Source organism: Myotis myotis, unplaced genomic scaffold, assembly GCF_014108235.1.
Source record: "Myotis myotis isolate mMyoMyo1 unplaced genomic scaffold, mMyoMyo1.p scaffold_m19_p_6, whole genome shotgun sequence".
Classification (NCBI taxonomy): Eukaryota; Metazoa; Chordata; class Mammalia; order Chiroptera; family Vespertilionidae; genus Myotis; species Myotis myotis.
In genome coordinates, this window is record NW_023416368.1 from 100,930,882 (window position 1) to 101,072,657 (window position 141,776).

Consider the following 141,776-nt stretch of genomic DNA (forward strand, 5'->3'; position numbering starts at 1 on the left):
GGCATGCAGAGTGGTTAGAGGTGATCAGACAGGCAGGCAGGTGAGCAGTTATGAGCCAGCAGTCCCAGATTGCAAGAGGGATGCCCAACTACCGGTTTAGGCCCAATCCCTGTGGACCTAAACCGGAAGTTGGACATCCCCCGAGGGGCCCCAGATTGGAGAGTATGCAGGCCAGGCTGAGGAACAGCCCCCCTTGTGCACAAATTTTGTGCACCGGGCCACTAGTGCTTTAATAATAATGATGATGATGATAAAAATTATAGACACACCACCGTGGATCCCAAGGGAATGAACTGTGAGTGAACAAAGCATTTAGTCAATGATTAGGCAAAAAAAAACAAAAAACAAAAAAACCCTGAGAAATGCAGTGTCCGAGCACAAAGCACTGGACAAGCATCTCAATATATATATATATACACACACACACACATACTAGATGCTCAGTGCATGAATTCGTGCATGGGTGGGGTCCAGCCAGACTCCGCAATCAGAGCCAATCAGACCAGGCCAGCTAGGGGGAGTGGATGCGGGAGGTTGGCTGGCTAGCCCTGCCCCCAGTTTGGATTAGGGGGGCTGATCAGGGGAGAGGCTGGCTGGGGGGAGGGGCTGTGGGCGGGTCAAACTCCCAGTTGAACTCCTGGTCAAGGGGATAATTTGCATATAGCCGTTTATTATATAGCATTGATTGATTGATTGATTTCAGAGAGTAAATGATAGGGAGAGAGAGAGAGAAACATTAATGATGAGAAACAATCATTGATTGGCTGCCTCCTGCATGACCCCCACTGGGGATCGAGCCCACAGCCTGGGCATGTGCCCTGACTGGGAATCAAACCCAAGACCCTTCAGTTCACAGGCCAACGCTCTATCCACTGAGCCAAACCAGCTAGGGCTGGACAAGCATTTCCATAAACAGGGGCAAGCAGAGTCACCCCAAAGCCCTAACACAGAAAATGGCCACACATCCGGCCACATCAGCTTCAGGACTCCCTCTGGGCAAATCACTGTCGCCATGTCTACGCGTGTAAACTGGAGCCAGCCTGTCCTTCATGGAGACCGGAGTGCTGGCCGCCACCTCGGGCACCTCACTTGGAAAGCTTGACCAAGGGAATGTGAGTGTGAAGGTACAAGCAGCCGCTGTAGCAGAAGTCCCTCCCTGCCACATGTTCAAATACATCATCCAATTCCTAAAACCGCTGTCTATGCTGAACAGCTTGTCGGGCAGCAGGAAGGAATGGATAGTATGTTTATTAAAGTCTTCAAATATACTAAGGAGGCTGGAGGTACAGACAACAACAAGGTGATAGCTAGCCACCAGGAAAGACTGGTAAAACAAAAAAGACAAAAACGTCTAGAATCATGAGGGACTGCCCGAAACTGCCATTTAGTGCTTACATGAAGTATAGGCAGAAAGATGGGCACCAAAAACCATTTTCCCCTTGAAGTTAACTTGCATCAAATCTTGATTAAGAGCCTTGTATTTGGAAGCCATGTGGTGCCTCAAAAATTGGAAGCAGGAGAGAATCTTGGAGGAATCTTAAGAAGAATAAATAATTTAAGGTATGTTAATGTTCCTATGAAACATTAAAGATGTTTAGATAAAACAACAAAGAATAATTCTGTCCTCTGAGAGGCTTACCTTCCATTTATTTCAGAGTAAATATAAAACAAAGCACTTGCTTACTGATTTTAGATGGGATGGGACTCTATAATCCTTTTCTAACAGGATGGGCATGAACCCTGTGTAACCAAAATGAGATGCCGTTTTATACTCACCGGGAGGCCAGCAACAAAGAGGGACAGCAGCGAGTGCTGACGAGGATGGAGAGGAATTAGAACTCTCATATGTAGATTGTGGGAATGGAAAATTGTGTAAAATTGTGCAGCCACTTTAGAAGGCAGTTTGGCTGTTCCTTAAAAGGTTAAACAGAGTGAGGACTCAGTGATGGTGCCCCTAGTGTCCTTAAGAGAATTGAAAACACATATTCACACAAAAATGTGTACATGTATTTCATAGAAGCATCCTATATAACAAAAGCCTAATATGCTAAGTGTCCAGTCGTCTGGTGACCGGTCAACTGTTGAACCAATTAAAGTGTAATATGCTAATGATATGCTAAGGCCACTCAACCAGTTGCTATGACATGCTCTGACCACTAGGAGGCAGACCCTCCAACTGGTAGGTTAGCTTGCTGCTGGGGTCCGGCTGATTGGGACTGAGTGAGATGGGCTAGAGTCTAGCCGCTAGACACACCCTGGAGCCCTCCCTTGGTCCCTCACCAGCTGCCTGGCTCCGATCAGCCCTGATCAGGACTGAGTGACACAGGGCTAGACACACCCTGGAGCCCTCCTGCGATCCCTCTCTGGCCCTGATTGTGCACCAGTGGTGTCCCTCGGCCTGGCCTGTGCCCTCTTGCAATCCAGGACCCCTCAGGGATGTTGGAGAGCTGGTTTTGGCCCAATCCTGCAGGCCACCCCCCTTGGGAGGGCACCAAATACAGGGCTCACAGCTGGCGAGTCCTGCTGTGGCAGCGCAAGCCTCTCCCAATCAGGACTGATTGGGCACGAGCCTGCAGCAGGCGCAGTGGGGCCGGGATGAGTGGGAGTGACAGGTAGGAGCTGCAGGCGGCGTTGTACTGCAGGTTTCAGCCTGATTGCCACAGGCCACACTGAGGGACCCCACCCATGCACAAATTCATGCCCCAGGCCTCTAGTTATCTATATATATAAAAGCCTAAGCTACCAAATGACCGAACAACTGGTCAACCAGTCGACCGGTTGCTATAGTGTACACTGACCATCCGGGGGCAGATGCTCAATGCAGGAGCTGCCCACGGGTGGTCAGTGCGCTCCCACAGCCAACCTCCAATGGCCGGTCAACCTCCCGTGGCCCCTCCTCCCAGCCAGCCAACCTCCCACAGCCCCGATGGGCCCCAATCACCAGCCAGGCCAAGGGATCTGACCTGTGCATGAATTTGTACACCGGGCCTCTAGTCTATAATAATAAAAGTTAATTTGACCAGACATCCTAGATGAGTCTTGAAACAGTGTGCTGAATGAAGGAAGCCAGTCACCAAGGCCACGCACTGTACATCCCACTTACATTACGTGGCCAGAGCAGGAGGACCATAGAGGCGGGAGGCTGGCCTAGAGAGGGTTGGGGAGGGGACGACAGCTAACAGGCCAGAGTGTCTTTTGGGGGAACAAAATACTCTAGAATTAGAAATGTTCTGAAACAGCAGTTGCCAACCTTTCGGACCTCATGGATCACCAGTGGTCCACGGACCACCAGTTGGCGACTGCTATTCTAAAATCACAGTGGTGAGGTTATATAACTTTGCAAATATACTAAAAAGCACCAAATTTTCCACTTTAAAAGGGTTAATTTTATGATACGTGTATCATATTTTAATTTTTTATAAACCTGTATACGTGAGTAACTGATAGAAAGAAAATCGCTATTGTGGTTTATAAAATTTTGGGGGTTTATAATCTAATATTTATTGAACAGATAGTGTATATAGCTGTTCCCTCTTCTTTATAAAAGATGAAATAAGAACAAAAAAGACTGAAATTAATGAGATTAACTACAGGGTCTCTGCTCGCATGGGTTCCCCGTACAGTGCAGACACACAGACAGACACACAGACAAGTAATGACACTATTGAAATTTATGGGGGAAATAAAGAGATCTGTCCCAGGTATAATGACACAGAGGAGAGAGGCCTAATCCTGGTGCATTGGGGCCTGAACTATACACTCAGTACTCACCATTCAACAGTAGTATAACTTGGTCCGCGTCTCGATGGAAGACGCCTGGACAGACAGGGATGAAAGCCGTGCAGACACCAAGAAGCCTGGGAGGGCACGCCAGCCTCGCAGACCCTCCCGGCATCCTGTTGGGCCAGAACGTCGGGGTGTTTTCAGAAGAAGAGCTGACGAGGTTTACATGGGTGTGTCCTTACAAGGAGCAAAGCTGTGAGCTTTCTCCATAGGCTATGGAGAACCTTCAAAGGTGCTATTCAAGGAAGTGAAATACTCAGATTTCAATGCAAGCCCATCGACCTGGCGACGGCGTGAGCAGGGACTGGAGGACAAGGACTGTGGAGGCTGAGAGACCCTTAGAGACTAACGGGTCCGGCAAGGAAGGAGGAAGCCCTGGTGGGGGGACCAGAGGCCAGGAGACCAGCACGGAGATGCTCAGGAAGGGCCCGAGGGGGAGGGCGTGAGGCGGGCTCACCTGAGACTTGCGGGAAGAGTGGAAGGCATGGGTCTCGGCATTGCTAACGGACTGTGCTTGAATCTAATGTGGAATTTGAAGTGTGTTCCAGGCTTAGGAATCTGGTCAGTAGAAACTTGAGCCAGCAGCTTGGGGGAGCAGTCTGGGCTGAGATATACATGTGAGGGGTCACGAGAACACACCTGAAGTGACAGGAATGGATTCGATTGGTCAAGAGGGACCGAGAGGAAGGAAAGAAGGGCAGAGACCAGAAAGCATTGGGTCCTGGACTATGGGTTAGAGGGAGCAGGGCCGGGCTCCTGCTGCTCAGTGGTTGGCCGGATGATGAGCAAGTGGCCTTCGTGTTTGGTCCCAAGGAGACAGGAGGACGAGGGGTAACGAGGGCATCAGGTGAGGGGGACGCCACGGGGCCTGCTCTCCTCGTCTGTGCATCGCAGTGAGAAGCGAGTCAGTCTGGCTCTGTGTGGCGGGCGTGTGATCTTGGAAGCTGTCAGCTCAGAGACGAGCTTGCTGAGGAAATGAGTGTGAGTAGGAAAGGGGCCGGAGACCTGTCTGGCCAGGAAGAGGAGGCAGAGCCCACAGCTGCCCCGTGGTGGCTGGAGGCGGGTCAGGGGACGCCCTGGAGACCAGGTGGTGGCGATGGAGGAGGGTGGCCGCCTGCCCCAGCGCTGCTCAGAAGTTACTGGACGGGGGCCGAGCGTTTCATCCTGGACACAGCGTGGAGGATCAACGGGGCCCTGAGCAAGCCCTGGCCTTGGGGGTGGACATGGGAGACAGTCTAGCTGCCGTGGTTCCAGGGGGAGTGGCGTGGAGGAGTAAAGGAAGTGAGTTCAAGTGCAAGATGCAGACAGAGCAGGAGGCAGGGATGGGAACAAAAGGGGCAGGAAGTGGGCAGCGAGAGTGGGATGCAGAGTGGGTCACGAGAGGGCCTCTTCTTAAAGAGACAGAGCCATTCTGCTTGCGTTCATGCTGGTGGAATAGCTGGGTGCAAAAGAAAAGAACAATGTGGAGGAGAGAGGGCGGCCGAGGGGAGAGGGAGCGGCTGAGCTGGCCGCGCAGGGGCCGGGTGCCCAGGGAGGCTGGCCGGTGATCCTGTGAGAAGCACAGATGCGGATCTAGATGAAGGGATGCTGCTGGATGGGCTGGAACCTAATTGTGCAGAGAAGAAAACAGGGGGAATAAATAGCTCCCAAGGACCAGGAAGCCAGGATAGTTCATTTCGTTTCTGTCTAAAAATTAATGGGACGTATGCTAAGTGTTGGCCTGAATGAGATATAGTTTCATTGCTTAAAAACGATGCTATTGTTTTTGTAAAGTGATGTGTCTCTTAGTGAGTGTAAGAGTAAAATGCTGTACAAGTTTGAATACAGGAAGTAGTTGGTGTTCACATAGCAAATACTATGAGAGCAATGACGTCGGAAGCAACGGACGCATGTAAAGCAACTGGGCGGTTTCTCGAACCACTCGGCTGGCCTGAGGTCAAGCAGGAGCCGCCACCAGCAGCGCTTACTTCAGGAACCCACGTCCAAGCCAGACAAGCACAGAGCGTCCGTTTCCCTGCGAAATAAACAGAAAACAAATGGCCCAGTCGCTGTCTTTCCAGTAACCGTGCATTTTCCTAAAACATATTTAAGTGACTGCATTTCTGTCCCACGGGAGGCATTCACAAATCCTTTGTCAACGAGCACATGTGTGGATGGATCGACCTTGACGAGACACGGAGGAGCTTTCTGCCTCTGAATAGGAGAATTATTCTTCTGTGCAAGGCTGGCCTCCCCTCCTAGACCATCACCTGCGTGGGTCCGACAGCAAAACAAAAGAGTTTTGTATGCTCTGAAAGCAGTTAGCTTTTGTAGAAAAAGTAACATAAACTTTATGCCATCAAGGGTAAGTCTATCTGGCAAAAAGGCTGGAGGGGGCCAGGTGACACATTTCATAAGGCATTGGGAGACACAGCTGTGTTTTCTAAATCCAGCACTCAGAGCATGCTGGGTCTGATCATTGACACTATTCATACTTTCACTCACTTGGTTTGCAACTAGAGTGTCTTGCAGGTGGCGAGCAGGTTTTCTGTGCTATAAATTAGGCCGTTGGGAATATGGTCTCCACCTTAGGAGGTGATGATGTGACTTAAACAACCAGAGTTCTTACGTCCAACAGAGAAATTAATAATACTTAAACCTAGCACTTTGCCAATAATGGTCTTCAGTAAGTCTTTGTTAATTTGGTTTAAAGATTGTAGCTATTTCACATGAAGCAATCAATGTTTAACATCATAAACTATCAGTTTCAGAATGAGTTGGAAAAATTACTAGAAGATCAGTCAGGGACAATATTGTGATTATATATGAACAACAGAATAGATATACCGCTACTAATCCAAGTCTTATAATGCAGTAGGATTATTGTTTTTTGCAAAATACGAAGAAGAAATCTCTCTAGGACTCCAAAAGCCAAATCTGTAGCTCCCATGTAGAGGAACTACTCCGAGTGAATGTGCCATGCATGCTATTTGAGAAGGGAAAAGCAAACGTAAGAAGTTGTAGGGAGCAGCTCTAGGGTCAAGCCTCAGGCTGGAGGGCAGAGCTCTCCTAGCATAATTATGCCTGACCTTGTAGCCCTCCCTAATTCCTTCCTACGTAGCTAATGGGCTGTGGGAGGTGCAGCAAGTGTTGCCAAAACAAGAACATTTGTATACATGTTAATTTACCCTTGTTTTTCTCTGGCTATAAAATAAAGCCTCAGCTTGCCAGTGGATTTTTCTGTGTCCTCATCCAGGCACGGGATATCCACCAAGCCCCAGCTGTATTCTCTTTGTCTGTCTTCTTTAATCCTTCACCGCCCCTCCTCAGGTTCGCCCTTGGAGGTGCTGGTGCAGCACAAGAAGTAATCTTTCTTTACAAAGAAAGTAAATCCCTTTTTAAGAAAATAAAAATCAGTTATAATTGGACTAGAGACCATAAATATTCACTTAACAAGTAAAACCACTTGAATTTTTAAGGTAAACATTGGTCCCATTTTACACTCAAGAGCATGTTTATTTGAGTCATGAACACATTTTGGATTTGGATGCAAATAAGATGGTAACTCATAAAGTGCTGCTTCTTCTTCTCTGCTAAATCTTTCAACAAAGTGGACACATTTTCACATTAATTGCTTGAGACAGTCTCAACTTGAAACCCCATACAGATGCTCTGTGTCGTTTCAGTCCAGGTTGCTTTCTGAAATTAATGCACGTTCTTTATTCCTCTGAGGGACACTGAGGGAGCCTGGATGGCAGGTGGGCCTCGGGGCCTGGGAATGTGAGGTTCCCAAAGCTCCAGGTCTACATTACATCCAGAGGAAATGGTGGAGTTTGCCAGAAGCTCTGAGTGACAGCGGATTTCAGCTCCACGGAAGTCCGGACAAGTGGCAGCTCGCTCTGTGGAGACGGGGTGGCGAGGCCCCTGCAGGAGACCCCAGCAGAGAGCCAGCGGCCTGCAGCCCTGCGGATGCCCCTTGGGGTGGAGGACAGTGTGGTCAGCCCAGGGCCTTCCGGGGGCAGTGACACCACCCGGCTTTCACTTCATTTCTTTCCTTTTCTTTGTTTAGTATGTGTTTTTGTGCATTTATGTTAAATTCACCCCCTCACTCTCCCCAGCGTTCTGTTACTCTCTTCTTGTGCATTTCAAAGCAGAAGATAGTCTTTAGGCTTCTCTTCCTGAAGCTGCTTCTTTCTAAGTTTATCTTTTATTATGGAAAGCATCACAGAAGCCCCGCCCCATGTCCCCTACACCCTGCACCAGCGATCTTCACCGTGTGCAGTGAGAATGTTCAAAACATCAATCCCCGATACTTAGTCAGGGGCCCTGACCCCTTTCCCTTAGATGGTCAATATAAAACGACCACAGCCAACACCACAATAACCATCCAGTGTGGATGAATCAATATTATACCTATTTTTTTTTTGGCCAGATCGGCACAACACATAATCCACTTTTTCATGTGCCACAGAATTCTAGCATCCAGTGTCTGTGCCATGAGGTGAAAGGGGTTGAAAGACGCTGCTTCGGAGCGAGCACTGCCGGCCCCATGGACAGTGAGTGCCTGGGTCTGTGAATGAGGCCGAGAAGGAGGAGGGGGCAAGGGAGCGGACTGAAGAGTCCTGGTGTGAGGCCAAGCGTCGGGACTCCATGGCTGGCTGGACAGAGAGGGTTACAGAATGAATTAGTTGCACAGAGAGGGGAGCTGACTCCAGAGAATGGAAGAGAGTCTGTTGAGCCACGTTGGATTTGAGCAGGTGGAGCGAGGCGTTGGGTGGGAAGGGGCGGGCGCGAGCTCCCTCCAGATCGCCTTCTCTGGTGAGGATTTCTGAGCTCTGACTGGTGCTGGGGCTCGGATGGCTGCTGTACATTTATGCGACCACTTAGTAGACATAACCAGTCCCAGGAGCCATTGTACTCCTGCCACAGAGAAGGAAACGGAGGCCCTGGGAAGCTGAGTGCACACATTGCCCATGGGCAGTCAGCTAGCAAGTGAAAAGATGATACAAACTTCCAATCCAGAGAACAAAAATCCGCTCTGTGACTGTATCATCATTTCTCATTTTACAATCCTATATAATTAAAGGCTAATATGTAAATAGACCGAACAGCAGAACAACCAGAACAACCTAACAACTGAACAACTGGTCGCTATGATGTGCGCTGACCACCAGAGGGCGTGTGCGGAACATGGCAGGCATTGGCCATGGCAGGATGGTGGAGCAGGTGAGCCCGGGTGCTAGTTACTATCATTGGGGTGAGCCTCTGATGGTTACTTAAAATTCTTTACTCCCCCACACCATGGTCCTGCCCAGCGCTCGCACCTGCGGCCAGCGCCAGCCCCACTCGCACCCACTGCCAGCACTGGCCCCGCTCACATCCGCAGCCAGTGCCCAGCGCCGGTCCCGATCACTGGGCGCCATCAATGGGTGCAAGTGGTGGCTGCTGGCCCTGGTTGCCTCTGAGGGCTTCTCCACCTTCCCCTGCTCCTGAGGGGCGATTGAGGCAGCAGCCGCTGCTCGCACCCACTGACGGTGCTGGCCCCACTAGCAACTGCTGCTGGCGCTGCCCAATTGCTCCACGCCATCAGTGCATGGGAGCGGGACTGCCTGCAGACAGGGGACCAGGGGCCTCGGTGGGAGGGGCAGAGCAGGGGCGCAGAGGATGGGCCGAGATCTGCCTCTGTGCCCACTGCAGCCTCGCGGCCCACAGATCCTTTCAAGGTGCAGGAATTCGTGCACTGGGCCCCTAGTAAATCAATAAACAAACAAACAAGCAAACACACCAAACTACTGCCACTATTGAAGTGATGTGACAAGACCAATGCCAACGCTGAAAGCACCCAAAGAGGAATCTCCCAGCATGTTTGCAGCAGCGGCAGCACCACTGGTAAAAACACCGGCCTTCTCAGGCACCTAGTGCAGAGAGAGCCACTTCACTGATAGATTCCGTGTTTTCCAGGCCTCACGGAGATGCTGTGCAGAGCCCTGCCTGACACGCAGGAGGCTCTGCAGGCCTCACTCCCCTGCTCCAACAGCGGGGTCACAGAAGAAGGAAAACAAATGAACCGGGGCCGGGCCTGCTGCGTGGAGCCAGTCCCTCTCGCTGCTCAGGCATGGATTCCTCTTCTCAGAAGAGCTGTCGTTAAGGGCAGCGAGTTCGGTAAGAGGAGCTGGAAACTCTGTCCTGGCACCACCAGGTTCCTACAGCGCAAGTCCCTGCCTTTCAGTGCATAGGGGTGGGAAGACTGAGTCCCTGGGGCTGTACCTGTGAAGAATGAACTTCTGGTTGAGTCGGTGTAGCCATACGACCCTTGTTTATTCTAAAACTTCAGTATTTTCCAAGCGTATGTCACACTGGGGCCTTGCCTGAGTTTTCACTGATTTCATTAAATCGCAAAGCGTTGGTTTTTCCTTGAAAATGACTGATTCAAAGAAGTCTATTCAACGGCTGCTTTTTAAAGATGAGAGTTATCTGCGATCATGCGGTTCTTCCCTTTTCTCTGCCTGGTCACTAAACTGCACTTCTCCTTCCATGCTCGGGAGGAGGCCGGCCCCGCACGGCGTCCATGCCGCCAGCGGAGGTTTCTGAAATGGGACTGAGCGTCACTACCCACGGCGTCTACAGGGAGGGCAGGTGCTGCCTAGACTGGAAACAAAGACCAGAAGCCCTGTTTCTCTCGGCTTTCTTTTTAAAGTTCACCTTTTTGTTCCTTCCCTCTTTAAAGACCTACTTTTAAATGACCTCCTTTTCAACTGGCTTTTAGTCAAGTGTGTCACACCTGCCTGCCGTTGACTTAAAAGTGTTCCGTTTCTCTCCATTTCTTTCCAAAGGGGTTATTTTCCATCATTCTGACCAGTGCCGGCTGCTTCCCTGGGGAGCGAACCCTCCACTTCAATAGAAAAGTGGACGAGAGGAGTGTGGATGTGTTCTGGGTCCGAGTGTCTTACGCTATCGTCTGTCTCTGTGATGGTTCATATTGTTTAGCAATGAGAGCGACGTCATCCCTCTGTGTAGCACATCCCCCTCCCCCAGGGGTGCAGGTCAGGCAGGACCCCTGAGCTGCCTGCTCCTGAGGCAGGGCCAGAAAGCATCGCCCCCAGATGGCTGTCCCCCTCCGCTCCTGGAGTCTTTCTCAGGGAAAACCCACCATTGTTTGCTGTCATGGAGCCACGTGCCTTGCACCCTCGGTCGGAAGGTGTGTCTAGCCCAGGGGTGGGCATTTTGACTCAAGGGCCACAATGGGTTCTTAAACTGGACCGGAGGGCCGGAACAAAAGCATGGATGGAGTGTTTGTGTGAACTAATATAAACTCAAAGTAAACATCATTACATAAAAGGGTACGGTCTTTTTTTTTTCTTTTTAGTTTTATTCATTTCAAACGGGCTGGATCCAACCCGCGGGCCGTAGTTTGCCCACGGCTGGTCTAGTACCTGCCCGGACTTCCTCCCATTTCCCGCCAGTCCCTGTCTCGGTGTGGGACCTGGCTGATCGGAGGGACAGCTGCTCACGATCCCCGGTGCGATGTCCCTTCCCATGGACCAGCCTTCGCTCATCAGCCTGAAGTCTTGGGCAGCAATCCCAGGAGTGAGTTGGGAGAGGAAAGGCGGGGTACTGACTGGAGTCATTGCACGATGACTAGGTCCTATTATTCATAAGTTGGCTCTGACTTTGAAACTGAGAATTATGACGAGACTTCAGTTGACACATTTAAAATATCTGACTGTCATTATCAACAAGGCAAGCAATAGCACGTGTGGGAGAGGCCGTGGAGGAAAGCGAACCCTCGCTCACTGCTGCCGCGAGTGTCGGCGGCGACAACCAGGATGGAAAGTAGTCTGGCGATTCCTCAAAGGAGTGAGAACAGAGCTACCATCCGACCCAGAAGCCCCTCTCCTGGGCATATTCCCGGAAAACGCGAAGCCATGTATTCACAAAGATACATGCACCCCGTGTTCCTTGCAGCGTTATTCGCGTGGCCCAGACGTGGAAGCAGCCAAAGTGTCCCGTGATGGGGGACTGGGCGAGGAAGATGTGGTCCATGCACACAGTGGAATACCACTCAGCCGCAAGAAAGGATGGAATAGCGCCATGTGCCACAGCATGGATGGGTCTTGGGAACACATGCGAAGGGAAATAAGTCAGTCAGAACAAGATACGGACCATATGATTTCCCTCATACGCGGGACATAAAACTGAAACTCGTGCCCTGACAGGTTTGGCTCAGTGGACAGCATGTTGGCCTGTGGACTGAAGGGTCCCAGGTTCGATTCCGGTCAAGGGCATGTACGTTGGTTGTGGGCACATCCTCAGTAGGGGGCGTGCAAGAGGCAGCTGATCGATGTTTCTCTCTCATCGATGTTTCCAACTCTCTATCCCTCTCCCTTTCTCTCTGTAAAAAATCAATAAAATATATTTAAAAATAATAATAAAATAAAAAAGTAAATAAAACTGAAACTCGTGAACACAAATAGCAGTTCGGTTGCCAGATGGAAGGGGTGAGGGGAGAAGAGGGTCCTGATATGAAGTGACAGGAGAAGATCTGACTTTGGGGGGTGGGCACACAGATCTTGTAACATAGAAACCCACACCTGAAACCTATACAGTATGTTCATGTTGCCCAATGTCACCCCAATAAATTTAATAAATAAAAAATAAAAGAGGAAACATCCAGCTGATCCCTACTGTGCAACAGCAGAAACCCGCTCCCCAACTCTGTCCTCAGAAAACCGCTGTCACACGGCGACAGAGGAAGGGCTGAGCTCAGTAAGAGCTGAGACTCCAAAGACCCCTGACAGCACGGCCCTGGGCCAGAGGGCAGTGGCTGGCAGAGTCACACCCCACACAGCCCTTCTGCCAAGTGCTCAGAGGACCTGCCCCCTTCTTCGTATGTGGACCCAACAAATAGCTATGGGCACAGGCTATGTCCAGTCACTGCCTGACCACACGGGGTCACCCCTGAAGACCTCGTGGTTCCCGCCTCATGGGGAGACCCCTCCCTGTGGGAGGGCAGGACTGTGACTTGCTTTCAGCAAAGGTGACGGGATGTACTAGTAAGTGACTGAGCATGTGAGAGCACAGTGCCCGTCGCATGGGAGTCTCCCTGCGGTCTGGCTGTGAGGACGCGGAAGCCTGCGGGAGCCTTGGGGGGCCAGGGAACGAAGGTGGCTCCCCAGGCAGAGAGGCCTCCGCCAAAAGCCTGCGGGCCCCCAGGGGCCCCCAGGGGCCCCCAGAGGCACCCAGCAAGGAAAGGAATCCCTCCTTTCTGGCATCGAAGGAACTGCATTCTGCCAACAGCCCGAGGAGGGTGGAAGGGGTCCCTCTCCAGTTCAGCTCCCAGGAGCCTGCAGCTCTGGCTGACGCCTGACTCCCCATCAGCTGACCCTGGGAGTGCCCAGTGTGTGTGGCTTTAAGCCTCCAAGAGTGTGGTGGTCACCTTGTTGCATAGCAGTAAAAAGCTAATCTGCAGCGCCTCCCTCTCTCTTTGTCTTTCTCAACCTTGACATCATTGTGGAAAGCCCCCCCCCCCCCCCCCCCCAGCCTGGGCGTGCCGGTGTGAACACCCCTCTTCATCATCGTGAACAGATTCGGATTTCTGGCAGGAATGAGACATAGGTGAGCTGTGTCCAGCTCTGTATAGCCTATTGTAAGGGGGCTGCTGTTCATCCCAATATAAGTGATTCTAGATCGGTCACTTGGTTAGAGCATCCGCAGGTCTTTCCTTGTAATGACAGATACTTTTTTCCCCACGGGAATGAATGAGTAACTTGTGAGAAGATCCTTTCTGTAGAAATCCACTCATGATGCTGCTCACCCATTAGTTAGAGCAACCATTAGTGCTTTTCTAACTGCACGCTCCCTCTTATAGTCACTAGGTGCCACCCCCCTGTGAGGATCATGGCCTTCTGTTTATTTGCTTATCTAGTTATTTACTGATGTCAGTCTGGAGCCGCAGTAAGTGATCATTTGTTACTATCATGATATATTCTGATATTCAAATTGTACGCCCCCTTCAGATATATCTTCTGTCCCTCTGATATATTGGCATCATTGCTAAGCCTTTCTTATTTTCCGGTAAAACATGATTTTTCAGGTACATTTTGTACTTTCCCTGTCCCAGACCTGGATCTTTTCTCAAAGACCCCTGGTTTCTTTTTTAAAATGAAGAATGGTATTTAGCAGCCAAACTACGAGGACCAAGTGTACACCGCTCCTGAACTGTCATCGCTTCCAGCATCTCTTTGTGACAGAGCTGGAACATACTATATTTTTCCATGTATAAGACGCTATTTTTTTCTAAAATCATTAGACTGAAAATCGAGGGGCGTCTTATGCACGGAAGTCAGCCAAGGAGGGAGCCATGCGGGTGCATAGCTGCACACACCTTGTCAAACAGGCCACCTCCAATCACAGGCCTTATTGTTACTGACGTCAGCTGATGCTGTAATTGAAGATGGAGGTGGAGAGTGCGCAGTTGCAACAGGGACCGGAGCGTTCTGAGCTCATAAAGATGTAAAAAAATAAAAAGATAAATACCGGTAAGTGATTGTCTTACTCTGCCAAATTCAAACTGAATGTAGTCAGCTGCACAAAGAGCATGGAAACAGAGCTGCAGAGAGACCATGTGGCCCCCTCCCACGGAGTGTCTGATCAGACAGTGGGGAAAACAGGAAGAACAACTCCTGAAGATGCCAAAAAAGAAGAAGGCCTTGAGAGGAAAACCAGCAACATGTTTAAAATATTGATTTTTAATTTTGGGTTTGAAAAGTGGGGGGCGTCTTATACTCAGTTTTAAGTGTTGAGTGTGTTTCCCTCCACATCCTGAGTGGTTCAGGGTTCAGGACCTGGAAGAAGAGCCGCACACAAATGAAAGAGAAAAGACAAGAGATAATTGGAAATATTGGGGGGCCAGGCGGGCAAGTCCAACTCAAGGGGAAGGACTTCCACTGGTGCTCAGGCCTCACCAAGCTTTTATTGATCTGGGATACACCCATAGCATAGCCCTTAGGCAGGTGACCCCTGGCAACAGGCAGACCAGCCCATCAGCAAGGATTTACATAATAATAGATGGGGAAGTTGCTTCAGCTACCACTGGACAAACAGAGGTGGTGCCCAGCTCAGACCTTTGCTAGGGCTTCAAAGGTACCCAGCCTTGGGGGGGGAGGGGGTTCTCTGTCTACGCTTATCAGCTAGTGAAGACAATAAGCGGTTTCCCACATTTAAGACCAAGGATTTTCTTGCTCAAGCTCCTTGTAGGCTGTTAGCTAAAGGCTGCCCACAGCTCTTAGAAACTGCCTGCACATGGAATTTCCCATATGATGCGCGTGCGCACACACACACACACACACACACACACACTGAGCTTTTAACTTCATTTCAACACCATCATGTACCTTCTTTTTAAAAAAATATATTTTATTGATTTTTTACAGAGAGGAAGGGAGAGGGATAGAGAATTAGAAACATTGATGAGAGAGGGACATCAATCAGCTGCCTCCTGCACACCTCCTACTGGGGATGTGCCCACAACCAAGGTACATGCCCTTGACTGGAATCAAACCTGAGACCTTTCAGTCAGCAGGCCAACCCGCTATCTCAGAAGTTCTCAACCTGTGGGTCCCGACCCCATTTGGCGGTCAAAGGACCCTTTCACAGGGGTCGCCTAAGACCATCCTGCCTATCAGATATTTACATTATGATTCATAACAGTAGCAACATTACAGTTATGAAGTAGCAACGAAAATAATTTTATGGTTGGGCCACAACATGAGGAACTGTATTTAAAGGGCCAGAAGGTTGAGAACCACTGCTCTGTCCACTGAGCCAAACCGGATAGGGCCATCATGTACCTTCTGGTCTTTCCCCTTCGGCAGTGAGGATGGTGGATCTCCTTTTATGTGCAAATATACTTACCCAATTTTCTCAAGCCTAGAATATATAGGATTAATGCGAGAGGCCAGCTGGTGCTGGGTCGTGTTTGTTTGTTTGGTTTTAAAGGCAAGGCAGGGAAGATGCCATCACTTTTTCCCTTTGTGTTACCCTTTCTGGGGAAGGAATTAGATCCCCCATGGTTTTGTTTGTTTTTCTACTTGGGTAACCCAAACTTGTGACAGTAGAGGCGGATAAAAGTGAATTCCGAATGAATTCCAGGGGAACCGCGAAAGGCATGTGCAGGATTGGGGCTTCATTCTCGCAGCATGGGAGGGCCCTCCGTTAAGTCGTTGCACACGTGTGTGTTGTAAATAGCATGAACAGTGTCCCGCGTGTTATTTCCTGGTGATGTTTCTCTGAGAGAAGATTTGAGCAGCTTGGTGCAATCCAGACCGATGCGTTACAACATAAAATAGCTGAGCACGTGGAGACAATAAACTAGAGCTGGACAACAGAAACCTGTCCCCAATATGCTTGCCTGTCAGTACAAGAGGTGTTGCTACAAATGTTACCTGCATGTTAGAGAGAGAACAGTTTTAAACACCTCCGCCCAGGTGCCAGGCCTTACCACTGCCCCGCCGCCATCTGCAGGGCCCAGGGCTGACACAGGGAAGATTGCAGGAACCGTTTCTCTTGCAGGAATTTTTCAGAAACCTTCCCTGGTTTCTGATCCTATAAAATCTGACATAATTGATCAGGTGTGGCTTCACCCTCTACCCCTTTGCCCGCCCGCGGTTTGGGGTTGTGGTTACTTGCCTACAACGCAAAGCTCCGGAGAAGCTGAAGTTACAAAAGGACCCTTAGTTAATGCAGGGAGGACCGGCCACTGCGGGGAGGGACTGGGAGCCACCTTTAAAATTCTCATGTTATCAAGTTTATTATGTGTCGTTATGCAGTACTAGTTTCTTACACTGTTGTCAAGAACAGTTTGAAAGGAGTTTGTTGAAAGTAAGTAGGGAAATCGGGTTGGGTATATCGCTGCTAATAGGTCCTTCACACGTTGTGAAACATACAAGGCCGGGTTTCATTCTGCCCCAAAAATTAGTTCATTGAGAAAAACACCGGATTAAAACTGCAAGTGCTCCGGGGGTATGGAGATGAGAACAAAGCAAAGGCAGACACACATTCCTTTTCGTAAAGCAGCCACGGAGGTGGGACAGAGCAGGGTGGGGAGAGGGGCCCTCTCAGAGGGACACTTCTGGGGTGGTGGTGTGTGTGTGTGTGTGTGGGGGGGGGGCGGTGTGTGAGTTCAGTCCAGTTCAACGCAATGAGCGTTCATGTAAAATTGGGCCGAGGGCTACTCTGCCTGCACCAGCACCGCCCATGGTCTCAAGTTAAGCGGATGGGGTTCTGACTGCACACAGGGCCACCATGATATGCCCCTTTCTTTTACAGAAAATCTTCGTCTGAGTCATGCAAAGGGTGTGTTTGATGCAAAGGTACATAATTCATAATGATCGCTGCTGTTACGATTAACATGGAGCCCAGGAAAGGCCATGTTGGAAGTCACCCGCCAACCTGTCCGGCGGCACACGCCCCGACTCCGTCCCGGTGCGCTGAATGGCCGGGCTCAGAGGTGGCGTCCCCGCGCTCCCACACTCCAGCGCAGGGCACAGGCTCAAGGAAGAGGTTCAGGGTGGCGCCCCTCTCCCTCTGGGGAGACTCCCCTGGCGACCGCTCTCTGCGCTGAGAATGCGGCTCCGGTCTCCACCCCCTTTCCTAGAGGGACACTCGCGAACACCCCGTCACCTCCCGGCGACCCGAGCCCGCGCGGCGCGCAGCGCACCCCAGTGGACGCGCGCGGCTCCAGGCCGTGGCCACGGGCTTCCGGAGCGCTGCTCGCCGCCGCCGCGGCTGCCGGGGACTCGGGGACTCCGGAGGCCGCTGGAGCCGGTCTGGGCCGGACCCCCGGAGGCGCGGCTGCAGCCCCGGCCCCGCCCGCCGCACCTGGAGTCAGGCTCGGAGAGGCGGGGCGGGGCCGCAGGCTGGCCGGCCGCCCGTGCTGCTCGCTGGAGCCGCCGGACCGGAGCGAGGCGTGGGGGAGGGTCTCCAGGCCGAGGCCGCGGCTCCGGGGAGAGACCCCGGCGGGGGAGGAGCCGGTCCCCGGGAGCGCAGGGGCGGCGGCGCGGGCATGGAGCGGGCGAGCCCCGGCTGCGCGCGGCCGCGGCACCACGACGCGGTGGAAGCGTGGCTGGACGATCACCGGGACTTCGCCTTCTCGTACTTTGTCAGGAAAGCCACCAGGTAAGAGGGCCCGGCGGACCCGGCGGGGCGCGGAGCCGACCGGCTGACCCCCACCCCCAACCCCCGGCTCCGTCCCCTTCCGGCAGCCTCGGTTCTGCAGGAGGTCCCGGTCATGTTTGGTGCCGAGACCTGGACTTGAAGGCGAGCGCGGGCGAAACACCCGAGCGTGGATTCGGTCCAACTTGCTGGCAAAGTTCAAATGCAAACATTTCCCCGCGGCCGGGCCCCCGCAGCCCGCTTCCCGGGAGCGGTTCCGTGCGCCGCGCCCCGGCCTCCCGCAGCCCCGTCCGCCTCCCGCAGCCCGAGCCCCTTCCCTGCGCCCGGAAGCTCCGTCCCAGCCCGTCCCGCGGCCGCGCTCCTCCCCCGGCCCCGCGCCCGGCGGCGGGGCGGGGAGCCGCGAGGGGGCGAGGCGGCGGGCAGCTCGGCGCAGCGCGCAGGAGCCTCCCCGAGTGAGTGCCGCGCCGCGTCCCCTCCGGCCCCGGCCGCCCCGCGCGCCTCCTTTCGCTCGCCCCGCACCCGTGGACCGGGCTCCGGGGGAGGCGGCGCGGCGTGGAGCGGCCCCGGGGCGGGCGGTGACCCCAGGGCCACGCTGCCTGGTCCGGAGCCAAGGCGAGGGCCGCGCGGGGCGGGGACGCTCTGTCCCCTGGGAGGCGCCGCGCCGCGGGCCCTGGGCGCGCGTGGGAAAAGCTCGCGGAGGGTTGGGAGGACCCGAGGCCGAGGCCGGGTGACGGGGAGGGAGCAGCGTGCCTGGCGGGCGGATCCCCGAAGCCCGCGGACTCGGGGCGCAGCCGGGGCGCCCGCCGGGCTCCTGTGCGCTGGGGCTGCCTCCGGGCGAGCCTCGGGGAAGGGCCCGAGCCGGCGCCGGCCGCGGGGCCGGGGGTGATGGTGGGGGCGCCGGTCCCGGCTCCGCGCTGGGCTCCCACCCGCGGGGCTCCCACCCGCCGGCGCGAGGCCGCCGCTGTGCCGGGCGCTCCCCGCCAGGGGGCGGCTTGGCGCGGGGCGAGCGGGCGGCGGGGGCGCTAGGGGCGCGGGCTCCGGGCGCCGCCTCACCTGGGCGCGGCGTCGCCCCCCGCGCTGCTGAAGTCCGGGGCCCGCCGGGCCGCGCGGTGCGCACCTCGCTCCCCACGTCTGCTATGTTGCCCTTTGGAGACAGAACGAGGTACCTCCCCAGCACCCCCACCACCACCACCACCACTCCCGGGGCGCGGCGCGGGGCTGGGTGGCGGGTCGGGTGCAGGCGATGCTTCACTGACCGTGGACCTTGCGGCATCGGGCCCCCTGACTCTGCGGGGTCTTCCTTTGCCATCTTGGACGGGGCTCTTTGAACCCCATTTCTCCCAAGAAACGTCCCATGTTGGGGGTCGCCTTGACCGCTTGGGGTTTCTGACTGAGGCGGCGGCTTGGGACAGATCTCATCTCCCAGGTGAATTGCTGTGGCCCCTAAAGTGCGCCTCCCTCCCCGCTCTCGCCTTCTCCCTGGGAAACCCACGCCTGAAGCGCCCCGCGTACACCCTGCGCAGAGAGCGGTCTCTTCCCAAAGGCGCCCTCTGGGAGTTTGGGGTGAGCGCGGGGGCCGGCGAGGTCCGGAGGTGTCCATTGCTGGGGGGTCAGTTTCAGAGGCCCCAGCTACTCCCAGCCCATCCGTCCTGTCCGGCCCCCCCAACCCCCACCCCGAACACTTCACCCCCTGCCCTCACTGAGCGGTGGCCACAGGATGGGGGGCAGGCGGGGGAAGGGCTGATGTTTTAAGTGCGGGGTGTGTTCTTTAGGCAGCTTAACAACAGTTGGAAGGAAAAAAGTTACTTGTTTTGCAAATCAGCCTAAATGCCTTTCTCGCCCCTCCCCCCCGCCCCCCTTCCTTTAAAGACAAAAGCGGGGTTGCTTGGGATTGGTTTTTAACTAGTCACAGCAACCGACAGGGGACTTTCAGAGCCGGCCAGAACTCTAAAGTGGTCCTTTAGTGGGAAGTCAGCTGAAAGTGTTGTTACTACCTTTAGTGGGAAGTCAGCTGAAAGTGTTGTTACTACCTTTAGTGGGAAGTCAGTTGAAAGTGTTGTTACTTTCCTTTACACGTTAGGTTTTCTCCCGATTAGCAAGGGATGAAAATCCCAGTTCTCAAAAGGATGCCCGCAGTGTAAAATGTAGGTTATCTGAGACTGTACTTTCCTCCAGTCGGGTTTTGTAGGACAGATGATGCAGACAGGCAGCTGCACATTTTCTGTGATGAGAGGGAGAGAGAGAGAGAGAGAGAGAGAGAGGGAGGATGTGTGTGTACTCTTCCGAGAGGAGTGTATGTTGAGTTCAAATTGGAAAACGAAAGTATGCGATAGTGGAGAGTATGTCAGGCCTCGGTTTTAGGAGTTGCAAAGTGCTGGGAACGGCCAGCGTGTAGCTGGGGGTCCTTCCTAAAACAACCGCCCAGCTTGGGCTGTATTCGGGGGCACCGACTTAAAATAAGAGCCCAAAGTGACAAGGAGAGGTGGGATCTGAGCTGCTTATAGCGTGGCCAGACGTCGAACCCCACCCAGTGTGACTCGCTGGGTTGTGGTAAGAACTTACTGCAGACAGTTTCATGTCACAGCCAAGGTCTTGTTCCTTAACTGGAAGCTCACATTTTGTTACCGTTGTAAGTGCACGTGAACACTGTTGGCGACTTGGGGGGGGGGGGGGGGGGCCACTGTAGGTTTAAAACGCGCTTGGATTCCCTTAGAGTCCAGTGGTTCTCAACCTTCTGGCCCTTTAAATACAGTTCCTCATGTTGTGACCACACCATAAAATTATTTTCGTTGCTACTTCATAACTGTCATGTTGCTACTGTTATGAATCATCATGTAAATATCTGATAGGCAGGATGGTCTTAGGCGACCCCTGTGAAAGGGTCGTTCGGCCGCCAAAGGGGTCGCGACCCACAGGTTGAGAACCGCTGCCTTAGCCCGAAGCCGCACGCGGATGGCACCGCGTCTGCGCTCCGTGGGAGTGCTCCCGACAGCCACGCACGCCTTTCTGCCCTTCCCCAGGCTCCGTGGTCGCACCCCGCGGCAGGCACTGGACAGGGGGAGGTCCTGGCCGCCCTCCGTTCTCCTTCAATCACCTGTGGACCAGGGTCGGCCTTCAGAGCCGCTGTGCTGCGATGCTGTTTCCTCCAAGTGCGGAGTGAAGCAACTGCTTAAAAGCCATAGCCGGGGGCATAGAAGCAGATGCTCCTTAGTAGTTACTGCCCGTGTGTGTGAGTTGGCGTGTCTGCTGAACAATTCGTCACATAACCTGCTGGCATGAAAGTCCGGTGGAGGTCGTTACCCCGGCACGGGAGCCACGCCTCGGCCGGGAGACCACCCCGCGGTTGCCTAGAGACCGGCGGAAGGGCTCCGGTGCCCCTGCCTCTCAGGTGACCCCTTCCCGGTGCACAGGCCACTGTCCCGGAGGCTGCGATTCCTGGCAGCCTGTTCGAGCGATGGTACCTTTCTCAAGCCACTAACCCGCTCTGTGACCCCGGGCCGCGCTCTGGCCTGTTGGTATCGGAGGGGCCACCCCATCGGCTTCTTACTGCTTTGTTTTGCGCTGGGCACAAGCTTGAGAGTAGCCGGCGTCTGCTGGGGAGCAGGGTATTAGGGGAGGGGGGTATTATGGGGGGTGAGCTTTTATGGCCCCTGAGATCAAAGTCCAGAAACAGAAGTTCCCCTCCCGTGTGGGGTGCTGTGACCCACTCCCGTTGACACTGCAGGGCTGGCTGAGGTGTGGCTGCTCCAGGTCCCGTATTTGGGCTTGTCCTTGTCTTTCTTTTTACTTTCTCTTTTATGATTATTTTCCACCTCTAAACGCTGTAACATTTTTATTTGCATGGTATTCCTATTAAAAGAGATGGTGGCCCTAACTGGTCTGGCTCAGTGGATAGAGCCCCGGCCTGCAGACTGAAAGGTCCCAGGTTCGATTCTGGTCAAGGGCATGCACCTTGGTTGAGGGCACATCCCCAGTAGGGGGCGTGCAGGAGGCAGCTGGTCGATGTTTCTCTCTCATCGATGTTTCTAATTCTCTATCCCTCACCCTTCCTCTCTGTAAAAAATCAGTAATATATATTTTTTTAAAAAAGAGAGAGATGGTGGATGGAATATAAATATCACTCTTCACTCTTACAAATTACTGTTTCTGGCCCGGCCACCGTGGCTCAGTGGTTGAGCATCTGCCTATGAACCAGGAGGTCACGGTTCGATTCCCGGTCAGGGCACATGCCTGGGTTACAGGCTCAATTCCCAATAGGGGGTGTGCAGGAGGCAGCCCATCAGTGATTCTTGTTCATCATTGATGTTTCTATCTCTCTCTACAGTCCTCTCTGAAATCAATGAAAACATATTTTTAAAAATGTTAATGACTGTTTCTATAATTATATAGGAATGTAAATCTCACAATTTTCAGACAAATGATATGTTCAGCATATTTTGTTAAGCAGTCACTAGTGTTAGAGGTAATGAAACTCTGTGGGCCTGGCCTCAGTCTGACTGGCATTATTTTAAATCAGAGTGCCACAGAAGTGGGTTACAGTTGTTCATGTGGAAAATAATACAACAATTAATAATAATGCAAGAATAAACTCCGCTTCGCGCGCGCACAGCTGGAAGCCTCCCTTTGCCTCACCTGCATGGTTTTGATGGTGATTCTGGTGCAGGAACGGCCTCTCGTGCTTGTGTTGTCTGTAACCTGGGTGCACAGCGCCTGCTCGGAGCGGTTTTAGTGACCTGAGAGCACTGGTGTGATTGACTAAGAGTCCCCAGAGCCCCTGAAATGACGCCTCTCATTGCCCTTCTATCCCAGGGTTTCCCTTTCAGAGCCATGTAGACTGGTGGTTCCCAACTTGGGGCACACGCCCCACAGGGGGGCAATTTGATTTTAAGGGAGGCAATTCGGGTTACTAACAGTGAATTTTTTGCATTTCTTATGGCCCTAGGGACCTCATCTACAGTATATAAATATACACTGTGACATATTTATGCATTTCAGTTGTCTGTTATATGTTTTGAAACTTTATTTGCTACTTTTTCACATCACTTCATATTATTACTATTTTTTAACAACTTCTTAGTGATTTCTTCCTCGGTACTTTGTCCTTTTGTTCTTTTATTTGTCTCTTTCATGGGTGCCATGTCCTTTGGAAGCTTGTTTAGACCGAGTTCATGGCCTTGCAGGCGTCCTCCACGTGAATGGGCGCTCACTTTTTGAATAATAAGAATTCTGTGTCTCAGGAGGCATCAGGATGTTAGTGATGCTTGGGGGGGGCGTGGCCAAAAAAAGGTTGGGAACCACTAAGACCAGCTTCTAAAAATTGTGCTGGAATGATGTAGCGACAGCCCGAGATGGACACTGTGAAATCACTCTCTTTGCTTCGTATCACACAAATGTAAGGAGGCTGGCAGGGCCATTCGGTAGCTTTTCTTTCAGTTTGTGGTCTGAAATGTATAGAAATCGCCAATATCTTCACAAGACCGGGTCGTCAGCACCCGAGAGGAGCAGTTTTTTGCACTCTGATTACGGTGTGTAACAATTTCCCTTAAATAATTCCCCGGTGCCTCCTCAGTGCAGTGGGTAGTGCATCGGTTTCATAAATAATTCCTCCCACGTAGATGAGTTCACTCTGGCCTCGGATACCATTTCTTTTCAAAGCGTTTGAGACGTCTTCCGAGGTGTGGAGGTGAAGGACAGAGACCTTCCTCCCAGGGCCCCTCCTCCAGATTGGGAAACACAAGTTACATTAGAGCTTTGGTTCCGCGTCCTGGTGTGTTTTAAGAATAAGACCCGGGAAAGATTTTCTTGTCGTCAAAAAGGCTGAATGGACCTGCTTGCTATTTTTTTTAGTTTATCCCCCAAACATTTTTCAACCTAATAGTTCATGAGACCCACACTGTTGTGTCGCGTCCGATGCGTTCTTTGTTCTCGGAGCTGACTGTGGGCCGAAGGCCTCTCCCGAGGATAAATGCCCTGAGTAAGGACTGCAGGACAGCTCAGCAAGTCACCGGCTTGACTGATGGAGGGTGGAGAAATGACCAGTTCCTGCATTTAGGATGCAGACTAGCTACTGCCTCTGCGGGGCTCCCTATGCACTCGGTTTAGCTGCGCAGATGTAGGTCGGTTGCCCTGTGGTCCAGCTGATTGATGGGGCCTCGGAAATACCTATCACAGTGTCAGCTTCTCGCTGAAAAGTGCCTGCGGGCTGCATTCCTCGGAATAAAAGCTGAAGGAAGTCTTTCCACGTGAGTCACCGTTTGCTATTTAGCTCCGTAACCGTATCAACGGACGTGGTCTTCTCATTTCATGTTGAATTACATGCATGTACTTATGATGTAAGTGCCTCATTCGTGTTCTCTAAATGGTGGGAATGTATACGGATTGCCAAACAAACGGTCAAAGCAGGGGAAGCCACCTGAGTGTTAAGTTCATAGGAATCATTGTGCTAAGTCCTCTAAAAAGCTCTTCCACATGTGTGATCCTCTGGTACTTAGTTCGAGGCGGCCATGCCTTTTAAAGTCCCGTGGGCCACTGTTGGCCTCTGTGTTTGCGGAGACGCTCCCCTTGAGTGTGAATTGTGAAGTCAGGCTAGCTTTTCTGCAGCTCATTTTCTCTGAATGATTTTAGTTCACCCAAACTTGAGCAATCAAAGAGCCCCATTTGATATCCTGTCCTTAATGATAAGTATTTATACTAATAAAAGGGTAATTTGCTCATTAGACCGGGAGACCTTCCAGACGTCCTTCCAGACAAAGCTATGGTGGTGGGGCCGAGGAAGAGGCAGTTAGGGGTGATCGGGCCAGGAGGGGAGGGCAGTTGGGGGTGATCATGCCAGCAGGGGGGGCAGTTGGGGGCGAGCAGGCCAGTGGGGGGGCAGTTGGGGGTGAGCAGGCTGGTGGGGGGGCAGTTGGGGGTGAGCAGGATGGCAGGGGGGGCAGTTGGGGACAATCAGGCCAGCAGGGGGCCAATTGGGGGTGAGCAGGCCAGCAGGCAGAGTGGTTAGGGGCAATCAAGCAGGCAGACAGGTGAGTGGTTAGGAGCCAGCAGTCCCAGATTGCGAGAGGGACGTCCGACTGCCAGTTCCCAGATTGGAGAGGGTGCAGGCCGGGCTGAGGGACACCCCCCCCCCCCGCATGAATTTCGTGCACCGGGCCACTAGTAAACAATAAGAATCCTCATTTCTACTCCATTGACTAGTGGTGCTGATATTATAAGAAGAGAAAAGACCCTGATCTTTTGAGTTGATGAAATAATGGAAACACACACACACACACACACACACATACACACACACACACACACACAGAGTTTGTTGACTTTTAGAGGTAACGGAGATCATGTGATCCCAAGTCTGTAATGTACCTCTGTTAAAGAGACATTCTATTGGTCTCCTTTCAGTAGTTAGAAAGCTTTGGTCATAAGTGACAGAAACCCAACTTGAACTCATACAGAACCGATGCCTATAGTTGAAGTTCCTGGGAATTGGGTTTGGCTGTGAAATTCAGCAGATCAAATAATCGTCAAAATTCTGTCACTTCCTCTATATGTCTATTTAATCTATCTGTTCTTCCATCCGTCCATCCGTCCATCCCTCGATGGGCCCTGTGCTGTGTGGCTTTGTTGCCCTGCACGCTCTCTTCGTGTGCTGGAACGTTTCTTCTCGGCAAGTGTACGAGGACCTTCACTTCTGGCACTAGAGCAGTGCCTTCTTTGCCATCCCCGTCCTCAAAACTACTCTGGCCTCGCGGGGTCACATGCCTGCTCTGGACCCGCCACTGTGTCGGGAACAGTGTTGTCTGACTGCTTTGTCGAGGCAGAGTGTTCACAGCGTGACCATGTTCCTGGGGGCAGGGGGTTCCCAAAGGACATGACGAGGGCACCCCCAAGTCCCGGGCTACAGCCGTGCCCAGTGCTGACTCCCTTTAGTTTTAACGTTATTTCAACGTGGAATTTTTAAGATTCGTGTGAGTTCATCACAGTTACAACATGTGGGCAACTGTAATACCAAAATAAGTGGATAAGTTAATTATGAATAAAACTAGAGGCCCGGTGCACAAATTCATGCACGGGTGGGGTCCCTTGGTCTGGCCGGCGATCAGGGCCAATCAGGGCCAGCCGGGGGGAGAGACCGCTGGAGGTTGGCCAGCCGTGGGAGGTTGGCTATGGGAGCACACTGACCACCAGGGGGAATCTCCTTGCATTGAGCATCTTCGCCCTGGTGGTCAGTGCGCATCATAGCGACTGGTCGACCAGTCGTTCGGCTGTTTGGTCGTTCGGTTGCTTAGGCTTTTATATATATAGGTGAAAGCCCTCCAACCAAATGTCACTTGACAGCATCCACCAAACACCTGCAGGGGGAATGTGGCCCCGGCTGGTGACAGAGGGCCCGGTCAGCCGCCTCCACAGACGCTGCCCCGTGACAACCCCCGCTCCCTGGGTCTCTAAACAATCATGAGACCAAGTCCCAAGCACAGCTCGTGGCTCTCCGGGTGCACTTGGCGTGGAAGCGTGTTTGCATGTCATGTCCACCTCTTCCGCTCTCGGTCCTGCGGGCCGGCCCGCAGCATGACTGATGCCCCCGGAGAGAACTGGTGCCGGACTGCGGGCGGGGCCTGGGTCCAGGTGGGCATCGCAGGGATGCGAAGTGCACTCCTTCCACCTGTCTTTCGTTTTACCTGCCGTCGGTGTGAACACACAGAAGGAAAGTATTTTCATGGCAAAGGGACAGACGTCCATGACATACTTGCTCGCCGCCCAGGGCTCCTGGGCCCTCGGGCTGAGGCCGCCGGGCAGTCCAGGCTCCATGTCCGGCTGCACAGCGCATCTCGGATGCGGGACAGCATGGCTCTCAGGGGGGTGTTCCCCTCCGATGTCAGTGGGTTTCCTTTAAAGGCGTTTCCCATGCGCCGGTGAGAGCAGCTGAAGCTTTCTGCATCTTGTTTGCAGTGGGTTCCAGCTAGCGTCTCGTCTCGGATGCTCTCCCAGCGGGAGAGCCTGGGGCCACCACATAACTTTAGGCAGAACCTTCACTTCCTCCCCCAGCCCCAAGGGGCTTCCTCACTGAGACGTGAAGTGAGAATTTGGTGGTGTCCGTGGAGACGCCCCGAACCGCCCCTGTTTCCTGTGACACCTGCTATCGTATGTAGCATTTCCTTCATCGAAACCAAGGCTTCTGGGAGGCCACGCCCTGCCGTGGTGCTGTTGTCCTGGCTGGGAGAGGCTGTTGAGCGCATGCGGGAGGTTTAACACTGGCTGCTGGGAGCACCCCATCGTTGTGACCCACATTTCCAAATGCCCCCCAAGGGCTGGCACCTCCACTCAGCTGGGAGCTACTGTGCTAAACCCCTTAACATTTGTTTCTATTGATGGCGGTTAAGGGCCCGGGATAGGATAGACAGCGGCCCCCCGGATCCCGCCTCTTGCAGAGTGCGACCTTCGGAACTGCATTTGCTCCCTCTGAAACGGAAGCACTGGCATTCCGTTTCCTAGGCTTCTTAAGAATCTGTGAGCAGCAACGCACATCCCTTCTCTCTCAGTAGCAGTTTCCAGGTGTCCACTCTTTAGCCTTGAGTCGTCGGTGCCGTAGGTGGAATCACGAACGTCCACGGTCCTCCCCAAACGAGAAGAGCAGGACAGCGATTTGAGGGGCTGCGTCTCTCATCTCTCAGATGCATTTTCATTCACGGTGAACAGAACTCGGCGGCGTTTGTAAGGCGCTGGAGGGGGGTTGGAGTGGAGGCCAGAGCCTGGGTTTAGTTCCCAGCTTGGCTACTAACTAGCTTTGTGACTGGCCGGGGTTCAGACGCCTCGCATTAAAACAAGAAGGAGGAGTGGTCGGGGCAGAGAAGTCATACAGGAGCTTCAGCTTCTCCGTGACTCTCCCGGGAGAGCAGGGCACCAGCTTCTCAGAGGGAACCCGTCCTCCTGTAAGTACTTTCTCAGCGGGACTGGGCGGCCCTCCTCAGATTATGCAAATAACGCGACCCAGACTGTCTGAAACAGCAGCCGAGAGCAGGGAAAACGTCTAACGTTATGTTTCACGGCAGCGATGTGGGTGTTTTCGCTGCAGACCGTTTTAGCAGGTCCCCATATGTGACCAGGCGCCCCTCCTCCGGCAGGAAGTCCGCACACTCTTTGCAGTCGGGTCCTTCGTGGTGAGTTCACACAGCTAGCGACAAAAGCCCGGGAGAGAGGGAAGGGGTGACGGCGGAAGGGCAGGCTCAAGCACATGGAGGCGCCCTGTGTGTTCGATCCTTCAGGGTCTGCGGCTCCTCACTCGCTAATCTCTGCAGATGCTCCTGCTCCAGGGACTTGCCACGCGGCTGACCTGGAGGCCCAGGGGTCGGCCTGCCTGCAGCATGGCCCCAGGTAACCCTCAGGGAGGAGCTAACCCGCCCACCGCCATCCCGACCCCCTGGGGCTGAGCATCAGCGCCCCCTCCGGTTAGAGTAGGTCATGATGAAATGTTGCTGTGGTTCTCATCATCGGTCATTGGCTGTGTGTTTTCTTAATTTTGTTGTCAGTTTTATTATATCTTTGATATTTGGGGGGAAATTGTCCCCCAAATCTATAACTTATTTTTGAAAAAAAAAGTAATTTCGAGGTAGTGATGGAGAAAAAAAAAGTTACATTCTTGCATTTATTTTTCTCAGCTAAATGTTAGGCTCTTAATATTTATGCATTATTCAGAAAATTGTTAGATGTAAGTGTAGTTATTGGTCTGGGGAGTCTGTGTGTTCCACTTCTACTTTGAGAAAATGCGTATGTTCAAACAACTTTTTGTTTTCAGTATGAGTGTTTCTGTAGAGAAATTAGTGCATTTAAATCAGGAGCGTAAGAAGCAGCACTGCTAACGCCTCGTTTTCCTGTAGCAGCCTATTGAATAATTTCTTGTTATATTTACCAAAGGAAAGCGCTTTTGAAAATACACCCCGCTTAATAGTCAGTTACCTTAGAAACAATAACTATTGTGCATGAAACACTGGGGACTGGACTCCATGCTGTCCCTTTAAGCACTTCATTTCCTTTAGTTCTTTAGAGACCTGTGAGGGGCAGTGCCATTGTCTCTACTTTATAGGGAGAGTAAGTTATGCCCCTAAGGTGTCACCTTCCAAAGCAGTAGCTCTGGGCTGGCCAGAGTGGCTCAGCTGGTCAGCATCATCCTGTGCACCGAGGGACTGCGGTTTGATTCCCGGCCAGGCACATATGGAAGGCAACCGATAGATTGGCGTTCCACTCTCACATTGATGTTTCTCTCCCTCCCTCCCTCCCTCCCTCTCTCTCTCCCACCCTCCCTCTTTCTCTCTCTTCCTCCCTCCCTCCCCCTCTCTCTCTAGCATGTCCTCAGGTGAGGATTAAAGAAAAAGCAGTATTTCTGGGGTGGAAGCCCATCCTTCCCGCCTGGGGCCCTGACCTCCATGCTCACCGAAGTTCCCATGATGTGAATGGCAGCAGAGCAGGGGCTGGTGGAGGCGCCTCCCTCGGACCTAACTCAGGACTCAGGACGAGGCTGACTTTCTCGAGGCCCCTGACCGCCAGCACCCGCCGCCTGGTGCCGGGACGCGCCCAGAGGGTCCCTTTGCCTGGATAAGTTTACAGTGTAAGAGTGGAACTCCAGACGACATTTCTAAATAGGGTGGCTGGAGACTCAAGTACTAGGCCGTGGCCATTCTATTTTTAGTTTTAGAACCAAAGACCCTAAGGAGAGTATATTTTCAAAGAATTATTTTATCCTTCGTTACATTGGCTTAGGCAAGAGTACAAAAACGCTTTAGTTGCTTTTCAAGTAGGTTTCATCTAATATTTTAACTCATAAGTGATGCTTATTCGCATTTTTCCTTGGCCTTGTAAACTTTTCTCCCTACTCTTCTGGGTGCCAAGGAATCTCCTATAAAACCGGGGCGAAGGCTGTCAAGCTTTCTCCTTTCTAGCCATCTGGAATATTGAATATGTGTTTTAAGGCACTCCTGCCTATTCACGAGTCATTTTGTCGGATGAGTGAGCAGCTCAGCTCTGGCTGTGAGACAACATATGCTGTGTCTCTGGACATATGTATGCAGGCACGTGTGCATGTGTGTGTTGTGTGCGCATGTGCACATGTGTGTATGTCTGCATGTGCATGTGCGTGCACACGTGTGCTCGTGTGTGCCTGTGCATATGTCTCTGAATGTGTGTGCATGTATGTGTATGTGCATGTGCGCATGTGTGTGCGTGCATGTGCACGTGTGTGTCCCTTTGGCTAATCCTATGTGAAAGGCTGTGGGAGAGGGGGCTTTCCTGTCCTGTCAGTGGGTTTTGCACGTCCTGTTTATTGCTCCTAGATAGTGGGTGTGTGGGAGGGGCTGTGGCTTGCCTAGCTCAGTGGGAAATTTCTAGAACACAAACTATGCCTCGTAACTTTGTTTCCTGCGATACGTTTACAATAGTCTTCAGTGCACGTGAGAAACTGGGAAAGGGAGGACGTTTTCATTCTGGAGAGCGTTTATGCCTTAGATCAGTGGTTCTCAACCTTCCTAACGCCGCGACCCTTTAATACAGTTCCTCATGTTGTGGTGACCCCCAATTTCATTGTTACAAATGGAACATCATTAAAGCATAGTGATTAATCACAAAAACAATATGTAATTATGTATGTGTTTTCCGATGGTCTTAGGCGACCCCTGTGAAAGGGTCGTTCAACCCCCAAAGGGGCCGCGACCCACAGGCTGAGAACCGCTGCCCTAGAGGAACCTTTCATTTTTTCAATGAGCAGCACTGCTCCCAGTTCCTGTCAGTCCTCGGCTCTTTCCTTGCTCCGGGGCGTGCGGTGAGCAAGGGCCGCTGTGTCCTAGTGCGTGTGGCTGAGCGTGGGGCTGAGCGTGGGGCGCCTGCGTGGGGCTGAGCGTGGGGCACCTGCATGTGTCTGAGTGTGGGGCTGAGCGTGGGGCACCTGCGTGTGTCTGAGCGTGGGGCTGAGCGTGGGGCTGAGCGTGTGGCGCCTGCGTGGGGCTGAGCGTGGGGCTGAGCGTGGGGCTGAGCGTGTGGCGCCTGCGTGGGGCTGAGCGTGTGGCGCCTGCGTGGGGCTGAGCGTGGGGCTGAGCGTGTGGCTGAGCGTGGGGCTGAGCGTGGGGCTGAGTGTGTGGCTGAGCGTGGGGCTGAGCGTGGGGCTGAGTGTGTGGCTGAGCGTGGGGCTGAGCGTGGGGCTGAGTGTGTGGCTGAGCGTGGGGCTGAGTGTGTGGCTGAGCGTGGGGCTGAGCGTGGGGCTGAGCGTGGGGCTGAGCGTGGGGCTGAGCGTGGGGCTGAGTGTGTGGCTGAGTGTGGGGCTGAGCGTGGGGCACCTGCGTGTGTCTGAGCGTGGGGCTGAGCGTGGGGCTGAGCGTGGGCTGAGTGTGTGGCTGAGCGTGGGGCTGAGCGTGGGGCTGAGTGTGGGGCTGAGCGTGGGCACCTGCGTGTGTCTGAGCGTGGGGCTGAGCGTGGGGCTGAGCGTGGGGCTGAGTGTGTGGCTGAGCGTGGGGCTGAGCGTGGGGCTGAGTGTGTGGCTGAGCGTGGGGCTGAGTGTGTGGCTGAGCGTGGGGCTGAGCGTGGGGCTGAGCGTGGGGCTGAGCGTGGGGCTGAGCGTGGGGCTGAGTGTGTGGCTGAGCGTGGGGCTGAGTGTGTGGCTGAGTGTGTGGCTGAGCGTGGGGCTGAGCGTGGGGCTGAGTGTGTGGCTGAGCGTGGGGCGCCTGCGTGGGGCTGAGCGTGGGGCTGAGCGTGGGGCGCCTGCGTGGAGCGCGCGTCCTGCTTTTTCGGCCGAGATGGCTGTCCTGTCACCCGCGGAGAGCGCGATGGGACTCTCTTGGGCGGGGACTTAGTGAGAGTCTGTGAGGAATGACCTCTGAAGCATCAGCTTTGGCCACAGAGTCAGGGCTCAGGTGTGTGCAACCGCCTGTTTCCAGGCCTGAGAGGCCGCTCAGCCTGTGGTCTTGTACCAGCAGGAGTACGGCCTCCCCCCAGCCATCCTGGCCTCGCCCCAACTTCCAGCCTCCCCCAGCCTCCCCCCAGCCTCCCCCCGGCCTCCCCCCAGCCTCCCCCTCAGCCTCCCCTCGGCCTCCCCCTCAGCCTCCCCTCAGCCTCCCCTCGGCCTCCCCCTCAGCCTCCCCTCGGCCTCCCCCTCAGCCTCCCCTCAGCCTCCCATCGGCCTCCCCCTCGGCCTCTCCCTCAGCCTCCCCTCAGACTCCCCCCGGCCTCCCCCCCGGCCTCCCCTCAGCCTCCCCCTCGGCCTCCCCTCAGACTCCCCCTCGGCCTCTCCCTCAGCCTCCCCTCAGACTCCCCCCGGCCTCCCCCCCGGCCTCCCCTCCGCCTCCCCTCGGCCTCCCCTCAGACTCCCCCCCGGCCTCCCCCCCGGCCTCCCCCTCAGACTCCCCCCGGCCTCCCCCCGGCCTCCCCTCAGCCTCCCCTCAGCCTCCCCCCGGCCTCCCCCCCGGCCTCCCCCTCAGCCTCCCCCCGGCCTCCCCCTCAGACTCCCCTCAGCCTCCCCTCAGCCTCTCCTCAGCCTCCCCCTCAGCCTCCCCTCGGCCTCCCCCTCAGCTTCCCCTCGGCCTCCCCCTCAGCCTCCCCTCGGCCTCCCTCGGCCTCCCCCCGGCCTCCCCCTCGGCCTCCCCCTCGGCCTCCCCTCGGCCTCCCCCTCGGCCTCCCCTCGGCCTCCCCCTCGGCCTCCCCTCGGCCTCCCCTCGGCCTCCCCCCGGCCTCCCCCTCGGCCTCCCCCTCGGCCTCCCCTCGGCCTCCCCCTCGGCCTCCCCCTCAGCCTCCCCCTCAGCCTCCCCTCGCCTCCCCTCGGCCTCCCCCCGGCCTCCCCCCCGGCCTCCCCCTCGGCCTCCCCTCGGCCTCCCCCTCAGCCTCCCCTCAGCCTCCCCTCGGCCTCCCCTCAGACTCCCCTCAGACTCCCCCCGGCCTCCCCCTCGGCCTCCCCTCGGCCTCCCCTCGGCCTCCCCCTCAGCCTCCCCCTCAGCCTCCCCCTCAGCCTCCCCTCGCCTCCCCTCGGCCTCCCCTCGGCCTCCCCCTCAGCCTCCCCCTCAGCCTCCCCCTCAGCCTCCCCCTCGGCCTCCCCCTCGGCCTCCCCTCGGCCTCCCCTCGGCCTCCCCCCGGCCTCCCCCTCGGCCCTCCCCCTCGGCCTCCCCTCGGCCTCCCCCTCCGCCTCCCCCTCCGCCTCCCCTCGGCCTCCCCTCGGCCTCCCCCTCAGCCTCCCCCTCAGCCTCCCCCTCAGCCTCCCCCTCAGCCTCCCCTCGGCCTCCCCCTCAGCCTCCCCTCGGCCTCCCCCTCAGCCTCCCCTCAGCCTCTCCTCGGCCTCCCCTCGGCCTCCCCCTCAGCCTCCCCTCGGCCTCCCCTCGGCCTCCCCTCGGCCTCCCCCCGGCCTCCCCCCGGCCTCCCCTCGGCCTCCCCTCGGCCTCCCCTCGGCCTCCCCCCGGCCTCCCCCCGGCCTCCCCTCGGCCTCCCCCTCGGCCTCCCCCTCGGCCTCCCCCCCGGCCTCCCCTCAGCCTCCCCCTCAGCCTCCCCCCCGGCCTCCCCTCAGCCTCCCCCTCAGCCTCCCCCTCGGCCTCCCCCCCGGCCTCCCCTCGGCCTCCCCCTCGGCCTCCCCCTCCCCTCCCCTCGGCCTCCCCAGCCTTTCCGCACTGTCCCGGCAGGGCTCTGTGAGGACTGGGCAGCCTTCTCCCCGGCCCCGCGCCCGCATGCGCCCCGGGCACAGGAGGCAGCCCTCTGGGGAGGGGGGGAGGACGGCTCCGGGTTCTCCGCTCTGAGTCATCGCCGCCCGGTGAGGCGTGCGGGTGCGAGGGCTTTCTCTCCTGGAGATGAGGCGCTGCGGCAGGAAGGCCTGGGCGGCGGCTGGCGTGGCTGTGGGGCCGCCCCTGGCTGCCCTCCGCGCTGAGCCGCCCTGGCCGCTCCGGGACGCCCCCGGGCGCAGTGTGGGGTCCGTCTGCCCCGCGGAGACGCCAGCCCGCCCTCACGGGGCAGGTGGCCGCCTGTCCCTGCAGGACGAGGTTGCAGCCGGGAAGAAAGGGGTCCCGGGGGCAGCGAGGCCCAGGCTAGAGGAGAACTCAGGGCGCGCGTGACGCCCACCGCCCAGAGCTGTGCAGCCCGAGGGCTTAGCCGTCCGCCTGGGTCTCTCCGCCCCACGGGGGCTGCAGCCGCCTTGTCTCTGTTAAGCACAGGAGACGCTGTGGCTTTCAGAGTGCGAGGAAAAGGGGAGGAATTTGATGCCACAAATTATTAATCCAAGAGCTTTCCATGGCCCAGTTATCCTACACGGGGCGGCAGTGTGGCTGGTACACGGGGTCGCTCTGTGGCTGGTACACGGGGTCACTCTGTGGCTGGTACACGGGGTCGCTCTGTGGCTGGTACAGGGGGTCGCACTGTGGCTGGTACACGGGGTCGCACTGTGGCTGGTACACGGGGTCGCACTGTGGCTGGTACACGGGGTCGCACTGTGGCTGGTACACGGGGTCGCACTGAGGCTGGTACACGGGGTCGCACTGTGGCTGGTACAGGGGGTCGCACTGTGGCTGGTACACGGGGTCGCACTGTGGCTGGTACAGGGGGTCGCTCTGTGGCTGGTACACGGGGTCGCTCTGTGGCTGGTACACGGGGTCGCACTGAGACTGGTACAGGGGGTCGCACTGTGGCTGGTACACGGGGTCTCACTGAGGCTGGTACAGGGGGTCGTGGTGTGGCTGGTACACGGGGTTGCACTGTGGCTGGTACACGGGGTCGCTCTGTGGCTGGTACACGGGGTCGCACTGAGGCTGGTACAGGGGGTCGCACTGTGGCTGGTACACGGGGTCGCTCTGTGGCTGGTACACGGGGTCGCTCTGTGGCTGGTACACGGGGTCGCACTGAGGCTGGTACACGGGGTCGCACTGTGGCTGGTACACGGGGTCGCTCTGTGGCTGGTACAGGGGGTCGCACTGAGGCTGGTACACGGGGTCGCACTGTGGCTGGTACACGGGGTCGCACTGTGGCTGGTACACGGGGTCGCACTGTGGCTGGTACACGGGGTCGCACTGTGGCTGGTACAGGGGGTCGCACTGTGGCTGGTACACGGGGTCGCACTGAGGCTGGTACACGGGGTCGCTCTGTGGCTGGTCCACGGGGTCGCACTGTGGCTGGTACACGGGGTCGCTCTGTGGCTGGTACACGGGGTCGCTCTGTGGCTGGTACAGGGGGCGGCAGTGTGGCTGGTACACGGGGTCGCTCTGTGGCTGGTACAGGGGGTCGCACTGTGGCTGGTACACGGGGTCGCACTGAGGCTGGTACAGGGGGTCGCTCTGTGGCTGGTACACGGGGTCGCACTGTGGCTGGTACACGGGGTCGATCTGTGGCTGGTACAGGGGGTCGCACTGTGGCTGGTACACGGGGTCGCTCTGTGGCTGGTACACGGGGTCGCACTGTGGCTGGTACAGGGGGTCGCACTGTGGCTGGTACACGGGGTCGCACTGTGGCTGGTACAGGGGGTTGCACTGTGGCTGGTACAGGGGGTCGCACTGAGGCTGGTACACGGGGTCGCTCTGTGGCTGGTACACGGGGTCGCACTGTGGCTGGTACAGGGGGTTGCTCTGTGGCTGGTACATGGGGTCGCACTGAGGCTGGTATAGGGGGTCATGGTGTGGCTGGTCCACGGGGTTGCACTGAGGCTGGTACAGGGGGTCGCTCTGTGGCTGGTACACGGGGTCACACTGTGGCTGGTATAGGGGGTCGTGGTGTGGCTAGTACAGTGTTCCCAGTGTGGCTGGTCCACGGGGTCGCACTGAGGCTGGTACAGGGGGTCGTGGTGTGGCTGGTACAGGGTTCCCAGTGTGGCTGGTCCATGGGGTCCTTCCTGCTCTTGCGATGATGATGTTGGGTTGGTGAGTCGCCTCCTCTCCGCCGTCTGTGACCAGCAGTGGCAGCCGGAAGCAGAACAGGGACGCACCATGTGGCGGCTGCAGCTCAGTGCACCGGCCACGCTTGCATGTCAGGGCGACGGACGCTAAAAATCCTTCACTGTTTGTCTGACGCTCCGTGTCAGCTGGGAGGCCTGTGCTTTTATTTGCTGAACCCAGCACCGCTGAGCACGTGTCTCCTCTGCAACACGTCTGTTACGTGTTCTCTGCCGTGCGCTGCTTTAGGTGTAGAACGTGACCTGTTTTCAGAGAGCCGGGGCACCCGGTGCTGTGAGGACACCTCCCGAAGAGGCCGCTCTCCGAGGCCCGGGGCCGGCTTCTCCCTCCGCGTTGAGTCCCTTCCCGTCTGGCGCGAAGGAGTGAAGTCAGCGCGGGAGTGGCTGGAGGCGGCCTCTTTCCTGGGCCTTGTGCGCCTGCGGTGGACTCTGACCCCCTCGGAGGCAGCGGGGCGTCACCGGGTGCCTTTTGCACAAGCTTTGATGTGCGGGAACAGCGATGAGCTCGTGGGCCACGAGCCCCGGTTTCGAGTCCTGGTGCTGCTGCCGAATGGCAGGGTGTGTTTGGTTCAGCCGTTTACTTTAGCGTCATTATTTATTTATTTACTTATAAAATCCTCACCTGAGGGTGTTTTCCCATTGACTTTTAAGGAGAGTGGGAGAGGGAGGGAAAGACAGAGAGAAACATCGATGTGAGAGAAACACATCGATTCGTTGCCTCCTGAGCCCTGGCCAGGGCTGGGGCTGAGAGGAGCCTGCAGCCAAGTATGTGCCTTTAGCCAGAATCAAACCCAGGCAGGAGGACCCTTTGGTCTGCAGGCCAATGCTCTATCCACTGAGCCACACCGGACAGGGCTTGAGCTTCATAATTTAGAAAGTAGGGCCCTGGCCTTGGCCATGGGGCTCAGTGGGTTGTGCTGAGAGGTTGCTGGCTCAGTTCCCAGTCAGGGCACATACCTAGCCTGTGCGTTCGATCCCCAGTGGGGGACATGCAGGAGGCAACGGATTGATGTTTCCCTCTCACATCAATGTTTCTCCCTCTCCTTGCCTGTCTCTCTCTCTCTAAAAAATCAATAAAATGTATTTTTTTAAAAAGGGGAAAAGAAAGTAAAGCAAAAGGAAAGGAAAGAAAGAAGAAAAAGGCCCTAATGCCCCGCGGTGCTGGTTTGCGCCATGTCCTGAATGTGCGTACTTGTCCGCATCCCGTAGAACTGAGGAAGCGAGGGAAGGGACTGTAGAGAGACCCGGTCCCAGAGCAGGGCAGGGCTCCCGGCCTCTCCAGTCCCCTCAGTACTTTCACCCTCACACCTGCCAGGCTCACGGCACCTTCTCCACCTTATTCACACGTGTGCCTTCACATCTCACTCCATATGACAGCAAACTCCAGTGGGCGTGGACATTAGCCTCTGAACACAGTATGAACTGGGGCCTCATTCCCGTATCCCTGGCGCCCAGGTCAGTGCCTGGCGAGCCCGCGGATCTTCCCTCCAGAGAATAATTTATTCTAGAAGCAAAGGACGCTTAAAACGGAATCCAATTAAAGCGGGAAAATACTAGTGAAGAGGTTTTTATGGGGACTCTATCTTGGAAAATGGAACTGCAGGTTACTGAAAGTGAATTTATTTTAGATGCAATAAAATTCAGGTGATCGTGCACACTCAATGCTAGTTTTTAGAATAAGCAGTTAGTTTTCTGGCAAAGCCATACCGTGCACAATACCTATACTTCTAGCTTGACGTTCACAGCTGGATCAAGAGAATCTTTTTCTCCCCAAATACTGCTCTTGAGTTAATATGTGAAGACTTCCTCCACTTTCCCAAGGGGCCTTAATCTAGAATGTAGTTGTTTGAGTAGATTCTCTTTTCAAATACGAATGTCATTGTCCTTCATGCGTTAGCAGCCCAGTCACCGGCACAGCCCTTCGCCGCCCATGGCTGGTGTCATAGGAGAATAGTCCCCAGTGTCCTCTGTCCCCTTCGAGAAAGTCCGCATCGCACACAAGAACTTTAACTTCCATTCCCAGGTGACAGGGAGCCACGGGAGGGGAAGAATATCCGTCTAAGACAGTGGTCGGCAAACTCATTAGTCAACAGAGCCAAATATCAACAGTACAACAACTGAAATTTCTTTTGAGAGCCAAATTTTTTAAACTTAAACTATATAGGTAGGTACCTTGTTATTAACTTGACTAGAGGCCCGGTGCACAAAAATTTGTGCACTCGGGGGTGGGGGGGGTCCCTCAGCCCGGCCTGTGCCCTCTCGCAGTCTGGGACCCCTTGGGAGATAACGACCTGCTGGCTTAGGCCTGCTCCCGGGTGGCAGAGGGCAGGCCCAATCCCTAAGTGCAGCCCCTGGTCGGGCTCAGAGCAGGGCCGATTGGGGAGTTGGGGCGCCGCCCCCTGTCATGCACAGAGCAGGGCAGATCGGGAGGTTGCGATGCCACCCTCAGTCACAATCAGGGTAGGGCCGATTGGGGGGTTGGGGTGCCACCCCCTGTCACACTCAAGTCAGGGTCGATGGGGAGGTTGCGGCGCCACCCCCTGTCACACACAGAGCAGGGCTGATCAGGGGGTTGGGGCGCTGCCCCCTGTCACTCACAGAGCAGGGCCGATCAGGGGGTTGAGGAGCTCCCCCCCGTCACTCACAGAGTAGGGCTGATAGGGGAGTTGGGGCACCACCCTCTGTCACACACAGAGCAGGGTGGATCAGGGGGTTGGGGCACCGTACCCTGTCACACTCAGGGCAGGGCTGATCAAGGGGTTGGGGCGCCACAGCCTGTCACACACAGAGCCACAGGGCGATCAGGGGGTTGGGGAGCTCCCCTCTCTCAGGCACAGAGCAGGGCTGATCAGGGGGTTGGGGTGCCTTCCCCTGTCATGAACAGAGCAGGGCGGATGGGGAGGTTGTGGCCCCACCCCCGTCACACACAGAGCCGCAGGGCGATCAGAGGGTTTGGGCGCTGCACCCTGTCACGCTGATCCCGGTGCCGGGAGGCCTCGTGACTCCGCTGATCCCGGTGCTGGGAGGCATATTACCCTTTTACTATACAGGATAGAGGCCTGGTGCACAGGTGGAGGCCACCTGGTTTGCCCTGAAGGCTGTCCTGGATCAGGGTGGGGGTTCCCACTGGGGTGCCTGGCCAGCCTGGATGAGAGGATGATGGCTGTTTGCAGCTGGTCACACCCCCTTCAGGGTGGGGGTTCCGCTTGGGTGCCTGGCCAGCCAGGATGAGGGGATGATGGCTGTTTGCAGCTGGTCACACACCCTTCAGGGTGGGGGCTCCCACTGGGGTGCCTGGCCAGTCTGGGTGAGGGGCTGAGGGCTGTTTTCAGGCTGGCAGGTGACTGAAGCTCCCAACCGCTCCTTTTTTTCTTTTTTTTTTTTAATTCTGGGCCAGCTTTAGCTCTGAGGTTTGGCTCCAGCTCTGAGGCCTCGGCTGCTGAAAGCAGGTATCTGGTTTGTTTGAGTTCTATAATCGAAACACTGTTTCAACTCCAGCTCTGAGATCCCGACTGGCTGAAAGCAGGTTTCTGGGGTTTTGTTTAGCTTCTATATTTGTAACAATGTTTCAGACTGCAAGCTCAGAGGCCGGCAGCGGCAGGCGGGGAACGTTAGAGTCCTCCATCACTGAAGCAAGCAAGCCACATGTTTGCTTCAAGCTGCCTGGCTGCTGGCCGCCATCTTGGCTGGCAGTTAATTTGCATATTGCCCTGATTAGCCAATGGGAAGGGTAGCGGAGTGACACCAATTTGCATGTTTCTCTTTTATTAGTGTAGATTAGGGTACTCCTAAGCTGGCCTTTGCTAGAAACGTCCTCATTTTATAATAATAAAGCCACTAACACAAAATAATTACAATTCTTAAATTGATGACAAAAATACCTGTAGGATTTGCAGCTGGTTGGAAAAATGCAGGTAACTTTATGCTTTGAGTAGGTACTTTTGTCACCCGTGGGCGATTTGCGGATGTGACTAGCACTAACCACTGCACATGAGACTGCTGACTGACTGGCTCACTCAACTCGTGCATGAATCGCGAGCGCTTCCCCCGCGCTGCGTATCCCGTCGCCCGACCGACCGACCGACACCCCCCACTTCTCCTAACGCCACTTCTTCAAAATAGACTCGCCCAGGCTGAAAACCGACTTCTGCGCATGGGCCACGAAGTTCAATCGCAGTGTACGTGCATGCCCGCATGTGGTATTTTGTGGAAGAGCCACACTCAAGGGGCCGAAGAGCCACATGTGGCTCGCAAACCACGGTTTGGCGACCACTGGTCTAAGAGAAAAGGCTGGCATCTCCTCCAGTAGCCACGTGGGCCTCAGGCCGTTCCACAGGCTGTGCCACAGGCCATGCCAGTGCAGCTCCCAGGGCCGCCGGAGGGGAGGGAAGGGAAGGGCGTGCGAGACTGTTTCCCCTTCCTTGTGGCTGATCCCTAATTGGCTGCTGTGATGTCATCGTAACATGTGTTTTCCTGCGCACACATGTCCCTCCAGGCACTCAGATCATTTAAACATAGCAGCAAAGACCCAGAACCAGTGTGCCAGCCCCGCCTCTGTCTGAGACGTGCACCAGGCCCCGCAGGGAGCGGCCTCCGCAGGAGGGCGGTGAGCAGTAACTGCTGCACACGATGCTGGTTTCTGCAGTGAGTGTGCTGGCTCTCAGACCCACAGACGGCTGCTCCTGCGATGCAGCTCGCTAGGGCCTTTTACTTATTCACTCGAGAACTACTTGTTGAGCTCAGTCTGGCCGGCCTGGCTCAGTGGTTGAGATCAACTTATGAGCCAGGAGGTCACGGTTCGATTCCCCGTCGGAGCAAATGCCCAGGTTGGGGGCTCCGTCCCCCATGGGGGGCGTGCAGGAGGCAGACGATCCACAGTTCTCATCATTGATGTTTCTATCTCTCTCTCCCTCTCCTTTCCTCTCTGAAATCAATAAAAATATCTTTTTAAAGAAAGAACTACTCGTGGAGGACATAGCGTGTGGCAGGCGCCTTGTAAGTGCAGGGCTGAGGAGGGAGTCAGACGGACAGGTGGCCCCGGTGGCACTTACGTCTGGTGGGAGGAGACAGGCGATGCACCAGCGGGTTAATAACCAAGGACAGTGTCCCTCAGTGAGAAGCCGGTGGAGTGGGACCGGCTGGGCTGGAGGCATGTTAGGTGGGGCCAGGGAAGGCCTGGCTGAGCAGGGGGTGGGAGCTGAGAGCAGCTGGGTGATGGGAGGGGAGAGGGTCCCAGACTGGGCACAGGCAGAGCTTCGTGCGCTTGAGTTTGGGTTTCATTCTCAGTTCAAGTGAGAAGCCAAGTGGGGTAGTGAAGATGCTAAGATCACCCCTACTGGTGTGCTCAGTGGTTAGAGCGCTAGCCTTCACACTGAAGGGTCTCGGGTTCGATTCCCAGTCAAGGGCATGTACCAGCTCTGGCTGGGGGCACATGCATGAGGCAACCAATTGATGTGTCTCTCTTACATTGCTATTTCTCTCTGTATGTCTCTCTGTCTCTGTCTCTCTTCCCTCTAACCCAGTGGTTCTCAGCCTTCCTATTGCTGCGACCCTTTAATACAGTTCCTCATGTGGTGGTGACCCCCCGCCATAAAATTATTTTCGTTGCTACTTCATAACTGTAATTTTGCTACTGTTATGAATTGTAATGTAAATATCTGATATGCAGGATGTATTTTCATTGTTACAAATTGAACATAATTAAAGCATAGTGATTAATCAAAAAACAATATGTAATTATATATGTGTTTTCTGATGGTCTTAGGCGACCCCTGTGAAATGGTCATTCGACCCCCAAAGGGGTCGCGACCCACAGGTTGAGAACCGCTGCTCTAATCCCTCCCACCCTTCCACTCTCTAAAAATCTAAAAATGAATGGGAAAAATACCCTCGGGTGAGGATTAACAACAACAACAAAAGATGCTAAAATCCACTTTGTGACAAGATTACTTGTCGCTGGGTGGAGAGAGGATTGAAAGGGGCAAGTATAATACAGGGGAGGTGGGGGGCAGGAGGGGCCACGGCCACCTCCGGGAGGCGTGGTAGGGCTCTGGCCACGTGGAGGGCAGGAGGTGGAAATGAACAGATTGGGAGAGAAGATGGTTTGATTAAAAAAGAAAAAAGCTCATCGCTACTTTCCAATCAGCAGGTAAGATAGTTGTGGCTAAGGTTGGGGCTTGTAGCTGAAATGGTTAAAATGCCTATGTTTATGTTGGTTGACCAGTGTAAGTTCCATGCACATATGTTTTAAGTCTCGTGACTTATGTTCTTGCAGACACATTGCTTTCTCCCTGTCTCACATTTTACAAGACAGTTTTATTCCGGGGTCTCCTGCATTTTTGACCGGCTCATGCATCTCTGACATCAATGTCTGACCCTACAGTGCGATTTTGAGGGGGTACAGTAACCTTTCCCAGAGTATGGCACCCTCACATCTACGTTTTTAAGATACGGCATTATTTTAATCAGTGCACTTTGTTGTCACTGTTTGTTCTAAGCCACAACATGAATTTATAAAACATTAGGACACTTACTTTTTTTTTAATCCTCATCTGAGGATATGTTGAGAGAGAGAGAGAGAGATGTGAGAGAGAATCATTGATCGGTTGCCTCCCATACGGGCCCTGACCAGGGATCAAACTCAGAACCTAGGAATGTGCCCTGCAACCTTTTGGGGCAGCGGACGTGATCCTCAACCACTGAGCTACCAGCCAGGGCAGGACACGGGCATTTTTTAAAACTCTGTGCTGTAGGTACTGTATATGCTTGTGGTCTGTACACTAGACCTACCTACTCTGTTACTTTTAAGAGAGAGCTTTAAAGGGCTTTTATACTAGTAACTGTATCCATCACTTGAAATTGTGAGTATTCCTTATAACATCTGTTACCTTCTTTACCCATTCCGTTCTAGACCGGGAGCATTTCAGAATAAGATTCGTTCACCAAACAATGTGTTTTTGCTCAAAATAAAATAATTAAGGGAACATCCCATAATGAACTCAGAAATGAGGCAGCCTCTTCCTCCCCCTCTTTCACATCCTTTTTTTCACTGAATCAGTGGTGGCCATCATTCACATCGCCACATGCGCCCATCTTTCCGCGCCTGCCTCTCGTCCCATCGCGTTAACGTGCCCTGACGCATGTAGCCAGCCTTCCGCTGGGGGTTAGGTTGTTCTGTTCTCTGCTATAACCGACCGTGCACAGCAACTCCCCTGGGTCCCTCCTTTGTCACAGGCGTGCCACCTCTGGAACAAAGGATAAACGCATTTTAAAATGTGTTAGATGTTGCCTGTTTGCCTCCCAAGAGGTGCTGTCCATTTCTACCACCACCTGAGAGACTGGTGAGTGTCTGTATCGCGACACTCCTCAAAGGAGTGCCTGGCCCAACCTCTTCTCTCCTGGCATTTGGTGCGATTAGCCTGTATGCTCTTCTAGCGTGGAGGCCGCGTTGCTCTCACTACAGGCAAACTCTTTAAGTATCTGCAGTGGAAGCAAGTGTTTCTCTTTAGAAGGTAAATTTTCATTCTGGAAAAAGTCGCGACTTACTCATAACCTAGATTTTAACGTAGCTGTCACTCTAGGTTTGGGTGGGGGGTGGATTTTGTTTTACTTATTTGTTTGGAGAGAGAGGCTTAGTGAGAAACAAGTCTAACTTTTAGATAAAATAATGCTCTTCTGCGGCTTACGAATTTTCTTAGAAGTTAGCCTGGAAAGAAGAGTTTTAAAATGTCTAAAGTAAGGGCATGCCGCCTGGTGTGAGATTACAGCTGTGCAAGGGGGAGTGTTTGAATCAGCCAAGCCTTGCGTGTGTGTGATGTGGTATTTAGTAGGTTTCCGTCACAGGAGGGCACATGAACGACGAGTGATTTTAAATCTTTGGGCTGAATGCTCACACTTAGGTATTGCCTGCTTTAAAGTCTTCACCCTTCCCACCAGCGGATGATCCAGAGGAGGGAAAGGTGCTGCTATGAGCGGGCATCGTCCGGGGAATGTACCCGGACGTCTACAGTCTTCCTGCAAACCACATCAAGTTGTTGCTGTTGTCTGTTTCCCCTTCTAAATCGAACCCGTGTGTAGTGATATAGAGAAAGCCCTCTAAAAGCAGGCCTGTGAGCGAGCCACATTTAGCTAAACCCTTGCTTTTAACTTTCACATACTTAACTGCAGAACACGTGTGTTTTAAACGACAGATTAACTTCCACATATATGTTTCCTGAGACTGCCGTCCCATGCCGGCTTACACTTGAATACCTGCTGATTTTGAGAGAAGCAGACTTGATGTTGGTGTGTTCTAGGTCAGACATCTGGACTATGTGCATGGACATCATATTTAAAATCATATTTAATTAAAATGTCCTTTGGACCACTGGTCCTCGTAGTTTTTTCAGGATGCAGCTGTCGTCAGTAAGGCAGCTTGTTAATATTCCCGATGACAGTGGATTATTACCTAGTGAGTTGACGTGGGGGGCTTGCAGCTTCGGGCACCCCGTCCCTGGCCAGGAGGTAACCGCCTGCTCTGTCCTGTAGAGAGATGGTCAACGCCTGGTTCGCTGAGCGAGTCCACACCATCCCCGTCGGCAAGGAAGGCGCCCGCGGCCGCGCGGAGTCCTGCCCGTGCCCCCCGCAGCACAGCCCCCGCGCCGAGGGCAGCGCCCCGGGCACCCCCACCCGCAAAATCTCCGCCTCGGAGTTCGACCGGCCGCTCCGGCCCATCGTGGTGAAGGACTCGGAGGGTGCGGTCAGCTTCCTCTCGGACGCGGACAAGCAGCAGCAGATGCCGCTCACGCCCCGCCGGTTCGACCGCGACGACGGGGACCAGTGCGCCCGGCTGCTGGACCTGGTGAAGGACATCGCCAGCCACCTGGATGTCACCGCCCTGTGCCACAAGATTTTCCTGCACATCCACGGCCTCATCGCCGCCGACCGCTACTCGCTGTTCCTCGTCTGCGAGGACAGCTCCAACGACAAGTTCCTGGTCAGCCGCCTCTTCGACGTGGCCGAGGGCTCCACCCTGGAGGAGGCGTCCAGCAGCTGCATCCGCCTGGAGTGGAACAAGGGCATCGTGGGGCACGTGGCCGCCCGGGGCGAGCCCCTCAACATCAAGGACGCCTACGAGGTGAGGAGGAGCCTGAGCAGGGCAGGAGCCTTGGGTGGGAACATGGGTGGGGCACTGGGCGGTGCTGGGGATGGTGGCACTGGGCATCACTGTGGGTGGTGGGCACTGGGCGGTGCTGTGGGTGGTGGGCACTGGGCGGTACTGTGGATGGTGGGCACTGGGTGGTGCTGGGGATGGTGGGTACTGGGCGGTGCTGTGGGTGGTGGGCACTGGGCGGTGCTGGGGATGGTGGGCACTAGGCGGTGCTGGGGATGGTGGGCACTGGGCGGTGCTGGGGATGGTGGCACTGGGCATCACTGTGGGTGGTGGGCACTGGGCGGTGCTGTGGGTGGTGGGCACTGGGCGGTGCTGTGGGTGGTGGGCACTGGGTGGTGCTGGGGATGGTGGGCACTGGGTGGTGCCGTGGGTGGTGGGCACTGGGCGGTGCTGGGGATGGTGGGCACTGGGTAGTGCTGTGGATGGTGGGCACTGGGCGGTGCTGTGGATGGTGGGCACTGGGTGGTGCTGTGGATGGTGGGCACTGGGCGGTGCTGTGGATGGTGGGCACTGGGCAGTGCTGGTGATGGTGGGTACTGGGCGGTGCTGTGGATGGTGGGCACTGGGCAGTGCTGGTGATGGTGGGTACTGGGCGGTGCTGTGGATGGTGGGCCCTGGGCATTGCTGGGGATGGTGGGCACTGGGCAGTGCTGGTGATGGTGGGCACTGGGCATTGCTGGGGATGGTGGGCACTGGGCAGTGCTGTGGATGGTGGCACTATGGTTTGTGGGGATATTTGAAACTGCATTGTAATAATTTGCACATTTATTTGAAACTGCCTTTATGGTAAGAGTGTTTGGTGGCTGAGTCAGGGATAAGGCACTGAGTGGGCCTTGTCCTGCTTTTCTCCCTAACGAGGATTTGATCGCAGCCCTTCTCCTAGCTGATCTCAGCTCTTACCCGACCTCTGAACGTAGCCCCAGCTATACTCCCTCCACATCCACTCCTGGGGGTTCTCCTGAGATTCTAAAATGAAAGGTGCAAAAACTGTCCAAAAAACCCAAAAACTCTGTAGACCTTTTCATTCATTCCTTCAAATTCATACTCATCCACTCAAAGCTCCCTGGACACCGAAGTTTAATTTTCTTTCTTTCCGATCTTTCTCCCATTTTTAATTAAGCAAATTAACTTCTGGGCGCCTTTAAAATGGGACTTTTTAGCCTAAGATATTTCCGTGGAAAGATTTGCAATTTCTTCCGCTTCTGCTACAGTATATGCGGGCCTTTACTTATGGACTTAAAGATTAGACTTTATAATCCCTCAAATTCCACACTTAAAACGATCCTCTCGCTAGTAGAATTGCAGGCTGTAAGCAAAGCATCTCCTGGGAATGGCACGTGGGATGTGGAGGAGATAGTTTCTAGCTGGAGTAGCCGTTAGCTTGTGGAGTAGCGGGCCACCCCGTGAAGGGCCCAGGGTGCCCCGCTTGCCCCGCTTGCCGCTCCTCTGTGTAACCCCAGGGGCCATCGCTCTGTTATTCACCCCGTGTCCCTGGCGCCGGGTACAGTGCCTGGTGCCCCATCATCTTTATAAATACTGGTTCCGCAAAAATCATAGACGAGAAGACAGATAAATAGACTAGAGAGAGGATCGTAATAGACGCTGGGGAACAGGGTGGGGGCAGGGACGCAGGAGGTGACCGCTGTTTGGGGAGTGGACCCTGGACAGCAGGTGAGACCTGAGTGGATGGAGTTGTGTGCACGGTGGGCGCAGAAGGACCTTTCAAGCGGAGACCCCGTCTCTGCTGGACGTGCTGCTTGTATGGGAATGTGTGGGTCATGTCCAGACGCTGCAGAACTGCGGGGCAGAGGCGGAGGGAACGGGTCCCCATGCCAGCTGCGGGGCAGAGCCTGGGGGAACAGGTCCCCAGTGCCAGGTGCAGGGCAGAGCCGGAGGGAACTGGTCCCCTGTGCCAGCTGAGGAAGGGAACGTGGCCCAGGGCGGGAGGAGCGGTCCGAGGGGGACCCTATGACTCAGACTGTGCTTGGGACGATGAGTTCTATGGCGGCCGTAAGTTACGTGGAGGGAAACACTGGAGGTGGGAGGAGAAAGGATTTTAACTGCCTGGGGAGTGAGGGTCTGCAGAGGGCACTGGCCACAAAGGTGAGGGGGAGTGGGTCTCCATGAGGAGCAGAAGCTGCTGGGCGTGGCTGCCCAGAGGAGATGGAAGCAGAAGAGCAGGGGTGGGGGGTGGAGGGGGGGGTAGGGGGCTTGGGTTTTGAAGGTGGGTAAGTAACTAAATAATAGTAACTGGGGAGAAATACTGAGGGCAGGGATTTGTGGAGGGATGGGAGAGTTTAAGTGGATGAAATCTGAGAATATTTTTCAGAATTCATTCTGTACAAGCAAAATGGTCGGGTGCTCAGTGGGTTGGGGCGGCATCCCATAGTCAGAAGGCTGCGTGCTCGGTTCCGAGTCAGGCCAGGTACCTGGTTGCAGGTTCAGTCCCCAGTTGGGCACTTATGGGAGGCAGCCAGTCAAAGTTTCTCTCTCTCTCTCTCTCTTGCTCTAAAAATCAATTTAAAAAACATACCCTCAGGTGAAGATTAAAAAAAAATGTTAAAAAGTCAGGCAATTTTATGACATGATGCTGTTATCTAAAAGCCTGTAGTCAGACCTGGTCAGCGGTCCCCTTAATATGCTTTGTAGCTATCTTTTCCTTCGGATCGAGGGTCTCATCTCACGCCCTGCACACACTGGGCGACTCCTTCGTCTCCTTTAACTCGGGGCTGCGTTCTCCCTGATTCTCTGTCTGCCTTGGTATTTTAGAAGAATGCAGGCCAGCTGTGTTGTGGACGGTCCCTCCTGGGTAGCGTCGATCCAGGGCCTGGTCATTGCTCCTAAGGACACTTGCTATGTCTCCACTGAGTGCCTGAGTGCTGAGCGGGGTCCCCTCCCAGGGTTTGAGCCCTCCCGACCCGTGTCACCATCTGCTCTCAACCAGCAGCGGGTTGCTTTGCCAGGCCTCTCAGCCTGACATGAATCACCACTCAGTCCCCTGACCCTGCTCTGTGCACCCCTCCCAGCTCCCCTCCCCCCCGCCCCCGCCCTGCGTGGGCCAGCCGCTCAGAGCTTCCTACTTCATTAACAAAACAACTGCGGACGGTGCCTTTTAATTCACTTTTGATATAGAATAACTCGCTGCAAGAGCTAATTCTCTACTTCTTTAATTCATCAATGTCCGTATCCTGTCTGCCTTCTTCAGATACTTTGCAGTTCAGTGTCATTTAAGAACTACTTCTCAGAGACCCTCGGCCAAGGTTTCCACTGTGTCTCAATATAACTTTCAGCTTATTTGCAAGAAGAAGGCACAGATACAGTAGTGACTACTTATAATATAAAATATACCGACGATCCACCATTTCATAACTTTCCCTTTGAAATTGTCTTTAATGCCAAGTTTGGTTCTCTCGGTGGGGAAATTGGCCTCCTTTCTGACCCCAATTGAGTGAATCCGGTGCAATCATTTACCTCACTTACAGCTTCGGCTTTGCACGACGTTAGACTAATGACAGGACATAGCAGTGACCTTCGCAGACGCGCTTTTCCAGCCTGGCTCTTCCCTGTTCTCTGAAGGAATTCCAGACGCGGCGTGGGAGAGCAGCGATGCTATTATTAGGCTGAGCCTATAACTTCCCAGGCCACGCTCTGCACTCATTCCAGTGTTTATGTTCTGGTATGTGTGTTTCCATTCGAATCTCACCCTGTATAGCGGTATCTGTCCATTTCCGCCAGCATGCTTTCCCACCAGCACCGCCTCTGCGTCTGCTTTGAAGGATAGCAAGCTAAGAGTCATCGTATTTGATAAGGATGAGGCCGAGGGTGAATGAAGTCTCTCGTTAATTTAGCACAAGCTGTGGACTATGGGGACCGCGCTGATGAACCAAGCACAGCCCCTCCTGGGTGGACAGCCTACCTTTCGTCTCCCCACCCTAAAGCTTAATGCCAACAGCCTGAACCTGTCTTTCTCCACCCGCATTTAGGCCTGTCGCACCTCCCAGAGTCCCTTGTGACTACTGGTGTACTTTGTGAAAAAGGAAAACCATTCAAAAGATTAAGGAGTTTTTTGCAGTGTGATTGAGGCCAGATGGCTTTTTTCTCTTTTTTTAATCCTCACCCGAGGATATTTTCCCATTAATTTTTAGAGAGAGTGGAAGAGAGAGGGAAAGACAGAGAGAAACATTGATGCGAGTGAGAGAAACACATCAATTGGTTGCCTCCTGCAGGAGGAGCCCAGACCAGGGCTGGGCTAGGGAGGAGCCTGCAACCAAGGTATGTGCCTGGACTGGAATCGAACCTGGAACCCTTCAAGTCTGCAGGCCGACGCTCTCTCCACTGAACCACACCAGCCAGAGCCAGATGGCTTTTTTACATATTAAAAAAAAAAGGAAGAAAGGATAAGATTTAAATTTGTGTGAACCCCTGAGATAGTAGAGCAGGATGCTGAGGAAACGTGTAAGCCATCGTCACCCCGGAAGTGAAGGCGATGTTGGGGAGGTCGTGTGGGGGGCGGTGGTTTTACAGGACAAGTTTCAAAGCTCCGACGCTGGGCCTGGGGTGGCTTGGAAGAATGTGGCAGCGCTATCGGAGGGGCAAGCTGCATGCAGGTACGGAGCCGCCCCATGGCCCGGATGTAACTAAGGCTGTCGAAGTCCGTTAGTATTTTGAATTTCCTTTATTTCTGAACATGGTGTTTGAGTCTGTATTTTTTATTTTTGGTTCTCATACACATTAGCATCTCAAAAAGACTTAGATTTATCTTTGTCAAGAATGATACGAACTTACGTGATTTGAGGCCTCTTCCAACAATAAGATCGGCGTGCAGACCAGCAAGGAAAGCTGACGATTAGAGTTCTCTAACCTTATCGATTGGGAGAATCAAATCAGTGTCTGACCAGGTCAGTCGTTAAAGCGAATTTCCTTTTCCTTCCTAGGACCCTCGCTTCAACGCAGAGGTTGACCAGATCACCGGCTACCGGACACAGAGCATCCTCTGTATGCCGATTAAGAACCACCGCGAAGAGGTGAGCAGGTTCCGTTTTATAAAAGGTCATTTGAAAACAGTTTTCTTTTTGAAGAAAACGATTTGCTTTGCACACGTGTGAACTACTCCTACCGTGACAAGGAACGCCCAAGCACGCACCTGTTCCACTTCATATTTTCAATTTAGAGGTTAGTTATAGGATTGAATCCTGACGGGGATTTCACTGGGACGTAGGAATAAACTGCAGACGTGTCATGCCCTTCCCCTACCATCCCCCTCGTGACTTTATTCTGTCCGCGATATATCACTGTGGTCATGGTTGTAATCAGATTATTTCACGTTATATTTTAAGTGGCTGAATAGGGTTCCTTTCATACGTGGTTATCTAACTGCAGTGATCATCAGAAAATGTGAATCTGCAATAATTTTCTAATTGTCGCAAGTCTCCAAATATTTTCCCAATGTGTTTATTGAAAAAAATCCACGTGTGAGTGTGCCTGCACGGCTCGAACCCGTGTTGTCCAAGAAGGGGAATTGCACCTGGCCAGTTTTGCTCAGTGGTTAGAGTGTCAGCCCTTAGACCATGTGCCTCCTCACTTGCAGGCTCGGTCCTGCGCATGTGGGAGGGGATCTATTGATGTGCCTCTCTCACATCCATGTTTCTCCCCCCCCCACCCCCCCGTCCTCCCTCCCCTTCACTCTCTCTAAACAAATCAACGGGAAAAAGATCCTTGGGTGAGGATTAAAAAAACAAAAGGCCTTGTGCCAGGTGCATGTTCACTTTGTGAGGAACACGCACGTCTCCGGGGAAGTGGCTGAAGCAGTGTCTGCTCAGTGGTGGGGCCTGCGCATCCGGCTCCCCGTCCCCAGCAGCACTGGGCACTGTCGGTGTGTGAAAGTCTAGCCATTCCCGTGGCTGATTTAAAGTTGCTTCCGTGGATCTGTAACCCCCTCTCAGCCCAGGGCGGCTGCTCCCTCCCAGATCTCCTTGAAGCGGGTCAGCCAGGCCCCCAGACTTGGCTGCCACAGCTCCCCTGAGCCTCCTGCTGGGTCCCCAGCCTCCTGGAGTCGACCCCCTCCCCCCCACCGCCCCGCTCCCATGTCCTCTCCGCGCCCTGTTTGACCTGTGGTGACCCCGTGTGAAGCTGCCTCGTCACTGGTGGCCACAGCCCACTGGCCCGAGCATTTCCTGAGATAAGGAGCCGTCAGTCACCGCCTGGAGACTAGATGACTTTGCAGAAGGGAGGGTCTCCACACGCAGCTTTTAAACATCTCTCTGCCCCCACTCTCCTCCTCTGGCCCCCGCTCTCCTCCCGCGGCTACTACCCAGCTGGAGACGATGTCCCGATGTCCCCATGCCCCGGGAGAAGGCCTCTCCAGAGGGAGGGTGATGAGAAACAGCGGGGGAGCAGCCCAGCTCTCGCACGGCGGCTGCTGCACAAGAGGAACTTGGCTCCGGGAGCAAGGCCGCTGGCAGATGCTCCCGGTGACTTCCAGGCTGAGCCTCACCTGGAGCCTCGCAGGCAAACTCAGCCGCGCTGGCCGTGCGCACAGCCCCCACCCACCCACCTCTCTCTCTCTCTCTCTCTCTCTCTCTCTCTCTCTCTCTCTCAGCTTTGAGATCAAAGTGGGAGCCACCATAAGGGTTGGGGGTGATGCCTAGATGCTTTGCTCTTGGGTTAAACCTGGTCTTTACCACTGAACTTGATGAGTGACCATTGAACTTGATGGAATCGGCCAGTCCCTGCCATGTCCCATCTGCCTCCTGGGCCTTCCACTGAAGGTCGTGGAGATTAGATTTCACGCGTGCAGAGGCCTTCTCAGCTCCTGGCAACTGGAAGTGACCTATGCACAGTAAGCTGCTAATTTTTAAAAGAGACAGAACACCAGGGCTTTCCAGACAGACCAGGACGGGCCACGCTGTATGAGGAGGTCACCGGCCGCAGACCTGCCAGCCGCCGGGGTCGCAGGGAAACCAGCGCCGTCCCTGCCGAACTGGCCTACCGTGGAGCAAACAGGAAGCTGGAAAGAAAAGCGCCCGTGCTCGCGTGCCTCCTCGTGGGGCCAGTGAGTTTGGTGTCGTCTCTGAGCCAGTCCCTCTGTGCCGAGGAAGCCAGCACGGCTCTAGTTAAATGTCGAGGCACCTTTAGTGACCCCGATGCTCCAGGCACAGGCACAGGCACGACCCCGAGGGGCTGAGGGACGGAGCAGGTAGGTGTTGGCCATGAGAGGCCGAGCTGCCTCTGACACGGGACAGAAAGTTCAGGGAAACTCCTGAGACCCGGAAAAAGATATGGTCTCCTCACTAGTCTCCTCTTCCTGGGAAGTATTTCAACTACTGAGAACTTTCAGGCGCTCTTTCCATGATGTCATCGTCTCCAGGGTAGTAGATTTTAGAGGTCAGATCTCAGTCCTAAACTTCTGTGACAGTTTCTTTTAAAAATCATAGAGCATCGCCTGGCCAGCATGGCTCAGTGGTTGAGCATCGACCAATGAACCAGGAGGTCACGGTTCGATCCTGGTCAGGGCACAGGCCTGGGTTGTGGGCTCCATCCCCAGGTGGGGTGTGCAGGAGGCCGCCGATCCATGATTCTCTCTCATCATTGATGTTTCTCTCTCTCCCTCTCCCCTCCTCTCTGACAAGAATAAATACATATATAGAACTGGCAAAGCTGAGGGTCGAACCTGGCTGTCTGACCCCAGGGTCATAGGTGGGAAGGAGGGTTTCTTCACATTCTGCATCTGACGTGGCCCCGCCCAGAGGTGGTCTAGAAGGGGACGGGGGAGGAGGCCCACTGTGTGCTGCTGGCTCTCGGAGTTCACAGTGCGGCTACCACGGGGACAGGCTCCTTTCAGACGGGAGAGGAAGGAGGAAGGAGCCACATCCTCTGTGATGTCCCTGGGGGATCCGTGGTTCCCAGGGATGGAAACATCCATGTCCTGTGAATCCGGGCAGTGCTCGGAGGGGCCCACGCCGAGCCCACGGCACAGAGAGACAATCCACAGGGCGTGCGGGTTTCGGAGCCACTCCTTTTCCTCCCCACATCGGGCTGGATTCGGGGCCTGGACACCTGGACCTGTGTTAATGTGTGTCACTCGCATCAGGTGGTTCTATAACCAGACAGATCTTTATGTTCCGTCAAGAGGGGCGTGCACAGCCAGCTTTTTTCACTGCCTGGACCACCTAGTTCTGCGGTGCCGCCTGCCCTGCGACGTCCTGGTGACATCACAGGTTTTCCATTTCAAAGTCACCTTTTTGCAAAGCAAGGTCACCCTTGAATTGCTTTGCAGAAGGGACAGCCAGGGATGCCTTTGAGCTGAAACACCTGTTTTCCTTGGCTGACTGTCAGCTCCAGGTACTGGATGGAAATCTAACCAGGAATCAGGCCTCTTCCCTCCTCCTCTGCTTTATTTTAGCATCTTGATGTCATTTCATCAGATGTGATCATATAATTGTTTGATGCAAATTCAATAAGATTTATGATAAGTGTTTGAACAGTTTGATAAAGGAGCATTTTTAGCTAAATATCTAATTATTTGTATATATATAAATATACATCTTCCTTTATATCTTTATATCTTTATATAAATATTTATATGAGTATATACATATACACACTAGAGGCCTGGTGCACAAAAATTTGTGCACTGAGTGGGGCGGTCCCTCAGCCCAGCCTGCCCCCTCTCACAGTCCAGGAGCCCTCAGAGTACATCCTACTGACGACTCTGTGGGAGGCCACCGGCCAATTGTGGGAAGGTGGTGCCCCCATCAAGCCTCTGCTGCTGCCACTGCCAGTCACAAGGCTGCCTGAGCCTCGGGCTTCGCAGCCACTGTGGCTTGACTGAGTCTTGGGCTGGCCCTGGGCAGTGGTGGCGGCAGCCGCCATCCGCTCCCCCGATGCACCTCCTGGTCAAGTCACCACCAGGGACTCAGTCCTGCCCACCCACTCACACCCGCTGCACATGCAGCCTCCTGGTGATGGGTTGTTAAGGCATGAGGGCATGATGGCATGAGGGCGTCACGACCACATAGGCTTTTATTAGTAGATACACACACACACTGAGTGGCCAGATTATTATGACCACCCATCAGTACTTCGTTGGGCCACCTTTTGTCTTCAATACTGTGATGATTCTTCTTGGCATTGACTCCACGAGATGTTGAATGGTGATGGGAGGAATCTGACACCATGCCTGATGAATAGCACTGTCCAGTTCTGTGAGATTTGATGGTTGTGGAACCAGCTACCTGATGGCTCTTTTAACTTCGTCCCACAAATGCTCAATTGGATTGAGATCTGGTGATTGTGGGGCCACCTAAGCAAGGTAAAGTCTCCCTCATGTTCTTGAAACCACTCCTGCACAATACGAGCACCGTGGCATGGCGCATTGTCTTGTTGGAAGAAGCCGTCTCCATTGGGATACGCCATCAGCATGATAGGATGAACTTGATCAGCAGTGATACTTAGGTATGTTGTGCTATTCAGACGTTTATAATGATCTGGCCCTCTAGCAACTTCAGTGGGAAATTATAGCTAATTTGCCTACAAACTTCAGGTGGTCATAATAATCTGGCCACTCAGTGTATATCTTCCTTTGGGGGGAAAAAAACTAAAAATTTTCAAAAAATATCAGCTAATATTTATGAGCTTTTTTAGAAGATAAATACTTTAATGAACTGAAGAGACTGAGTACCTGGTGAAAGCCACAAAATAAAGCGTTAATGGAACCAGAGGTGTACCCAGCTGCGATGCAGGAAGATAAGTGTTTGCCGTGCACAGAAGCACATGCAGCTGAGGTGCCTGACGCTCACTGTTAACTCTTCCCATTTCCCCCCGAACTGTCCTGTTTGGACATGTAATGGTGGACTTGCCGGGATGTGTCGCTTCCTGGTCTTGGCAATGAGGGTGTGGGAAACACAGGCAAGGAAGGCCCTTGCTTTAAACCTGCCTTCCTCGTGGATGTAGAACTTGTGCACCGAAGACTAAAGCTCAGTGCCCAATAGCAGGACACGGGTTAAGTGAGGTTGATACTCAACCCACAAGTTGGGAAGGCAGGCTGCGGGCGGGGAGCTGGAGAAAGGACAGGGCCCGGCTGGTGGGCCCGCAGCCTGGGAGGACTCAGGCAGGACCCTGGCCTGCGGTCCCGCTCACAGAGCCACGGGGCCTCCTCCCTTTGACGCGTCAGCTTGGAACAGATAAACTTGGCTTTGTGCGTCTTCCTTCCTGACAAGTCTGATGAGGTGCCACAAAAGTCAGCGGTTCCACCGCAGGTGGGTGGCCGATCGGCTCTGTTTTGGTCCTGAAGAACTGGCGAGTCACTGGTTTTAAAAGCTCACAAATTGTTCCTTGCATGGTTCCCCCCGCGACGTCCTTTCTGGAGCTCAGTCCTCGCCGAGCGGCGCTTGCTCTGGACGTCACCGTGCCCGCCCGCGATCTTTGCTTTCCCCTTTTCCGCGCTCCCCTTTTCATCGTAAACAGGTATTTCACAAAGGAGCCAGCAGCCACTTCCCTCAGGCAAAGCGTGTCTTAGGAGCCACAGGTGAAAATGCCGCGCTGACAGGTTACCCCTGCAGCCCCCTCCTGACCAGGAGGAGGAAGGGCCCAGAGCTGGGACGCAGGTGGCATTAGGCTCAGCTCCACCCACCCACCCAGGCCGCTCTGTGATGCTCAGAGGCATGGCGAGGCGGCTTCCCGTCACACTGGGACGGTGGCCTCCGTCGCTGCCTCCCGGCAGCCTGGCAGCACGTGTTGGATGCCCAGGATTTTCGTGGGTCGGGTCGTGTTTGTTTGCTTCTGAGGAGCTGTCCACAGGCCCTGAGGACGAGAGCCGTGGTCTGGGGCCCGTTGCAGAGGAGCATGGACTATTGCTGCGGGGAACGCAGCCCCGGAGTCGCATACCCAGACCCTGGGGTGGGTTTTCAGTATTGAACAGTTTTCATTTTTCTTAGCGAGTCAGGTGGCTGCTGGTGAAATTGCTGCCCTCGATAGATACATGTGCAAACGTCTGTGTTCGTCTATGAAGGGTTAAGGTTACACGGTCAAGAGCTTTACATACTCTGTATTTCTTCGTATTAAATCCTCATCTAAACATTCCCACTTGTTTCTCTTGTAGCATAGAGTGGAAATTGATATTCCAGGATTAAATCACATTAAAGAGAAGGAGGTGGTGATCTAATAGAAATTTTGAATCATGTTGTTCGTTTGTTTATTGCATCACTTCCTAGAAGTGAAATGATGTAAAAGTGCCCGGATTCAGAATCCCAGGGCTGATTATTACACATTGTCTGATGACCATGAGGACCCTGTGAGTGATCTTCTGCAACATAACAAATCGGGTGAATTCCCGAGGGCACGGCAGGCCAGGCCGCCCTGCCCAGGCTGCAGCCTCAGGAGGGGCCAGGGGCTTGACTCCAGGTGAGCCGCCTCCCAGAGGCTCCAACAGGGCTGTGGCTCCTCTCCACGGGGCCTCCCCATGGGCCGCACCACCTGGTGGACAGCCTGGGGGGAGGAAGCAGCGGCTGCGGAGACCAGGTCTCCCGCTCACTCGGGCATCTTCGCATCTTCCCTCTCTCGCTCTGATCCTCAGCAGCCAGCTGTCACGTGCAGGTCACAGCCAGTGGAGGGACTCTAGGCCCCGCCCCTGAGGGGAGGAAGGTGGGAGGACGTGGGAGACAGCCGGAAACCACCAGAAGGAAGGACTAAATACATTTTGTGGACTCATATCTTTCCTGAAAACTGGTTGGATGACACAGGCCTCTGCTTGTCGATTAAACTAACACTTACTAGTAAAATTTCAGTCTTTCATAGACGAAAACATCATATGAACTACCCGAGGCAACATGGGCTGGGTTTGCCAAAAGGTGATGGGTCCGTGTGTGTGCTGAGCCGACTGGCCTGTGTCACAGGGACAGGGGAGGGGGAGGGTCAGGGAATGAGGGAGAGGAGGGGGTGCAGAGAGGGGTGGGCAGGGGCGTGAGCTGTGCTCCAAGGGCCCTGGCATATGGTTGAGGCACTAAGGGGCTTCAAGTGTCACAAAGGCTGCACTACAGGAGGTGGCTGTTTGCCTGGATGGAAGTCCTCGCTTCTCCGCCCACAGGAAATGCTCCCTCAGATCCTTCTCATCGGCCCCCTGGGGTCCTGCTCCTCCCAGTGGAGCAGTGCAGAGGGCAGTGCCTGGGGTCCTCCAGGGCTCAGGCTGCAGGAGGCTGGCCCGGCAGGAGCCTGTGCAGGCAGCCACCGTCAGGGGGAGCCGCTCCTGCTGGCCACGGGGAGGGCTGAAACCAGGAGACATTTGCTGTTTGAACTTAAGAACCAGCATCTTTCTTTGCTTCATTCTAACCCAGAGCCCACCATTTGACACTTGGTGGGTGTGGATAGTCTGCACTTCCCATGTGCTCATCCGTGGAGGGGCCATGATGAGTGAGTGCCCCTGAGCAGGCTGGCCCCGGCTGAGGTCAAGGGGCCGGGAGTGGGTTTGCTGCTCCGTGTGAGACGGTGAGGGCTGACCTGACGCAGGAGTTGTAGCAGGAAGAATCCAGGATACATCCCCGTTGTTTAGATGGGCCGTAACCGGAGAGCGTGTGAGAGGCCCTAAAATAAAGCATGCAGTGGAGGGAACAGCTTTATGGGGAGCCAACCATTAGCTCCTTTTATGGACGCGTCGCTCATGGCTAATCCTCTCTCCTCTCTCCTCGGGCTCCGTGCGGCCTCCCCACCCTCTTTCAGCCGACACTTGCCTGTCGGTTCCATGGGAACAAAGCCCTCAGAAGGGTTTCAGGAGAGACCCCCGCTCATCAGAATTCCTCCGTGCCCGCGGGCTCCTGGGCACACACCAGGCTGCCAGGCTCCCTCTGAGACAGCCCACTGGCTGCCCCTCCGGGGCCACCGTGTCTGCTGACCACAGGGCCCGCCCTGGTCCGGGGGCATTGCCATCCCCGCCACCCAGCTCCCCCTCCCCCGCCCTGTGGAAACCACTCTGGGCGAGGACCCATGATGCTGTGGGCGAGGCTGCGATCCTCCTCAGGCCTCGTCTTCTCGCCCCTCAGTGGCAGGTGACATTGTTGGTCAGTCTTCCTCCAGACAGATGTGTTCCCTTGCCTTCCAGAACCTCAGGCCACCCAGCGTCCCGACCCCCGACGCCCTGCCCGGGTCCTCTACTGGGGCCGCACCGCACACGGGGCGGGGGCCCAGCCTGGACCCGTGTCTGCTCTGACGACACCCACTCCTGTAGCGATGTCGCCTACTCGCCTGGCTTTAAATGCCACTCACATGTGTCCTGTCCCTCCTCCTCAGACTCACATGGTCAGGGCCCTCAGCCTGGGCATGTCAGACTGAGCACCCCTAACAGATGGGCAGTTACAGGGTGTCCCGGGATGTGAAGTACAGGGTGGGACATACAGTCAGTAACCTTGGGATGACTATGGGGGCAGGTGGGCACTTTGTAAAGCATATGATTGTCTAACTACTATGCTGGACACCTGAAAGCAGTCCTCTCTAATAAAAGGGTCATATGCAAATGGACCCTAACAGCGGAACAACCGGTCGCAATGATGTGCACTGACCCCCAGGGGGCAGACGCTCAACGCAGGAGCTGCCCCCTGGGGGTCAGTGCACTCCCACATGGGGAGCTCTGCGCAGCCAGAGCCGGGCTCACAGCTGCGAGTGCAGCTGTGGTGGTGGGAGCCTCTCCCATCTCCGCAGCAGCACTAAGGTTGTCCAACTGCTGGCTTAGGCCTGATCCCCTGGGGAGCAGGCCTAAGCCAGCAGGTGGACATCCCCCAAGGGGTCCCGGACTGCGAGAGGGCGCAGGCTGGGCTGAGCCCCCCTTCCCCCCAAGTGCATGAATTTTCATGCACCAGGCCTCTAGCATAAAATAATACTGAATATAAGTGAGACACAGCCTCATCGGGGGTTGATAAGGAACTTGCTTTTTCCACTCGTGCTGTGTCGTTTCCCATCCGTGTGGGTCAGGAGCACCTGCAGGACGCCCTCTTTACCCTGTAATTCCAAATGTCGCCAGCACAGCATCGCCCCCTGCTGGAGAGGTGCGGGCCTGTCACTGGGGCAGGCTGAGCTGGAACAGACTGGATTCTGGTGTAACAGAGTCCAAGCCCAACATCCGTGCCCGGGGAGAGCCCGCACTTCGGCCGCCAGCTCCTGGCAGAGCACGGACACCGCCCTGAAAACAAATCTCAGCTGCGGAACAGCGCGAGGCTCCGCGTCGTTCTTGGCAGCGTGGCGTGTGGAGGGGGCGCGGCGGAGCTGGGAGTACCCTGGTGCAGGGTACAGTGTGTGCACACAGACTGCGCAGGCAAATGTGTTTGTTGTTTCGACTGTGTTCCTAATTGAGCAGAGACAGAGTGTGCAAGAAAGAGCCTGACTGTGTGGCAGGAAGCGCGTGGCCTGTGCGCTGGCTGAGGAGCAGGACCCGGAGCAAGTCCCTCTGCTCCCGGCGCCTTCCGGGACTCGCTGGCAGTTTCCACGTGAAGCACAAACCCCCAGGCTGGCTCAGAGGCAGGAAGGTGCCAGTGGCCGCCGCCGAGACTCACCGCAAGGTTCTGAGGGTGCACGATGGCTCTCTCAGCGTGTCGCCCAGCGCCCAGCCCAAGGGGGAATGGGAAGTTGACCCCCCCCTAAGCCTGGACGTGCCCCCGTGGGACACAAGGCTCTCTGCTATGTAACCTGTAACCTGTGTGTCTCTGGTAGTTTTTAAAGGGCACCTAGGGAGCCAGCCGGTGTGGCTCCGTGGTTGAGCGTCGACCTATGAACCAGGAGGTCACGGTTCGATTCCCGGTCAGGGCACGTGCCTGGATTGCGGGCTCCATCCCAGTGTGGCGTGTGCAGGAGGCCAATCAATGATTCTCTCTCATCATGGATGACTCCTTTCTCTCTGAAATCAATAAAAAAATATTTTTTAAAAATAAAGGGCAACTGGCGGGAGTCTCACAGTGGCCACGGGCTGCTCTGCCTCAGAGCCGCATTTCCGCGTCCCGGGGCCAGACACGCTGACTGAGGAGCCGGAGCCGCAGTGCCTGTGCCAGGCGAGGTGGCAGAGACGCTAGGACTTGGCAGGGGAGAGGGGTTTTTGTGAGCGAAGGGACAAGAATAAACAGTAGGATGGAGAGTTGTGCCAAGCGTTCCCTGGACGCAGCCAGCTGGGTGGACTGCTCCCCCAGGCCGTTCCGAGGGCAGGGAGGCTGCTGGTCCGGGCTGGGTTTGTCCCGCCCCGTCTGGGGACATCAATCCTGCTCACGGCACCCAGCAGACGGTCACACCTCCGCCTGCGCCACCGTCACCGCGGCAGCGGGCACTGGCACACGGACCACCAGCAACTACAAGTTCACTTTTCACTTTTAAATCCTGTTTTGAAAACTGACTAAAATTTACATACAGTAAAAGACACAGACCTGAATGTACAATTTGACGTGTTTCTACAAACGTGTTTACATCTGTGTAACTGACAGCCCAGTCAAGAGCTAGAACACGGACCCTCACCCCAGTCAGCCCCTGCTGTTCTGAATGCGATCACCATCAGTCCCTCTGGCTTTTTCTGCAAGAACCTACTGACGTTTGAAAAGGCATTATTATCTGTTCCTCCCTGAAATGTAGGACTTTTTTTATGTTGCATGAGTGATTCTTGGCTGTAAGAATGTGTCATGAGATTTATAATCGCAGTCAAGAAAACAGCATGTCTAGCGGCCACTCTGGATTCATCTTTGTTTCTCAAAGTTCTCATGCTGAAATTGTTCCATTGCCTCGGGTGGAAATATGCATTAACCATATGAGCATGTGTGTGGAGGCTGGGGCGGGGGCGTGGGGCGACAGCCCCGGCTGCACTGGGGACCCCGGGCTGAGCGGTTCCGTTGCAGAATGGCGCTTCAGAGCCCGTGCCCACAGCGGGCCTGCTCGCACTTTGCCCCGGGCCCGGGCGGGAGCAGAAAGAGTGCTGGCTTTTTCCCAGTCGGCGTGGCTCAGTGGTTGAACATTGACCCATGAACCAGGAGATCACTGTTGATTCCAAGTCAGGGCGCAGGCCCGGGTTGATCCTCAGTAGGGGCGTGCAGGAGGCAACTGGTCAATGATTCTCTCTCATCATTAACGTTTCTATTTCTCTCCTTCTCCCTTTCCCTCCCTGAAATCAATGAAAACATATTTTTTTTTTTTAAAAAAAAAAAAAAAGGACTCAGGCTTTGGAATCAGACTGGAGAGGTCGGCTGCCATGTTGGGGTGACCCACTTAACTTTCCTGAGCTCCGGCTGCCCCCGTGGTAACATGGGGAGGGTAATGCCCAGCTGAAGGTGTTGCTCTAAAGGTTCAGTGAATGAGCAGATGCCAAGGGCCTGCCCTGTGCCAGGCCTCCCTTCACTTCCTGAAATGGCAAACTTTTCCACGTTCTGACTCTTGCTTATGTCGGCTGGGAATAGAGTCATCAACTCTGTTAGCGGCACTGGCCCTCGGTCAAGTATGTCCGACACCGGTTACCCTCAGGGCCCTGCTGCTTGTGTCTTGCGACTTGCCTCTCGTCCACTGGGGCCTTTCCCTGTCCCAGGCATGTGAGGAAGCCCAAAGCAGCCAGTCCCCTGCCCACCACACCCATAAAGACACTCAGAAGATGGAGACAGTCGGTGTACTGCTTATACATACAGGTGGACAAAGTGGACCGCAACAGAAAGGGGCCTTAGCAGCCATTTAAAGAAATGGCAAACCTCAATTCTTAAATCTATACTAATAATAGAGGAATATGCAAATTCTCTGGGGACCCCATAACGTCACTACCAATCAGGACGGGGGCGGGGCCACAGCGGAGAGCTCTCAGCATGCCTGTGCTGGGGGTTCGAAGGGCGTGGAGAGGAAGGGAGAGCAGACAGGCAGTTAGGGGGATCAGGCCAGGAGGGGAGAACAGTTAGGGGGATCAGGCCAGCAGGGGAGAGCAGTTAGGGCCATCAAGCTGGCAGGTGAGCCGTTAGGAGCCAGTGGTTCCAGATTTCGAGAGGGGTCCCGGATTGGAGCGGGTGCAGGCTGGGCTGAGGAACCCCCCACCCCATACACGAATTTTGTGCACCAGGCCTCTAGGTTATTAATAAAAGCCCAACAACCCAAAACAACAACCAAAAGGTCAAAACTGGCAAAGGTGCACAGAGGCAGCACGGAACAGGCAAATGGATGCAGGTAATAAAAATGCAAAAGCTGTGCCTTCTCTCTGGTAATCCAGAAAATGTAAATGAAAGCGACAATGAGACGCAGTTTGTGCCCAGCAGACTGGCCGAGATTTAAAAGCCTGAGGACGCAGGGGGCTGGTCAGGCTGTGAGGTTGGCGGGAGCTCTCGGGCATGGCTGGGAAGGTGTACGTTTCTGCCGGCCTCTGAAGGTGGCATTGAAGGAGGGCTCTCCTTGTGCCCAGGAGACCCATGTGCAGATGGTCACTGGAGATGGTTCGTAACAGCAAGAGCCTGCTGGTGATGCAGATATCTGGGGGGCACATGACCCAAGATTTGGTAGAGAGTACAATGGGACTGGAAAGGAGAAAGTCCCATTTAGTTATATATATATATATATATATATATATATATATATATATATATATTAATTTCAGAGAGGAAGGAAGAGGCAGAGAGCAGAGAGAGATAAACATCAATGATGAGAGTCATTGATCGGCTGCCTCCTGCACGCCCCACACTGGGGATGGAACGAGCAACCCATGCATGTGCCCTGACTGGGAATTGAACCGTGACCTCCTGGTTCGTAGGTCAATGCTCAACCACTAGCCATGCCTACTGGGATAGTTTTATCTTAATGTAACTTAAAAGAAAAGAAACCACGAAGTATTAACACTTTGTAGTTCTATTATCAGTGGTTCTAAAAGTGGTTTTTGTCCCTAGACCTCAGCATTTGGCGTCACTTGAGAACTTTTAGCGAAATAAATTCTCAGGCCCCAACCCAGACCTACTGAGTCGGACCCACCGGGGTGAGACCTGCAAGCTGAAATTTTAAATATGTCTTTTCAATTGATTTTAGAGAGAGAGGAAGGGAGAGGGAAAGAGAGAGACAGCCATTGGCTGCCTCCTGCACACCCCCTACTGGAGATCAAGCCCGAAACCTGGGCAGGTGCCCTATGGGGGACTTAAACCAGCCACCTCTTGGTTTATGGGAGGATGCCCAGCCAACTGAGCCACCCTGACCAGGTCACAGCTGAGTTTGAACACAGCCCTCATTACCATTGTTCTAGTTGACAACGACATGGTGTTTACCATCTTGTTCTCTGTGATTTTCTATATTTTTTAAATTAAAAACTGAAATAAACACAAGCTTTTCTTTTCCATTCTCCCCAAGTCCCTCTGGGCTGTGTTAACTTCATCACTAAAGGCTGATTAAGAGCACAGACTTATCACTGCCATGTAAGGCCTCGGGTTCGGGCAGATCTCTTAATATCAAGCCAAAGGCAGAGAGAAAGTGGGCAGATTTATTAACTCTTATTCAAATGTGGGTTGTCCAGTAAGTACATCAGCCTGAAAATTGTGGTCCCTCGGACACTTCTCCCTCGTCATCTACAACAAACAACCGGCATGGAGGGCGTCAGGACAGCACAGACCCCAGGCCACTTTGAGGGGCAACACCTACATCATGTCCTTGGGAAACAAGCTAGTTGGAGGGTGTGTGAGAAGATGAGGTGCAGGACCAGAAGGCCTGGCTGTCAGATGTCTGGCATTATGACTGCCACAGAGGACTCGGGGGGGTCTGTGGGCCGCTCTTTGGAAACTCGGCCTCTGTTGAGAGAGAGGAAGGTCATAGTTCAAAGAACCCCGTGAACAAAGGTCGCAGGATTCTAACTCAAAGGCCATGTAAGCGATCTCAGTGCACGTTGAGGGTGTGGAATCCATCTGCGATTTTTATCCTGGATGGATGGATGGATGGATGGATGGATGGATGGATGGATGGATGGATGGATGGATAGGTGGGTGGGTGGGTGGGTGGATGGGTGGACGGATGGATGGATGGATGAATGAATGGATGGATAGATGGGTGGGTGGATGGATGGATGGATGGATGGATGGATGGATGGATGGATGGATGGATTAGTGGATGGATGGATGGATGGATGGATGGATGGGTGGGTGGATGGGTGGATGGATGGATGGATGGATGAATCAATGGATGGATAGATGGGTGGATGGATGGATGGATGGATGGATGGATGGATGAATGGATGAATGGATGGATGGATGGATGGATGAGTGAGTGGGTGGATGAGTGGATGGATGGATGGGTAGAGCATTAAAACAGCTGAGTGATGGGGTAACTTGTATGCCCAAAGCAATGGCCCAGGAAGATAGGCCTGGCCTAGTGTCAGAGATGGACTAACGGCAGGAAAACCATCAGCAGTGAGATGTCAGGCTTCGAAGAGAATGAGGTTTCTCCGGTGAAGCAGATGCAGGATGGGGTGCGGAGGAGTGAGAAGGGAAGAGGATTGTGAGCAACTCTAATGGCCGTCTGAGTGCCGCTGCTGCTGTAGAAGTCTACCGGGCAGGTAGTGCCTCAGCACGAATGTGCCGTGGTATGGTTGGGAGGCCAGAGCGCAGCCAGGTTCTCCCTGGTGTGGGGGCTAACACCGGTGTGGGTGGGCTGTGCTCCCGTGCGGAGTCCGGGAGGAATCCTTCTCTTGCCTGCGGGCTGCCCACATCCCTGCAGCCCAGATCTTCCCATCTCTGATCGGCTATCCTGCCTCCTGCTCCAACACTGGGCCCCTCACCCCCCACATGACTCGCGTGATCTATAACTTTAATCGCATCTGCAGAGTCCCTTTGCCATGTAAGGTGACCTCTTCCCAGGCTCCAGGGATTAGGATGAGGCCGTGTCTGGGGCTGTTGTTTATCTACGGCGTGAATATGTCTGTAACTTGATGACTGCCTAGGGCAGTGATGGCGAACCGATGACACGCATGTCAGAGGTGACACACGAACTCATTTTTTTGGTTGATTTTTCTTTGTTAAATGGCATTTCAATATATAAAGTAAATATCAAAAATATAAATCTTTGTTTTACTATGGTTGCAAATATCAAAAAATTTCTATATGTGACACGGCACCAGAGTTAAGTTAGGGTTTTTCAAAATGCTGACACGCCGAGCTCAAAGGTTCGCCATCACTGGCCTAGGGTTTGGAAGAGAGGTGGAAAGCCTGCATGGGCCACGTCGGCCCCTCGCTTCCTGTTAGCTGGTCTGTGAAATGGGGTGGGGAAGGGGTGGGTGGGACTTCCTCCCGAGCCTCACACTGACTGGAATGTCACCATTATGGCATCTGCCATCTCTCTTGTCACTGCCTAGAACACAATGCCAGGTGATGTCACAAAGTCAGGTGTCGTTGGGACCCAGGAAGGTAAAAACTTTCAAACTCTTGTCAGAGCGAAAGACTGCAGTAGATGCTGCAGAGCTCGCGCAGCGGCCGGGGCTTTGTCTCGGGTTGGCAGCCTGGTTTTGTTTGCTGTTTTAAATTCTGCTGCGAGCACACCGGTGCATTCATACCAATCATTTTGGACACTTTTCTCTCCTTACACCAGGTTGTCGGCGTCGCCCAGGCCATCAACAAGAAGTCGGGAAACGGCGGGACATTCACTGAGAAAGATGAGAAGGTACAGAGCGCGTCTGGTGTGATGTCTCCTCAGGGTGGACAGACCTGCAGAGGAGCTGCTGCTGACGCTGCCCTCACTAAGCAGCCTGCGGGTTAACGTGATCTGAAATGGTCCGGATGCCGCCTGCGGCAGACACAGGGACCTGCAGGGGAACCTGTGCCATCCGCTTAGTCAGCTCCGCCCTGTGTGGCCACGCCTCCCCCACGGCGTGTATGTGTGCGTGCGTGTGTGCGTGCGTGTGTGAGTGCATGTGTGAGTGTGCGTGTGTGTGTGTGTGCGTGTGTGAGTGTGTGTGTGTGCGTGCGTGTGTGAGTGCATGTGTGAGTGTGCGTGTGTGTGTGTGTGCGTGTGAGTGTGTGTGTGCGTGCGTGTGTGTGAGTGCGTGTGTGAGTGTGTGTGTGTGCGTGCGTGTGTGAGTGTGCGTGTGTGTGCGTGTGTGAGTGTGTGTGTGTGTGTGAGTGCGTGTGTGTGTGAGTGCGTGTGTGAGTGCGTGTGTGCGTGTGCACACATTGGGGCCATGCAGAGGGTGACATGGACTTTCAGTTTGCTCACTACCTTTCATCACTGCTACTAAGAAATTCAGCCTTTGTCTGGCTGGTTTGACTCAGTGGATGGAGTGTTGGCCTGTGGACTGAAGGGTCCCAGGTTTGATTGTGGTTAAGGGCACTTGCTCAGGTTTCGGGCTTAATCCCCAGTAGGGGGCATGCAGGAGGCAGCCAATCAGTGATTCTCTCTCATCATTGATGTTTCTGTCTCTCTGTTCTATCTGTCCCTCTCCCTCTCTGAAATCGATAAAAATCTATTTAAAAGAAAAAAAAGAAATTCAGCCTCGAATAAACCCCCTGGAGCCGTGCTCCAAGGCCAGCACCACAGGTCAGCTGGGCGTCGGACCTGCCCCCTGTGAAGCCCAATCACAATGTCCTCTAAGCTGGGCACGCGGACGCAGGGCACCGAGGCGTGCATTCAGGCTGAGCATGCGAACCAGCTCCGGAAAGGGGGCCGTCAGCATTGTCCTGTGACAGGCCACACACCATCTGCTTCCGCTCAGGACCGCAGCCCGCACACCTGGTCACGGCTGCATCTACTGGCGGGTTTGCCATCCCTCTTCCTGAAGAGGCGTTACACGTGTGCCAGGGCGCCCTCCATCCTCCCCCCTCCCCCCCCTGCCCCAATTTCTCCTACCCAAGCCCAGTGCTGTGTCCGTCATTCCCTGAAAGTTAGGCGCTTTGGGAGACAAGACTTGTCTCCACGCTGGGGCTGTGTTGGCCCTGGTGTCGGTCTCTGTGTCTAAATTGCTCCAGAACAAAGCAAGTGCCTGTAAAGTCAGGGTCCTGGGCATCCACTCTCCCGTCTGTGAATGCCTCCTGAGCGTGTGTGGTGGACGCATGGCTCTAGGCAGCTTTCTGTCCTATTATCTGTTTATAGCTCATGAAATGTGAACCCCTCTAGAAAGGCCGGGATCCTTAGGCCGTATCACCACTTGGCAAAATGAATCCACGATTGTGGGTCCAGCGTGCCAGGTAAAGATCTATTTTAACCAACAAGCAATGTAAGTGTGAGCACACCACCTGAGTATAGTATATTGAGGACAATAGTTACCTGTTAAAAGGAACACAATTCAACTAATATCGGCAACTTTAGAGGGAAGTGTAATTGCCCGTCTTCTCCTAACGAGCACAAGAGCTTTATTTGCCCTGGGAAGAAGTTATAAGCCATTTGCATCTCCTCGGCATGGATCCGAGTCTTACTGTCATTCAGAGGCCACACGAGTTTTTGCATAAGAGCAGGTTCCCATTTCTAATAAAGAGACCAGGTCTCCATACCACTCTCTCTCTCCTTGTTCATGTCTACCTAACTTACAACATAGGAGGCTGTGTCGGTGCTGTTCACCCACTAGGGGGTGCCACTTCGCTCACACCCGCTCTGCCTCGTTTCCTGATTTTATGTAGAATAAACATCTCTCCTTCGGGCTCTCCCGTATTTATTTCAGCTCTACCTAACGCTGGATGCCCTTTGTGTTTCCGGCAACAGACCCAGACAGTTGTAGAGACAATTCTCACTTGGTGTTGTCTGGCCCGTTTTCTAGGACTTCGCCGCGTACTTGGCATTTTGTGGGATTGTTCTTCACAACGCACAGCTCTACGAGACATCGCTGCTGGAGAACAAGAGGAATCAGGCAAGTCCGGGGCCTAGAGAGAGAGAGCTCAGAGATTCTCTTTAAATGTGTTAAATGTTTATCTAATATATGCGTGTGATTTTTAGCCAATCTCTGTGCACGACTGAAAATGCAAATAGCAGATTCAGTTTCTAAGTATGTCAGTTCCTTCTAATAGTTATTTCTGCTTCCTTCTTCCCAAGTTCATAACCATTGGACAGTGTTCACTAATGAACAGGGGAGGGCTTATTTGGCTTTCACCACCCTTTGCTTGCATGACCCTTAGCGGACCAGTATCATCGGTCACTGTTTTGAGTTACGGGGTGGGTTGCATTTGTCATGTTAAATAACGCTTTCAGTTCTTGCTCCATCGACAAGAGATGTCATCTCTTGATTCCATGCTTCGTAAGACCAGGACCTCAGCATCTCTCATCTCTCCTTCCCAACTCCTCCTTGTCACCTCTGTTTTCCCATCTGGACTTTTTCTTTTATGTCACCCACGTGGATGACAGATATATTGTCTACAACCATGATTAACTGTGTGGGTTTTTGATTGTTGTTTTGTTTTGTTTTTTACCTCTAGGTTAATTCTAAAGTTGCAATTTCAAACAAGGTGTTCAGAAGTGCCAGGGCTGTGAGAATGTTGTTCATGTTAGTTTTTCTGGATGTTTCTGAATTCCATTCTTTTTCCCTTGAACTGTTTGCTTTGGTGTCATCTCATGCTGTTGGTCCTCCCACACTGCGACTCTCCATTATTTAGGCTTTCTGTGGAGTTCTTTTTCTCGGAGATCTCCAAGTAGATGTTCTCCATCTTGCCTCTTTCAAGCCAAACTGTGTCACCCCATGACTGCTGCCCAGGTGTCAGCATAGAACTGCCCTTCACAGCTTAAGGATCATCTGCAGCCATGGATCTCACATCTCCTCTCTCAGCGCATCCCCTTGCTGTATTGCCACACATTCTCAAGTAACTCTATGAGGAGGGGAGTGGTGAAGGAAGCTTTCTGAATCCTGGCATGTATGAAAATGTCTATTGTACCATCCTGGCAAGTTTTGCTGGGTGCAAAATTCTCAAATGAAAAAAAATCAGTTCCTCAGATTTTAAAGGTAGTGCTTTGTCTTCTAACTAGTATCCATGTTTTTCTGATTCTTGGTTCTTTGTAGATTTTTTTAAATGTGAGCTTTTTGGATTATTTCTTTATCTTTGCTTTGGTAACTTAATTTCACAAGATGACTTTTTCTTTTCCCTTTTAATTTATCATGCTGATGCCTGGTCATCCCTTTCAGCCTGGAGACTCATACCCTTCCGTTTTATGTGATTCTTTTTCATGATTTATTTGATGACTCTTCTCCCCTGCTCTCTATTTTTTCTCTTTTGAACTTGTATTAATAAGACATTGGACCTTCCATTGCCTTCAACTGCGGTATCTCCCTAACTGTTCCCATGCTCTGTGCTTGTCATCCATTCACCCAGACCCCGTGTTCACGAACACAACTGTGACCCTGTCACTTCCTTCCTGCAAACTGTCACCATCCAACTGCTTCAAGAGATATACAGGGTTTGGGGTTGTTTCTCTGCTTCACTCTCCAGCCTCATCTGCCCAGCTCTCCTCTTTACACTCCATAAGCACATGAAACTTGATCGAAGCTAGTAGTGTAGTGTGCTGCTTTTTCTCAATTCAGTTCTTTTTGACTGAAATAGTCTCCCTCCCCCACTTCACCTCAATGATTTCTACTCATCTTTCAGGCCTGGGCTAGGACAGTATCACCTCCAATAAATTTTCTGTAATATGTACCCTTTCTACCCCGTCATCACACTCATTCTTTGTGACATTGGAAGAAATTCTGTGGAATTCAAAGGAAAGAGAACTTACCAGGAAAATCACAAAAAGAACTAATACTTTGTTTACTTTGGACAGTATTTAATATGTCCTGTGAAAATGTCGATAAACATTAATACACATTTATTATTTATGAACAACGTGTTTTAAGTGTCATATGCTGTTCAAAATGCCTTATAAATGTTAACTTATTTTGTTCTTACGGCATTCCTATGATTTTGGTACTACTGTTATCCCCATTTTCAAGAAATTTTCCCTAAATCACAAAGCTGGCAGGAAGGGAAGTCGGAATTAAAATCTAATGACTCTGGCTGGATTCAGAGTCTATGATAGGACCACTGTACTAACTGTAATAACAATTGTTAGTAAGCAGAATGCAAACTTGCTTGTAACATGTTAGATTAAATATATATAAACAACGTATAGCTCATATATATCATTATATTGCTTTAGTGGTCACAAGCAGTCCTATATAATAAAAGCCTAATATTCTAAGTGTCTCGTCGTCCAGTCGTCCATTCAACCAATCAAAGCATAATATGCTAATGATATGCTAAGGTTGCTCAAGTGCTCGCTATGACGTGCACTGGCCACTGGGGGACAGACACTCCGACCTGTAGGTTAGCTTGCTGCTGGGGTCTGGCCGATTGGGACTGAGCGAGAGGGGTCAGATATGCCCTGGAGCCCTCCCAGAGACCCTCCCTAGCTGTCCAACCTCCCGTATCCCTACCTGGCCCCAATCATGCACCAGTGGGGTCTGTTGGCTTGGCCTGCACCCTCTTGCACTCCAGGACCCCTTAGGGGATGTCAGAGAGCCAGTTTCAGCCCAATCCTGCAAGCCAGGCCGAGGGACCCCATGGTGCACGGATTCGTGCACCGGGCCTCTAGTTACTAAATTTGAAGCTTGTGGTGTCTTTTTGTCAGGTGCTGCTTGACCTGGCCAGCCTGATTTTTGAAGAGCAGCAATCCTTGGAGGTCATTCTGAAGAAGATCGCTGCCACGATTATCTCCTTCATGCAGGTGCAGAAGTGCACCATCTTCATCGTGGATGGAGACTGCTCCGTGAGTACAGAGTATGGCTTTTTTCTTGTTAGAAAGACAGAAATGGAGATTCCTTGGGCCACTGCTTGTAAACCCCATGTTAGCCTCGAACCCTCTCCTAAATCCTGTGTGGTTGGTCATGCAAAGCTGAGGACAGTAGACCTGTCCTGGTTGAAGACAGGTCGGGGTGGGGGGAGGGTGCCTCAGTTCCCTCCTCAAAGCGATCGCCATGGGCGTGTCCTGTGCAGCTGTGGTCAGCGGGTCCGTGGCCGCGATGGGGAAATGCATTCGTTAGTGCTGGCCTCCCATGGCTGGAAGAGCGGTGCCACGGCCGCTCGGGGCAGGGAGACCCCCGTTCTGAACGGGCTGGGCAGCACATTTTCTTTTCTTTGTAAAATAGGTTTCTCATCTTACTTATTTTTTAAAATATATTTTTATTGATTTCAGAGAGGAAGGGAGAGGGAGAGAGAGAGAGAAACATCAATGATGAGAGAGAATCATGGATCGGCTCCCTCTTGCACACCCGCTACTGGGGATTGAGCCCGCAATCAGGGCATGTGCCCTTGACAGAAATCGAACCCGGGACCCTTCAGCCCACAGGCCGACGCTCTATCTACTGAGCCAAACCGGCTAGGGCCATGTTATCTTTTGCCAGAAATACTTTAAAAAACAAAGGGATGGCCCAATAGAGCCTCCATTATTAAAGCTGCCTGTGGGTCCCCAATCCTTTACCAGCAATGGGAAGCCACCAAACAGTTCTGAGTGTAAATTTCAATCCACCGATTTGTTTGGCTCAGCAGATAGAGCTTCAGCCTGTGGACTGAAGGGTCCTGGGTTTGATTCTGGTCAAGGGCATGCACCTTGGTTGCAGGCTTCTCCCTGGCCCGGGCCCTGGTCAGGGCTCATGCAGGAGGCAACCCATTGATGTTTCTCTCACATCGATGTTTCTCTCTGTCTTTTCCTCTCTCTTCCACTGTGCCTAAAAAATCAATGGGAAAATATCCTCGGGTGAGGATTAAAAAAAAAAAAAGCAAGAAAGAGATGTGTGTGAGAGGTGGTTCTCGTAGGGGGCTGGTTGCCGCTCGATGGGCCAGCCGCGCTTGCTGTTAGAATCGGGGCCCCTGGCCGAAGGCAGTTTTCCTTTCTGCAGTTTCTTTCCCTTCTCAGCCTGTGAACCACTGCTGCCAGGGGACTTCTATTGGATGTCCTTGTTCCTCTTCTTTTCCCTTTAGACCCTGGCGATAGGCTCCTTATTGGGGGGTTAGTGGGAAAGAGAGTGGGGTCACCACTTGTATCAGTCAGCTTCCACCATGTGTGATATCTGAGTTGATGTTTTTGGGAGGAGGCAGAATAAAATATATTTAATACTTATATTTAAAGTCTTTACATTGTTTTAGGTAGTAAGATTGCACTGTAGGACCCAACATTATCTGAATCAGTGTGTGTGTGTGTGTGTGTGTGTGTGTGTGTGTGTGATTCTCATTAATAGGATATCAATTAGGAACTCTCTATGCTGTAAGGTAACCGGTATTCTCGTAGATACTACTTCATATGCTTAATCAGTTATGAAACCTGTAACATAGAGATGATTATAAGAGAGTAGCCACCCTTTTCAAGTTCAGGTCAGCACTCACTAATGCAGTCTGTCAACTTAGCACGTTTCCCCTGCGATTTACTGTTGGAAAGTTATATACGAGGCCCCCCCTTTTTCAGACACCGGAAATGTCATTAGCATCCAGCTCAAGCTTCCCCGTTAACCCTGTCATGGCAGTGTCTGCCTCCACTCACTGGTGCTTTGAACAAAGCCCAGCCACAGGCCCACTGATGCACTTTGCTCACTTTTAACAGCTTCGGTTGTTGGGTTTAGGTAGGGAATTAAGTGACTTGATTTACGTTGCAGTTAGTTACCGATTAAAAGTATTTCAACAGCGTGAGCCAAAATCAAAATGTGAGCCAGAAAAAAAAAACACGTGCTCCTCTCTCCTGTCCCCACGTCACACTAACATCAGTGTTTTAGTCCTGCTTCCTTCCGATTCTTCAGGCGAAAGTATAGCTCGGCTGCAAGTATGTACCTGCTTTTCAGTGTAACTTCAAAAGGGTTTCTCTCTGTTGCTCAAACCTTCCCAATTGTTTGGCTCTCGCAGAATATGACTGCATGGGATGTCTTTCTAAAAAGCCATTCCTCTCCTGGGATCTAGCAGCAGCAATCGATGTCTGCATGAAAGCAGGACTGGAGGGTTTTGAAGAAATATAGAGAAATGTTGAAGCTAACATTTATTAAGACCTGGTAGAAAAAAAAAAAAGAGTGATCAAAGAAGCATTCTAGGCAGTAGCGATCAGAAGCTATAGGAACATGGCTTTAATAGCATGATGTGGTGAAGTGAGCGCTCGGTCCGGCTCCCTCGGAGAGTAAGTAGACAAACGTAACACCAGCCCGTGTCTGCGCGGACGCCTGGTACAGCCGCGTCACACTTACTCCAGCCTTGTCGCTGTGTTTCCAGGATTCCTTTTCCAGCGTGTTCCACATGGAGTGTGAGGAGCTGGAGCGATCATCCGACACTGTGACAAGGTAAAAGAACTCCGCCTGCATTCATTCACCAGCCTGCGAAACAGGCTACAGCGTCGTTCCGTGACCCAGTTAATTTCAGACACAGATGCTGTTGACTTTTATGTTCCCCGCACATAATTTGGTTTGTGAAAATACTTCGCTGTTGGATGTTATAAAGTCCCGGGGTTTGTGTTGTGATGTGTTTACTCCAGCTAAGAATTCTCTCACAGAGTGAACGGTCCCGGTGAGCACAGGCCTGGGCACCGTGAGTCCTGTGAGCTGGCTCTGGAGCCCCCCAGGGCTCTATTTCAATTAGAGTTTTCACTGCCTATCGGAGACCCCTGGACATTTGACAGTTTCTAGACAAAGTTTTCCGCGAATCTGTTCTGATTTGGAGTCAGCAGGGGATTTAATGCAGAAGGGAGCCTGCGGCCGAGTCACAGTCGTGGGCCGACCCTGGGGCTGGAGACAGGGCAGGTGTCCATTGGAGCTCACTGGTTTTTCATGTTTTTTTTTATGTTTAAATTCTTATTCGCCTTTCAATTGTTGCTCGGAAACAGCAAAGTGTTGATGTCTGGAGGGTGTGGTGCTCCTGGCCCTGTTTTGTCTGTGTGCTCCCACCGCCCCGTGCACCCCGTGCACCCCGTGCGAGCTGCTGGCGCTGGCTTGCGCGAGCCTTCCTGCGGAGTGTGGTCCGCCAGCCTCCAGCGACCGGAAGGCCTGGCAAATGCTGCTTATCACGGGACCTGTTTTTCATTCCTTCCAATCATTTTCCCAGAAATTATTGATATTATATCGTTTGATCGTGGAAATAGGACATTATCTTAACAACATCTCTGCCTCCCACATGTGGGCTTCAGGCCGGACTGCCTCGTTCAGCGGCAGAGTTCCTTATTCTTAGGACGAGCACTAATCTAGATCACTTTGATTTTAGGATGCTGTGACATTTTTGTTGCTTTTTTATAAAGAACATTTTAGAAAGCTTCCAGATAAGACACATAATTATTGGACTAGTTTGCTTTTTGACTTGCATAAATAATGAATTTATATAGGTACAAATATAAACATGTATATTGAAGACTTTACATATGTTATGGGATTAGGAAATTGGTGTGATAGGGAATATTAAATGTGTAAAATTATAAAGTACCTACATTTACCTTTGAATATCTGCAGCAGCATGTATGTGTAATTATTTTCATTCGCATTTTGACTGTTATTATTAATTAGGTCCTCTAATTCCTGGCAGTGAGAGCTGAATTCCTAGCCCAGTGACTTGGTGTAATAGTGACCCCTACTGGTGAATATGCTTTTTTTTTTAAAGCGAAGTCTTACTATATAGCAGCAGTTTTTAACCTGTGGGTCGCACCCGCTTTGGGGGTCGAATGACCCTTTCACAGGGGTCCCCTAAGACCATCGGAAAACACATATATAATTACATATTGTTTTTGTGATTAATCACTATGCTTTAATTATGTTCAATTTCTAACAATGAAAATACATCCTGCATATCAAATATTTACATTACGATTCATAACAGTAGCAAATTACAGTTATGAAGTAGCAATGAAAATAATTTTATGGTTGGGGGTCACCACAACATGAGGAACTATATTAAAGGGTCGCGGCATTAGGAAGGTTGAGAACCACTGCTATATAGTATATTTACTTTCTTACTATATATTTGATTAGTTCCTGGTGAATACCATATTCCCTTTCTGTAAGCAAAATAGAGGTATCTTTTCATTTATGTTTTTAATCGTTTCAAAACAGTCTTAGTATAAATATATTTCCTTATAAAGATAGCTAGTTGGGTATGATTACCTTAAAGGAGACTAATTTGCATGGATCATTTTAACTGATTTTACAGTAATGAAAATTATTTAATACGAATACCTTATTTCCGCTAAACATTTTAAACTTAACTACTATTCTAATGATGCATTTAAAGACATCTTAGTGATTTTTAAAAAAATAAAAATTAGATATGAGACTTGAGTTTTGCAAAAACGCAGATTAGCATGATGTTTAATAGCTCCTGCATTTTGAAATAGGACTAACCTGGTACTCATTGTCACCATCAGAGTCTTCGTTCTCTTTCTAAAATTGCTTATTGCTAGAACTCGGGCCCTCTCGCCCTCACTGGCCCACACTTTGCAGTCCAGACCCTCTTCCATGCAGTGACCGTGGAGGGAGAGGTGAGCAGTATGTGTAGGCAGTATGTGTCCGCTTAAAAGCCTGGCTCATTTGGTATCTTTCCAGCCAGCCCGCTTATTTTTCATAAATAAAATGATGTGTTAAAGACAGCTGTGAAACGTTAAGTGTGAAACACTCAGGGTGCACAGGATGCAGAATCATTAGCGTCGGATCACCGTGGGAGGAAGTGAGGGCTGCGCTGGGAGGTGGGCCCAAGGACTCGGGGAGGGAAGCGCATTTCCAGATGGGGGGGTTTCAGTTCATTCAAACCGAAGCGCCACCAATTAGAAGGGAAAGGGAGTGTGACGGTGCACCGTTTACGTTAGCATTTAATTTTAGGAAATAGCGCTATTATTCCATATTCATTCCCTGTTAATTTATAAATCCACGTTTTTATCATAAAACAACACATACATAGGGTTAATCCTCTAAACTCACTTTCTTGGAATATATATACGGTACTAATTAATACTTATTGATGATAATTATATTAGAAACATAATTTTAGTTAAATACAGTAACACCTACAACTTAAAAATGTAGTGAAAAGGATTTTACCACGTTGAAAAAACTGGAGGCGGAGGAGGAGAGTGCAGACTCTGAAATCAGACTAGTTGCATTTAAGTTCCACCACTTTACCGGCGCCAGGGCTTTGTGTAAATGATTGTACCTCTGGAGGGCTCAGTGTCTCCATCTGTGAAATGGGCACACTTGTACAGGAGCAGGGCTGGAGCTCGCGCTGAGCGAGATAATTCCGGGACATAGTAAGTTCTCCGCATTCGCTGCTATTTCTGTCTCTCGGCTGTGTCTTTCTGTCTTTGGCTTACACCGCCTGCAGCTTCCAATTAGCTCTAAAGCACAGACATTTCTCAGTGTGTCTCCCCCCCTTCCCCCCCCCCCCCCCACGTCTTCCCGAGATGTCCTCCCATATGCCCACTGATACCCGCTTTGCGAAGAGCCTCGGACGTCTGAGTGAGCCAGGGCCTCGGAGAAGCGGGTGCTGAGACTGGACTAAATATGCAAGACATTCAGGAGGGAGAGAGGGCGGGGAGGGTCTGTGGAGGCGTCGGGCAGGGCTGCGGGGAGCCCTCCTGTCGGGAGAGTCCCAGCTGTGGCGGCACCGTCCCTCGCAGCGCTGGCCGGCGTGGCCTCCGTGCAGCCGTGGCCGTGGCTTAGAGCCGCTCCCCGCAGCTGGAGCCGGAGGCGCGTTGCAAGGCCACCGGGAGATCCCTGTGATTTAAGCCTGAGGCCCTATTCCTCGCATGGCACCTTCCATGCTACCTGCTGTGGTCTTAGCTGATCTTGGCCAATGTCGTGGGCCCGAAGCCACCGCCTCACGCCTGATGCCTGGTGATGCAATGGCTTCCAGACGCGCAGACTCAGTTTCAACACTGTCGTGTTTTATGCTGTTTTTATTCCCTTCCTGCGCCCCCCCCCCCACCCTGTCTTTCTTCACATCCTTACTTCCTGAATCTTACCAGACTTTCAGGGTCCCTCCAGCACCGCCTCCTCCCTGACCAGCTCCTCTTAGGTGCACCAGCCCTTTCCTCCGCACGCCCCGCCCTCTCCTCCTCCACAGGCCCCGCCCTCTCCTCCTCCAAAGGCCCCGCCCTCTCCACTGGCCCCGCCCTGTCCTACCCACGCCCCCGCCCTCTCCTCTTCCACAGGCCCCGCCCTCTCCTCCCAATGCCCCGCCCTCTCCTCCTCCACAGGCCCCGCCCTGTCCTACCCACGCCCCCGCCCTCTCCTCTTCCACAGGCCCCGCCCTCTCCTCCCAACGCCCCGCCCTCTCCTCCCAACGCCCCGCCCTCTCCTCCCAACGCCCCGCCCTCTTCACACACCCCGCCCTCTCAATACACCCCGCCCTCTCCTCTGCACAGGGTGATACTATTGCCAGCTGCATTCCTTAGGGTCAGGCTGGATCGTGCATCATAAAAACCCCATTGAAAGGCGCTCAGCGAGCGCAGTGCTGCTGCTCCTGGAAGAGCTGGAGGTGGCGGCTCAGGTGCTCACAGGCCTGGGGACCCAGGCACCCGGTTCTCCTGCGCCATCAGGTGTGGCCCTCCCCTTTGGGGTCAGGGAGGCCGCTCCTGCATCCTTTCCTGGGGTCAGAGGGCTGTGGGGGACCAGGCAGGATGGGCAGAGAAATGCAGCAGCTGCCTCTTCGCGGAGGTTTCTAGAAGCCCTCACGTTTTCTCTCTTGTCCTATGGACTTGAACTTACATGGCATCCAGCCCCAGGTGGCTGAGCCCGAGCCTTCCTTCTGGGGCCAGGGGTGCAGGTGCAAGGGGGGGTCCGGAGACTGGGCGCTGCCCGGCAGCGTGTGCAGCTGCACGCCGACCACAGCGGCGTGACAGCCGATGACCCGCCTGGGCAGGCTCCGCGGGACACTGACCAGGCCTCCCCGCCCCGGGCACTCAGGCTGCGCCTACAGAGTGTGGGAAGGAAGCTCCCTCCGCATTCCTCCCCGAGTGAGAGAGGAAATGATAACTCAGTAACCCCAACACCACTTTTCCCTAAAGTGCCCATTAGGAACTGGAAAGCTTCAGGGAATTAAAAGAACGGGGTTTCTGAAAAGTCATGGACGTGTGGCTACTTCTCCCTGTCAGCGTCTCTAAGTCGGATTTTACCCTCCCCCGCAAGTGACTAACTATTTTGGGTTTCCTCCGGCTCCCGCTGTGAACAGGATGATGGTGAGGATAATAAAGCCATTAATAGCATCATTATCACTTCCTCTCCAGCCCCTCTTTCTCACAGTGACTTCGATGTTTCTTATCTTCCCCAAAGCCTGTCTTCCTTCCCTGAGGCTCTTGCTGTCCGTGTTGGATCCGCAGTTTTAAAGTTTGCTTAATGAGCCTAAAGCCCACGCTTATCTCGAGCTTTTCCTGGGATTCCCTCCAGATTATCTGTGTGGAGCGGGTTGGCTTCTGACTCCTCACTCTTCTTCACTCACACGTAATACCAGGCACATGGTCACTGGGAAAATATTCTAAGTCAGTGGTTCTCAACCTTCTGGCCCTTTAAATACAGTTCCTCATGTTGTGACCCAACCATAAAATTATTTTCGTTGCTACTTCATAACTGTCATGTTGCTACAGTTATGAGTCATAATGTAAATATCTGATATGCAGGATGGTCTTAGGCGACCCCTGTAAAAGGGTTGTTCGACCGCCAAAGGGGTCGCGACCCACAGGTTGAGAACTGCTGTTCTAAGTGAATGAGAATCTTTTGAAGAAGATACATTTTTTATGCTTTTTATGATCTTAAAAGTATCCTAAAAGATCTGAAAGAAAGGAGACGCGAGCTTGCTGAGTGAAGCTCGTCTCCGCGTGTCGGCTCTCCCTGGATTTGAAATGTGGGAGGGGCTGTTGGGGCGGGTACGTAGAGAAAATAACCAAGGAATAGGACAGGCTGGTCCTTGGCCACTCTATGGTCTGATGGAAATGAGACCTGGGAGGGAATTCCGGTGGATTTTACATTCAGCGGCACAAAAATCAACAGGCCCGTCGGCGATGGCAAGGAGATGACTTAGGGCGTTTAAAAACTTGCTGTGGGTCGTTGGAAAATTGTGGGTCTTTGTCTTTTCAAACCATTTCAGTTCTAGTAACCACCCAAGTTGTCAATCGGGAAGTGCATTTCAAGCCGCCTCTCCTACGTACGACACGCGCTTGCCCGATGGCCGGAGACCTGTTCGTCTCTCTCATGTCGTTTCTTTAACTCCGCTGCCCACAGAGCGCTCACCTGCCTTCCTCCCACAGGGACCGGAATGGGAGCCAGATCAACTACATGTACGCTCAGTACGTCGCCAGCACCATGGAGGCGCTCAACATCCCCGACGTCAGCAAGGACAGCAGATTCCCCTGGGCGGTGAGTAGCCGGTGTGGGGCTCGGAGTGCGGGCGGCCTTCCCTGACCAGATGCCCTTAGCACCTGCCGGGAGCTGGGCCGCGATGCTTGAGTACTTCCCTGTGTACTTTCACCCGTTTTTAAATAATTCATTGGCACGTGAGATGATTGCTCTATTGCCCACTTCATGTCAGTGATGGCCCCAAGACAGGCTTGCTAGCGTTCTTGAGTTTATCCTCAAAAGGTAAGTTTTCCATGGCTTGAAGTGACGTACCTGGTGACCCACCACAGGGAGCAGCTCCATGGAGAATGAATATCTGTTTTCCCTGACAACAAGGCGGCAAAGACCCGTTTCTCGGCCATGGGAAACTTTGAATCCTGGTATTTTCTCTCCTTTTACTTCAGAGAAGCATTGCATGTGGAGGCAGCTGCCTTGCTGTTGTTGTTTCATATCTAGGAGGCCTCTTAGAAGTCAGCAGTATGGGCAGTGGACACAGTGGTCATGCGTCCACAGAGGGCCAGTGTGTAACACGTGGTGTCGGGGGGGATGGTTGACTCTTCTGGATTCTGCTCCTCTTGTTAGGCGACCAGAGACACCTCCTCCAGGTACAGTGCATGCTAGTACTGTAAGCTGCTGGGAACGTTTAAAGTGGGAAAAAAAGAAATCTAGGATATATACTCGCCTGATTGATGTTTTTAGAGAGAGAGGAAGGGAGAGGGGTGGGGAAGAGGGAGAGAGAGAAACATCGGTGTGAGAGAGACACATCAATTGGTTGCCTTCCGCATGCACCCCTATTGAGCCTGCAACCGAGACACATGCCCTTGAATAGGAATCAAACCTGTGACCCTTTGGTCGTGGGCTGACACTCTAACCACTGAGCCAAACCAACCAGGGCTAGGTTATTTGTATTTTTAATAATAAAAACTAATTGCTTTCTATTGCATTCATGTGAATGCCATTGTACTTCGTATATTTTCTGCACTCTTATCACTCCAGCTAATAAAAGATGACTATGTTAGTGGGTTCAGATGCCCAATATAGTTTACATAACAGCATCTAATGGGAAAATCACTCTTTTTGTAATTTTTTGCTGTTGTTTTGTTTAGAATGAAAACATGGGGAACGTAAGCCAGCAGGGCATTCGAAGTTTGCTTTGTACGCCTATAAAAAATGGAAAGAAGAATAAAGTGATAGGTAAGTAAGCTTTTCATTAACCTCCACGCTGCCCTTACTAAAGAAAAAAATAATGTATTCCCAGAAACTTCTGTCTTTCAAGTGTAAATTTAAAGAATAAAATGTGTAAAAGATAAAAATTGAAATGATAAGAGGATGTTCAACTAACCACAGGCATTTGGTGCATGTCTTATTAACTATGATGTACTTTCTGTAATTATTGTAATCCTGTTTTAACAGCATTTTTGTTTAAGGATGACGTGTTGAGAGTTAGTAGACAGAGAAACATCGAGTTGATCATGTGCATTGTTTTAGAGTCTCATTTCTTGGTTTCTGGTTTTTCTTTCTTGAACATGTGGTTTAGATTGTAGGTTGTACTGATTCATTCATCAGAAGTATCTAGCGAGCTCCCTACCGCTCTAGGCTCTGGGGTGAAACAGTCAACAAGTGAGCAAAAAAATTTAAAAGTGCCAGGGGAACCATCAGACCTCTCTTGGCGTATGTTTTGTGTCCTCACTTGAGAACAGAGTCTGCAGTAAGCAGATGCTGTTTTTGGAGAGGAAAATTCCCTGTAAATCAAAAGGATTTAAAAATGATCCCTGGGTGGGGTTTTAGCTGTGGGCGCATGTTGGTTCCAAGTAAAGGAGGAACTTGCCAGCGTTCCTGCTGTTTCATAAGTGGGAGAGACAAAGCATTTCAATGCTTGACTAGACCGTGCGCCCCACAGGCAGCCTGGAAAATGTCAGGGCTGTAGATCATTTTTCTTGCCTGTCACAGACCAGATTCTGTGATTGTGTCGTTCTAATAGAGAATCCCCACAGAGCTACACACAGAACACAGATGGACCATGTGTTTTCTGTCATCTTTCCCTCCCTCCCCTGCTCATCCTTGTCCATTACTGACATTAAGGTGACATCACAGACATTAGGCCAGTGGGGGCCTGTTGTCTTGACAGATGTACCCTGAGGTTTTGTTTCCCACACATGTCTCCTCGGTGCTCTGGCTGACAGTGTTTCCACCACTTTGCTTCCAACGCTGTAAAGGAAACACTTTCCTATTCAACATTCATTTATTTAACCAACTAGTCCCCCTACTTATTAGGCTAAATGTGCCTTTTTCCTATATTGTATTTACCAGAAATCCTTCTGCCTGTTATTCACACCAACTCCTAATGTTCACACCAACTCCTTCTATTAGTCACAATTCCTATGTTCCCACCAACTTCTATCATTCACACCAACTCCTATTGTTCTCACCAACTCCTCCTCTTGTTCACACCAACTCCTATTGTTCATACCAACTCCCCCTATTGTTCACACCAACTCCTATTATTCACAATTCCTATGTTCACAACAATTCCTATTCTCACCAATTCCTCCTCTTGTTCACACCAGTTCCTCCTATTGTTCACCAACCAACTCCTACTGTTCATACCAACTCCTCCTCTTGTTCACACCAACTCCTGCTATTATTCACAACTCCTATGTTCACACCAACTCCTATCATTTACACAAACTCCTATCATTCTCCCCAATTCCCCCTGCTGTTCACACCAACTCCTATTGCTCACAGCAGCTCCTCCTATTGTTTGCACCAGCTCCTCCTATTGTTCACACAAACTCCAGGGCATTTTTTAAAAGGAATTATCCCATTCCCATCCAAAGAAATAAAAGTTTAGTCCATCTCCACTATAAATAACTTATGTTTCCATGTCTTTGTTAGTGCAAAGTCTAATACAAAGTACAGTGTCTACCACACACTGCCTGACTGGGAAGCATGAGAAATAGGCCTTTTTACTGAATGTGATTCCAAATGGATTCCTCTCCCCTACCTCCTCCTCTCACCCTGTGTTGCAGCCCGATTCCACAGCACAAGCTCATATCCTAAAATTACATGTTTAACTTTGACTTCTGCTTCATTTTATGTTTCACATTAAACTCAATCATGTGGCTCTATCGCTGATGGCTCCATTGTTTATAAGACACTCGCTAGGGTTTTCCCGATGCAGGCGTGATTGAGCTGCACTGTGGCCTGCATGGAGCACGCTGGTGTTTTAATGCTTAAAGTACCCAGTGTTTCCCCAGTTGGAGAACTGAAAGGTATGCCTCGTTATAATAAGCACCCGGAAATGAGACAGTAATAATTAGAATGGAATGAGAAAAAATAACACTAAGACATTATAGCTTAAAATTATCAAAGTGAAAATTTACAAAGTGAAAACAAATATGGATGTTAAGGTTTCAAGCATCGATTGAAGAAACAGAGAAATGAGACAGATGTCATTCTAGCACCAGGAGACAGAGAAGGCTGCCTGTTGGGCCAGAATGCCGAGGAGTTTCTGAAAGATCTGAAGAATACGCTGCTTGCAAGAACACATTTCACACAAAAGGGACAAAATTTGAATAGAGATAATAACATCAGACAAAATGGAATTTAAGGTGAAAACATCATGTAAAGGGCCTCTGTGGGGAAGCCTGAGACTTGGTTGGAAAGTTGTGAGGAGGACATTGCGAGGAAAGGGAGGAAGGCTGTCTGCCCTGTTTATCGGAATTCTGACTTAGGGGAGACTTAGGGGAGTGTCAAAGGCAGCATCCCTAATTATTCCTTGACTTTTCCAAACAAGTCTGTGCACGTGCAGACCCCTGGATGTTTACTGGAATCCTTTCACTTAATCTCTGAATGCCCTTACCTAGAGGATAGTGTGAACACACGTGTCCTCCCAAGATTACTTACCCTATTGATTGTATCTAAAAAATAAACTTTATCTCAAACTGTAATAAAAGCCTAGCAAGGCAGGCAATCTGGGCTGCCTGGTCCTCTCTTTCACAGCAAACGTTGTGTCAGAGTAATCCATTCATCTGTTGCTCAGGGTCCATTGGTCACCCCCCGCTGGTCTCCACATTGATTAGATTTAAAGTCCACAGAGGAAAGTGTAATTGTCATAAGTGCTTCTAATAAACTGGAAAACATCATTGACATATAAAAGCCAAAGCTGTTAAAAATACAAGGAGAAATGGACAAAATGGCAATCCATGCAATGTAAAAGAAAGGGGGGAAGTGAGGGAACATTAGAATTGATTAATATAAAAATGAAATGGACCTACTCGGCATATGTATACTTTTTATCTCATAATTTAAAAATACAAATTCCTGTCAAATATCCATCCAAATTTCTCAAATACTGTTGATAGTCACACACACAACACGAGCTCAGTGACTTCTGAGGAGTGGAATTGACAGCCACTCTCCTGGACCGTGATGCATTAAAGCTGGATGTGCAGAATGAAAGGGTCAGTGGGAAGGAGAAAACTCTCAGAAACTGGACGTGTTCTCCTGAATGACAAAGAAGAACTCCAAAGTCAGAACGAGAGCACCGTAGTTCCGTGGTTTCAACTACTCCATGTCCTAATTCATTAAATGGAAAATTCCAAAAATAGGCAATTTATACATTTTAAATCGGATGACCTTCTGAGGACAGTGATGAAATCTCGAGAGTCTCATGCCATCTCGTGTGGGATGTGACCATCGCTTCCCCCCCATCTCCACCTGTAGAAGCCCGCCTATTTTTAGCATTGCCTTATTTCATTATTACTGTGCCTAATTTATCAATTACACTTCATCCTAGCTGTGTATATACAGGTGAAAACTTACTAGATAGGAGGTCTGGGACTCGCCATGGTCTCAGGCCTCCACTTGGGGTCTTTGGACGTATCCCCCATGGATAAGGGAGCATTTTAGAAAATTAATGGTTGTATTGATACAACAAATACTCAAGGTACATGGTCAAAGCTATACACTCGGGAGATATATAGTTGTAAATATTTTGTTATATATATATTAATAACAAAATTATTTGAATTAAGTGGTCAACTGCAGACATTAGAAAAATAGGACTTTCTCTTTTTCACCCTCTACACTTTTCTCCCCCAAATCTACACTAATAAAAGAGAAAAATGGTAATTGGCGTACGGCGCTACCCTTTTCATTGGCTAATCAGAGCTATATGCAAATTAACTGCCAACTAAGATGGCAGTTAACTGCCAACAAAGATGGAGGCTAATTTGCATATGTAGGCACAATGCAGGGAGGCGAAAGGGAAAGCAGGAAGAAACCCCCTGCCACTGACAGTGATCGGAAACCCAGGGGGGAGCTAAGAGGTGGGGGGCAGGGCAAAGGCGGCCCTGGGGCCGCCTTTGCCCTGCCCCCAGCCATGATCGGAGAATCAGGCGCCTTTGCCGCCCTGGCCAGTGATAGCAGGAAGTAGGGGTGGAGCCAGCAATGGGAGCTGGGCACGGTCGAAGCTGGCAGTCCCGGGAGTTAGGGGTCCCTTGCCTGGGCCTAAAGCAGAGCCCACGATCGCAGGCCGCTGCAGCTGCAGGTCCCCGCTGCCCGAGCCGGATGCCTCAGCCAGAGGCGTTAGGCCTGGGCAGGGGCAGAGCAGGAGATCGCAGGGAGCTGGGAGTCGCCTGGGCGGGGGTCAGAGCCAGTGATCGGGGGGAGATGGGGGTCCCCTGTCCAAGCCTGACACCTCTGGCAGAGGCGTCAGGCCTGGGCAAGGGGCAGAGCCAGCAATCGGAGGGGTCTGGGGGTCCCCTGCCCAGGCCTGACGCCTGGGCCAGAGGAATCAGGCCTGGGCTGGGGGCAGAACCAGTGATGGGGGGAAATGAAGGTCCCCTGCCCAGGCCTGATGCCTCTGTAAGAGGCATCAGGCCTGGGCAAGGGGCTGATCCTACGATTGGAGGGTGATGGGGGTCAACGCCTGAGGGCTCCCAGTATGTGAGAGGGTGCAGGCTGGGCTGAGGGACACTCCCCCCACACACACACCCAGTGCACGAATTTCGTGCACCGGGCCCCTAGTAAATAAATAATAGGAAGAAATAAAGCAGAGGGAAAATGATGAAAAGATAAATTTATGAACTGGGAAGGGATTAAAATAAGAGATAATGTGCAAACACAATAATAATAAACCTCCAACAGACCACCCTCTATAATAAAAGGCTAATATGCAAATCAACCGAATAGCAGAATGACCAGTTGCTATGATGTGCACTGACCACCAGGGGGCAGACGCTCAATGCAGGAGCTTCCCCCTGGTGGTCAGTGCGCGCCCACAGCAGGAGCGCCGCTCAGCCAGAAGCCGGGCTCACAGCTGGCAAGAGGGCTCTCGGACTGCAAGAGGGCACAGGCCGGACTGAGGGACACCCCCTTCCCTGCCAAGTGCACGAATTTTTGTGCATCAGGCCTCTAGTGAAGATATAAGAGAAACAAGTATGGATGAGCAAGGAAGTTATTGAGGCACCCAATCCTCCCAGGGACCATGAGACTCAGGAGTCCATGGGCAAATGGTTCAGTAGAGATCGGTCAGAATGTTGACATCCTCTTCCAGTCCTGTTAATGACATGTTTGACCTTGAAAGAGAGGCTGGGACATAGGAGGTCATGGTTTCCTTCAGGAATGCGTCCTGCCTTTATTTCTATGCAAACTGTCATTTTTATTTGAAGTATCGGAAGCCATCTACAAGCATGATTCTCCAAGACGCAGGACCCTGCGTGAGCTGTGAGAGCGTCCTGTGACCTACCTGTTCTCTGTGTCCCACCTTGTGTGTAACTGTGGCTTTGAGCCTTTGCTTTCTCAGGAAGGAGAGGCAGGCTGCCTGGCCCAGAATTCAGATGTGCATCAAAATTGTTCTCTTGGCGAGTGCACAAAAACCCAATTAGTCTCCCACAGACAGGCTGTCTCTGGGGCTCCAGCAGCCTAACTTTCAGGGCACCTCTGCGAGAAAGTAGCTCAGGATTTTTGAACAGCCCACATTCCAGACCATGTGGAATGAGGGCTCATGTAGATAAATCCCGTAGGCTTTTCTGGTTGATACTGTTCTGAGGTGCCAGGCGTTCCTGAGAGGAGATTATCAGGCAGTCTCGGAGTGAGAGTCATTGAGCATTGTGACCTCCAGTAACATCGGCTCCTTTCCATGTGTCATCACAGGGGTTTGCCAGCTCGTGAACAAGATGGAGGAGAACACCGGCAAGGTGAAGCCATTCAACCGGAACGATGAGCAGTTCCTGGAAGCTTTCGTAATCTTCTGTGGCCTGGGGATCCAGAACACACAGATGTATGAGGCGGTGGAGAGGGCCATGGCCAAGCAGATGGTCACGTTGGAGGTGAGCACAGCTGGGGGACCTCTTGGTGTCCATACTTGTCAAAGGTCACGTGACCAAACCACAACTCAGGCCCACGGCTTGCTCAGTCCGTCTGCTTTGTTATGGAAAGCAGCGCGTGACCCAGGCCATCCACTCCCATGGACAGAACTGCCACGGCATCACCCAGCCCATCTCACCTTGCCAACAGCTCTAGTCACAGTTTCAAAAACAAAGACAGACCTAGCTGGTTCTGCTCAGTGGATAGAGTGTCGGCCTGTGACTGCAGAGTTCCAGGTTTGATTTCAATCAAGGGCATGTACCTCGTTGTTGCAGGCTCGAGCGCTGGTCCTGGTCAGGGTGTGTTAGGAGGCAGCCCGTTGATGTGTCTCTCTTCTCACATCGATGTTTCTCTCTCTGTCTCTCCCCCTCCCACTCTCTCTAAAAAAAAAAAAATCAGTGGAAAAATATCCTTGTGTGAGGATTAACAACAAAAACAAAACAAAAGACAAAGACAGAAATCCTAAGTGCTCTTAGAGAAGCAGAAATAAGGAAAAGATGCGTCTGGCACAGTTCAAACTCTTACACTGGCCACCTCACCATCATCAGAAACTCCGTTTAGAGATTTATGGCCGACTCCTGAGTGTGAGTCTTGGGTGAAGGCTGGGGATCTGCATGTTCTTGAGCGTCTGCAAGGATCCTGGACACACAGGGACCCCGTGAATGCTGGCTGGGGGCTGACCTGGGCAGGTCCCTCCCTGGTGGGGCAGTCCCTTCCAGGGGGACCTCACCAACATCCATGAAAACATGCACTTCATGTAACACGACATGTCTTCCCCCCGGGCCAGTCTAGGGAAGCAGATGTCAGAGGGTGCACATGTCTGCCCATCACTCAGTGTTGGTGTAAAATACACACCTCTCTTTTCCAGTTGCCTGAGCTGGAATCTGTGGTGGGATGTAACCTTCCCTCCATCCCTAATAAATAAACATCCAACTAAAGAGCTAGAAATTTATGCAATACTAGAGGCCCAGTGCACAAAATTTGTGCACAGGGATGGGGGGCGGGTCCCTCAGCCCGGCCTGCACCCTCTCACAATCTGAGACCCCTTGGGGGATGTCCGAATGCCAGTTTAGGCCCCTCTCATAATCCGGGACTGCTGGCTCCTAACCGCTCGCCTGCCTGCCTGCCTGATTGCCCTTAACCCCTCACCTGCCTACCTGATCACCCCTAACCAACTGCCTGCCTGATTGCCCCTAATCCCTCTGCCTGCTTGCCTGATTACCTCTAACTGCTCGCCTGCCTGCCTGATTGCCCCTAACCACCTCTGCCTTGGCACCCTCTGCCGAGGCTTTGTCTGGAAGGACGTCGGAGTGATGTCTGGAAGGTCGTTCGGCTGTCCGGTCTAATTAGCATGTTACACTTTTATTATTATAGATATGTTGAGATTCATCAGTAACCCATCTGGTTCTCCACTCCCTAAAATGAATATGTAACACTTCGCTAGAGAATCATTTCAGATGAGACCTCAGACCATAACCAGGGGAAGCCTCACTTGCAAATACGCACACACACACATCCAAATGACACACATGCACACATACACGTGTACCTGTCACTCAAAGGTCTGAAAATGGGTACCTTTTAACAATGATCCTAAAACTTTTGGGGATTTTTAAAAATAAATCTTGTATTATCTCTGTCAAAAATGAACTTTCAAAAATGTTTTAAAAGTATAATAGACATTTTAAATCCAACCACCACCCTGGTTAAAACGGCGTCGGAAATATTGTCACATTGCTAAAGGGTCTCACCCTTGAAAATGGGCATTGCTGCTCCTCAGGTTCAGTTATAAGACGTGGTGAGCCTGACTTCCTAGCCTCTGGGGCAATGGGAAGTTCTAGAGCCAGAACTGTGAGATGTGGAAGCTGGTACCCAGGCCCCTCCTCTCCCTGGGTGAGCCTGCAGCCAAGTTAGGAGAGTCCCCGCTCCTGGGTGGCCGCAGCCGTGAGCGGGAGGGTCCCTCGGCCACACTGCTCAGCTCCCGGTGCCCCTCGGCCCTGGGTCTGCGGCATCCCTATCCCAGCCACGCCATCTTCTTTGTGGATTCTGCAGCACACAGGCCTCCCCTGAGCCACTTCCAGGCGGCTGGCTTTAAAACGTCAGTTTTCACAAAGATTGCTTTCCTAATTCTGCCCACAAGCACAAATAACTAAAGTCAGGATTTTAAACACACACACACACACACACACACACACACACACACAAATTGAAAAGAAATTGTCTGCCAAATTTGAGCCAATAGTGTGACTATAAATCATGTGTTTGTTATACCAACAATGTCAGACTGAAGTGAGCCCTTTTCTTTGAACATGTGGGTCTCGGGGGGGCGGGCGTCTAACTTTGTTTTCTGGAACAATTGAATTGAAATCTGGGGGTTTTCTCTCTGTTGAAGGAAACAAACAAAACAAGGCTTGAGAGTCTGAGGGGTCTAGTTCTCTTTCTGGGAGGTGTTAGCGGGACCCCAGGCTGAAATCTCGGCCCCCATCGTGTAACCTGTCCCCGCTTCCCCGCAGGTCCTGTCCTACCACGCCTCGGCCGCGGAGGAGGAGACCCGGGAGCTGCAGGCCTTAGCGGTAATGACGGGCGGCACAGCGCGGTCATCCACACACACGCCTTTCCCGGGGATCTGCTCCCACCAGTAACGGTGGGAGACATTCAGCCAATGTGGCGGGTAGTTAGAGGGACGCTCACAAATATTCGATCAACCCATTTCCTGCAGGGCTGCAGTCACCGGTGATGCAAAGCAGAGAGAATAACTCCAATGGACCTTGTCCTCCATTCGATGATTCTGGGTTTTTCTAATAATTGTTCTCATCTTTACATCTAGCTGAGGCCAACATTAAACTCCGTTTCAGTTCCTGGGGGAAGCGGCCGGGCAGCTGCAACGTGGTTGTCCGGTTGGGGTCGGGGTGACGAGGTGTCGTGGTTTGTTACTGAGTCCCTGCCCCGTGTTCTTGAGGAGCAAGCGATTTGCATTCCGACCACATGGCTTGAGGCTGTTTGAATTGGGCTCCCAGGGGCCTGTGCCTGACTTCTCCTTGCTTCCCTCCAGTGAGGGGGGAGAGAGCGCCTGGGCTGGGGCTGGGATGCCGTGCGTTCTGGGTTTTGACGGGGATGGTCTTGGTTGAAGTCCATGCAGGTCTGAGGCATTTACACCTTGGCAGCCACACTGGCCTCCTAAGTTTAAATTTGAGACCTCAGGGATCCGGTCGGTGTGAGATGTGACGAGGGTCAGGTAAGGAACGAGAAGGGCGTGGCCAGTCACCGAGGTTCTCTGTCGAGGTCATCAGCATCTCAACTGCCAAACCCCAGCCCTCTGAGCGGTCCCTGCGTTTTCCCTGTGACTGTACAGCTGTGCCACGGAGGCCTCGCTGAACCTAGAGAGGCCGTGGCTGGTCAGGGTCTCCGTGGCTGGCTCCTAGCTGGCTCAGGGTAGCCTTGGCTGGCTCAGGGTTACTGTGGCTGGTCAGGGTTGCCGTGGCTGGCTCAGGGTCACTGTGACAGGAAGTGGAGCCAGGACACACAGTGCACCCCCAGGGCCGTGCACAGTCCATGGCGCTACCTGTGAGGCAGAGAGAAGGCGGGTGAGCCTGATGAGAAGGATGGCGCCTGAATAACCAAGCGGGAATGGGAAGGAGGAGGGCCGGCCGATGTGGTTTAGAACGTGGGACAGTGAGGCTGCGGGACCCCTGATGGATATGGACACTCAGGAACGACCAGCTGGAGGGTGAGGGCTGGGGCTCCCACGGAGGCCGCGGTCTGGGGGTGGCCCTGGATTCTCAACGTCCACAGCGTGGTTTCCTGTGTGGGGCCGTGGGTGAGCAGGTTTCCTGTGCGGGGCGGTGGGAGGGCAGGTTTCCCGTGCGGGGCGGTGGGAGAGCAGGTTTCCCGTGTGGGGCGGTGGGAGAGCAGGTTTCCTGTGCGGGACGGTGGGAGGGCAGGTTTCCCGTGCAGTGCTGGGCGGTGGGAGAGCAGGTTTCCCGTGCGGGGCGGTGGGAGAGCAGGTTTCCTGTGTGGGGCGGTGGGTGAGCAGGTTTCCCGTGCGGGGCGGTGGGAGAGCAGGTTTCCCGTGCTGGGCGGTGGGAGAGCAGGTTTCCCGTGCTGGGCGGTGGGAGAGCAGGTTTCCGGTGCGGGGCGGTGGGAGAGCAGGTTTCCCGTGCTGGGCGGTGGGAGAGCAGGTTTCCCGTGCGGGGCGGTGGGAGAGCAGGTTTCCTGTGCGGGGCGGTGGGAGAGCAGGTTTCCCGTGCGGGGCGGTGGGAGAGCAGGTTTCCCGTGCGGGGCGGGGCGGTGGGAGAGCAGGTTTCCCGTGCAGTGCGGGGCGGTGGGAGAGCAGGTTTCCCGTGCAGTGCGGGGCGGTGGGAGAGCAGGTTTCCTGTGCGGGGCGGTGGGTGAGCAGGTTTCCCGTGCGGGGCGGTGGGTGAGCAGGTTTCCCGTGCGGGGCGGTGGGAGAGCAGGTTTCCCGTGCGGGGCGGTGGGAGAGCAGGTTTCCCGTGCGGGGCGGTGGGAGAGCAGGTTTCCCGTGCGGGGCGGGGCGGTGGGAGAGCAGGTTTCCTGTGCAGTGCGGGGCGGTGGGAGAGCAGGTTTCCCGTGCTGGGCGGTGGGAGAGCAGGTTTCCCGTGCGGGGCGGTGGGAGAGCAGGTTTCCCGTGCTGGGCGGTGGGAGAGCAGGTTTCCCGTGCTGGGCGGTGGGAGAGCAGGTTTCCCGTGCGGGGCGGTGGGAGAGCAGGTTTCCCGTGCGGGGCGGTGGGAGAGCAGGTTTCCCGTGCGGGGCGGTGGGAGAGCAGGTTTCCCGTGCTGGGCGGTGGGAGAGCAGGTTTCCCGTGCGGGGCGGTGGGAGAGCAGGTTTCCCGTGCGGGGCGGTGGGAGAGCAGGTTTCCCGTGCGGGGCGGTGGGAGAGCAGGTTTCCCGTGCGGGGCGGTGGGAGAGCAGGTTTCCCGTGCTGGGCGGTGGGAGAGCAGGTTTCCCGTGCTGGCGGTGGGAGAGCAGGTTTCCCGTGCGGGGCGGTGGGAGAGCAGGTTTCCCGTGCGGGGCGGTGGGAGAGCAGGTTTCCCGTGCGGGGCGGTGGGAGAGCAGGTTTCCCGTGCTGGGCGGTGGGAGAGCAGGTTTCCCGTGCGGGGCGGTGGGAGAGCAGGTTTCCCGTGCGGGGCGGTGGGAGAGCAGGTTTCCCGTGCGGGGCGGTGGGAGAGCAGGTTTTCCCGTGCGGGGCGGTGGGAGAGCAGGTTTCCTGTGCGGGGCGGTGGGAGGGCAGGTTTCCTGTGCTGGGCGGTGGGAGAGCAGGTTTCCTGTGCTGGGCGGTGGGAGAGCAGGTTTCCCGTGCAGTGCGGGGCGGTGGGAGAGCAGGTTTCCTGTGCTGGGCGGTGGGAGAGCAGGTTTCCTGTGTGGGGCGGTGGGTGAGCAGGTTTCCCGTGCAGTGCGGGGCGGTGGGAGAGCAGGTTTCCTGTGCTGGGCGGTGGGAGAGCAGGTTTCCTGTGTGGGGCGGTGGGAGAGCAGGTTTCCCGTGCAGTGCGGGGCGGTGGGAGAGCAGGTTTCCTGTGCTGGGCGGTGGGAGAGCAGGTTTCCTGTGCGGGGCGGTGGGAGGGCAGGTTTCCCGTGCGGGGCGGTGGGAGGGCAGGTTTCCCGTGTGGGGCGGTGGGAGAGCAGGTTTCCTGTGCTGGGCGGTGGGAGAGCAGGTTTCCTGTGTGGGGCGGTGGGAGAGAGGGTTCCCGTGCGGGGCGGTGGGAGAGCAGGTTTCCCGTGCGGGGCGGTGGGAGAGCAGGTTTCCCGTGCGGGGCGGTGGGAGAGCAGGTTTCCCGTGCTGGGCGGTGGGAGAGCAGGTTTCCCGTGCTGGGCGGTGGAAGAGCAGGTTTCCCGTGCGGGGCGGTGGGAGAGCAGGTTTCCCGTGCGGGGCGGTGGGAGAGCAGGTTTCCCGTGCTGGGCGGTGGGAGAGCAGGTTTCCCGTGCGGGGCGGTGGGAGAGCAGGTTTCCCGTGCGGGGCGGTGGGAGAGCAGGTTTCCCGTGCTGGGCGGTGGGAGAGCAGGTTTCCCGTGCGGGGCGGTGGGAGAGCAGGTTTCCCGTGCGGGGCGGTGGGAGAGCAGGTTTCCCGTGCTGGGCGGTGGGAGAGCAGGTTTCCCGTGCGGGACGGGGCGGTGGGAGAGCAGGTTTCCCGTGCGGGGCGGGGCGGTGGGAGAGCAGGTTTCCTGTGCTGGGCGGTGGGAGAGCAGGTTTCCCGTGCAGTGCGGGGCGGTGGGAGAGCAGGTTTCCTGTGCTGGGCGGTGGAGGGCAGGTTTCCCGTGCAGTGCGGGGCGGTGGGAGGGCAGGTTTCCTGTGCGGGGCGGTGGGAGAGCAGGTTTCCTGTGCTGGGCGGTGGGAGAGCAGGTTTCCTGTGCGGGGCGGTGGGAGAGCAGGTTTCCTGTGCGGGGCGGTGGAGGGCAGGTTTCCCGTGCGGGCGGTGGGAGGGCAGGTTTCCCGTGCGGGGCGGTGGGAGGGCAGGTTTCCCGTGCGGGGCGGTGGGAGAGCAGGTTTCCCGTGCTGGGCGGTGGGAGAGCAGGTTTCCCGTGCTGGGCGGTGGGAGAGCAGGTTTCCCGTGCGGGGCGGTGGGAGAGCAGGTTTCCCGTGCGGGGCGGTGGGAGAGCAGGTTTCCCGTGCGGGGCGGTGGGAGAGCAGGTTTCCCGTGCGGAGCGGTGGGAGAGCAGGTTTCCCGTGCGGGGCGGTGGGAGAGCAGGTTTCCCGTGCGGGGCGGTGGGAGAGCAGGTTTCCCGTGCGGGGCGGTGGGAGAGCAGGTTCCCCTGGGGGGCGGTGGGAGAGCAGGTTTCCCGTGCTGGGCGGTGGGAGAGCAGGTTTCCCGTGCGGGGCGGTGGGAGAGCAGGTTTCCCGTGCGGGGCGGTGGGAGAGCAGGTTTCCCGTGCGGGGCGGTGGGAGAGCAGGTTTCCCGTGCTGGGCGGTGGGAGAGCAGGTTTCCCGTGCAGTGCGGGGCGGTGGGAGAGCAGGTTCCTGTGGCTGGGCGGTGGGAGAGCAGGTTTCCCGAGCGGGGCGGTGGGAGAGCAGGTTTCCCGTGCTGGGCGGTGGGAGAGCAGGTTTCCCGTGCGGGGCGGTGGGAGAGCAGGTTTCCCGTGCGGGGCGGTGGGAGAGCAGGTTTCCCGTGCGGGGCGGTGGGAGAGCAGGTTTCCCGTGCGGGGCGGTGGGAGCGCAGGTTTCCTGTGCGGGGCGGGGCGGTGGGAGAGCAGGTTTCCCGTGCAGTGCGGGGCGGTGGGAGAGCAGGTTTCCCGTGCGGGGCGGTGGGAGAGCAGGTTTCCCGTGCGGGGCGGTGGGAGAGCAGGTTTCCCGTGCGGGGCGGTGGGAGAGCAGGTTTCCCGTGCGGGGCGGTGGGAGAGCAGGTTTCCCGTGCGGGGCGGTGGGAGAGCAGGTTTCCTGTGCGGGGCGGTGGGAGGGCAGGTTTCCTGTGCTGGGCGGTGGGAGAGCAGGTTTCCTGTGCTGGGCGGTGGGAGAGCAGGTTTCCCGTGCAGTGCGGGGCGGTGGGAGAGCAGGTTTCCTGTGCTGGGCGGTGGGAGAGCAGGTTTCCTGTGTGGGGCGGTGGGTGAGCAGGTTTCCCGTGCGGGGCGGTGGGAGAGCAGGTTTCCCGTGCTGTGCGGTGGGAGAGCAGGTTTCCTGTGCTGGGCGGTGGGAGAGCAGGTTTCCTGTGCGGGGCGGTGGGAGAGCAGGTTTCCTGTGCGGGGCGGTGGGAGGGCAGGTTTCCCGTGCGGGGCGGTGGGAGGGCAGGTTTCCCGTGTGGGGCGGTGGGAGAGCAGGTTTCCTGTGCTGGGCGGTGGGAGAGCAGGTTTTCTGTGTGGGGCGGTGGGAGAGCAGGTTTCCCGTGCGGGGCGGTGGGAGAGCAGGTTTCCCGTGCGGGGCGGTGGGTGAGCAGGTTTCCCGTGCGGGGCGGTGGGAGAGCAGGTTTCCCGTGCTGGGCGGTGGGAGAGCAGGTTTCCCGTGCTGGGCGGTGGAAGAGCAGGTTTCCCGTGCGGGGCGGTGGGAGAGCAGGTTTCCCGTGCGGGGCGGTGGGAGAGCAGGTTTCCCGTGCTGGGCGGTGGGAGAGCAGGTTTCCCGTGCGGGGCGGTGGGAGAGCAGGTTTCCCGTGCGGGGCGGTGGGAGAGCAGGTTTCCCGTGCTGGGCGGTGGGAGAGCAGGTTTCCCGTGCGGGGCGGTGGGAGAGCAGGTTTCCCGTGCGGGGCGGTGGGAGAGCAGGTTTCCCGTGCTGGGCGGTGGGAGAGCAGGTTTCCCGTGCGGGACGGGGCGGTGGGAGAGCAGGTTTCCCGTGCGGGACGGGGCGGTGGGAGAGCAGGTTTCCTGTGCTGGGCGGTGGGAGAGCAGGTTTCCCGTGCAGTGCGGGGCGGTGGGAGAGCAGGTTTCCTGTGCTGGGCGGTGGGAGGGCAGGTTTCCCGTGCAGTGCGGGGCGGTGGGAGGGCAGGTTTCCTGTGCGGGGCGGTGGGAGAGCAGGTTTCCTGTGCTGGGCGGTGGGAGAGCAGGTTTCCTGTGCGGGGCGGTGGGAGAGCAGGTTTCCTGTGCGGGGCGGTGGGAGGGCAGGTTTCCCGTGCGGGGCGGTGGGAGGGCAGGTTTCCCGTGCGGGGCGGTGGGAGAGCAGGTTTCCCGTGCGGGGCGGTGGGAGAGCAGGTTTCCCGTGCGGGGCGGTGGGAGAGCAGGTTTCCCGTGCTGGGCGGTGGGTGAGCAGGTTTCCCGTGCGGGGCGGTGGGAGAGCAGGTTTCCCGTGCGGGGCGGTGGGAGAGCAGGTTTCCCGTGCTGGGCGGTGGGAGAGCAGGTTTCCCGTGCGGGGCGGGGCGGTGGGAGAGCAGGTTTCCCGTGCGGGGCGGGGCGGTGGGAGAGCAGGTTTCCCGTGCAGTGCGGGGCGGTGGGAGAGCAGGTTTCCCGTGTGGGGCGGTGGGAGAGCAGGTTTCCCGTGCGGGGCGGTGGGAGAGCAGGTTTCCCGTGCGGGGCGGTGGGAGAGCAGGTTTCCCGTGCGGGGCGGTGGGAGAGCAGGTTTCCCGTGCGGGGCGGTGGGAGAGCAGGTTTCCCGTGCGGGGCGGTGGGAGAGCAGGTTTCCCGTGCTGGGCGGTGGGAGAGCAGGTTTCCCGTGCTGGGCGGTGGGAGAGCAGGTTTCCCGTGCCGTGCGGGGCGGGGCGGTGGGAGAGCAGGTTTCCTGTGCTGGGCGTGGGAGAGCAGGTTTCCCGTGCAGTGCGGGGCGGTGGGAGAGCAGGTTTCCTGTGCTGGGCGGTGGGAGGGCAGGTTTCCCGTGCGGGGCGGTGGGAGAGCAGGTTTCCCGTGCGGGGCGGTGGGAGAGCAGGTTTCCCGTGCTGGGCGGTGGGAGAGCAGGTTTCCCGTGCGGGGCGGTGGGAGAGCAGGTTTCCCGTGCGGGGCGGTGGGAGAGCAGGTTCCCGTGCGGGGCGGTGGGAGAGCAGGTTTCCCGTGCGGGGCGGTGGGAGAGCAGGTTTCCCGTGCTGGGCGGTGGGAGAGCAGGTTTCCCGTGCGGGGCGGTGGGAGAGCAGGTTTCCCGTGCGGGGCGGTGGGAGAGCAGGTTTCCCGTGCTGGGCGGTGGGAGAGCAGGTTTCCCGTGCGGGACGGGGCGGTGGGAGAGCAGGTTTCCCGTGCGGGACGGGGCGGTGGGAGAGCAGGTTTCCTGTGCTGGGCGGTGGGAGAGCAGGTTTCCCGTGCAGTGCGGGGCGGTGGGAGAGCAGGTTTCCTGTGCTGGGCGGTGGGAGGGCAGGTTTCCCGTGCAGTGCGGGGCGGTGGGAGGGCAGGTTTCCTGTGCGGGGCGGTGGGAGAGCAGGTTTCCTGTGCTGGGCGGTGGGAGAGAAGGTTTCCTGTGCGGGGCGGTGGGAGAGCAGGTTTCCTGTGCGGGGCGGTGGGAGGGCAGGTTTCCCGTGCGGGGCGGTGGGAGGGCAGGTTTCCCGTGCGGGGCGGTGGGAGGGCAGGTTTCCCGTGCTGGGCGGTGGGAGAGCAGGTTTCCCGTGCAGTGCGGGGCGGTGGGAGGGCAGGTTTCCCATGCAGTGCGGGGCGGTGGGAGAGCAGGTTTCCTGTGCGGGGCGGTGGGAGAGCAGGTTTCCCGTGCAGTGCGGGGCGGTGGGAGGGCAGGTTTCCCGTGCAGTGCGGGGCGGTGGGAGAGCAGGTTTCCTGTGCGGGGCGGTGGGAGAGCAGGTTTCCCGTGCAGTGCGGGGCGGGTGGGAGGGCAGGTTTCCCGTGCAGTGCGGGGCGGTGGGGAGAGCAGGTTTCCTGTGCGGGGCGGTGGGAGAGCAGGTTTCCTGTGCGGGGCGGTGGGAGAGCAGGTTTCCCGTGCGGGGCGGTGGGAGGGCAGGTTTCCCGTGCGGGGCGGTGGGAGGGCAGGTTTCCCGTGCGGGGCGGGTGGGAGGGCAGGTTTCCTGTGCTTGGCGGTGGGAGAGCAGGTTTCCTGTGCGGGGCAGTGGGAGAGCAGGTTTCCCGTGCGGGGCGGTGGGAGAGCAGGTTTCCTGTGCGGGGCGGTGGGAGAGCAGGTTTCCCGTGGCGGGGCGGTGGGAGAGCAGGTTCCCGTGCTGGGCGGTGGGAGAGCAGGTTTCCCGTGCTGGGCGGTGGGAGAGCAGGTTCCCGTGCTGGGCGGTGGGAGAGCAGGTTTCCCGTGCGGGGCGGTGGGAGAGCAGGTTTCCCGTGCGGGGCGGTGGGAGAGCAGGTTTCCCGTGCGTGGCGGGTCGGTGGGAGAGCAGGTTTCCAGTGCTGGGCGGTGGGAGAGCAGGTTTCCCGTGCGGGGCGGTGGGAGAGCAGGTTTCCCGTGCTGGGCGGTGGGAGAGCAGGTTTCCCCGTGCTGGGCGGTGGAGAGCAGGTTTCCAGTGCGGGGCGGTGGGAGAGCAGGTTTCCCGTGCTGGGCGGTGGGAGAGCAGGTTTCCCGTGCGGGCGGGGCGGTGGGAGAGCAGGTTTCCCGTGCGGGGCGGGGCGGTGGGAGAGCAGGTTTCCCGTGCAGTGCGGGGCGGGTGGGAGAGCAGGTTTCCCGTGTGGGGCGGTGGGAGAGCAGGTTTCCCGTCGGGGCGGTGGGAGAGCAGGTTTCCCGTGCGGGGCGGTGGGAGAGCAGGTTTCCAGTGCGGGGCGGTGGGAGAGCAGGTTTCCCGTGCGGGGCGGTGGGAGAGCAGGTTTCCCGTGCGGGGCGGTGGGAGAGGCAGGTTTCCGTGCTGGCGGTGGGAGAGCAGGTTTCCCGTGCTGGGCGGTGGGAGAGCAGGTTTCCCGTGCGGGGCGGGGCGGGGGGAGAGCAGGTTTCCTGTGCTGGGCGGTGGGAGAGCAGGTTTCCCGTGCAGTGCGGGGCGGTGGGAGAGCAGGTTTCCTGTGCTGGGCGGTGGGAGGGCAGGTTTCCCGTGCAGTGCGGGGCGGTGGGAGAGCAGGTTTCCTGTGCGGGGGCGGTGGGAGAGCAGGTTCCTGTGCTGGGCGGTGGGAGAGCAGGTTTCCCGTGCGGGGCGGTGGGAGCGCAGGTTTCCTGTGCGGGGCGGTGGGAGGGCAGGTTTCCCGTGCGGGGCGGTGGGAGGGCAGGTTTCCCGTGCGGGGCGGTGGGAGAGCAGGTTTCCCGTGCTGGGCGGTGGGAGAGCAGGTTTCCTGTGCTGGGCGGTGGGAGAGCAGGTTTCCTGTGCGGGGCGGTGGGAGAGCAGGTTTCCGTGCGGGGCGGTGGGAGAGCAGGTTTCCTGTGCGGGGCGGTGGAGAGCAGGTTTCCCGTGCGGGGCGGTGGGAGAGCAGGTTTCCTGTGCTGGGCGGTGGGAGAGCAGGTTTCCTGTGCGGGGCGGTGGGGAGAGCAGGTTTCCTGTGCTGGGCGGTGGGAGGGCAGGTTTCCCGTGCAGTGCGGGGCGGTGGGAGAGCAGGTTTCCTGTGTGGGGCGGTGGGAGAGCAGGTTTCCTGTGCGGGGCGGTGGGAGGGCAGGTTTCCCGTGCGGGGCGGGTGGGAGGGCAGGTTTCCTGTGTGGGGCGGTGGGAGGGCAGGTTTCCCGTGCGGGGCGGTGGGAGGGCAGGTTTCCCGTGCAGTGCGGGGCGGTGGGAGAGCAGGTTTCCTGTGTGGGGCGGTGGGAGGGCAGGTTTCCCGTGCGGGGCGGTGGGAGGGCAGGTTTCCGGTGCGGGGCGGTGGGAGAGCAGGTTTCCCGTGCTGGGCGGTGGGAGAGCAGGTTTCCCGTGCTGGGCGGTGGGAGAGCAGGTTTCCCGTGCTGGGCGGTGGGAGGGCAGGTTTCCGGTGCGGGACGGTGGGAGAGCAGGTTTCCTGTGCAGTGCGGGGCGGTGGGAGAGCAGGTTTCCCGTGCGGGGCGGGGCGGTGGGAGAGCAGGTTTCCTGTGCAGTGCGGGGCGGTGGGAGAGCAGGTTTCCTGTGCAGTGCGGGGCGGTGGGAGAGCAGGTGTCCCCGTGCAGTGCGGGGCGGTGGGAGGGCAGGTTTCCTGTGCGGGGCGGTGGGAGGGCAGGCCAGAGGGAAGGTGAGGGCAGGACCCTCGGGGAGGTAGGTTCACATGGACGGGGCAGAAGGAGAAAGCGCTGGGCCGGACGTGGCTGCTGAGCAGGGAGGCCGATGGAGGAGCAGCAGAAGGCAACGCATACGCAGGTTCCGAGAGGTGCAGGGCCGGGGGTCTGTGAGGACCAGGGGGCTGTGGGGCCCGCGACGAGCAGCAGCGAGGAGGCAGCCGCCGGATACAGTGCAGGCGAGGGGACAAGACGAGGAAACAGATACAGACGGTTGTTAAAGACAAGTTTTGTGTGAAAGAGGGTGGAGGAGTCGCGATGAGGGTGTTGCTGAATGATGAGGTTTTATGGTTCGGTTCGGTTCGGTTCTGTTCTGTTCGGTTTGGGATTTTGAGTAGGGATAGCTCCCAAGCTTGAGGTTGGCACGTTCTTCGACAGAGAGGGAAGGAGAGGTGGGCAAGGCCCACAGTGCGGTGACGGGGCCCCATCCAGGCCTGGGCGGGGTTGGGCGTTAGAGAGAGCCACCCCTCTGCCCCGCCAGGGGAAGGGTGGTAAGAAGAAGAGCCACATTTAGGGAGCGCTTACCACCGGCGTGGCATGTGTGAAGATCGTGTGTGTTAACTGAGTGTATTTAATCCACAACAATTCCACATGCTGCTATTATTAGCATTTTTAAGGCAACTCGAGGTTGAGCATTTAGGGCGTCCTACACAGGTTGGCAGAGATGTGCCCGTGTATGCCCAGGCGGTCCAGGCTAGAGCCCGCGAGGCCCACTGCCCGCAGCCCCCGCCCACACGCAGAGAGAGTGAGCTGGGGAGGCAGGGGAGGGCAGGGCTGGATCGCAATTAAGTCGTGGAGGGGTGAGGGGCGAGCTGAGCCATCTGCCGAGGAGCGTTAGGGACTTGGGATAATTTTCCCAAAAGGCTGGGCTTTGCTGGGGTTCAGCTCATTCGGAATCGGCTGTACTTATTTTGCTTTCGATGGTATTTGAAGAAATGAGCTTTCCCCCCAATTATTGACAAAGGGTTATAGATTTAAAGACTCCTTCACCTCAGACTCAATTGGCCCATTAGTCTAACCTCCCAGAATGCTGGCGTTTGGGGCTGACCGCCTGCTGTGGGCTGGAAATGATCACAGGAGAGGCACATTTTCAGTGTGGGCACTGGGGGGTCACTCAGGTGGTTCTAAAATGAGGTCAAGCTTACACTCCGCCCTGAGTTGTTTCAGTGGTTCTCAACTTTCTGGCCCTTTGAATACAGTTCCTCATGCTGTGACCCAACCATAAAATTATTTTCATTACTACTTCATAACTGTAATGTTGCTACTGTTATGAATCGTCATGTAAATATCTGATATGCAGGATGGTCTTAGGCGACTCCTGTGAAAGGGTTGTTCAACCATCAAAGGGGTAGTGACCCACAGGTTGAGAACCACTGTTTTAGATAAATACAAACTAGCGTATAGAGCAATTCCCAAAGATCCTGCTAAAAAACCACCAGGCTAGTAAACTCGCTTTTCACTTTGAAAATAGCAATAGTCTTTCAGAAAAATCTGAAAATTATTTTCTCAATTATGTTCATAATTTTAGCAAGAGAAAAAGACGTTGGAGCAACTGAAAAGGGCAGTATTGTTCAAAACCATCTGTTTTCTATTCAGAACATAGAATTCTGGCAGCTGTGTTCAGAAATTCAGGCTTACAAAGCTGGGAGGTCAAAGGACTTGTTTAAAGCTGTTGAAATTTAGCATCTGATTGCAATTCTCGTTTTCTCTCAGTCTTATAAAGATTCCTGTACAGCCCCAGCCACACAGGTGTCCGTCCTCCAGAAATGACAAAATCGCTGGCTTCTTCATGTGTCTGACTGTTTATCCCAACTTAAACCTAAAATACGTGGAAAAGCTGTCACATGTTTTAACTTTTATTTTAAAAAATTAGTTCTGAAGAGAATGAAATAGTGCACTAAACATTTACGCCTGTGCCCAGAAAAGCTCACTAGTTATACAGAATAATTTTGTTGGTAGGAAATTCAGCATCTTTATTTTCTCCCCCTACTTTCCCTGAGGTTTTTTCTTCTTATTATTATTGAGTTTATTGAGTTTGCTGTTATTAATCTGATCATTGCTTGGCTTAGAATTGGGTGTAGCACAAGTAGAGCCTTAAGCAAAGCATTTTGCTGTGGACGTTTGAATAGCCCTTGGTCAGCAGTTACTGAGATGAAAATGAAAGGAGGCCAGTTGGCCTGGGTCTGGCTATTAGACAGTTGTCGGGACGCACTGTATTCACTCATTATAGCAGTGGTTCTCAACCTTGGCTGCACATTAGAATCACCTGGGAATCTTTTTAAAATCCTGATTTCTAGGTCTCGTCCTCCGGAAATTCTGTTTCTTTGTTATGGGGTGGGGCCACAACATTAGTAACAAAGAAACAGAATTTCCGGAGGATGAGGCCCAGAAATCAGGTTTTTAAAAAGATTCCCAGGTGATTCTAATGTGCAGCCCAGGTTGAGAACCACTGCTTTATAGATAGCTGGATGTTCCATAGCCTGGCTGGCTGCCTCTTCCAGGCATGTCCTGGAGTTCATTGTGTAAACCAAGCTCCTGGTTTCGTCATGGAGCCGGGGCCAATCCGGTTCCTGCTGTGACTTCTGTCATCGCGGGAATGTCTCTAAAAGCAAGTCGAGACGCTGCTGTGAAAGGTCTTCTGTGTCAAAACAGCCAGAGAGGGAGCAGCTGGCCGCTTAGGCACGTTCCCCAGGACAGATGGGCCTCGTTGGACCAGTGCTCAGAGCCAGCCCTGGGCGGGGACCCCTCCACCAGGCGGGGACCGATCTATCAGGCGGGGACCCGTCCATCGGGCGGGATCCCCTCCATCAGACAGGGATCCTCTCCATCAAGCGAGGACCCTCTCTATCGGGCGGTATCCCCTCCATCGGGCAGGATCCTCTCCATCGGGCGGGATCTTCTCCCATCAGGCGGGGACCCCTCCCTCGGGCACAGTGCGAGGTGCGATCACTGCCAGAGACAGCAGTGAGGGGCAGACCACCACCCCTGATGCCTCGGTCAGTGTTAGGGTGCGACCCAGCACCTCCTGTCAGATGATCACATTCCCTCCCTCTTTGGGCAAATCTCTATTGGTAACCATTTCATTAATGGAAAAATTTGAGCAAATAATAGCAACGAAGAGTTGATGCTCTGGTCTTATTAACCAGTGTCACTGAGCTGTCGTAACCCACGACAACTGAGAAGATACCTCTTCCTCACACGGTGCTAGGGACGCGCTCGGGACAATGTGGGCCCTTCAGACCATCGAGATGTCATCCTTACAGACGTGCAGGGCGTGACCGGCTCCATCCAGTTCACCTGGATAAGACAGCAGATTCTGTTTGGTTCTTCCTCTTTCACCCAATAAGCTAATCCTACCTGTTTTGCTTTGATGTTGCTAGTGGATTATTGCTACTGCTATTCTTTTTAAAAAATATATATTTTTATTGATTTTAGAGAGAGATAGAAACAACAATGATGAGAGAGAATCATTGATCGGCTGCCTCCTGCACACCCCCCACTGGGGATCGAGCCTACAACCGGGCATATGCCCTTGACCGGAAACAAACCTGGGTCCCTTCAGTCCACAGGCTCGCTCTATCCACTGAGCAACACTAACCAGGGCTCTACTGCTGTCCTTAGCTCCGAAATATCACAGCTCTGTTCTGGAAATTCTTATGCACTTAGGTGTCACCCAGTTCCGTGGGTACTCGTCCCAGTTGTAGTCAAGTTCCCTCTAAAGTTTTACTTACAAGCTGGGGTCCTCAAACTACGGCCCGCGGGCCACATGCAAATACAAATATTGTATTTGTTCCCGTTTTGTTTTTTTACTTCAAAATAAGATATGTGCAGTGTGCATAGGAATTTGTTCATAGTTTTTTTTTAAACTATAGTCCGGCCCTCCAACGGTCTGAGGGACAGTGAACTGGCCCCCTGTTTAAAAAGTTTGAGGACCCCTGCTTACAAGCGTATACATATTTCATCCTGTCCTTGCCATTATTGCATGCCTTCTTTATATGGTTTTGAAAAACTGTGCACTCGCGATCCAACCTTTGTAGTCTCTGCCTCTGCCTGATTGAGACTTACAGGAGTCCGCGTATATGATGCTAGGGAAGGGAACCTCCGAAAGCCTGTTGCTGTAGTTATTGAGGGAAACACATGAACCCTGTTGAGCTCCATTCTCTGCTCTCTGCACGGCTGGGCTCCATGTGGAGCCGATGTACAGTGGCTTCTTCTCTCATTCGTGCATGGACTCACTTCATAAGTGCTAATGGCCTTGTAAATGAATCGTGTACGTTTTTTTCTTTAAAAGCATGTGTTCTGTGCGTGTTGAATGGGGAGGGGAGCCGTCAGCCTCCTGAGAAGTGCGATGTGGTGGCTGCCGGGCGGGCAGCTTGAGGGCTTCCATGTGGGCACAGGCCTCAGCCGGGCCACCTCCAGGCGGCTGGCTTCCCAAATGCCAACGTGAACATGGCCGTTGACGCGAAGGTAGTTTTCCTAACTGTGTACAGGAGCACGAATGACTGAAGGCAGTTGTTTAAAAACACGACTGACATTAAACTCTTGGCCAAGTTTGAGCCAATGGTGTAGCTTTAAATGATGTGTTTGTTATATCAGCTTCAGACTAAAGTGAGCTGCTTTCCTGAACATAAGAGTGGAACTACATTCGTACTGATCGCTGAGGTACCTCAGCAGATTGTCTGAGGTCGAAGCCTGCAGACGGGCGGGCCCAGCTGAGTGACAGGAGGCATCGGAGGGGCGGGCCCAGCTGGGTGGCAGGAGGCGGCAGCGGCCCAGTTTGGGTTGGCTTATTCGGTGACTGGACATGTACACATCTGTCACACCTAGTGCTTTACAGAACCTCTAAAATGCGCACTTTCTGTCCGTCTGCAGCACCACAGGGCGGTCAGGTGCATCAGCCCCTGAAGGAAACCAAGTCGGACTCTCACTCGGCAGACTCTGACCACCAGGCAACCCTGCAGGGCACGTGGGGATGCAGACTGTATGCGTAGCGAGAGCTGCCCCTGAAAGGGCGCCCGCCGCCCTCCCTGCTCGTGGTAAAATGCTGAGTTCTGTTTCATAAAATGGAGTTAAAATCGCTTTTCCAAGCCGGTCGGGGCAGACAGGAAGTCGGGTCCCTGGGGATGGTCCGCGAGCTGTAAATGACAGGGACTTTCTCATGGCCGGTCAGTCCTGGATCCCAAGAGTCCCGAGCCCCCGCGTCACTGACCACAACACCACACGGCTCTGGACAGACGTGGCCGCCTGTCCCCGGAGGTCAGCTCAGGAAGCTGGCCGTGGTGGGCTGACCCCTGGCCCGATGGGCATCAGGGAGAGGCTGGCTCTGGGAGAGCGAGGCCAAGCCAGTGTCCGTGGGGAGAGGCCCGGCTGTGTTGGCCTCTTTTCCTGTAGCCTTAGAGCGTCCTCGTGGAAGGAACGAAAGACACTTCCGGCTGCATGAACAGTGATGCCCTGGGGGACAGTCCTCTGGCCATGCAGTGTGTGTGTGTGTGTGTGTGTGTGGCGGAGGGGGGCGGGCACTGCTCTAGCTGTGAGTTAAAGGGGGCTGTTCCCACCCCTCACTCCCAGCTGCGCTGACAGGGGCTGCTGGAAGCACAAGGCCTTTATGTAACACCCAACCCCTCCTGGTGCAGCCACACTGGTCCTGGCCCGGGGCTAAAGGAGCAGCTGAGTGCTTTCTCGTGGAGTTTGGGCTGGGAGAGTCTGTGTGCAGGGGGAGCGGGGGGCATGTGTATAAAGTGTAAATACGTCTGGTGAGCGTAAGTCCGACGTGAAGGTCGTGGGGAGTGGGAGGAGGCGAGGTGCCCTCTCTGGGAGGGAAAGCTCTGGATTGGCCGTGGGATTTTATTATGTCACCTCTGTGCTTCACAAAAGATGGAAGTGGAGTGGAGTAGTGACATCCAGCTATTCACGGGGAACCTCAGGGGTTGGGGGGAGTCAGGGGAACGCTTTAAGGGGGGACCCCGCTTACCTGTGCCCTCTCCACACTGAGCCCCATCAGCTAAGGTGCAGGAGCGGTGGCCGGTGCAGAGAGGGGGGCATGGGGACTCCTGCCAGTGCCGATCCTGGGCCCCGGCCCTGCAGGAAATCTAGGGGAGACCCCACAGCTCAGCTCTGCAGGTGCCCGCGTGCCAAGGCCTTGGGCTGTTGCTTCCTGGGAGTTGAGCTCTGTGTAGCCTTTCTCAGGAGAAACCGGAAACCCTTTATTTTTGCTTAATCTCCCCCAATTCAAATACCATAACCAGTTTGGTGATTTTTATTAACATCCCGTCTCAGACTAGAGAGGTCAGCCGGCAGCTGTGGGGGCTGCTGTCTCTCACCCGCTGGAGGGCATCTCCGCTGAACTTGGGGTCCTTTGCACTGGAGCTGACGGCTCAGACCAAGTGAGGGAATGGGGTTCCTTGCGTTCATTCCATAGCCGTCCCTGGTGAGCAGTCACAGCCACAGCCGCCAGCAGCCACAGTGGAAGCGCAGGTCCCCGTGTGGCCGGGCGACACAGGAAACCACGTGCCCGTGAACTTCCCGGAGGGAACGGGCATTCCCAGCTGGGTCAGCTCTGCGGCATTTGACCTTTGACCTTTCTGTGGGTGGGAGCGCAGCACCTGGAGAGAGAAGCGGGGGTAGAAGGGAACATGGATGAGATCGAGGGAAAGGAGCCAGGCGCATCGGTGACGCTGCCGCATGAAGCGCCGTGCAGTGAGCGTCGGAGCAACACCACGGGTGGCGGCCAGAGCGCAGGCTCTCCAGGGAGCAAAACCGGCTTCTCAGGCCGGCCCAGGCCTGAGCCGGGCGCCTGTCTCCCGGGCACACCCAGGGGACGGGGCAGGGCTGGGCACTGGGGCGCCTGCTCCGCTCCACGGGGAGGAGGCTGACCCCGTCTGGGCTTTAGTTTCTGCACCTGAGGGCGTGTTGCCTGGGAATGAAACGTGAAGCACTCCGAGCATCGTCACTGCTGCTGCCCCTCAGTCCTCGCCCCGGCCCTGGCATGGCCCAGGACGGCCACTCAGAGCCATCATCGGCACAGGCCAGGCAGCCTACAGGGCACCTCCGGAGGCCTGCGTCCTGTTCCGGGCTCAGCCTCCGGCAGCAGCCTCGCTGCCTCCGCCCGCCTCCTAGATGAGGGTCTCCCATGTGTCCCATTCCCAAGGGAAAGCAGACGCACTGTTCCCCGCCGTGAAGCCGAGGACTGTGAGCCGGGCTTACTCGTGTCCCCTCCCCCAGGCGGCCGTGGTGCCCTCTGCCCAGACCCTGCGGATCACCGACTTCGCCTTCAGCGACTTCGAGCTGTCGGACCTGGAAACTGCGCTGTGCACCATCCGGATGTTCACCGACCTCAACCTGGTGCAGAACTTCCAGATGAAGCATGAGGTGAGGCACACGCGTGTGTGTATGCAAGCATGTGCACATATATGTATGTGTATGAGCATGTGTGCATGTGTGTGCACCATCCAGATGTTCACTGACCTCAACCTGGTGCAGAACTTCCAGATGAAGCATGAGGTGGGGGCGCATATGTATATGTGTGCGTGTGTGAGCCCGTGTGCATGTGTGTGGGTTAGTGTGTGTGCACACGTGTGTATGCATGTGTGGAAGAGAGAATTGGCTTTGGATGCTGGTGTGAAATGCAGATTTTAAGTTTCAGCGACTGATCTGTCACTAATGCCTATCAGAGAATTTTAAAGGAAACGACCAGCCACCGGGAAGGCATTTATCGGGTTCCCACCAGGTATCCAGCCCCCACTGTTAACTGGGGGGGGTTCCCACCCTGGGAGAGGATGTGCAGAGGCGGGTGGGCAGGAGGTGGGGGCTGTGGAGAGCGCTGTGCAGGGGTGAGGCTGCAGGCAAGCACAGGAGGGGAAGGAGGAAGCCCATCGTATAGACCCCTGTAGGCTGCTCAGAGGAATCAGGATTTTGTCCTGAAAACAGTGGTGTCACCAGGAGTTTGAAGGGGGGGTGACATGTCGGATGGCGTAGGTCACTATCTCTCAGGGAAGGGCCAGGACTGAGAGGGCTCCTGGGGAAAAGGGGGTACAGGGCCAATGACAGGCCAGCTCTGGGCGCCCCTGGGCCACTGTCTGGGGAGAAGATGAACACAGGCTTTTACCGCGTTGACAACCTCGTTCGCCTCCTGGGAAACAGCAGGACTGGACGTGTCCCTCCCCACCATCCATGGAGAAGGAGCATCAGGGACACAGAGGAGGGAGGAGGGAGAAGACCTCGGAGAACAAAGTCCAGTCATTTGCCTTCAAGGCATTTGCTCGGTCGGGTGTCTGCTCTCCTTGCACAGGTCTCCTCCCCTGGAACGTAAGGACCCCTGAGGCCTCGCTGTTCAGCTGATGGTTAATCATGAAATGCGGTTGATACCGGGACAGTGCGCCTGGCACTGGGCTGGGGCCCGGTCCGCAGTGGGGTCCGTGCTCAGACGCCTCGCCCCAGATGGACACCCGGCTGATGCGGGGGAGGGCGGGACACACATCCCTCACCGAGTTACGGGGGCTCAACCTCGTTGTCCCCTCAGTCAACCCTCAGATGAAAGGATAATTGGCTGGGTTTCTGCATTTTTCCGGCTTCTGCGGTCAATCCCAGCAATTGCCACAACCCCTCCCTGCAGAGCTTGGAAGCTCATAGCTGTTACAGTACTTAGCCTCCCAACAGGACGAAGCTGCCACCTCCTGGCCGCTCTGTCTGAGGTGCCAGGTAACACCCGATCCTCTGCCATGTGCGGTGGCTGGGAGGGAGGAGAAGGGGCACTTGGTTCCCTGCGGCCTGGGGCGCAAGAAACCGCAGACCCTCCACCCACCTTCTCCCAGTGGTTCCACCGATGAGAAAACTGTGGTTTGGACCTGCATCTGCAGCATTCTTTCTGGAAACCTCCACTTCCCAGGTAGTGCTCTGTGGCAGAAGCGCCTCCAGCCATGTGTGCAGGGAGAAGCATGCATCTTTGTTCCTTGTCCAGGCTCCCAAGAGCACAGGGAACCACTCAGGATTGAACAGCGGCAACTGGATGCTGACGCAGTCACAGCCCCCGCGGGGGACCTGAGCCCCGGGGATCCTTGCATACACACCACTGAGAAGCTGAGTGAAACCCAGCTGTGACATGCTGCTCGCTCCATCTTTAAAATGCTTTTTTTCATATGGACCTTGGCATATGTTATTTTTTTAATTGCTTCTCGGTAACCACGCAGTCCCTCTGTCTGAATGCCCAAGCTGGTGCAAAAGGGACAAAGAGCTCAGGACGCATCGGGCCAGGTGCTGGAGCGGGACATGTGCCCCCTCCCTGTCCCGTCAGCCCGTGCCTCGCACCGAAGCCGTCACAGCAGACGGCAGGCGACTGGGGAGGCCTCAGCGGTGGCTGCTTGCGTGGCTGTCCGACCGGGAACTCACACGTGCGGGACTCTCCTAATTGGTGACGTGGACCTGGTGTCTCACAGAGCTAGTCGGTGCCCGCCAGGCCCCCGGGCCTCCCGCACGGCTGCCTTGCATTTTGCACTAATTTAGTGGGTTGGTTAGCAGGGTGGGCTCTGCCGTCGGATGCTCAGGTATGCACTCTGGCCCCTCCCTTAGGAGCCACATGACCTGGTCACATGGAGCCACACGTGTGTGTCAGTGTCCTGATCTGTTAAGTGATTACATCCTAGTCCCCCCCGCATCCCCGGAGCCGGGGATTGGGTGTGCTGTGCGCATCGCCCGGGTCACAGTGAGCATGTGACCAACTTCCGCAGTCGCTGTGACACGTCCGCTTTCCGCCCGCAGGTCCTCTGCCGGTGGATCCTGAGTGTGAAGAAGAATTACCGGAAGAACGTGGCCTACCACAACTGGAGACACGCCTTCAACACGGCGCAGTGCATGTTCGCCGCCCTGAAGGCAGGCAAGATCCAGGTACAAATTCTACTATGGAGCCATTTGCTTAAGACGTTTGGTGGCTTTCGTGGTAAAATTTACAGCACATGCTTTCAAGTACTTTTTTAAATCTGCATTAGTGGTGATTGAGGGTACTGCTTGTTGCCAGTTACAAAATAAATTGTACTTTAAGGAAAGAAGTCTAGTGTGGCAAAATACGTGGTTGATAACATCCTCTCCTGTGGAATGTATGCGGCATGTTAGCATAACCTCTACGTAGCTTCACGCTAAAGTCAAATGGCGCTTGGGAAGGTCAGTATGTCCTTCAGAGGGAAACTACAGCAGCATCCGTCTGCTCACATTCGTGCTGCTCCACACCACGCAGGTCCTGAGCGTGGCTCCCTAGATGCGACCAGGGCCCTGTCGCGGGTTCTCTTCACCCCGTGAACCTTACTAGTGCGTGGGCCACACCCTGTTCACAGGACATCAACGCGGACAACGTTCCAGCACCTAGGTCCTTGCCAGGCCTTTTTATGCTTAGCTCTGTCCTTAGATTCCACCATCAGCGGGCACCGACCCGTTATTCTAGGTGAGTGAGTCCAGGCCCATCACAGAGCTCTTCAGTCCAGAGCTCCCATGCTTTCCCCATGAGTGTCTTTTGTTGTTGTTGGTAATCCTCACCAAAGGACGTTTTGATTTTTAGAGAGAGTGGAAGGGAGGGGAAGAGAGAGAGAAACAGACACAGTGATAGGTTGCCTCCTGCACTCATCCAGATCGGGACCAGGGATGTAACCTGTAACCCAGGTAGGTGCCCTTGACTGTGAATTGAATCCGCAACCCTTTGGTGTGAAGGCCGGCGCTCTAACCACTTACCTACACCGTCCAGGAGCTTCCACGCTTTGTTATTGAATTCTAGGACTGCTGTTCTTCTCTGCTCCCATAGGGGGCGCATTTGAACACAGAACCAAGGGCAGGGCTTGTCTGGGAGCCTCTTGCCAGAGTCCCCCTCTCCCGCAGGGGCAAACGCCCATGGGAAGCAGGCTCCACTCCTGTTAGGAGGAACTGGGAACGTCAGGAGGGTTAAACCACCCAATGCTATCCGGGCTCTGGCAAAGAAAAACAAAATGCTGATGTGTGTGCTGTGAATATGCCACTTCGAGTGCTGAGAATTCCGGCAGATAGAGCCAATAGGAATTTCAGCTTGTGTTTTCTTATGAAGAAGAACAGTAGTACAGAGAATACAAATGGCAGCCACTTAAAAATAACCTGGGATTCACTTTGCAATACATCATGTAACTTTTTTCAAAATATATATTTTTTTATTGATTCCAGAGAGAGGAAAGGAGAGGGAGTGGGACAAACATCAGTGATGACAGAAAATCATTGATGGGCTGCCTCCTGAATGCCTCCTAACGGATCAAGCCCTCAACCTGGGCATGTGCCCTGCACCAGGAATCGACCCCCAAATCATGGTTCATGGGTCGACGCTCAACCGCTGAGCCACACCAGCCAGAATATTATGTAACTTTTTAAAGCCAACTTTTCATCCCTAATCCCTTTTGTGTATTCTTTTGACAAATATACTCATTGTCTGGTGCCTTTAGGCACAGCCCCTGAGGGTAGAGCATGGAAGCCATGGAATCTGTAGGAGTTAAAGGTTAAGAGAAGCCGGCGATTCAAAGCTCATGTGCTTATCCCACATGCATACATAGACCATTAGGAAGGAGTGGTGTTGACTGTGGGGGACAGGTGGTTGGTGAGGCATTTCCGCCCTCTCCATGGGTCAGTGACATTGGCGATAGCCCTGCTCTGAGGGCGAGGTGCAGCTCTTCCCCTGTGGAGCGGGCGTGCCGCTACCTTGAAGCAGGCCTGTGTGAAGCGCTGAGATTCACAGAGATGGCCTAGCACCCTTACAGGTCCTTCTCTCTCTCCTCCCCACGCCCACCGTGTAGAGCAAGCTGTCGGACCTGGAGGTGCTGGCCCTGCTGGTCGCCGCCCTGAGCCATGACCTGGATCACCGCGGCGTGAACAACTCCTACATTCAGCGGTGAGGTGGTCACCCTGCCAGACAGGGTGACCTTTTCAACTGTGGGGTTGTCCTTATTAAAGCAAAACCCACGGCAAAATTGCATTGGTCAAGGTCCAAAATATCAACTGGTTAAGATCCCGTAACATACTCTGGTTTTATTTAAATACTAGAGGCCTCGTGCATGAAATTTATGCACGGGGTTGGGGGAGGAAAAGGGGAGTCCCTCAGCCCGGCCTGCATCCTCTTGTAATCTGGGACCCCTCGGGGGATATTGGGCCTAAACCGGCAGTTGGACATCCCTCTCACAATCTGGGATGCTGCATGCACCAGTTACCATACTTTTCACACAGGTGAATCTTGCTGTTGTATGGGCAGCTGCATTTTTTTTTGCCCTGATTATAAAAAGTAGTACAGAACATGATCCTTCTGAGGCAGTAGTACCATCTCCCCCATCTCATGGGTGGAAAAACTGAAGCAGAGAGAAGTTAAGTAATTGGCTTTGTCACCCAGTTATAAGTGTCAGAATCAGGGCTGACCACAAAATGTACAAGCCAGAGTCCATGCATGTCATCGCTGTATCATCTTGTTTTTTCAGTGTTAGAGTAGCCTTGCCAGGTTTTAATTTTTAAATCTAGGAGACTGTTGCCAATATATAGGGTAGGGTCCCTATGCCTGGCTGGCGATCAGGGCAATATGTGGAGTGACCAGCGGGTGGGGTAATAGGGGGGCCCCCGCTGGCACACGCCTTGGCTGGTAGCCTGGTGCAACCCACTGGCCGGCCCCTCCCCCCAGTCATCGCCACTAGTCACCTCCCTCTCCAGGGAGCTCAACGCAGACTCTCAACGCAGGAGCTACCCCCAGTCAGCCAGGGTGGGGGCAGTAGCTCTTGCATTGAGCATCTGCCCTCTGGTGGTCAGTGCATGTCATAGCAACCAGTCGTTCCTCCGTTCAGTCGATTTGCATATTAGGGTTTTATTATATAGGATATTTTTATTGATTTCAAAGAGGAAGGGAGAGGGAGAGAGAGATAGGAACATCAATGATGAGAGAGAATCATGGATTGGCTGCCTCCTGCACGCCCCACACTGGGGATCGAGCCCTTAACCTAGGCATGTGTCCTGACCTCCTGGTTTATAGGTCAACACTCAACTACTGAGCCACACCAGCAGGGCTAGTTTTATTTAAGGGAAATGGGGGGAAATGAAAGTCCAGTACTGTGTTGGTAACGTTTCTGGCCTAAAGTGGGAAAATATTTATGTAAGAATCTTATTTCATGAGGTAATTACCAAGAGTTTTGTTTCAGGTTGAATTAGGGCTTCATAGCAAACTTTAAAGACTAGTTCAGAGAAGGTAAGATTCCACCCTAATAGACAAGGTGATGCCGGGAAGGGCCTCGCTCGATCCCGGGCTCCTGAGGGGGCTGTGGCCTTGGGGAAGGTGCAGGGCGCAGCACAGTGCTGAGGACCCCAGGCTTGGCAGCCAGACTTGGATTCAAATCCTTCCTCTCACACAGTCCCCGCATGACCATGGGCAAGGGCACGTGCTGCTCTGCACCCGGTTTCCTGACTTATACATGGAGGTGATCGCATTCCCACCTCATGGGGTTGGCGCCGGTTCAGGAGCTAACACGTCACCACCACGGGGAACGCCTGGCTTATGCACAGTGTGAGCAAGCCCCAGCAGCCATGCTGGTGACCGCGTTCTCATCGCCAGCCTGCTCTTCGGCCGATTCTGAGACTAAGATACTAACTCCACAGACAAGGGCTTCAGGTTCCCTGCGGACCTTGCTTGAGGGGCGTTTGCAATAGAAAATGAGATGTGAAGGCAACCCCACTTCTCGTCAGGTTTTTGAGCCACCACGACATTCTTATTTTCTTGCAGCCACTTAGTCTAAAAGCCTACATTTTAGTGGGAAAACCTCTTAGTACTGAGCATTGTTAAGTATGCGAGTGATCCCGCGGATGGGATCTCTTCAGGAAATTCCAGATGTCTGCTGTCTTGAGGAATTTCGGGAAGCTCTCTAATCACATTCCTTTATCTAAATAAATAGACAACTTCATGTAGAAAGAATCAGAGTGAGGTAGCAGCCACGTCCTCTGCTGACCTCCGACGGGAGGAGAGAGCAAGCTCCGGCCCCAGGGTCCGAGCCTGGCTGTTTCCTCTTTAAAGTCTAACGTGTGTGCTTTGCCGTGTGGCTGCAATGCTGACCTGTCATGACCAAAGGGGACAAGGCCACCAGGAGATGCAGCCCCGAGCGCGGCTGGAAGGTCACAGGGCCGCACATGCTGTTAGTGTTCAGGTCAGACGTCGCACTGTCCTGTGGAGAGGGAAGAACACGGCCATTTTCCCTTTGTTTCCACCCGGAAAAACATCTGGAGAAACGTCATCTTCTCTTTTAAAAAAAAATCCCTGGGAGCAGTCATGGATCACAGCCTCTGCTTTCACACTCACCATGAGGCAGACTCCCCCACGTCACAGTAACGTCAGTGAAAACCTGAAGGAGGGCCAGAGATGTTTACTTCTTCCTCCGTCCCTGTGGTTCGAGCAGAGGGAACCCTGACTTCCTGGGACGTTTCTTTCCTCTGTCCCCAGTGGGAGAGGGGTGACGCCGCTCGTGGGAGGACGAGAAGAGCGTGGACATTCCCACATGAAGGACTAGTTTCTGAAAGGTCTGCTGTCCCCACCTCCTCAGATACTCAGACATGATAGAAAGGAACCCCAAACCACGAAAGGAGGCACGGAAGTGAGAGGAACACATCAGAGAGAGAAACGCTCTCACGGGGCAGCACAGTTAGAAACAGAACCTCTGCCATTTTGTTCTTCATCATCTTTTCTGAAAATCAGTTGGAAGCTGTGTTGCAGAATTTACCAGATGACTGAAAAACACACAACAGGTATTCAGAAGTTCAGGAAAAACCCTTTATTTGCAGATGTACTAGCACGGTGACTCAGGGGAGTCCGTTTCCAAAGCCTGAGTGGTGAATATGGAGGAACTTTCCCTTTATACCCTTAGTTTCTTTGTCTCCCAAATATGGCTTCCAGACTTTTTGCAGGCTTTGCAGCCCCCATGAGTTGGGATGGGGGAAGTGAGATTACACTCAGAGGCTTGGCGCCAGTGCTGCCAACCCCCTCTGGGGGTTGTATATGGTTCATTGTTTATGGCCTCTGTAAAATGGGAGTATTCCAGGAAACATGTTCTTCAATGCAGGACAGGCATCCTATATAATAAAAGGGTAATATGCAAATTGACCCTAACAGTGGAACGACCAGAACAGCCTGTCGCTATGACATGCACTGACCACCAGGGGGCAGATGCTCAATGCAGGAGCTGCCCCCTGGTGGTCAGTCTGCTCCCACAGGGGGAGCTCTGCTTAGCCACAAGCCATCAGTTGGACATCCCCCGGGGGTGCCCGGGCTGCCAGAGGGATGTCTGACTGCAAGCTTAGGCCTGATCCCCTGGGGAGTGGGCCTAAACTGGCAGGTGGACATCCCCCAAGTGGTCCCGGACTGTGAGAGGGCACAGGCTGGGCTGAGGGACCCCTCCCCCACGAGTGCACGAATTTTTGTGCACTGGGCCTCTAGTCTATATATATATAAAAAGCCAGTGTCCGTAACAACTGTGATAACCAAACAACCAGTCACCATGAGGTGCATTGAGCACTTCTCGGTCCCTCCCCCACAGCCACAGGCTCAGATCACAGCAAGGCGGGTGGCGGGCAGGCGGGGCAGCCAGTACAGCAAGCAGTGGTGGGCAGGTAGGCAGGGCTGCGAGCAGCAGTGGGCTACCATGCACGATTTTACATGCTGGACCTCTAGTCATAGGTAAGAATGGAATTAATTATTGGCTAGCAAGAGTGTGCATCAGAATGCAGGTTACTGGCACAGTTTCAGATAGCTACTCCACCCCCAAATGTCTTATTTTCCCTTTCAGCCGAGGCTTGTTTTGATTCATTCTCAGATTCTTTGAGTCCTTCCTGGGTGGTAAAGATGGGCCTAGGAGGACCTGGTTCACAGGGAGACCTTGAGGGAGTAGGGGGAGTTCGCTCCTGTGATGTCTCCCACGTGGTGGGGGAAGGACAGACGGGTTTCCCATAGATGCTAAATTATTTTTAAAAACGAGCAGCGGTGGGTACCAGGAGGCTGGAGACAGCTGGCCGTGACGCGTGGTCACGTAGAGAACCTTAGGCCTGCAGTCAGCATAAGAAGTCAGTCATTGATTTGGTTAGATTCAGCTTTGGTGCTTTATAAAGTAGCTCAGTGAAATTAGCCTACATTTTAGGCAGGTGGATGAGAACCAATGATGGAGACCTGGCGTTAGCTGCAGGGAGAGAGATATGAAATGTGGTGCCTGTGTCTGGATTTCCGTCTCAGACACAGTGGCGATCAATGCGAGGAGATAGCTGGTAAGTTCCAAGCTGCTTGATGACCTGGCTGCACCACTCAGCACAGGAGTGGTCAGCACCCAGGCTCCTCCCCACCATGAATGGAGGAAGTGAGATTTCCACCGGATCTTGAGAAGGGGGAGGATTTGAGAGGAGAATAGATGAAATGTTCCAGAAACCCAGGAGGTGGGCGTTGCCCTGGGACATGCTGACCAGGGATGAACTGAGAGATGAACAGCGAGGAGGTACATTCGTGGGAGGGAGAGCTTTAAACATCTGCAGTGCGTTCAGGGGGGACAGGAGGAAGCAAGGGCATTGTTTAGGAGGAAGAGTCTGAAGGTACCAGGAAAATGGTAGGAAGTAGAGCCTCAGGGTTCAGCTAGCCAGCTAGGAGCATGCTGAAAATCATATCCTGGCTACACAGGGGAGAGACTGGAGGAGAAACATTTTAATTCCCTGTTGAACAGCTAGTTCTGTGCATGAAAGAAAGGGAAATCATGATTTCTGGTCCAGGAAATTGGAACAAGGATGGTGCCATTGAAGAAAGTGAAAACTGGGAAGTGGGCAGGTGTGTGTGCATGTGCAGTTGTGTATGCGGATGTGTGGGCAGGTGTGTGTGTGGGTGTATGTGCAGGTGTGTGTAGGTGTGTGCAGGTGTGCATCGGTGTGTGTGCAGGTGTGTGTAGGTATGAGGGCAGGTGTGTGTAGGTGTGTGTGCAGACATGCAGGTATGTGTAGGTGTGTATGCAGGTTTGTGTGCTCTGGAGGCAGCCATGAAAAAGAGAAGGTACAGGAGCATGGCAAAGAAAAGAAAATTATAATAGGGTGGTTTAAGAAGAGGTAAATTGCCGAGACCGGTTTGGCTCAGTGGATAGAGCATCGGCCTGCGGACTGAAAGGTCCCAGGTTCGATTCCGGTCAGGGGCATGTACCTGGGTTGCGGGCACATCCCCAGTGGGGAGTGTGCAGGAGGCAGCTGATCGATGTTTCTCTCTCATCAATGTTTCTAACTCTCTGTCTCTCTCCCTTTCTCTCTGTAAAAAATCAATAAAAATATATATTAAAATAAAAAAGAAGAGGTAAATTGATAAAATTATTTTTTTTCAAGATTAACAATTCAGTTAAATCAGGAAAACATGTCAAACTGTATTTTCCCACAGACCTTGCCTGCTCTGTATGTGACACAGTGACAGGAATGAGCGGGAGTCAGGGGCTGGTGTGCAGGTCACAGGGTCAGCAGGCTCTGAGATTCAAAGGGGAGCCGAGACAGCACAGGAGTCACCACTGGTGAAGTTTAGAGTGGGCAGGGCTTCCCAGAGGAGGATGAGATCATCCCTGGAGGCTCGAGAGGCAACAGAGCTGAACATGGGTAACGTGCAAGTTCAAACAGTGTTCACAGCAGTAGTTCAGTCAGTCCTCCCCATCAGTAGTTCAGTAGGTCCTCCAGCCAGTAGTTCAGTCAGTCCTCCATCAGTAGGTCAGTCCTCCTCCATCAGTAGTTCAGTCGGTCCTCCATCAGTAGTTCAGTCAGTCCTCCATCAGTAATTCATTCAGTCCTCCATCAGTAGTTCAGTCAGTCCTCCATCAGTAGTTCAGTCAGTCCTCCTCCATCAGTAATTCAGTCGGTCCTCCATCAGTAGTTCAGTCAGTCCTCCATCAGTAGTTCAGTCGGTCCTCCCATCAGTAGTTCAGTCAGTCCTCCTGTCAGTAGTTCAGTCAGTCCTCCTCCATCAGTAGTTCAGTTGGTCCTCCATCAGTAGTTCAGTCAGTCCTCCATCAGTAGTTCAGTCGGTCCTCCCATCCGTAGTTCAGTCAGTCCTCCTGTCAGTAGATCAGTTGGTCCTCCTGTTAGTAGTTCAGTTGGTCCTCCTGCCAGTAGTTCAGTTGGTCCTCCTGCCAGTGGCCAATCACAGAATAAGAGTATAGGCCAACATCATTGTATCTCTCATTATGAGCTCTTGGGACTCTTCTGACCTCTTTATAGATAAGAATTGGGTTGGTCCTCACACAAATCAATAAATGACAAGCGCTGGCGAGGATGTAGAGAAAAAGGAACCCTTGTACACTGCTGGTGGGAATGCAGACTGGTGTAGTCACTGGAGAACAGTATGGAGTTTCCTCAAAAAGTTAAAATGGAACTCCCATTTGACCCAGTGATTCCACTTTTAGGAATATATCCCAAGAACCTAGAAACACCAATCAGAAAGGATATATGCACCCCTGTGTTCATAGCAGCACAATTTACCATAGCTAAGATTTGGAAACAGCCTAAGTGCCCATCAGCAGATGAGTGGATTAGAAAACTGTCATACATCTACACAATGGAATGTTATGCTGCTGTAAAAAAGAAGGAATTCTTACCATTTGCAACAGCATGGATGGAACTAGAGAGCATTGTGCTAAGTGAAATAAGCTAGTCAGAGAAAAATAAATATCACATGATCTCACTCATTTGTGGAATATAATGAACAACATAAACTGATGAACAAAAATAGAGCCAGAAGCATGGAATAGACCTGATGAACTGAGTGCAGGACCCCTCCTTGCCTCCCTCCCTCAGCCAGGCACCTCACCAGTCCTCCTGAGTTCAGTCTAGCGAGCTCCCCGACCTACTAGGTCCCTGTGGGGAACAGACTCCCCCTGTGCCTTCCATCTGGCACCTTCACCGGCTCCTCTCAGACAGTTCTCCCTTTTCTTGAGGCATGAGGGGGCCTGGCCGTGAGCCTTCTTTCTCAGGAAAAGCCGCATGGACATTTGTTTCATATTCTAAATGAATTAGAGTCTTGACATTGAAAGCGATGATTGGTACGAGTACTTCAGGGATCCTCTCTCTGTATCTAGAGAAATTAGTACCTTGTCCTTGATACTGACGTTGATGGGATTGTTCACGGTTTGAACCAGTCTTTGAGAACAGCCTGGCTCTTTATACTTATTTCCCAGAGATGACCTCCCTCAGCTAAAGGAGAGAGCATGGTTGGTTTGATGGATTTTAGCCTCTTTCTTAAGGAGCCAATAAGAAAAGAGTGACAGCCGGCCCATGCAGCGCCTGACTATCCTCTCTAAGCCCTGTCTCTGTGATTCCCCCACAGGAGCGAACACCCGCTGGCCCAACTGTACTGCCACTCGACCCTGGAGCACCACCACTTCGACCAGTGCCTGATGGTCCTCAATAGCCCGGTGAGGCCCGGCGGCCCGGAGGCTGCACAAACGCGGGGATATTTTAAGTGTTTGGGTTCATGCCCAGGATCCTAATTCCTGGGTGTGCGTCATTCTTTTTTGGGTAAGGAAGGCCGAGGTCCCCACAGCCTCGTCCCTGTGCACCCTAAGCTGCCAGCTGCCTGATAAGGGGGTTTGCTTACTCTCCTCACTTCGTTACTCCACATTGTTCCAAACTAGAAGCAAGCAAAGCTGGTGTTTTTTGGCTCTCCGTTAATTCCGCCTTATTTTTGGTGGTGATGGTGGTCGGGGGGGGGGGGGGGGGAGGGGGCGTAAAATTAAGTGGGTGATACCAGTGCTCAAGAACCTTTTCCTCTTTTTATTGAAACTTCTGACCACGAACAAATTGTTAAGGGATGAAGCTGTTCAACGCCTGGTGGAGACGGATGTTTATCCGTGTGAGAAAGCACATGACATGCTATGCTAGACATATTTCTGTGGAGGGAAGTAAGCTTGAGAACATGTATACCAACCCGTTAGCCATGGTTGTTTCTGCCAACTTAATACTTGTTATATTCTGGTTCCTCTGTTACTCGCATGGTCTGTTGTGTGCATGCCTGGCATTATAGTAAGAAGCATGAGTTATAGCTGCTGCTGGGACATCCTCCTACAGCAGGCCCCCCCACCTCGAAGCAGACCCCTCCCTACACTCTGTCCCTGGAGGCCCCCACACGCAGCGGTTTACAGCCTTTGCCTGGGAATGGGGAAATAAGCACATAACACCGAAGACATTTCCTTTTAGACATCTCCTTTCCCCTGGAAATGGTTTGACCTTACACCCAATGAAAATATCGGAAGATATTTTCTGAATAGTTTTCTGTTCAGCCCAGAATCTAAAATGACTTGATATTTAAAAGTAATGTTCGTCAGTTCGTCAGTGAGACACATGCCCGATTTCAGCCTCCAGCTCTCCACTAAGCGAAGATCTTATCTGGGCCTGGCACCCCCGCGTGCCCCGTGTTCAGAAGCACCCGCTGCCCTGGACCCCAGTCCTGAGCCGCTGGTTCCCTCAGCCCTGGGACTTAGAAAGCACACCTGCCTCCCATGCAGATGTTGAGTTTATTCTGAGAACCGAGGCACGTTTTACTCAATTCGAGATGAGAGATTTGCTTTAAATTCCAGGCAGGCACAACACAATAATTATGTAGTTACAGCGTTTGAGTGTTTGCCCGCGGATCAGCCCCTTTTAAAGAGTCCTTCTTGGTTTCATACCGTGTGTGCTTCCCACCAGGAAGCCCACCTGTAGGCATGTTCCCAAGGACTACGTGCTGCTCTTGATATTAAGTTAAAATTACATAAACGTGTGCCACTGTGTCACTGGATTTATTACAAAAACCATAGAGAAAAAAACGTGTTAGTCATCAATTGTTTAGCAGTTTCACCATTCCGTTCTTCATTAATGTGGCTTTGAGGTTTCAAGCTTCACTTCCAGTTGCAATATAGCAAGTAAGCTGCCCATGGCTAGATAGTTAGCCTTTAGGCCGGCGGAGGCCCGGGGGGTAGGCAGTTGGCAGACAGGCACAGGAGGTGGGTGCACCAGCGGGAAGCCGGCATTTCCTAGGAGACCAGGCCGTGGAATTAGGCATTCACTCTCTGGAAGCAGGTGGCCCATGCACATGACTCCGAACCCCAGGCCCGTGGTTTAGCTGTGACCGCGTTTTCCGCTGTCCTTGTGGAGGGGTGCTGTGGGGTACTCCTGGAGGTGCTCCTGTGTGGTGCTCCCGGGGGGTGCTCCTATGCAGTGCTCCCATGCGGTGCTCCTATGTGGTGCTCCCGTGGGGTGCTGACGATGGTTTTCTTCTCTGTGAAGGGGAACCAGATCCTCAGTGGCCTCTCCATCGAAGAGTATAAGACCGCGTTGAAGATCATCAAGCAGGCGATTCTGGCCACAGACCTGGCCCTGTACATTAAGTAAGTCTCCCCAGTGCCCTGCGATGAGTGGGTGTGGGAAGAGTGTGCCGTGTTTCACATGGGGACACGTCTAGGTTATAGGACTGTGTGCAGTTCTTAGAGGTGGAAATGTGGAACTTGGACATTACTGACGCAGGACGTAGCGTGCATTCATGGGTGAGTGTGTGTGTACTGCGTGGACAGGCTGTGGTTTGCACATGGGACCGTAGTCTGGGTGGCGTGTGCAGTGAGGGGAGAAGATGGTCACACTCACGTGATTTCCCTGGACACGTGGCCCTCTCTCCCCTCGCACGGGGAGTCACGCCTGTGTGTAGGCCATTGATGAGGAGTAAGCACACACAGAGCAAACAGGAGCACGGACACCTAAAGGGAGCTGCCGCTGGCATCCCTGCTTCCTGAATTGGGGAGCACTTTAAACTCAACCAGGACAGTAGAGAACTGAGTCCATTTCAGCTGGTTTAACATGATGGCGGAGTAAAGATGATCATATAACCAAGAATTAGAAAAACACCTGTAACCACATGCCTCCTACCTTCCCAGGCCACGGGTCTCTCTGGAACCGGTGTTTCATTGTTGGTTCTTGGTCACAGGCCGTCCATTCTGTTCCATAAGATCCCTGTTTTCCTGATGTCTCCGGCATCATGGCTTCTGGAGATGTGGACAGCACTGGGCACTGAGGAACTCCCTGGCCTCCAATAGAGGCTTCTTCCTGGTGTCTCCATGTTTCTTTGCCTCAGAAGCAGTTCACAACTTTACACTGACATAGAGCACTTGTTATGCCTTTTTATTTACCCTATCTCATAATACAGGTGCATTATATGAAATTACACTGAAATCATATAGTTCTTCTTTGCCATGCACTTAAAATTCCTTAAATCATTCTCAGCATCCCATTTTAACTCACATTGTCTCACTTTTTTAATATACTTTTTAAAAAAATTTCAGAGAGGAAGGGAGAGGGAGAGAGCAATAGAAACATCAATGATGAGAGAGAATCATTGATCGGCTGCCTCCTGCATGCCCCCGACTGGGGATGGAGCCTGCAACCCAGGCATGTGCCCTGACCGGGAATCAAACCATGTCCTCCTGGTTCATAGGTCAACGCTCGACCACTGAGCCACGCCGGCCAGCCCATCTCACTTTCATGAAGTTGTGTTTAGGAATGAGATTACCACTGTCTGTGGTCTGTACAGGTGAGGTCAATGCTTCATCCAAAGGAAATGGTAGAAGGAGGAAAAGGGAGGCATTCACAATTTTTAAATGATGGTTTTTATGTTGGGTTCTAAGATGGGTAAAATCCACTGGAGATTTTCTCCCCCCAAAAATTGAGTCCATGATTCTTTCTAGACCAAAGGGATAAGATGAGACCTAGGGACTCCTCATAACAATCAATGTTTTTCTTTCTTTCCAAGGAGGCGAGGGGAGTTTTTTGAACTTATAAGGAAAAACCAGTTCAACTTAGGAGACCCGCACCAGAAGGAGCTGTTTCTGTAAGTGGCCTCTGTCCGCCTCCACGCGGAGGACTAGTTTCCAGTAAATGTCATTAGTGGCAGGTTGTGTTGCGAGCACTTGTCACAACCCGGTGACCTAGAGGCTGTGGGAATTCCCGCGTTGAACCAAGGGTAGGACGTGAATGTTAAACAAAAGGAAATGCGTTGCAAAGTCACCTGAAGGAGCCATGCCTTTGTTCTGGGGGGACGTTAGGATGTGGTGGAGCATCAGCACTTGGCGCTGAGGCTCCCGTGTTCGCATCCCAGACTTGGGGATGAGAGAGCTGCACATAGCACCCTAGAGATGTGGGAGCTAGGAGCTGGTGGCGAGGTGTCCACTGTTCTTGGAAGATGATGGCAGAGCCGCAGGGTGGGGCTGGGCCGACCCGGATGTGTTCCCCTCAGCTGACCCCGCTGGTCCCTCCAGCTCAGGGTCCCATCCCTGGCTGCCTTTGCAGGGCAAGGGCTGTCCTCGTGAGAAAGAACAGAGTCAATAATAAGACAGAGCAGCACTAAGGACGGTGCGTTTCTTGAAATAGATTGTCAGCACTTGGCGTGAAGATGGAATTATGAAGCACCAGCCCACAGGGCCTGCTGTCTGTCCTGCAGTCTTGACAGTCTTGGGGTTCAGGGCAGCACCTCAGGAATCACCAGCTCTTCTTGATAACAAAACACAAATCCATGCGCAGCCAAGCCTGTGCCTCAGTGTTCACGGCTCAGCTCTTCTCCCTGTGGCCTCAAGGTCTCGCGGGCCACTCACTGTCACTCCCCCCACTTCACTTCATAGACCAGGGTTCAGCGTGTAGGTGCAGAGTGCTGTTGGGGATCAGCTTGTGTGGCAGGCCCCGCGGAAGTCGCTGTGGTGGTGTAAGCCGCCAGGGAACACCTTCCCAGTGCGCTCAGTCCTCAGGAGTGTTTCCATGAGTGCTGACACCGCGGGATTAGGGGAAGGCCCTCTTAGCCAGGGCCCCCGAGCAGCATGTAGTCCAGCCCTGTGCCCTGAGTGCTTTGTGCCACAGCGATGCCATCCTGCCTGTCTCTTCAGATACAAAGGACATAGTGGCAGACATCTGGATTGGACACTATGCTGAGACAGCACCATTTTCATGGGGCAAGTCCAGTCCTGAGTCCCAGAGTGCCTGCACCCTGACCCAAGGGCCAGCACGGTCCTTCTCTAACAAGACCAAGAGCATTGTTCTATCATTTCTCCGGAAGACACCAGCCAATAGTCCAAAGTCACTGTGTGTGTGAATTAGGATGACCCACCAGTCTTGCTCTCACATGCTTTTACAGTACGTTGTATCACAATAGGCTGTGGTACAGTAGGATGTGTTACAGTAGGCTCTATTACACTATGCTCTGTGATGAGTAGGCTGTGTTAGAGTAGGATGTATGACAGTAGGCTATGTCACAGTAGGCTGTTACACTAGGCTGTGTTACAGTAGTCTGTGTCACAGTAGGCTGTGTAACCTGTAGTCTGTGTTACAATAGGCTGTGTTACAGTAAGCTATGTCACAGTACACTGTGTGAACAGTAGGCTATGTGACCAGTACGCTGTGTTACAGTAGTCTGTGTCATAGTAGGCTGTGTTACAGAAGTCTATGTCACAGTAGGATGTGTGTCAGTAGGTTGTGTCACAGTAGGCTGTGTGACCAGTAGGCTGAGTGACAGTAGGCTGTGTGACAGTAGCTGTGTTACACTAGGCTGTGTCACAGTACGCTGTGTTTCAGTAGGCTGTATGACCAATAGGCTGTGTCACAATAGGATATGTCACAGTAGGCTGTGTGACCAGTAGGCTGTTACAGTAGGCTATGTGACCAGCAGGCTGTGTCACAGTAGGCTGTGTGACCAGTAGGATGTGTCATAATAGGCTGTGTCACAGTAGGCTGTGTCACAGTAGGCTGTGTCACAGTAGGCTGTGTGACCTGTAGACTGAGATACAGTAGTCTTTGTCACAGTAGGATGTGTCACAGTAGGCTGTGACAGTAGGTTGTGTCACAGTAGGCTGCGTGACCAGTAGGCTGTGTTACAGTAAGCTGTGTAACATAGGCTGTGTCAGAGTAGGCTGTGTGAAATTAGGTTGTTTCACAGTAGGCTGTGTGACAGTAGGTGATGTAACATATGCTCTGTTACAGTAGGCTCTGTTATACTAGGCTTTGTCACAGTAGGCTGTGTCATAGTAGGAGCTGTTACACTAGGCTATGTGACAAGTAGGCTGTGTGACAGTAGGCTGTGTGACAGTAGGCTGTGTGACCAGTAGGCTGTAACACAATACGCTGTGTGACTAGTAGGCTGTGTAACAGTAGGCTGTGTTACATTAGGATGTGTCACAGTAGGCAGTGTTACAGTAGGCTCTCTTACACTAAGCCTTTTCACAGTAGGAGGAATTACAGTAGGCTATGTGACCACTAGGCTGTGTTACAGTGGGCTGAGTCACAGTAGGCTATGTCACAGTAGGCTGTGTGACCAATAGGCTGTGTCACAGAAGGCTGTGTTACCTGTAGACTGTGATACACTAATGTGTGTAACAGTAGGATGTGTCACAGTAGGCTGTGTTACAGTAAGCTGTGTCACAGGCTGTGTCAGATTAGGCTGTGTGAAAGTAGGCTGTGTCACAGTATGATATGTCACAGTAGGCTGTGTCACAGTAGGCTGTATGACTAGTAGGCTCTGTCAGAGTAGGCTGTTACACTAGGCTGTCAAGGTAGGCTGTGTCACAGTATGATATGTCACAGTAGGCTGTGTCACAGTAGAATGTGGCACAGAAGAATTGTGACCAGTAGGCTGTGTCACAATAGGATATGTGACAGTAGGCTGTGTCATAGTAGGCTGTGTGACCAGTAGTCTGTGTCACTCTAGGCCAGCCGTGGGCACAGTAGGATGTGTCACAGTAGGCTGTGACAGTAGGTTGTGTCACAGTAGGCTGCGTGACCAGTAGGGTGTTTCATAGTAGGATGTACACAGTAAAATTGTGACCAGCAGACTGTGTCACAATACTATATATATCGGTAGGCTCTGTGACTAATTGGTTGTGTCACAGTATATATGTCACAGTAGGCTGTGTGAACTGTAGGCTGTGTCACAGTAGGATGTGTGAACAGTAGGTTGTGTTAATGTAGGATATATTACGGTAGGCTTTGTCACAGTAGGCTGTGTGACCAATAGGCTGTGTTACAGTAGGATATATCACACTAGGATGTGTGCCCAGGAGACTGTGTCACAGTAGGATATGTCACAGTAGCCAGTATGACCAGTACACTGTGTCTCAGTAGGATGTGTGAAAGGTAGGCTCTGATACAGTAGGATATATCACAGTAGGCTTTGTCACAATAGGCTGTGTGAACAGTACGCTGTGTCACAGGATGTCACAGTAGGATGTGTCTCAGTAGGATAAGTCACAGTAGGCTGTGTGAACAGTATGCTGTGTCACAGTAGAATAAGTCACAGTAGGCTGTGTAACACTATGCTGTGTCACAGTAGGATACGTCACAGTAGGCTGTGTGAAGAGTAGGCTGTGTCATAGTGGTCTGTGTGACCAGTAGGCTGTGTCACAGTAGGATATGTCACAGTAGGCTCTGTCAACATTACACTGTGTCACAGGATGTCACAGTAGGATGTGTCACAGTATAGTTGTGAACAGTAGGCTGTGTCACAGTAGAATAAGTCATAGTAGGCTGTGTGATCAGTAGGCTGTGTCACAGTAGGATATGTCACAGTAGGCTTTGTCACAGTAGGCTGTGTGACCAATACACTGTGTCACAGGATGTCACAGTAAGATGTGTCACAGTAGAGATGTGAACAGTAGGCTGTGTCACAGTAGGATAAGTCTCAGTAGGCTGTGTGATCAGTAGGCTTTGTCACAGTAGGATATGTCACAACGGCAGTGTGAAATGTAGGCTGTGTAACAATAGGATGTGTGAATGGTAGCCTGTGTCACAGTAGGATATATCACAGTAGGCTTTGTCACAGTAGGATATAACTTGTACACTTTGTCACAGTAGGATGTGTCACAGTAGGATGTGTCACAGTAGCATTGTGAACAGTAGGCTCTGTCAAAACAGGATATGTCACAGTAGGCTGTGTGACCATTAGAGTGTGTCATAGTAGGATGTACACAGAATTGTGACCAGCAGGCTGTGTCAAATTACTATATGTAAAGGTAGGCTGTTTGACCAATTGGCTGTGTCACAGTATATATGGCACAGTAGGCTGTGTGAACAGTAGGCTGTATCACAGTAGGATGTATGACCAGTAGGCTGTGTTAATGTAGGATACATCACAGTAGGCTTTGTCAACGTAGGCTTTTTGACCAGTACGCTGAGTCACAGGAAGTCACAGTAGTGTATGACACCGTAGAATTTTGTACATTAGGTAGTGTCACAATAGGATATCTGACAGTAGGCTGTGTGACCAGTAGGCTGTGTCACAGTAGTATATGTCACAGTAGCCAGTATGACCAGCAGGCTGTGTCACAGTAGGATGTGTGAAAGGTAGGCTGTGTTACAGTAGTATATCACAGTAGGCTCTGTCACAGTAAGCTGTGTGAATAGTACGCTGTCAGAAGATCTCAGAGTAGGATGTGTCACAGAACCATTATGAACTGTACACTATATCACAATAGGATTAGTCACAGTAGGTTGTTTGTTCTGTAGGCTGTGTCAGAGTAGCATGTGTCACAGTAGAATTGTGACCAGCAGGTTGTGTCAAAATACTATACGGCACAGTAAGCTGTGTGACCAGTAGGCTGTGTCACAGTAGGAAATGTCACAGTGGATGTTTGAACTATAGGATGTATCACAGTAGGATGTGTGAAAGATAGGCTGTGCTACGGTAGGTTGTGTGAACAGTATGCTGTGTCACAAGATGTCTGAGTAGGATGTGTCACAGTAGCATTGTGAACAGTAGGCTCTGTCAAAATAGGATATGTCACAGTAGGCTGTGTGACCAGTAGGGTGTGTCATAGTAGAATGTCCACAGTTTAATTGTGACCAGCATACTGTATCACAATACTATATGTATCGGTAGGCTATGTGACCAATTGGCTTTGTCACAGTATATATGTCACAGTAGGCTGTGTGAAATGTAGGCTGTGACACCGTAGGATGTGTGAACAGGAGGTTGTGTTAATGTAGTATATATTATGGTAGGCTTTGTCACAGTAGGCTCTGTGACCAATAGGCTGTGTCACAGTAGGATATATCACACTAGGATGTGTGCCCAGGAGACTGTCACAGTAGGATATGTCACAGTACGATGTGTGACCAGTAGGCTGTGTCACAGTAGGTTATGTCACAGTAGCCAGTATGACCAGTACGCTGTGTCTTAGTAGGATGTGTGCAAGGTAGGCTCTGTTACAGTAGGATATATCACAATAGACTTTGTCACAGTAGGCTGTGTGAACCGTACGCTGTGTCACAGGATGTCACAGTAAGATGTGTCTCAGTAGGATGTGTGAACAGGAGACTCTGTCACAGTAGGATATGTCACATTTGGATGTGTGACCAGTAGGCTGTGTCACAGTAGGATGTGTGAAAATTAGGCTGTGTTACAGTGTGATATATCACAGTAGGCTTTGTCAGAGTTGGCCATGTGAAGAGTATGCTGTGTCAGTGTAGGATACGTCACAGTAGGCTGTGCGAAGAGTATGCGGTGTCACAGTGGTCTGTGTGACCAGTAGGCTGTATCACACTAGGATATGTCACAGTAGAGTTGTGAATAGTAGACTGTGTCACGGTATTATGAGTCACAGAAGGCTGTGTAATCAATAGGCTGTGTCACAGTAGGATATGTCAGAATGGCTGTGTGAACTGTAGGCTGTGGCACAGTAGGATACATCACAGTAGGCTGTGTGGAGATTAGGCTGTGTCATAGTGGTCTGTGTGACCAGTAGGCTGTGTCACAGTATATTTCACAGTACGCTGTGTGAACAGTACGCTGTGTCGCAGGATGTCACAGTAGGATGTGTCACAGTAGAGTTGTGAACAGTAGCCTGTGTAACAATAGGATAAGTCACAGTAGGCTGTGTCACAGTAGGATATGTCACAATCGCTGTGTGAACTCTAGGCTGTATCACTGTAGGATATATCACAGTAGGCTTTGTCACAGTAGTCTTTAAGTAGTACACTTTGTCACAGTAGGCTGTGTAAACAGTATGCTGTGTCACAGTAGGATAAGTCACAGTAGGGTGTGTAAAGATTAGGCTGTGTCATAGTGGTTTGTGTGACCAGGAGGCTGTGTTACTGTAGGATATGTCACAGTAGGCTTTGGCACAGTAGGCTGTGTGAAGAGTTCGCTGTGTCACACGATGTCACAACAGGATAAGTCACAGTAGGCTGTGTGATCAGTACGCTGTGTCACAGTAGGATATGTCACAATGGCTGTGTGAACTGTAGCCTGTATCACAGTAGGATGTGTGAACGGTACGCTGTCTCAGTAGGATATATCATAGTAGGCTTTCTGACAGTAGTCTGTAACTAGTACACTTTGTCACAGTAGCCTGTGTGAACAGTATGCTGTGTCACAGTAGGATACGTCACAGTAGGCTGTGTGAAGAGTAGGCTGTGTGAAGAGTAGGCTGTGTCATAGTGGTCTGTGTGACCAGTAGCCTTTGTTACAGTAGGATATGTCACAGTTGGGTTTGTCACAGAGGCTGTGTGAACACTACGCTCTGTCACAGGATGGCACAGTATGATGTGTTACAGTAGAGTTGTGAACAATAGTCTGTGTCAGAAAGGGATATGTCACAGTATGGTATGTGACCAGTAGGCAGTGTCACAGTAGGATATGTCACAGTAGGGTTTGTCACAATAGTGTGTAACTAGTACACTTTGTCACAGTTGGCTTGTGATCAGTATGCTGTGTCACAGTAGGATATGTCATAGTAGATTGTGTGAAGAGTAGGATGTGTCATATTGGTCTGTGTGACGAGTAGGCTGTGTCACAGCAGGATATTTCACAGTAGGCAGTGTGAACAGGACGAAGTGTCATAGGATGTCACAGTAGGATGTGTCACAGTAGAGTTGTGAACAGTAGGATGTGTCACAATAGGATAAGTCACAGTATGCTGTGTGATCAGTCGGCTGTGTCACAGTAGGATATGTCACAATGGCTGTGTGAACTGTACTCTCTTTCACAGTAGGATGTGTGAATGGTAGGCTGTGTCACAGTAGGATATATCACAGTAGGCTTTGTCACAGTAGTCTGTAACTTGTACACTTTGTCACAGTAGGCTGTGTGAACAGTATGCTGTGTCACAATAGGATAAGTCACAGTAGGGTGTGTGAAGAGTAGACTGTGTCATAGTGGTCTGTGTGACCAGTAGGCTGTGTCACAGTAGGATATGTCACAGTAGGCTTTGTCAGAGTACGCTGTGTGAACAGTACGCTGTGTCACAATAGGATAAGACACAGTAGGCTGTGTGATCAGTACGCTGTGTCATAGTAGGATATGTCACAATGGCTGTGTGAACTGTAGTCTGTGTCACAGTAGGAGGTGTGAACGGTAGGCTTTTTCACAGTAGGATATATCACACAGTAGGCTTTGTCACAGTAGTCTGTAACTAGTACACGTTGTCACAGTAGCCTGTGTGAACAGTATGCTGTGTCGCAGTAGGATACGTCACAGTAGGCTGTATGAAGAATAGGCTGGGTCATAGTGGTCTGAGTGACCAGTAGGCTTTGTTACAGTAGGATATGACACAGTTGGTGTCACAATAGGCTGTGTGAACACTACGCTGTGTCACAGGATTTCACAGTAGGATGTGTTACAGTTGAGTTGTGAACACTAGGCTGTGTCATAATATGATATGTCACTGTAGGCTATGTGAACAGTAGGCTGTGTCACAGTAGAATATGTCACAGTAGCCACTATGACCAGTAGGCTGTCACACTAGAATATGTGAAAGCTAGGCTGTGTTACATTGGGATATATCACAGCAGACTTTGTCACAATAGTCTGTGTGAACAGTACGCTGTGTCATAGGATGTCACAGTAGGATATGTCTCTGTAGGATGTGTGACCAGGGGACAGTGTCACAGTAGGACATGGTACAGTAGGATATGTCATAGTAGCAAGTATGACCAGTAGGCTGTGTCACATTATGATGTATGAAAGGCTGGCTGTGTTACACTGGGATATATCACAGTAGGCTTTGTCATAGTATTCTTTTTATTTTTATTTTTTTTTCCCCCTCCATAACTCCCCTCCTCCCAGTTCCCGCCCCACCCTCCGCCCTCACTCTGTCATAGTATTCTGTGTGAACGCTACGCTGTGTCACAGGATGTCACAGTAAGATACGTCACAGTAGGCTGTGTGAAGAGTAGGCTGTGTCATAGTGGTCTTTGTGACCAGTAGGCTTTGTCACAGTAGGATATTTCAAAGGAGGCTCTGTGAACAGTACGCTGGGTCACAGCATGTCATAGTAGGATGTGTCACAGTAGAGTTGTGAACAGTAGGCTGTGTCACAATAGGATAAGTCACAGGCTGTGTGATCAGTAGGCTGTGTCACAGTAGGTTATGTCACAATGCCTGTGTGAACTGTAGGCTGTGTCACGGTAGGATGTGTGAACCATAGGCTGTGTCACGGTTGTCTGTAACTAGTACACTTTGTCACAGTCGGCTGTGTGATCAGTATGCAGTGTCACAATAGAATATGTCACAGTAGGTTGTGTGAAGAGTAGGCTGTGTCATATTGGTCTCTGTGATCAGTAGGCTGTGTCACAGTAGGATATGTCACAGTAGTCTTGTGAACCGTACGCTGTGTCACAGGATGTCACAGTAGGATGTGTCACAGTAGAGTTGTGAACAGTAGGCTGTGTCACAATAGGATAAGTCACAGTATGCTGTGTGATCAGTAGGCTGTCACAGTAGGATATGTCACAATGACTGTGTGAACTGTAGGCTGTGTTACATTAGGATATATCACAGTTGGTTTTGTCAAGGTAGTCTGTAACTAGTACACTTTGTCACAGTCGGCTGTGTAATCAGTATGCAGTGTCACAGTAGAATATGTCACAGTAGGCTGTGTGAAGAGTAGCCTGTGTCATGTTGGTCTCTGTGATCAGTAGGCTGTGTCACAGTAGGATATGTCACAGTAGGCTTGTGAACCGTACGCTGTGTCACAGGATGTCACAGTAGGATGTGTCACAGTAGATTTGTGAACAGTAGGCTGTGTCACAATAGGATAAGTCACAGTAGGCTGTGTGATCAGTAGGCTGTGTCACAGTAGGTTATGTCACAATAGCTGTGTGAACTGTAGGCTGTGGCACTACAGGATGTGTGAACCGTAGGCTGTTTCACAGTAGGATATATCACAGTAGTCTCTCACAGTAGTCTGTAACTAGTACACTTTGTCACAGTAGGCTGTGTAACAGTATGCTGTGTTTCATTAGGATACGTCACAGTAGGCTGTGTGAAGAGTAGGCTGTGTCATAGTGGTCTGTGTGACCAGTAGGCTGTGTCACAGTAGGATATGTTACAGTAGGCTGTCACAGTAGTCTTTGTGAACACTATGCTGTGTCACAGGATGTCACAGTAGGTTGTGTTACAGTAGAGTTGTAAACACTAGGCTGTCATCATAGGATAAGTCACAGTAGGCTGTGTGATCAGTAGGCTGTGTGACAGTAGGATTGTCACAGGGGCTGTGTGAACTGTTTGCTGTTTTCAAGTTGGATGTGTGAATGATAGGCTCAGTCATCGTAGGATATATCACAGTAGGCTTTGTCACAGTAGTCCGTAACTAGTACACTTTAGCACTGTAGGATGTGTCACAGTAGAATTGTTACCAGTGGGCTCTGTCAAAATAGGATGTTTCACAGTAGACTGTGTGACCAGTAGGATGTGTCATAGTAGAATGTACACAGTAGAATTGTGACCAGCAGGGTGTGTCACAATACTATATGTAAAGGTAGGCTGTTTGACCAATTGGCTGTGCCAGAGTACATATGGCGCAGTAGGTTGTGTGACGAGTATGCTGTGTTTCAGGATGTCACAATAGGAAAAGTCACAGTGGGCTCTGTGTTCAGTAGACTGTCACAGCAGGATATATCACAATGGCTGTGTGAACTGTAGGCTGTGTCACAGTAGGATGTGTGAACATTCGGCTGCGTCACAGTAAGATATATCAAAGTAGGCTTTGTCACAGTAGTCTGGTACTAGTACACTTTGTCACAGTAGCCTGTGTGAACATTATGCTGTGACACAGTAGGATACGTCACAGTAGGCTGTGTGAAGAGTAGGCTGTGTCATAGTGGTCTGTGTGACCAGTAGGCTTAGTTACTGTAGGATATGTCACAGTTTCCTTTGTCAGAGTAGGCTGTGTGAACATTACGCTGTCACAGGATGTCACAGTAGGATATGTCACAGTAGCCACTATGACCAGTAGTCTGTGTCACGGAAGAATGTGTGAAAGCTAGGCTGTGTTACACTGATATATCACAGTAGGCTTTGTCACAGTAGGCTGTGTGGATACTACACTGTGTCACAGGATGTCACAGTAGGATGAGTCTCAGTTGGATGTGTGGCCAGGAGACAGTGTCACAGTAGGATATGTCATAGTAGCAAGTATGACGAGGAGGCAGTATGACCAGTAGGCTGTGTCACAGTAGGATATTTCATAGTAGGGTCTGTGAACAGTACGCTGTGTCACAGGATGTCACAGTAGGATGTTTCACAGTAGAGTTGTGAAGAGGAGGCTGTGTCACAGTTGAATAAGTCACAATAGGCTGTGTGATTAGTAGGCTTTGTTAAAGTAGGATATGTCACAATGACTGTTGGAATTGTAGGTTATGTCACAGTAGGATGTGTGAATGGTAGGATGTGTCACAGTATGTCACAATAGGATAAGACACAGTAGGCTGTGTGATCAGTACGCTGTCTCATAGTAGGATATGTCACAGTGGCTGTGTGAACTGTAGTCTGTGTCACAGTAGGAAGTGTGAACTGTAGGCTTGTTACAGTAGGATATATCACACAGTAGGCTTTGTCACAGTAGTCTGTAACTAGTACACATCACAGTAGTTTGTGTGAACAGTATGCTGTGTCGCAGTAGGATACGTCACAGTAGGCGTTGTGAGGAATAGTGGTCTGAGTGACCAGTAGGCTTTGTTACAGTAGGATATGACACAGTTGGTGTTGTCACAGTAGGCTGTGTGAACACTACACTGTGTCACAGGATTTCACAGTAGAATGTGTTACTAGAGTTGTGAACACTAGGCTGTGTCATAATAGGATATGTCACCATAGGCTATGTGACCAGTAGGCTGTTTCACAGTAGAATATGTCACAGTAGCCACTATGACCAGTAGGCTGTCACAGTAGAATATGTGAAAGCTAGGCTGTGTTACACTGGGATATATCACAGTAGGCTTTGTCACAGTAGTCTGTGTGAACAGTACGCTGTGTCATAGGATGTCACAGTAGGATATGTCTCAGTAGGATGTGTGACCAGGGGACAGTGTCACAGTAGGATATGCTACATTTGGATGTGTGACTAATAGACTGTGTCACAGTAGGATATGTCATAGTAGCAAGTATGACCAGTAGGCTGTGTCACATTATGATGTGTGAAAGGTAGGCTGAGTTACACTGGGATATATCACAGTAGGCTTTGTCACAGTAGTCTGTGTGAACACTACGCTGTGTCACAGGATGTCACAGTAGGATACGTCACAGTAGGCTGTGTGAAGAGTAGGCTGTGTCATAGTGGTCTTTGTGGCCAGTAGGCTGTGTCACAGTAGGATATTTCAAAGGAGGCTCTGTGAACAGTACGCTGGGTCACAGGATGTCACAGGAGGATGTGTCACAGTAGAGTTGTGAACAGTAGGCTGTGTCACAATCGGCTAAGTCACAGTAGGCTGTATGATTAGTAGGCTGTGTCACAGTAGGTTATGTCACAATGCCTGTGTGAACTGTAGGCTGTGTCACAGTAGGATGTGTGAATGTTCGGCTGCGTCACAGTAGGATATATCACACTAGGCTTTGTCACAGTAGTCTGGTACTAGTACACTTTGTCACAGTAGCCTGTGTGAATAGTATGCTGTGACACATTAGGATACGTCACAGTAGGCAGTGTGAAGAGTAGCCTGTGTCATAGTGGTCTGTGTGACCAGTGGGCTTTGTTACAGTTGGATATGTCACAGTTGCCTTTGTCAGAGTAGGCTGTGTGAACACTATGCTGTGTCACAGGATGTCACAGTAGGATATGTCACAGTAGCCACTATGACCAGTAGGCTGTGTCACAGAAGAATGTGTGAAAGCTAGGCTGTGTTACACTGAGATATATCACAGTAGGCTTTGTGACAGTAGGCTGTGTGGACACTACACTGTGTCACAGGATGTCACAGTAGGACGTGTCTCAGTAGGATGTGTGACCAGCAGACAGTGTCACAGTATGATATGTCATAGTAGCAAGTATGACCAGGAGGCAGTATGACCAGTAGGCTGTGTCACAGTAGGATGTGTGAAAGGTAGGCTGTGTTACAGTGGGATATATCACAGTAGGCTTTGTCACAGTAGGCTGTGTGAAGAGTATGCTGTGTCAGAGTAGGATACGTCACAGTAGGCTTTGTGAAGAGTAGGATGTGTCATAGTGGTCTTTGTGACCAGTAGGCTGTGTCACAGTAGGATATTTCACTGTAGGCTGTGGGAACAGTGTGCTGTGTCACAGGATGTCACAGTAGGATGTTTTACTGTAGAGTTGTGAACACTAGGCTGTGTCACAGTAGGCTATGTCACCATGGCTGTGTGAACTCTAGGCTGTTTCACAGTAGGATGTGTGAATGGTAGGCTGTTTCACAGAAGGATATATCACAGTAGGCTTTGTCACAGTAGTCTGTAACTAGTACCCTTTATCACAGTAGGTTGTGTCACAGTAGGATGTGTCACATTAGAATTGTGAACAATATGCTCTGTCAAAATAGTATATGTCACAGTAGGCTGTGTGACCAGTAGGGTGTGTCATAGTAGGATGTACACAGTAGATTTGTGACCAGCAGGCTGTATCAAAATACTATATGTAAAGGTAGGCTGTGTGACCTATTGGCTGTGTCACAGTATATATGGCACAGTAGGCTGTGTGAACAGTATACTCTGTCACAGTAGGATACGTCACAGTAGGCTGTGTGAAGAGTAGGCTGTGTCATAGTGGTTTGTGTGACCTGTAGGCTGTGTCTCAGTAGGATATGTCACAATAGGCTCTGTCTCAGTAGGCTGTGTGAACAGTACGCTGTGTCAAAGTATGTCACAAGAGGATAAGTTGCAGTAGTCTGTGTAATCAGTATCCTGTGTCACAGTTGGATATGTCTCAATGGCTGTGTGAACGGTAGGCTGTGTCACAGTAGGATATATCACAGTAGGCTGTCACAGTAGTCTCTGACAAGTCACAGTAGGCTGTGTGAACAGTATGCTGTATCACAGTAGGATACCTCACTGTAGACTGAAGAGTAGGATGTGTCATAGTGTTCTGTGTGACCAGTAGGCTGTGTTACCGTAGCATATGTCACAGTAGGCTTTGTCAGAGTAGGCTGTGTGAACAGTACGATGTGTCACAGGATGTCACTGGAGGATGTGTCACAGTAGAATTGTGAACAGTAGGCTGTGTCACAATAGTATAAGTCACAGAGGGTGTGTGATCAATAGGCTGTGTCAGAGTAGGATATATCACAATGGCTGTGTGAAATGTAGGCTGTGTCACAGTAGGATATGTCACAGTAGGTTGTGTGAAGAGTAGGCTTTGTCATATTGGTATGTGTGACCAGTAGGCTGTGTCACAGTAGGATACGTCACAGTTGGCTGTGTGAAGAGTAGGATGTGTCATAGTTGTCTTTGTGACCTGTAGGCTGGTGATCATAATAGTGGCTGTGTCACAGTAGGATATTTCATAGTAGGGTGTATGAACAGTACGCTGTGTCACAGGATGTCACAGTAGGATGTCTCACAGTAGAGTTGTGAACAGTAGGCTGTGTCACAATTGAATAAGTCACAGTAGGCTGTGTGATTAGTAGGCTTTGTTACAGTAGGATATGTCACAATGGCTGTGTGAACTGTAGGTTATGTCACAGTAGGATGTGTGAATGGTAGGATGTGTCACAGTAGGGTATGTCACAGTAGGCTGTCACAGTAGTCTGTAACTACTACACTTTGTCACAGTAGGCTGTGTAACACTATGCTGTGTCACAGTAGCATAAGTCACAGTAGACTTTGTGAAGTGCATGCTGTGTCATTATGGTCTGTGTGACCAGTAGGCTGTGTCACAGTAGGATATGTCACAGTAGGCTTTGTCACAATAGTGTGTAACTAGTACACTTTGTCACAATAGGCTGTGTGATCAGTATGCTGTGTCACAGTAGGATATGTCATAGTAGGTTGTGTGAAGAGTAGGATGTGTCATATTGGTCTGTGTGATGAGTAGGCTGTGTCACAGCAGGATATTTCACAGTAGGCAGTGTGAACAGTACGAAGTGTCATAGGATGTCACAGTAGGATTTGTCACAGTAGATGTGACACAGTAGGATGTGTCACAATAGGATGAGTCACAGTAGGCTGTGTGATCAGTCGGCTGTGTCATAGTAGGATATGTCACAATGGCTGTGTAAACTGTACTCTCTTTCACAGTAGGATGTGTGAATGGTAGGCTGTGTCACTGTAGGATATATCACAGTAGGCTTTGTCACAGTAGTCTGTAACTTGTACACTTTGTCACAGTAGGCTGTGTGAACACTATGCTGTGTCACAGTAGGATAAGTCACAGTAGGGTGTGTGAAGTGTAGGCTGTGTCATAGTGGTCTGTGTGACCAGTAGGCTGTGTCACAGTAGGATATGTCACAGTAGGCTTTATCAGAGTACGCTGTGTGAACAGTACGCTGTGTCACAATAGGATAAGACACAGTAGTCTTGTGATCAGTACGCTGTGTCATAGTAGGATATGTCACAATGGCTGTGTGAACTGTAGTCTGTGTCACAGTAGGATGTGTGATGGCTAAACTGTGTCACAGTAGGATATATCACACAGTAGGCTTTGTCACAGACGTCTGTAACTAGTACATGTTGTCACAGTAGCCTGTGTGAACAGTATGCTGTGACGCAGTAGGATACGTCACAGTAGGCTGTATGAAGAATAGGCTGGGTCATAGTGGTCTGAATGACCAGTAGGCTTTGTTACAGTAGGATATGACACAGTTGGTGTCACAGTAGGCTGTTTGAACACTACTCTGTGTCACAAGATTTCACAATAGGATGTGCTACAGTTGAGTTGTGAACACTAGGCTGTGTCATAATAGGATATGTAACCGTAGGCTATGTGAACAGTACGATTTGTCACAGTAGAATATGTCACAGTAGCCACTATGACCAGTAGGCTGTCACAGTAGAATATGTGAAAGCTAGGCTGTGTTACACTGGGATATATCACAGCAGACTTTGTCACAGTAGTCTGTGTAAACAGTACGCAGTGTCATAGGATGTCACAGTAGGATATGTCTCTGTAGGATGTGTGACCTGGGGACAGTGTCACAGTAGGACATGCTACATTTGGATGTGTGACTAGTAGACTGTGTCGCAGTAGGATATGTCATAGTAGCATGACCAGTAGGCTGTGTCACATTATGATGTGTGAAAGGCAGGCTGTGTTACACTGCGATATATCACAGTAGGCTTTGTCACAGGATACTGTGACACACAGTATTCTGTGTGAACGCTACGGTGTGTCACAGGATATCACAGTAGGAAACGTCACAGTAGGCTGTGTGAAGAGTAGGCTGTGTCATAGTGGTCTTTGTGACCAGTAGGCTGTGTCACAGTAGGATATTTCAAAGGAGGCTCTGTGAACAGTACGCTGGGTCACAGGATGTCACAGTAGGATGTATCACAGTAGAGTTGTGAACAGTAGGCTGTGTCACAATAGGATAAGTCACAGTAGACTGTGTGATCAGTAGGCTGTGTCACAGTAGGTTATGTCACAATGGCTGTGTGAACTGTAGGTTGTGTCACGGTAGGATGTGTGAATGGTATGCTGTGTCACAGTAGGATGTGTGAACCATAGGCTGTGTCACAGTTATCTGTAACTAGTACACTTTGTCACAGTCGGCTGTGTGATCAGTATGCAGTGTCACAATAGAATATGTCACAGTAGGTTGTGTGAAGATTAGGCTGTGTCATATTGGTCTGTGTGATCAGTAGGCTGTGTCACAGTAGGATATGTCACAGTAGGCTTGTGAACCGTACGCTGTGTCACAGGATGTCACAGTAGGATGTGTCACAGTAGAGTTGTGAACAGTAGGCTGTGTCACAATAGGATAAGTCACAGTAGGCTGTGTGATCAGTAGGCTCTGTCACAGTAGGATATGTCACAATGACTGTGTGAACTGTAGGCTGTGTTACATTAGGATATATCACAGTTGGTTTTGTCAAGGTAGTCTGTAACTAGTACACTTTGTCACAGTCGGCTGTGTAATCAGTATGCAGTGTCACAGTAGAATATGTCACAGTAGGCTGTGTGAAGAGTAGCCTGTGTCATGTTGGTCTCTGTGATCAGTAGGCTGTGTCACAGTAGGATATGTCACAGTAGGCTTGTGAACCGTACGCTGTGTCACAGGATGTCACAGTAGGATGTGTCACAGTAGATTTGTGAAATGTAGGCTGTGTCACAATAGGATAAGTCACAGTAGGCTGTGTGATCAGTAGGCTGTGTCACAGTAGGTTATGTCACAATAGCTGTGTGAACTGTAGGCTGTGGCACTAGGATGTGTGAACCGTAGGCTGTTTCACAGTAGGATATATCACAGTAGTCTCTCACAGTAGTCTGTAACTAGTACACTTTGTCACAGTAGGCTGTGTAACAGTATGCTGTGTCACAGTAGGATACGTCACAGTAGGCTGTGTGAAGAGTAGGCTGTGTCATAGTGGTCTGTGTGACCAGTAGGCTGTGTCACAGTAGGATATGTTACAATAGGCTTTGTCACAGTAGGCTTTGTGAACAGTACGCTGTGTCACAGGATGTCACAGTAGGATGTGTTACAGTAGAGTTGTTTACACTAGGCTGTCATAATAGGATAAGTCACAGTAGGCTGTGTGATCAGCAGGCTGTGTTTCAGTAGGATTGTCACAATGGCTGTGTGAACTGTTTGCTGTTTTCCAGTTGGATGTGTGAATGATAGGCTCAGTCATAGTAGGATATATCACAGTAGGCTTTGTCACAGTAGTCCGTAACTAGTACACTTTGTCACAGTAGGATGTGTCACATTAGAATTGTTAATAGTAGGCTCTGTCAAAATAGGATGTTTCACAGTAGACTGTGTGACCAGTAGGATGTGTCATAGTAGGATGTACACAGTAGAATTGTGACCAGCAGGGTGTGTCACAATACTATATGTAAAGGTAGGCTGTTTGACCAATTGGCTGTCCCACAGTATATATGGCGCAGTAGGCTGTGTGACGAGTATGCTGTGTTACAGGATGTCACAATAGGAAAAGTCACAGTAGGCTGTGTGATCAGTAGACTGTCACAGCAGGATATGTCACAATGGCTGTGTGAACTGTAGGCTGTGTCACAGTAGGATGTGTGAACGTTCCGATGCGTCACAGTAGGATATATCACAGTAGGCTTTGTCACAGTAGTCTGGTACTAGTACACTTTGTCACAGTAGCCTGTGTGAACAGTATGCTGTGACACAGTAGGATACGTCACAGTAGGCTGTGTGAAGAGTAGGCTGTGTCATAGTGGTCTGTGTGACCAGTAGGCTTTGTTACAGTAGGATATGTCACAGTTTCCTTTGTCAGAGTAGGCTGTGTGAACACTACACTGTGTCACAGGATGTCACAGTAGGATATGTCACAGTAGCCACTATGACCAGTAGTCTGTGTCACGGAAGAATGTGTGAAAGCTAGGCTGTGTTACACTGTGAAATATCACAGTAGGCTTTGTCACAGTAGGCTGTGTGGACACTATACTGTGTCACAGGATGTCACAGTAGGATGTGTCTCAGTAGGATGTGTGACCAGGAGACAGTGTCACAGTAGGATATGTCATAGTAGCAAGTATGACCAGGAGGCAGTATGACCAGTAGGCTGTGTCACAGTAGGATATTTCATAGTAGGGTGTGTGAACAGTACGCTGTGTCACAGGATGTCACAGTAGGATGTTTCACAGTAGAGTTGTGAAGAGGAGGCTGTGTCACAATTGAATAAGTCACAATAGGCTGTGTGATTAGTAGGCTTTGTTAAAGTAGGATATGTCACAATGACTGTTGGAATTGTAGGTTATGTCACAGTAGGATGTGTGAATGGTAGGATGTGTCACAGTATGTCACAATAGGATAAGACACAGTAGGCTGTGTGATCAGTACGCTGTCTCATAGTAGGATATGTCACAGTGGCTGTGTGAACTGTAGTCTGTGTCACAGTAGGAAGTGTGAACTGTAGGCTTGTTACAGTAGGATATATCACACAGTAGGCTTTGTCACAGTAGTCTGTAACTAGTACACATCACAGTAGTTTGTGTGAACAGTATGCTGTGTCGCAGTAGGATACGTCACAGTAGGCTGTGTGAAGAATAGGCGGGGTCATAGTGGTCTGAGTGACCAGAATGCTTTGTTACAGTAGGATATGACACAGTTGGTGTTGTCACAGTAGGCTGTGTGAACACTACACTGTGTCACAGGATTTCACAGTAGAATGTGTTACTAGAGTTGTGAACACTAGGCTGTGTCATAATAGGATATGTCACCATAGGCTATGTGACCAGTAGGCTCTGTCACAGTAGAATATGTCTCAGTAGCCACTATGACCAGTAGGCTGTCACAGTAGAATATGTGAAAGCTAGGCTCTGTTACACTAGGGTATATCACAGTAGGCTTTGTCACAGTAGTCTGTGTGAACAGTACGCTGTGTCATAGGATGTCACAGTAGGATATGTCTCAGTAGGATGTGTGACCAGGGGACGGTGTCACAGTAGGACATGCTACATTTGGATGTGTGACAGACTGTGTCACAGTAGGATATTTCATAGTAGCAAGTATGACCAGTAGGCTGTGTCACATGATGTGTGAAAGGTAGGCCGTGTTACACTGGGATATATCACAGTAGGCTTTGTCACAGTAGTCAGTGTGAACACTACGCTGTGTCACAGGATGTCATAGTAGGATACGTCACAGTAGGCTGTGTGAAGAGTAGGCTGTGTCATAGTGTTCTTTGTGACCGGTAGGCTGTGTCACAGTAGGATATTTCAAAGGAGGCTCTGTGAACAGTACGCTGGGTCACAGGATGTCACAGTAGGATGTGTCACAGTAGAGTTGTGAACAGTAGGCTGTGTCACAATCGGCTAAGTCACAGTAGGCTGTATGATTAGTAGGCTGTGTCACAGTAGGTTATGTCACAATGCCTGTGTGAACTGTAGGCTGTGTCACAGTAGGATGTGTGAATGTTCGGCTGCGTCACAGTAGGATATATCACACTAGGCTTTGTCACAGTAGTCTGGTACTAGTACACTTTGTCACAGTAGCCTGTGTGAATAGTATGCTGTGACACATTAGGATACGTCACAGTAGGCAGTGTGAAGAGTAGCCTGTGTCATAGTGGTCTGTGTGACCAGTGGGCTTTGTTACAGTTGGATATGTCACAGTTGCCTTTGTCAGATTAGGCTGTGTGAACACTATGCTGTGTCACAGGATGTCACAGTAGGATATGTCACAGTAGCCACTATGACCAGTAGGCTGTGTCACAGAAGAATGTGTGAAAGCTAGGCTGTGTTACACTGAGATATATCACAGTAGGCTTTGTGACAGTAGGCTGTGTGGACACTACACTGTGTCACAGGATGTCACAGTAGGACGTGTCTCAGTAGGATGTGTGACCAGCAGACAGTGTCACAGTATGATATGTCATAGTAGCAA

General features: G+C 52.8%; 1 protein-coding gene across 2 annotated transcripts; it reads left to right on the forward strand.

The window, feature by feature from the left end:
* Positions 1-17,501: 17,501 nt before the first annotated feature.
* PDE5A (phosphodiesterase 5A) lies at positions 17,502-121,568 on the forward strand. 2 transcript variants are annotated; one of them, XM_036314592.1, is made up of 17 exons: positions 17,502-17,937; positions 44,345-44,933; positions 49,904-49,993; positions 65,508-65,579; positions 67,666-67,755; positions 70,497-70,634; positions 73,115-73,182; positions 79,116-79,224; positions 80,310-80,397; positions 86,362-86,537; positions 89,088-89,147; positions 106,248-106,394; positions 108,780-108,905; positions 110,819-110,913; positions 118,366-118,453; positions 120,303-120,403; positions 121,501-121,568. In XM_036314592.1, the coding sequence occupies exons 1-17, from the start codon at positions 17,825-17,827 to the stop codon at positions 121,517-121,519; spliced, it is 2,169 nt and encodes a 722-aa protein (XP_036170485.1). In that variant the 5' UTR covers positions 17,502-17,824; the 3' UTR covers positions 121,520-121,568. The 2 variants fall into 2 exon arrangements, with proteins under 2 accessions (XP_036170485.1, XP_036170486.1); XM_036314593.1 differs by lacking the exons at positions 17,502-17,937; positions 118,366-118,453; positions 120,303-120,403; positions 121,501-121,568 and having other exon boundaries at positions 110,819-110,917.
* Positions 121,569-141,776: the final 20,208 nt, after the last annotated feature.

Excerpts from the sequence above, each read along its gene's own strand:
- PDE5A (XM_036314592.1), top strand. The coding sequence starts at position 17,825 with ATGGAGCGGGCGAGCCCCGGCTGCGCGCGGCCGCGGCACCACGACGCG. Across the intron at positions 70,635-73,114 it reads TCGTGGATGGAGACTGCTCC|GATTCCTTTTCCAGCGTGTT; the intron begins GTGAGTACAGAG and ends CTGTGTTTCCAG. Across the intron at positions 73,183-79,115 it reads TCATCCGACACTGTGACAAG|GGACCGGAATGGGAGCCAGA; the intron begins GTAAAAGAACTC and ends TTCCTCCCACAG.